General features: G+C 39.2%; 1 protein-coding gene across 2 annotated transcripts; it reads left to right on the forward strand.

Annotated features, from left to right (window-relative positions):
- Positions 1–4,950: 4,950 nt before the first annotated feature.
- On the forward strand, positions 4,951–84,554 carry fbln2 (fibulin 2). Of its 2 annotated transcripts, none has more exons than XM_067588409.1 (17): positions 4,951–5,091; positions 7,704–9,653; positions 33,256–33,379; positions 35,113–35,242; positions 36,274–36,463; positions 42,242–42,451; positions 44,529–44,657; positions 49,415–49,516; positions 64,707–64,841; positions 67,041–67,178; positions 69,395–69,538; positions 70,708–70,836; positions 72,590–72,715; positions 74,117–74,233; positions 77,229–77,357; positions 79,298–79,421; positions 82,558–84,554. In XM_067588409.1, the coding sequence occupies exons 2-17, from the start codon at positions 7,811–7,813 to the stop codon at positions 82,916–82,918; spliced, it is 4,131 nt and encodes a 1,376-aa protein (XP_067444510.1). In that variant the 5' UTR covers positions 4,951–5,091; positions 7,704–7,810; the 3' UTR covers positions 82,919–84,554. The 2 variants fall into 2 exon arrangements, with proteins under 2 accessions (XP_067444510.1, XP_067444511.1); XM_067588410.1 differs by having other exon boundaries at positions 36,277–36,463.
- The last annotated feature ends 59,625 nt before the right edge of the window (positions 84,555–144,179 follow it).

Here is a 144,179-nt window from a genome sequence, read left to right on the forward strand (position 1 = left end):
ACATTACTGTCTGACTATAGTCTGGAAGCAATTTGATACAATTATTCACCTAATCGTTTAGCCAGCAACACACTGACTCAATCAAGAACATTCCAGAAATGAAATATCTCCATTATGTTTCATATTTCCCCCTCAAATTAAATAGTGCCATTCAAGGACAAACCAAAATTCATAAGTTGAGACATCAGCTGAGATGTATGCATTATGATACATCTACCTAACATAGTGCATTATAAACAGTATCCTTTTAAAAAAAAAGGGGAGTTGTAATACATATGTAAAAGACAGGATGTGCAGGTCATTTGCATGATAAACAGGATATTGGTGACCTTTGTATGAACTACTCAGCAAATGGAGGTGGTATGTTATTTAGGTGGCTAATGTGCCCCATCCTGTCTTTTGTGTGCTGTCCTGGCAAAAGTTCCGCTTTTACCAAACAAAATAAGGATATTTTGCAGCATAAGAAGACAATAGCTAGTTAGTTCCCTAATCATAGGGAGCACACAAACACATTACATGACAGGACAAAGAGATGCTATGTGTATTGCAAGAAAGACCTCATTATGCTTCAAATGAAGTGCTTGTTGGATATTCCAATGGGGTATGAAACCCCACTCCCCTTGGGGGTTGCATCTGACAATTTTTATAACTTTTTCCCACAACAATCAGATAATTATGTGCACTTCATGCAACAATTGGACAGGTGTACAGAGATGAGAATGTAGGCAGGCTTTCACATTTCTCTCAAACTATTTCCAACAGCTACTTCCATCACATACAACTGACACCACCATGAATGCTTTTATGGAGAGACTGTCGGAAAGTGTGTGCCGTTATCCTCAGTTAGATGATCACAACTCGCCCCTATTAGTCCATTTACACTTAGCCACTTTATGCATTAAGGACAGTGTCAAAGGCCCCATTTACACTGTCATTGTACGTGTCCAGATGTTAGCTGTAAATACCTTGCTAGCTAAACTGTTATTGTTGTAACTACATTGCAGTTATTCTTCTTATGGTAACTTTTAGTAGTTGCTTAACAACTTCAGGTTCATTACCACTGCTCTGGACTGGAGTTGACCTTAACATGATTTGCAAATAGCTCAGAAAAAACCAAGACAGGCTGCAGTCAGATTTGTGATGTGGCTAACAGAGACTTGAGTGTAACTGAAAGAGTACTGAAAAGCATCTGGACTTGTTCTGGATATGAAACAGTAAATGGGGCCTACGATGGCAGCAACTAGTTCGTTTCAAGCATACCACCAACTTGTGGCAATAGCTTTTGGACCAATGGTTTGACATAAATTCTTAACTCAAGGTCAAGTTAAGATTTTTTTTGGTAAACTACTGATTCCAAGGCCAAGAATGTACTCTCACCCTGTATTAAAAATAATTTTTCATGTTTCGTAGCACATCCTCTCAACCAGCTACAACAGCAGTTTTACCTCATGAAACCTTATATGTGGTCAGTTTACTGCACGTATTACTTGCAATTGACAAAGTGCAGGACCATGCCACAATGAAGAAACATCCTAATGCCTACAGTACATCTCCTACACAGCTCTGAGGACCTAAACTATGATTTGGTCATTTTGAAAGATCTGTTTGTTGTCTCTATTCAAACATTAAGACATTACATAATAACCACCTCACACATATCCTCTGACAATTCTCCCAAATTCATGTCAACCCCTTCAAGAACAAAGGAAACAGGTTTTTGAAAGAGTCTCATAACATAATAAAACTGATACACCTTTTGAGGTCCCATCTTTTGCAGCATCTGGTTGATCTTAATAGGTTACTGTCTGTTGAACTTGATAATAGTCAAAAGAATACTTCTATAATACAGCTACTTCCAGGATTTTTATTTGGGCGATAACATTTATTCCAGCTGTTCAAATGACACTAGGTGATTATCTTCAAACACATCTTCCACAAACAGTATATAACATGATCTCACTTTCCTCAAGCTCCAGCTGTTTTGGAGAAGACAATGATAGGAATCACAATTTCGAGCCAAAACTGGAAACAAATGTTATCATAAGATTGTTCCATTTTCCTGTAGATTTAAATGTTCTTATAAATGCATTGAACCGACACCCATCCTGAGCAATCTATGAGCCAACTCAAATGTTGTACAGTATTGGTGCATTAGTGGCAGCCAATTTTCAAATGGAACTCAAAAATGGCCCTAGATACCATTCCAAAGCCAATTTTTCAGACCACTGCCAAGTCTCTCTTCAGTAAACTCCACAAGAGCGACACCAGTGAGTCTTGAGCCAGATGCTCCCTGGTGACCCCACACATGAAGCCCGACTCCCAGAGGCCCCCCCCACGGCTATTTCAAAGCCTTGTCTGTGTCTAAAGGCTTTCCCCAGGGATCACACTGAGATTCCACAAATCTCACCCATGCGTTGTCGAGTACCACTCAGTGTTTTATAGCTAGGCTGAGCCTGATCCTCTTACGCGCATGCAAAATCCAAGTTTGTTCACTACACCATGGCAAACCCTCTCTGATCTTGTTATCCTATACACTGTGTCATCTGTGTGACTTCAGACAAAACTGCAGTTAACTCCAGGGAGCCATGCTGTCACAGACAAGTCTATTTTTATATGTGAAAAATAAGGCTGGTCCACAGTACAGTAGATTAAATAAAAAATGTAAGCCCACAAGCAAGTTTCGACATGTCCTTCCACTGACCCAGGCCTGAACACTGAATGTGAGTTCTCTCTATTGTTTTACCTCATCTCTCATCTCTAGTTGAAAGCCAGCCCACTCCCCTGGCAGTGGTGTTATCTGCGATCAGAGCCGATCTGTTTATCACAGCACCGACCACCACTTCACCCCAGGCCCTGACAGCTTCTCATTAGAACCTTTATATGGGCTGCTGGGAGGGGTCCAGACTGTTGATCAGGTCACTGCACTCCAACATAATGAGTGACTCCATTCAAACATCTAGCATGCCACATTTTATTCCAAACAACACTCATACTCCCTACACTCTTTGAACTCAGATGTCCTCTGGAGGTGCCGTGTTGGGCCAAATTTATGATACTCTCCAAAGGGGCTGCTTTAAATAAAGGAAGGAGTGCTGTGAAAGTGAGACACAAGATTGGCCTCAAGTCGTAAAGTTACTGAGTCTTCTGCCATTTGGTGTTACAGGGTCATGCTCCCTCCAAAAAATGAAAATATATTAAAATGACTGAGGGTGAATTTTTTCTTTGCCACATGTGAATTAAGCGGCATGCTCACTTGAATGACATGCATGTTTATCCCTCCAAGGAGTAAGGCTCAGTGTGGGATCAAGCAGATGATTAAAAACAGGCCTTTATTTTAAGGAGATTTGGTTTTTTTGTGAGCAGTTGAGATAGCCTGTGGCCTTGTGTCATGCACGGGCTGCAACTGGCAGGAGACAGACAGTAGCATGAGTAATGATGTGAGTGCAAGGCTCTTATTTAGCCAAGGTTACAGCCTTCCATTTAAGAGGTACATGCGAGATCCTTAAAAACACAGCAGTGGACAGCAGCTTAGGTTTACCCAGCGGGCCAACAACATGGCTCTAAAGGAAATAAAAGAGAGTGCAGCAGCACGGTAATATGACTTTATACTACAACAGGCAAAATATGAGAAGAGAAAAATAGTTTAATAACCCCAACTCAGCTTACCTTCCTTTCTGGGCAGATATAAACCTTATGTGAATTCAAAGTAGTTGACCACAGTGAAATATGTGTGAAATTTTAAGGACAAAAAACATTCTCATGTCTGTGCATTTGGTATACAGCTGGAGCCAGGAGGCAATTAGCTTAGCTTAGCTTAGCATGAAGACAGGAAACGGGGAAACAGCTAGGCTGGTGTTGTCCAAAGTTAAATACACCAAACTGCACCTCTAAAGCTCAATGATAACAGATTGTATCTCGTTTGTTTAAGCCATACACAAATGTTTCATGCTGTAACAATTTCTCGGTAGCAGCAGCCAAGATGTTTCTAGCAACAAGTGGAGGCTCCAGGAAGTCAATTCAGTTGTAGCATGCAACTCCTTGTAAAACCATAACTAATTTTTACATGTCTGCTAATGTATGGATAAAACAAATGAGATATAACATGTTAATTAGTGAGCTTAGAGATCTGGTGGTGGTACTTTTGAAGTGTGGAGAGAAGCTGTTTCCCCTTGCTCTCCATGCTAAACCAAGTAAATCGCGCCGCTCTAGTTCAAAAGGTAACGCACAGACATGACATCGACCTCTCAGCAAGAAGGAGAATAAACATAATTTGTAAAACTATTCCTTTAAGCTATTTGCTTCCTCTAGATTTACAGTCAAACAGGTAGATAATGTTTTATAGAAATATTTTCTATACTATGCATATCCCCAAATGCTATCAATTGCCTTACTCAAATGTTGAAAATTACATTGTGAATGCAATCTCAGGACAGACGTTCTGACTTTTGAAAATCACAGGTGTTACTGATAACAGTAACGATGACTCTCTTCCATGTCCCAGTAAGAAAAGCCAGTGGGCTGCATGCACCATAAAAGGGCATTAAAACCTGCACATGTAAATGGAATGCAGCCATTATTCATGTTATTAAGTACACCTGTTTATGATATGATAAAATGTCTGCGGTGAAAAAGGTCTATTGTCTTGTCATCCGTGACTTCATTTTCACTGACACTGAAAGAACACACTGCTATGCTTTGAATGCTTTGAATTTTTTTTGTCTGTTCTCTACCCCAATCTGTTATAACTTTGTTGTTGTATATATAAAGTATATATATAATTTTACATTTCATTTCATTTTCGTCCAAGTATCAATGTTTCAAAGTTCAACAACCCAACTCAATATCCCCATCTTTACCTGTTATATTGTGTGGGCTGGCTGGCCCCGCCTGCAGACCCTTCTCTTTATATGTATTATGGTGGGATCTCCTCTGAAGTGTCCAGCAGAGGAAACTTTTCGTACCTCCCCCTCCGCCTGCCTGCTGCCTGCTGCCTGGTCCCAGCAGCGCTGCGATGGTCAAAAGGTCCACACTTGCAGCACTCAGAGGACCGGCAGCCGGCGGCTCTCCAGCCCATCAGTCCTACATGACAAGGTAACACATACCGGTGAATACAAACGGCTTCACTCGTTAAACCGTGTGAAGTGCCCGAAACTTTTTACCGACAGATTTCTCGCCTGTTTGTAACATATAGCCTAGTTAAAATATGAATGTTGTTGTAAAAACTTTATTAGTCGCTCAATGCGGATTGTAATTATTGTAAAACTCGTTTTTATCGTTTCTTCAACTTTTTACCTACTTTTGGCTGCAATCTTGCAGAAGTTGGATAACTTTTTTCACTTACCAGGTGGAAATGGAGGACATTTCAGTTTGAAAAAAAGGCTTTGATAGAAAAAGGTACACCGTTTCTATTCGTTTTTCTTTCATCTGTAGAATGTCGCTGCACTTTTTTTTTATTCAAATGATAGGCTATACGTTTTGCTACCTGCATACAGGTGTGACAAATAGCAAAAAACCTTCAATAGACTCCTAAAAGTTTTTGTAATGTTCGTGTTGTTACAGATCAGGAGCTTAAAGCGATTTTAACTCACTTTATCTTTAATATCTCACTGTATAAATGAATCTCATCTCAGTGTATTCCAGTGTGATTTATAGTCTTCTATACAATGCAAAGATGCATTAAAATATTAAATCTTTTTTCATAAGTGAAGCTTTTAAAGAATCATCCTAATTTTTGTGCATATTGGCAGAGCTGCATGACATCAGGGATTGTTTAGACATCAGCTGAGTGTTTGTGTGTGTGTGTGTGTGTGTGTGTGTGTGTGTGTGTGTGTGTGTGTGTGTGTGTGTGTGTGTGTGGGTATGTATGTGTATATGTATGTATGTATGTATGTGTGCGCGCGCGTGCGTGTGCGCAAGCAGAGAGAAAGAAAGCGAGGAATCCCCTATCCCTCACTGTTCTGGGAAACACCAGGCTGCTTAGACTACTCAGTTTGCATTCTTTTGCAGTCATGCCTTGCCAACTTTTATTATGTCTGGTACAGTAACAGTGCATGTCACTCTCACTGACAGAGCCGCAGTGATTCTCACTTCACAGGCTAGAAATAAGCTCAGTTTAGACAGAAGCCCTCCGGGGTGGTGCTTTGGCCAGTTGTCCCCCAGGGAAGCTGTTGCATGAGCTCCACCTCTGAGAGTTAAAGGTTTAGAGCAAGAAATGCCAATTATTCAGCTCCTCTTCCTTTTCTCTTTTTCAGAGTTTGCATTTTGCGGTTCAAACTTCTTGGCTTTGACACTGTAAAATATCAAAACCAGCCTTTTTATTCGAACAGTCTGGGAAGCATGAGAACCAAAAACTTGATTAAGGAGAATGTGAAGGTTTTTGTGACTAAACTCAATTGTTCTCCTTTAATTTTTGCCATACCAAGGAGCATGATCATTTTATTACAACACAGTGGGTCAATGAGTCTTAATCTCTATTCATTTGACCAGAAGCTGAAACCTGACAATCACAAAATGCTTTCTATTAATTCATTACTCCATAAATGAACTATTTAGCTACACTTCCACTATGTCACAACATTTTATAAGGCCAAGGTTTAAAGTTGTGTCTCAAGTGTGTTTCAATGCTTTTGCAAGTCATGGTAAAGGTAACAGCAGCAGTTTTTAATATAATATACTTATGAGTGTGAATGTGTGAACTATTCTCAATCTGTAGGTCTTTCCCTGGTTCCCTCTTTAAACGTGTATTTCATGACTCAGATCACAGATGATGATGTGAACAGATGATGAAGGTAACTCTGCATTGATTTACTGACTTCTGACAGCAACATTTGTGACAAAGTTGTGTTAAATTCAGCACCTCTGAGATACTTCATGAATATCAGCCCAAGAATAGTTTGATATAGGGGTGTGTATTTACTTGTGGAGATGACCTACAGGCTAGCCAGCATCCATTACCATGGCAAAATATGCTTAGTGTCTTTGATGATGAATCAGTTTGTTCAAAAAGATTTCAGCAATTAGAATAACCATGTGGTAGTTTTGGAATCTTCTCAACTTCAGAGAGAACGATGTGGAGCAGAGGGGAATACTTTGGTATATCAGGCTTGATTGTTAATTTAATTTATCAAATTATCAAATTATCAACAGATTATGTTTAAATGAAACAAATGAATGAACTCACTATAGAATAGAGCTGTGTAGTTCCAGTCACTTTGAGTCTGTACTGCAACTCTTATTAAACACATCATTTAGAACAAGAATCATTAGTCACAGGAGGCTGTGCACTACTCTCTACTCCACTAATTACTCAGAAAATGTACAGGGCTTTCCATAAAGTGTAATCAATTTCCAACTCAACTGCTAAAGCAATGTGAAGCAGCTACATTCAGCAGTTAGACTTTAGGGTTGATTGCAACACAAGATTGTTATGGGATTTTTTTTTATGGAGATAATCATGGTAAAAATTTAAGACTTGGGCAGGTTCCAAGTTTCATCATGGCAGCCTGCATAATGATTAAAAATACTGTACTGTAGCTGATGTTAACGAAGAGTGTGTCGTCTTAATGTTGGGACAACCATGAGGCTGTAAAAACTGCACTCTCAAGAGCTCTACTAGGAAGCCAGATGTTTGTCTTAGCCTGCTTTCATTTTGAGAAATAAGCCTCTGTCTGCCTGTCTGTCTCTCTTTCTCCTGTTTCTTGCAGAGCAGAGGTGGTTTGCATGGGCAGAATGTGCCAGAATCCTTGAAGATAAACCAAAGGCCTTGGACGATATCTGATCTCCTTTGACTGTTGTACATTCACCTGGTGCCATGGCTGGTCTTGTAACAGCTGAAGTAATGCTGCTGAAGTGCACGTTGCTCTTTCTATACCTGAGTGTCTGCTTGTGCCAGCGTGACTGCACCGGTGTGGACTGTCCCCTGCTGGACAATTGTATTGAAGAAGTGCTGGAGAGTGGCTCCTGTTGCGCTTCCTGCTTACAAAAAGGATGTACATGTGAAGGTTACCAATACTATGATTGCATCAATGCTGGATTCAAGAATGGGAAGGTGCCGGAGGGAGACTCTTACTTTGTCGACTATGGCAGCACAGAGTGCGCTTGCCCCAGGGGAGGGGGTCGGATCAGCTGCCACTTCATCAGCTGTCCTGATATTCCGCCAAACTGCATAGAGGTTTTGGAGCCTGCAGACGGCTGCATGCAGTGTGAACGCATAGGATGCGTCAATGGCGGGCAAAAGTATGAGGCTGGACACTCCTTCCACATTGACTCCTGCCGGGTCTGCCACTGCCCCAATGAAGGGGGGAAGCTGATGTGCTACCAGGTACCTGACTGTGACCCGGACAAAGTCCATAAACCCATGTTAGCTGCACCCACAGATGTCATGGCCAACAGTCGTGACAGTTACCCTTACAGGTTTGACAAACTAGGCCACATGGATCCATTCTCCACAACATATCACCTTCCACCTAATGGGAATCTTCCTCTCTTTAAATCTCCGCCATCGGATAAGGAGGAGCCAGATTATGATTATGGTCCTACAGACTTCCCAGAGACCTATCCTCAATCTCTAGTCTTCCCCACCCAGTCTTCTTCCCTCAGCAGGGGCATTGCTGTGTCCAGAGGCTCTGACAGACCTGACAGAACCTCTGCCTTTCAAAGCTTTGACAGACGAAGCAAGCTGGAGCTGAGAGAGCAATATGGAGTTCGTGACCATCCTGCAGAAAAAGAGGAAGTGACAGAGAGCCCTCTGAGAGTAGAGCGCAGCACTGTCAGGCCTCATATGCATGAGGATGCCACTACTTCTTGGCAGCACTCACAGGTTTTAACAAGTGTGCAAAGTGTCTCATTCGGTGATCTGAGTACACAGACAGATTTAGAAAATCCTTTGGATGCACACAAAAGTTTGGGTACCGTCATATTTCCACTAACCCATGATTTAGACAGTGAAAAACACCCTGAGTATCCACATATGAGTTCAGAGACTGCAATTGATCATCAGAGAAGCTCAGAGACTAAAACACATCAACAAAATGCATCAGATATTGTGACAGTCAGAGGTTCTGAGATTCAGATCAGTGTTAGTCCTCCAGCAAGAGGTACAGAGAGTCAAATCAATCAGCAGAGACCATCAGATAGAGTGAATTTTCCCTTGTACATGCTGAGAAGCCAAGAAACTCCAATCCATCCTGAGGCAAGTTCAAATGGTCAGATACAATTACAGGGGACAGTCACACCGCATGATGAGGAAGGACTGGATGAAGAAAAGATGGAAGAGGAAGAAATAGTAACTTTGCAGAATGTCACTGGGCCTGAAGAAGGGGATGTGCCCTACAATATCGAGTCAGCACAACAGGAGAGAGGCCATGAGGAGTCAGATAGCAGCATTCCGGCTGGCAGCTATGAAACGACCACACCCGAGCCCAGCACCAGCTCCCCCAGGTGGCCTGAGTATTCGTCAACTCCCATGGTCCATTTTATTACCACCACCCAGCCACCGGTAAGGGTCAGGCTACATGAGAGTAAGCCCAGCAGAAAGCCAGGTCAGAGTCTGGTTAACCTTCACAGTGAAAACCAGGAAGAGGTCAAGGAAGAGGTGACAGAGAAAGAGGAAGAGAGGAAAGATCGTCCTGTTGTACTCGACAAACCTGATGGAAGTAAGTGAAGAGACACATTCACAACACAGATGTTTGTACTCAGTTTAGAACTGCTGCTCATATCTTTTTTAAGGGTTACTGTTGTAAAAGATGCGATGACGACTGTAAGAAACACATTTTTTATTACATCCTAACATTGCAGCATCTGGCTACCTACTCTCCACTAGAAAGCCCCAAAAATGAAGAATAAAAAGAATAAAAAATACAAAATTTCCAGTTAAACTCCAGACAATTGCCCTTGTTACCTGTCAGCCCTCTCTCTATCACCATAGTGGTGCTACCATCTTACGTGGTAAACAACAAGTAAATGCCATGATGTATCAGAGTTACTGGTACTTAATTAATTATGTTTGTTTTTCACGTCCTCTTGAATATATTTGCACAAGATAGTAAATAGACATTTTTAAAAATTTTCAGAAAGAAATAGAGTGAGGATAACAAATAGGCCAAAGTAATTTAAAGCAGAATTAGTTGTTTTAAGCCGCTAGGGGGCAGCAGAACAGGCTGAAAACAGAATACTGAAATATTATCACCTCATTAAGTTGATCTGGTGAACCTGTTATCAAAGAATTGCCTATTTAAAAAGGGTGTGTATCTCTCACTCTCAGATGATTCAAAGAGTATCTAGATAAACATGCCAATATCCGGTACAAGGATGATATAGATACATGTAATAGTATAAGACATTGTGATTCAAAGCCTATTTGATATGGTTTGATTCAGCCGCAATTAGTGATATTTTATGTATTTAAAATACATCGTCTCCACAACTTACATTTAAAATAGCCTACTAAATCAGAAATGGAAAATAATCATGTCGTCTGCCACACTGTTGGCCTGTCCCTGAGGATGATGAATTTTTCTCAAAAATGCTGCTGGGTATGGTTTACCTCAGCTAGTGGGTCAGTGTCATCCTTCTGAATTTGGCATTTTCAATAATGCTGTATGGGCATATGTCCTTGTAAATAAAACAGCATGACTTCAGCAATCAGGAGGAGCTGGGGTAGCATTAGTAGCTTTAGCTAAAAAAAAGAATAAAAAATACATACTTTGTGTTGACTACTCTTTTCTGTAACTTTTGTCATCAGCTCTCACGTTGTCTTCTTTAATGAGCAGCAAGGTTTGAGGTGCCACATGCAATTTATTTTACAACTAGTGCAACGCCCATTCAAAACATGCCTGTTCAGAATGGACCGATTTTTCAATACCTAGAGAGAATAGTGCCCATCCCCTACATGTCTTTCATGCAGACTATCAGTAGACACTACAATTTACCGATGCTTCCTAGATGCCTCAAATGCATGCTATCAGTAGACGCTACAATTTATTGATGCTCCTTAAACGCCACACATGCAGAATATCTGGAGACCACAACTTTGAGCTGAGCTGAAGTTGATCAGATGAACTGTAGTGCCCGTTCAAAATGTGCCTAAGACATCCTGCACTATGTCTCGAACATACAAACAAAGTTCTTATGCGTGAGCAACGGGAATAGAGCTTAACTCTCTAAACTTTTTCAATTCATTCTCTATGGTAATTCTTATCTCTACGGATGTAATCCCATCTCTGACCACAATGGTGGTTCCAATGGCAGAATAGTGCTGTCCATATTTCCGCCTGTTGAATCCATGTGCAGAAGAAGAAGCAGAAGCAACGTTGTTAATTAGGTATTTTTACATATTTCTGAACGTGCCTGAGAAATCCAGCACTAAGTCTTGAACGTACAGCTAAGTTTCGTTCACAATACAGTTCAATAGTAGAGTTTAAGTCTGTTAAACATTTTCAAGTCATTAACACTATGGGTGTAATCCCACCTCCAACCACAATGTGGATTGCAATGGCAGAGTGGCCATGACCGTATTTCAACTTGTTGACTCCATGGGCAGAAGAAGACAGACAGACAGATAGACATAGAGTCCTTGCTTTGTATAGAGAGACAGCACATTTTTAGACTGCAAAGTCATTTGGCTTGACTGGTTTTTGACTGCCATATACATTTTTCAGAATTTCATGCAGAATTTAAGTCAGATCTGTGGTTTTCTGTCAATGTAGTCAAATCTCTGACTTAAGTGATTTTCCAATACATATTGGTTAATCTTTACACTCCTGCTGTTCTCAACCCCCTCAACCCAATTGGTCAAGGCAGATGGTCGCCCACCTAGAACCTGGTTCTGCTCGAAGTTTCTTCCTGTTAAAGTGGAGTTTTTCCTTGCTGCTGTCGTCAAGTGCTTGCTCATGGGGGAATGTTGGTTCTCTGTAAATTCAAGAGTACAGTCTAGACCTGCTCTATGTGAAAAGTGCGCTGAGATAACTTAATGACTTCACTTGACTACTGTTTACACATCGAGCAAAAAGGGAGTAACATTAGTGTTTACTTCGAGTTGTGTTTCTGTCCACCTGAAGAATCTAATTCCAATATTCAATCTCATTTTAGTTCTGTTTTGCTCTCCACCAACACCTGAGAAAATAATCTGGCTTTTTAGCTGCTAAATGCTCCACTGTGTTCATGAGCTAGTTGCAAACTTTGTCTGTCTGTTGTTTGATGCAAGACAAGAAGTGCACAGTGCGTTCTGGCACTTGTGTTAATATAAAAGATATTGATTAATGCAGCTTTAATGCTGTAATGTTAAATGTGTGAACTTCTGTGTTACTTCATGAATCCTAAATTGCTTTATCTCTAAAAAAATATCTGTAATGCAGTCCAGCATTTAGCGTCCCATTTTGAATCCAGAATAATTCATTTAAAACTCAGTCTACCTGACTTAGCTATACAACATTGTCCTCACAGAACAATGCTCCCTTTCTCTATCCTGCTCTAAACGTTAAACCAGGCTATATGTCATGTGTGTATGGAAGGAGTGTAGACACTCGCTGGTCCCCAGGTATCTTAACAGGAACATAAATAGTGAGCCCAGAGTCTGTCTGGAGCAGGGAGTCAAACACTCCTCCCGTGGTGAACATTGTCTCACAGCAGTTTCTTACCAGTCACCACCATCCCTCACCCAGCACACAAGGCCTTGCTGCTTTTTACTGCACGTTGCCTCAGCTCTCCCACAGGAGAAACATAGGCAGCACTGGGAGTCAGGATTCAGTAGTAAATACTCTCTGGCCTCCAGCCTTCAGGTGCTTTTATTTCAGAGGTGTTTCTTAGATTTAAAAGTTGTCATTTGAAAGATTTAGAAACCTTTCATTGTATATTTTAGTATGGTGTCCATTAGGGGTGCAACGGATCATAGTTGATCCATGAGCCGTACGGATTGCCTCCCACGGTTCCGCACGCATGTGAACTGCGGATTAATTGCAAAATTTAATATCTCATTTAAAAAAAAGTAAACAAACACTTTTCCGCAGTTAATGTTTGTTTGGTGGCTCGTTCAACAAACTAAGCTGCAGGACGAGACGCATGTTCATGTTTGTAAGTTATGAAGTTTTGATAATGTGGACACAGGCTGTTGTTTCATTCACTACCATGCTTAAAGGAAGAAGGTATCATGCTTCATATTGCAATGTAATTTAACAATTGAGCTTTGAATATTTTATATATTTTAAGATTTTATTTAAACATTTGATATCTTGAATGTTGTTTTCATTTAAGACCTTGGGCAAAAGTTCCATGCTGTAAGTGTTTCCCAGAAAATATGGAATACAAAGTTTTGTCTCCCCCCTTTTTTTTTTTTTTTTTTGCTGATCTGAAAAATTATCCAATCCGTGACTCACATCCGTGATACGATCTGAACTGTGAGTTTTGTGATCCGTTGCACCCCTAGTGTCCATCAAACATCACAAACATTGTGTGGGCACTGTGACGTCTTGGGTTTTTCAGCTGAAAAAAAACCCAGCTTTCTATAAGTGGCTCTTTATCTTTTCAGTCATAAAGGGTCAAACTGTACTCATGACGAATTCCCAGTTCTTCTATTTACCCCTAAGAAAGTATAGAAAAGTAAAACACACCTGGTTCTTGGGCATTTTACTGTAGTAATGCAATGATCTACGATAATTCTTTAAAACAGCAAATGTAAAAGCTCTCTGGCTATAGAGTGAATGACAAACTGTGTTATAGAAAGTGATTGTAGAGTGTGAAACAAAAAGGACATTTATTTAGCTAAACGTCATCGTAAGTTTGGTCAGAATTTACGCAGGGCATTGCATGTTATATAGTTGAGTTATTTGATCCATTGTTGGTGTATATGAAATGGCTTTTAAAAGGTAGGTGCAGTAAGAGAGCCAGATGTTAGTGCCCTGGAGGGCTTAGATCAAGCCCCCAGGAAGAGTGCCACTCATATGAGATGTATACACTCACTACGTTTAATAAAAGTACTCTTTAAATAGAGCATGTGGAAGATAAAGTGATCCAGTTCTTCATATATTAAGAGGTTGTTCTTAATCAATTAATCTTTTGATGAGATTATATAGTTGCAGAATCACTTTGTGGCATATTTGATTTATTCTCAGCCCATTTGCACATTGATTCATGGTAATAAGGAGGGACTTGTGTGCAGTGGACTGGTTGGTGGATCTCAACCTGATTCCAAAGTCTCTCCCAAAAAATGACACACTGCTGTGTCCTCTGTAGCATATGCAGGAGGATAAGCCTAGGAGGAGTTATCTGTCGGCTTATTCCAGATAAACTGCTTTCTCCAGATAGAAACACTCAGCTTTACAGATAGGTAGCTGCTCACAATCTTCATGTGGGGATAGAGGCCAGGGCCAGGCAGGCCCTCTTTCCAGCCTACTGATAATGAAGTTTATCAGTCCTGATGGCACATCGTCTCAGGACAGCACCAGAAAAGCATGCAGGATTTGGCAGCTCTTTAACATAAGTGGTTCATTCTTTATTCTTTGTCATTAACTGACTTTTATCTTTTTAAAGATGAAAGGGATGGTTTGGCTTGCATTTTATCTACCAGAATTACATCTACTTATGTTTTGGCATTTGTGACTTTTTCTTGAGTTTCCTAAAAAGTCAACTTAAAATAAAAAATAACTTTTTTTTTTTTCTTTTCGCATTTTTACCACAGTTTTAACCATGCTAGCAGGATGGTGGGTCAGTGGGTACATCCACCACTTTGATCCAGACTGAAATATCTTGACAGCTATCAGACATTGGTCCCCAGAGAATGAAGCCTACGGACTTTAGTGAACCGGTGGCTTTTCCTCTAGCACCACTATGAGGTTCATATTTGTGGTTCTGAGTGAAATATCTGATCAACTATTAGATGGATTGCCATGAAATTTGCAATAGATACTCAAAGTCTCGAGAGGATACATTCTAATGACTTTGGTGATCCTCTGACTTTCATACCAGCACCACCCTGATGTTGATTTTTTTTAGTTCTTTACTGAAATATTTTTACAACTATTGTCTAATAAACTCAATGAAAACTCTATTGTTCGACCCACTTGGCAGGTTCATTAAAGTTTAAGGCTTTCTAAATTCTTCCTTCATATATTGTTTTTCTTGATCATACTGAGTACAATCTATGCTTGCATGCATAATAGTCTCCTCAGCCATCTGGAAAAAAATATGTGCATATATCAGTATCGGCGCATATATTGGTATCGGCATTGGCAATCGGCCACAGTGAGTTGGAAATATCAGCATATCGGATATCGGCAAAAAATCCAATATCGTGCATCCGTAGCAGTTTCAAGAAATTGTATCAAATCTTAATTAGCATTTTTCCTTACTAATATGCTGACTTTTTTGTTTGACAATATCACATTACACAATTTTGCTGTTTTGAAGAAGGGTATTTTTTGCAGTGCAGTACTTCACCCATCTCCTGCCTACAGTGAGTTATATTCAGTAAATTATGCTCAGCCTGTCAGATATCCTAAACAGTCTGTCAGGGTGATAGAGTGGCTGGTCAATCAAATGAGGATGATTTATTTGTCAGGTACCATATTTATGCGCTCCGTCCCTGGGCTCAGGTGAGTCAGTCCTGAAGAAGCTTTTCAAAGGTTACTGTCATGATAATCTAACATGATGACAAACTGTCTGAGGCATCTCTGTGGCTTCCATTTACATCTGTCATTTCTACTTTAGATGTCTTGGTAGACATTTGGGACACTCCTGAACTATTTGATAGCTTTCATTTCTTTTTGCTAAGACCTGATGCTAGGCTTGGCAAGCTTTTCAATCTAACACTGCACATACAGTTCAATGACAGATTTACAGCAGCAGATTTACAACTCAAAAAGCCATCAAAATGAAACAATGTGTTCTTGATTTCGGATAGTAGAGAAAAAAAGTAGCCTGGTCATTATAGCCAGTGACCGTCAACTTTGCAGGCTAATAACAACTGTTGCTAGCAGATTTCATCAGCTCTAATTAGCTAGTGAATTAACATTAACTCCATGAGTTGTAATGTTGTCTGGCTGACTTGTTTTAAAATGAGAACCCTGCAAAAGATCTTAAATCTGCACTTGACAGCAACATATATGATATCATGCTAATCAGTACATGTACATGTCTGAGGCAAGAAGTCAGCATCCTCACCAGTCCTCACCAGCACAGTACTATGGACACACTTTCTCATTTAAGTGAATGGGAAAGTGTGTCCAAGCTTTTGACTGGTACTGTATGTAGAGCACATGGAAATGAAGGAGTGGCATTGTTTTTGTGTTCCAGAGTACAGCTAGTTATCCCTAGTATAGTATAATAATTAAAATGGTAAGATCAGAATGTTTGCCAATTTTGTTCTAACACACCCCTCTTTAAAGAAAACCATACTAGGACAAGCGGTGGTGAAAAGTAACTAAGCATATTTACTCAAGTACTGTACTTAAGTACAATTATGAGGTACTTGTACCTTACTTCAGTATTTCCATTTGATGCCACTATGTACTTCCACTCTAATGATGTCATATATAATAATATATCAGTCAGAGGGACATTAATACTTAGTACTTAGTACAGTTTGCTGCTAATACTTGTGTACTTAAGCAGGATTTTTCATGCTGGACTTTTACTTGTAATGGAGTATTTTTACATTGCTTTATCAGTACTTTTACTTGATTAAAGGATCTGAGTACTTCCTCTACCACTGAGGACAAGCCCCATAGAGGTTAGATTTGTGCTTTATTGGTCATACTCAAGCAGTATGGTTCCGTTTTCACTATACAAGAGAAACAGCTTTGAGGATGATGTCTAACCAATGAGCAAACTTTTCAGTTTAAAGTTTGCTGAAATTGTAAATCTCCCCAAATCCAGACAGAGCCACTGATGTTACTCTAAACTCTAATATAGTAGCATCCAGGACTGCCTCCCACACAGTGGATGTGTCCTGAATGGGTTTTTTCTACCATAACCTGGAACCTTCCCCCCCCCCCCCTACTGTAGTTAGCTATATGCTAACTCTTGGCCTTGGAAGTAACACTACCTTAGCATTACTACTGTAGGTGGTAAACTTGTTAGCCGGGAATGCTTTGCAGCTTTCAGTAGGGCAGATAAACACACAGTTGAATCCATTCCTTGAACATTTGCTCTTGTGTTTTTAGCCTTGGACAAGGCAAAGTACACCAAATCATTCAATTTATTCATATACCAAAACCCAAAGCTTGACAGGCCTGTAGTTACAGTTGCTAAGCTATGATTGGACAACCGCTGTTCAGGGAAGGGGTTTATCAATTCAATTACAGCAAAGATCTAACAGAAACAAACACATATGTCACCATAATAAATTGTAGAAGAATAACTGAAGTGTCATTTGCTTTTTTGGCTTGAGAGAGGGGACTCCCAGCCTTCCTCGCTGAAATGTGTTGCAGCCTTGGTAGCTGCTGGTAGCATCCAACACTCTAATAGCTGGGGACTAGTTGTTCCAATACACATTACGGTCTGGAAAGTGTGTTTTGAAAGCCAGAAATCTCAGCTTCCAGTGAAGTAATTGTTGAGTCACTGGTATCGATCAACAACCCAGTCAGCTGCCTGCAGATTTATTATGGTCATCTGCTATACCGCAGTAAAACATTGGTTATTATAACACCTTTAATAATAAGATACACAAGTAAAGAAATAACTGACTATAATTCGTCATAGCACAAAACATGTTTTTTCCTTGAGACAAACCCTCATTGGATCCTGTGTACCTCTTTAAACACCACTGCGTGATGCAGATTCAAGGTCACACACAGTCCTCTGAGAAAAAACTGCAATCAAAATGCCATTCACACTCCCAGGCCCTGACAGATAGGATGGTCATGGGATATGCCTCTCACAATCTGGCCCACTCACGGCTGTCTACACTGCTACACTGCAAATAGACAAAAAGACTGTTCACATCATAATTTCCACAGAATCTTCTTAAACTCCATGATCATTTGGCAGACTCTGTCAGACCTGTGTCGAGGTAGTCTGCATGTGTTCAGTAAATGTGAGACAAAAGTTTCCATCTGTTCACCTATAATCACAGTATTTCCTCTGGGATATACAATAGCAAACACTGAGCTGGGTGTGCTTTAGAAAAAACCTGACTTTGATCTAAAATCTGGACTGTGTCCAAGCAGCAGAGTATGTACACAAAGCCTGAGAGACACATGTCTTTATGTCTGGATTAGTGACAGAAATTATTTTCCTCTTCAAAGGGGTTACTATACAAACAGTTCAAACTGAGATATGTATAACATATGAAGTGACAGTGACTGGATTTCCTGGCTGAGTGGACATTTACCCTACTTACATCACATTTGCATTATGTTGAAACATATGTCTCATACATTAAGGGATTCAAACCACAAACCACATGAGTGAGGATTTATTATGTGTTGCGTTATCACTTGTTTTTCTGCCATTATACACTTAATGTGCTTAATGCAAGACATACATGGAATCTGCCTCAATACCCACATTTGCAGTATTTTTAAGTAGTCCATTGTCTGCTTGTGTGATGTATTTCTAGTAATTGTCAAAAATGCCCTTTAAGACATCAAGTGTGTGGAGGTTTTTCAGACCACACTGGGACACACTGGGTTAATGTGGCTCTCCCATTGCTGCAGGGATTTCACTTTTTTTCTCTTTCACATTTGGGATTTTACTTACATCAAACTACAATTTCCACAGTCAAGAATGAGCATTCTCCCTCAACATGTTTCATTCTTTCTGGGTTTCCAGAACAGAGAACAGGTTTTGACTGCTAAATGAAACCTCATCTGTCGTATTTTTTCTTCATTGTCTCTAAAATGCCATCAAGTGTCTTGTATTTCATGTGCTGTCGATATAATCATTTTACTTTCTGAAGATATAGTAGATGTGTAAACTTTTCGTAGATTTGAACATTTGACGCATTCTCACAGCAGACCAAGAAGAAGTCTTTGGCCAGATTAGCTACCACATTAAATCATGATAAAACCAAAAGTGAGTACATCCGTAATTCGCCTTCATTTCCTTTTCAAAATACATGTAGGTTTCAATAACCTGGAAGTCTGTTTACAACCTATCCAATTGTCTGACTGCTTGTGTTGACTTTTTTTGAATGATATCACTATGTTCCCACATCTCAGCATTTAACTCAGGAATTATGGTTAGAGCTGCAAAAATAAAAAATAAAACAAACTGCAGTTTGTAATAAACCATCCTTTAAGTGCTCATTGGGACAAATCTATGACTTCATTCACTGTATGTCATATGACCCAAAGGCAAAACTCCAACATTTCAACATTTTTTCAGAGTTCCATCCTCTCCCTCTTCATCAGATCAGCAGTGTCTCTTGTCAGTTTGCTAACAGATCAGTCATCGCAAAGGACTGCAGATTTCTTTGTGACACAAATCAAAGAGTTAATCACTGCGATCTGTCTTAGAGAGACAGTTACCTTTTTTTGGCTCAGCTCCATGTCATCAAGAAGAACTCATCCTGTCTATAACTCTCTCCTGTCCCAGCATGGCCCTGGCACCTGGCACTGTATGCTTCCACCTCCAGTTTCTAATTATAAGAAATCTAATTATAACGCTGAGGTCACCTTGTAAAGACATGAAAGTCTGCAATGTTTGGGACTATTGTTACATCACTAAAATAAGTAAATAGAGCAATTTGAGCCAACACAACACTGAATTTAGCTTCTTCCAACACCGGCGTTGATTAGGAGCATTTGCACTGTGTTTATTTATAAAGACTACCAAACAATGGCAAATTAATAATTAGTTTCAGAGGTTGAGAAAGAGAAGGATAATTTTGGGGCATCTTTTCACTTAAAGGCAATTAAACTAGTTGGTGACATTTTTTCAACTAAGTGACAGTTTTTCTCATTTCTATCATTAACTCATGTAAAACAATATCATAATGTATCACAATGTCATTCAACAAACACAATGTTCATGAAAGTTTTCTGGATTTCTGTTCTTAACACCTGCTGTTAGGTTGGTCTTATGGTAACAATCTTCTCATACACAGGAAGTGATGTGTTTTACATTTTTCCATCTTGTCTGGAATGACTGGGTACGTAGCATGAGTAATGATAGCCGCCCTGGCTAGACGGCTCCAGATACAGACAGTCTGAGTTTGATCAAATTCAGTCTTCCCCACCAAGTATTAATGACCTACAGTATTGCACACAACAATGCAGTCAAATAGCATTTTTTTCTGTCCTCAGCTCTATTGCTGTGCTTTCTGTCTATGGTTTTTCATCAGGCTTGGTCTCCATCTCCACTTGCCAATCATGCTTCTGCAATTTGATCATCACCCCATACAAAACTAAGAGGCTTGAGTCCTTCAACAGGCGTTTGCGGTGTTAAATTTATGAGTCTTGATGTTGATTCAGAAATGAAAGATATATATCACTTGGAGACACAAGTCTTCAAGTGATAGAGTTCATAGAGTGTAGACGCCACTATTAATTTTGGCAAAGTTTCTATGTGCTGTCACATGCTGTAATTTTGTGTGTTTTAAGGCATTTGGGACTTTCTGTGTGTGCACTAGAATTTTTAGGGCAAATTTCCAGACAAGACTGAAAAAACAAGGAAAACCTTGTAAAGGTGAGGGCGATTATGGTGCTCTTTTGTGAGAGTTATAAGGTCTTTATTTATAAGGACTTTATTCATGGCAAGATGACAGAATTGAGACCATTATTGGACAGGGATTAGGGATTAGAGGATTGATTTGACTATAGTAAAGTAATAGAAACTGTCTGAGAGTTTGTATGGGAGCCAATGTAGCAAAATAACTTGGCTTTGTGAAAACAGCAGTGTCTGCCTGTTGGAGTGATACATTCCAGGAAAAGTCACTTACTGCACTGATGTGAAATAAACTCAGCTGAAACACACTGTGGGAAGTACATCAAAAGCAAAAACACATCACACAGTTTCTTCCAGATGGTCACGTAATCATCTCTCATTATCTGAAATGATTTCAACACAGCATTTTGTGTTGCACTTTTAGCTGTTTCAGCCACTCTTTCATTCTCAAGAAAGGCAGTTTTCTTATTTTCAGCGTCATTGTACCTATATATTTTCACTGTCAGGTGATTTTGATGATTTACAGTTGAAATATTATGTTTAGATTTATGATGCTCCACAGCAGATCTATTAGATCCAGATCCATTAGATACATGTAATGCATTACCAAAGACAGTTTAAGTCCTGATGTCACACCCACACTATGTAAGTCAGTGCAGTCTCTCTTCAGAGTTACTTGCATCAATCTTTCTGAAAAAGTTAAAGGTGTCTCTGGGGTGTATATAAGGATTTTAACAGTTTTAACAGTTTCAACATTTGCCCCAAACCTTTCAGTACAGGATGTTTGGTTTTGTTCACAGCTTTATTTCCTGTAAACTAAATAATTACTGTCGAATTAACCAAATAGTCTGCCAGCGCAGCAGGTTTCCCAATACAGGGAGCTCCAAAAATAAAACAGCCAAAAAGTTAAATGTAGCCCAAGTTTTGCCACAATACAAAGTATTTCAGCAAGACGCTGCATTGGCCAATCACCTACATGCAAGTTTACATTCCTGGCAGATTACTTTGTAATTTGAATGCTGTATTTCTACTGTTGAGTGAAAGATAAAGTGTTGTGAAATCCTGCCTCACAGTATTTATTATAAAATGTTGTGCAGTGTTTTGGTCTCTGAAAAGCCTTAAAATGTTTGGATCTGTCACTCAAACTGGACTTTCTGGATCATATTTCATATCTGTCCCAGCAGCAAAGGCAGTGAGTCACAGAACATAGTGTTGAACACACTGTGGGTCTGGATTTTTAGAAATATTCATTATTGCAAATGTCATTGTGATTTTAATTCTAATTTAATTTTTCAACTGTTTCCTGGGTTTTTCTGGTTATTTTTTGCATTTTTCATAGCTGCTTAGTTGCAGCATACTATTGTCCTTCCTAAGACTCCATATAAGCTGACATAGGGTCTACTCTTGGTAGATTGACCTTTGCCAGATCAAGCTACTGAGGTCAAGAGGAAACCCTAAATGATGTCAACCAGGCTCAGCAGCAGGCACAAATCATCAGCCTCTCTAATAGTGTTGCTGACAGTATTGACTTGACTGAGGTAGGGTGTCAATAACTCAAAGGTGCACAGAGCAAAGGGACACAATCCCAGTTATTTATGGTGTCAGTGGAAGCTCTGTCTGATTATCATCTCCAAGATGGATGACCCTCAGGTGTCCTGCATCTGCACCGTCTCCAATTCCCTGATTTAGCACAAGATCTTCAAGCACCCTGAGGTTCTTTCTTTTTTCTTATTTGAAGTGCAGGTATGAAAGTAGCATTATATGTGATAGATGGGAAGATTCAGTTATTGCCTTGGACCCAGAAGGGAGTCAGTATGAACCCCTGGAGTCTCAACAGTTCTTGCTTCCTGCTGTCCCTGGATAATACTGTTGTTATGAAGGTCTGCTGGCCTGCACACTCCACCCCAGTGTCAACCCGACCTACTACATGACCCCAATCACCAAAACAATGCTGCATTCTCTGCAGCCAAGCACACAGACTGCACAGATGACTACCTAGAAATATGGGCTCCTGAAGACTTAACACTGCAGTATGCTGGTGTTGTAATACATGGTGCACGAGTCAAAAAGGTGTGCCAGTGTTTACATAGTGGCCCAGAAAAAAAAAAACACTGACCTTAACTTGGACTGATCCCATTTGTGTTATAGTATCACTCTGTCTGAGCTGAATGTAAGGCACACAAAAGAATGTGTACTTCCTTTATTTCCATTGCCTGTGGTGTTTTTGTCAGCTTTGAATAGAATAGAGCTCAGCTCTTTGCCGACTGTCTGGGTGGAAAATCAGAAAAGGATTTTTTTTGTATTGTCATTGTTATTCCCAACAATTGAGAGAGTGTCTCTTAAGATGTCTGCATTAAAAGCAACTGGCATAGATATCGTGAATAATGGATGATATTGATTCTCATCTCCTGTTATATTTCTTGCATATAACACTGCTTGATGGCTTTCTTTTACATATCTTAAATGAATCTGTTTCTCCTGCTATGTTCTCAGCTGATTTCAGAGCCATTTTGCTCGTGGGGCTTATCTGCAGGCAGCAAATCCTCTACATAAAAGCTTAAGATGATGTAGAATGGGACCCTCATCTGTCACTGGGGTCGTTCTCCTTATCTCTGAATGTTTGTGGAGAGATGGCTGGGTCATGGGCACAGACTGTCTACTTTTGTTATGACCCCAGTCATGCTGCTTTCAATGCCTCCTGGCCACGGTAAAGCAGAGCATCAAGCAGCTAATCATACGAAAACTGTATTTGTTTTGTGTTGGTAGAACTTAAGCATGAAAAAGAGTCAACAAACACTTGGATCTGCCATTGAGTACAAAACAAAATCTTTGTTTCTTCTTGAGGAAGAGTGGAGGTGATTAGGGGAACTGAAAATTGTTATTTTTTGCAGCTAATCAAGGCAACAAGCCCTCTTGTAATAACATACTTTTGCAGGGGGAGTGTGTGAACAGCTGGAAGCTGAGGCTTAAGAAGTGGAGCACTATGTTTTGCTGCCAAATCGTTCGGAACTGAAGTGAAGAAGAAAATGAGGCATCGTGTGCCTTTTCCAAGCAATTTCATATATTATATGTCAACTTTAATCGGTCATTTCACCCAAAATAGGGGAAAAAATATTTTATCACTTACCTCCAGTGATACCTAGCCAGGCAGATAGTTTTGGTTTCATTTGTCCAAGTTCTTAGATATCTGCCTAGATGTCAGCCTCCATCTCAGTACAATGGAGGTGAATGGAAACGTTTGTGGTCTTCACAACATTGAAAAATGACATTTAAAAACTCAACAGCAACATCTCTTTCCAGAAACAGTGTAGTCAGTATTCTGAATAATCCACAGAACACATTAGGAACAGTTTTCATTGGGACTACTTCTTCAGTAGTTGGTTGTTCCAATGGAAAATGGTTTCACCCAACCTCCAAAACCAAAACTATCTGCATGGCTAGATATCACTGGAGACAAGTGACAAAACATGTTTGTTTGGGGGTTTTTTTTAGGTAATTTGGGTGAAGTAACCTTCAAACCTTCATAATCAAGAGCAGATATTACAGTTGTACTAGCATGCCTAAAGTATATTGAAAAGTGCTATATAGATGGATGTAGTCTGAGTAATCTGATTTCGTCATCTACCAGCCTTTCAATAAATATGTGAAAATATTACACTTTGCTCAGCAGTGGACTTACTGCTACTGTTAGTTGATTAATTAATCAATCAATGGAAAATTATTTGCCAGTTATTTGGTAAGTGATTATTGCATAAGTCGTTTTTCAAACAAAACTGGTGGTTGCATCTTCTCAAATGTGACTAAGAAGATGTAATGTGAATTTTCCACTTTTTCTGGTCTTAAAAGTAATTGAACATATTTGCTTTAGACCGTTGTTCTGACAAAACAAGACATCTGAAAAGATCATCTTGGCCACTGGAAATTGTGATGGGCATTTTTATAGAGCATTAATCGTTATTGCAGCCATGCTCAACATACATAATTTAAAGAGGATGTAGCAGTCCAAGGGGCATTTCACAGACAGTGAATAAAAGGCAGTAAGGCATTTTGCATTGCATCAAGTGAGCACAACCCCCCCCCCCCCCCCCCCGTTTTGTTACAAGCAAACAAAAGTTGATTCAAATCGTAAATCAACCTCAAGCCCCCAATCTTTTGTGTTGGGCACATGGCCAGCCCTAAAGTAAATATTGAGTATGACAGTACATGCTGGTAGGGCTGTGTAGCCAGGGCTGGATTAACCATCCAGGAGGTCTTGGAGCATAAATGGGCAAATAAATAGCCATGCAGTGAATCTGGGGCCTTCAGGGACCCTGAGAGTCTGCTGTCCTGGTGCAGTTGCCTGCTTTGGTATGAAGCCATTTAACCCAAACAATCCTCTCTCACTTCATCTTCTTTCTTTCTCAGCTTCTATAAAGGTATTTTGGCAAACATCAGGCACAATTACCCTTTACAGAAAGTAATATCAGGAGCTCAAGGTCTCAAGGAGTTTTTTTTCTCAGATGCCAGGTGTCCATTGACCGCTGAAATGCCTTTTTTACTGTTGGAAAAGCATTCAAAATGGATTTATTTCACATGTTCGACATTGGGACCAAACCTCTCAACAGCGTGGCTGCCATGACTGGCAGATGTGAGAGGTTGGCTTGAAAGGGAGTCTTGCATTTTGTTGCCAGCGGGGCCGCTCTTTCAAACTTCACTTTCTAGGCCATGTCTGCTCCACAGCTTAGATCTGCTTAGACTGCTGGTGGTGGTAAATTTCTACCAAAATGATCTTGGCTGATGTCAGTAGCATTGAGCATAATGAAGTCTGACAGAGAGAGGATGTCCCAGAATATGAAGGAAATGACTCATTACTCACTTTTGGTGCAACTTTATGTTAAGTTCAGACTTTATGAACAATGTTAACATGTTTATGAATCACGTTAGCATGTTGGCATGGTAGCATTTTATGACTTTTGTACTTTTATAGCTAAATCAGACGCATACCTGATGCACCATTCGTACTTATCATAAAGTGAAATACAGTTTTGAGGCCAAATTTGGAACACTGACTTGGACTTTGTGTTTGAGCCGCCCTGCTGTCTCATATTTGGAGAAGAATGGCAGCAGACATTTCTCACAAGGCAGCCGGTGCTGCTGTGGACAGGCTGCTGCTGATGGGTGTCTGGGGCTGATAGACTGCCAGACGTGAAAAGGGCTGACTGGTGGTGGGAGGCCGGATGGGCACGCTGGGCATTGCAGGAGATTAGCATTTCTAGGCAAAGAGGAATAATAGTTGAGAGCAACAACAAAGCTGTTAGCTCTGTTGTTTCAGAAACAAGAGGCTGAAGGTGAGAGCAAAATGCTGTATTTCTGACTTTGCCCCTGAGGACAGCAGAGTGTGAGACAAAGACAGTGCATTGCTGTACTGTAAGGTCCTTTCTTTATCTATTTGAGTGAAAGCACATATTTCAGGGACAACCCTGACTCAGTGTAAGGACAGTCTTTTCAAGCCTGCAGTCCATTATATTCCCATCTGCTTTACAGATGAGACCCATGGGGGCTGAGTAAGAAGAAAGGCAGAGGAAAAGAAATGGAGATGATTCTCACATATCACTGTGGTCATGTTAAACCGCCTAGATTTGGGAAATTCAACAATCTTCTGGCTGACCTTAAAAAAGTGTGAGCAAAAAGTAGGGATGTTGTTCCTGGTTGTTCTCCAGGTGACACTGTAGAGATGCAGAGATTTCACAAGAGGCGACAGTACACTGATAGACTGGCTATCTGTGCAGGGAGCAGCTATTTTTAAAGCAACACTAAAAGCAAACTTTTATGTAAAAATACACAGGTCTTTTCAGCCAAATTAAAAAGTGACCTCTGCCAAAACGAAATGATTGTGACAGATGTGATCATTGGCAGGTTTTCCACACACAGGAAACAGCAAATTAAAACTTAGTGAATGAAACGCAGACTCACATGTGAACATTCAGAGACAGCTGAACTTAGCCTTTGAAATAAAAGAAAACATGCATAATTTGACTTTGGTACAGGCCTAAATCTGAGACCTGAACCTGAACCTGATCCAACCCGGCTAAACCAGAAACGTACAGACAAATTAAACCTGACCCAAGATCCAAAACTATATTTTTGCTTTATTTTATCCATCGCTAACTGTTAACTCACCAGGTTGTTGGCTACTCTGTGTCTGTCCCTCCTCCTAGAGAGGTTTTAAATATCCATCTGCAACACATGACACGCATGGATGAGAGAGACATTTCTTAAAATCAAAAAAGTATTTCTCTCTAATATGATTCATGACTAAAATGGCAACAACTCTTTATTAAGAATTTAACTCTCAAAAACACAGTTAATCTGCTTTATGAAGACTGTGGGTGTTTGGGGGTTTGATCAGATAAGATTTCATTGACAGTAGCCTACCAACAATACTCAAATGTCATCAGATTCTGATTCATATGTTCCTGATCCCGACTGGTACACAGACATATATGACATCACCTTTTTCTAGCTGAGTTCCACCCACTCCAAACCAGTAATGACCTATAAAAAATAGCTTGTGAAATAACCAAAACTGTTCTGAATTTGGCTGAAATTTTAATTTTATGTTCACGAAGGAGCCCATGAACTTCAGTCCATACTGGAGTTCTTTTTTTTTTTTTTTTTACATCTCACCAAAAAATTGAAGATATTCCTCACATTTGCACTCATTCCAGTGTGGTCATATTGGACTGAAGGTCAATGTCACAATGCTTTCAAATTGTTCTGCAACCTTTCCTAGAACTCTGTATTTCTGCAACTTGAGATCTAATGTGTCACTGAATGCTGAAGGATATTCTTGCCAACATGCTGCATTGTATGCAGTATATAATTTTGACAGGATCCTCATATTGTTCTGGAGAAGGATTAAGTCAGTTCTCTGCTCTGCCTGGTTTATTTGTTAAGGAAGCATATTGATGAATGACTGTCACTGTGTGTTTCAGGGTGAGAAAAGCTTGCGACTGAGTCAGGGTGGTGGGAGTTGAGGCAGTTAGCATCCTCGCATTGTTCTAAGCCGTTTCCCATACATGCCTGCTGGTATTATTACATTGTAAAAACGACACTCCCTGAATGCCTTGAGTGCCTCATCGGTCCATTCATACTGGCTGCAAAAATAAACACATTGAAACAGAAAGCACTCAGATGTGGGAAGGATAGAATTCATCATGTTTTACATCTGTGAAAGTTCAACAGAAATGAAGGGAGTTTTTGATTTGTTTAAAATAACAACAACAAACAAACAAACAAAAAACAGGGAGACAGTAATGTTTTGTCTCTGTCCAGCTGGCATGTTTGCCAGGGGTGTAAGAACATGCAATTCAACCTCACTTCATACCACCATTCTCAACTGACACTCCTCTCTATGCATTTTGGGGGTTTTAACAGCCAATAAAGATTTTTTAAAATTAAGCTGCCAGTTAAATTTTCATGACAGTATTGAAAGTTGTCCATTTCCCCAGAATTATGCACTTGATTTATGTACTCAGCTCTACAGAACATTTTAGCGTCTTTCAGCTCATTTTTATGGTTTCATGGCTGGCAACTTTACTGTCAGTCTCATCACTCTCATCCACCTTGTTTCCAGCCACTGCAGGCAGCTGTTTTTTGCTAAAAAGCTCTGATAAACCCACTGTACACTTCCTGCCAAGCACCAAATACAAGATAAAAGTTAGTGGTTAGCTGGTGAACACAGTAGAGCATTTAGCAGCTAAAGACCCTGATATTTCCCTCAGGGGTCGGTGGTTACCTAAAATAGAGCTAAAAGGAGAGTAAATATTGGGCTTCAAATTAATGCTAATGCTACTCCATGACTGTTGAATGATTGTTACATAGGTGTTTGCCATATCAACTTTAAATTGCCCCCTAGTGGCCAAAAATATCTGTCAATCGTGCTATAAAAGCTTCATTAAATTATTTCTTTGGACACTTGGGGGCAGTAAACTCAACAATTAGCTGAAAATACAACATCTGACATTTTCTTATGGCGTATATGTAAGCAAACAGTTGCATTTACACATTCAGCAGAGCAACATTAGCATTAGCTAGTTGCTAGCTTTGTTAGTTGTTACTGGGTGGGTAGTGTAGACTGGGTTTATCAGAGTTTTTTCTGGAAACATGTGCCCACTGCTGATGATGATGGCAAAATGCATTCATTTATTTATTTATAAATGACTTTTTTCACATTTGATCCATTGTTAATATAAAAAATATTGATTAGTGCAGCTTTAAATTTACCGAATTATCTATTTAATGTCAGTAAAACTCTGGAATCTTTCAATGAAGAATGAATTTAAACACTATCAGAAAATGAATTGAATACTATAAATACATTTTGCAAAGATTACAACATGTCACTTCTGCACTACATTACACTTCATTGCTTAACATGAATGAGCTGATATTTCTGTACAGATCAGCATCAGTGTAATAAATCAGCTAATCAATATATCGTCACCTCATTAGCACAGATAGTGTCCATACTACAAAGACAATGGTGTCACATGATGCGGTTGGTGCCTGGATGTTGTCATACATTCTCAGCCGTCTAAGATGCCTCTGACATGTGTCTCAGTGTGGTGTGAGACAGGTCTGTGTTTGGCCAGACAGAGTAATGATGGCGAGCAGTGTGAGGCCGGGCTAATCAGTCCAGACAAACCCCATGAGAGCTCCTTAAGTGGATGGATGTCTCTTATTCTTGGTCTATCTGCTACATAACAGCCTGGTTTGGTCCAGAAGTAGTGCTGCCATCCCTGAAACTGTTTTGACTCTTGCAACAATAGCTATTGGCAAAAGTGTGGTTTCTGAGTTATAAATATATGCACTTGCTCCCATTGTTTCTCAGGTAATTAGTAGGCTACTCCCGATTGTTAAGCTGCATCTGACCCTCCGGCTGAACCTCATGTTTGGCCTTTGGCAACGACTCCTGGAACATACTTCACATAACAGTGGGAAATTACAGTGCTTCCAAATTTCCCATTTAGTGTCAGTGTGAAAAAATGAACCTGTGCGGTTGTGACTTCAGATCGTGTCCAACAGTTTTTTTTCCTCTCTGCAAAATAGACTGGGATGATGTTTTTGGTTCCAGTCTTGAAACAGTCAGAAGTTCTATGAAACGAAAACTAGCAGAGATGTTTCTTTTCCTTCTTCTTCTGTAATAGAGAAAGGAAACATACCTAAAACCTCATCGTTTTTTTTCTTGTTGGGATTAGAAACAGATTGCATGGAGACTCATCAATAAAACATTGGACATGTCAGCTTCAAACATCACTGTGTGTGAGATTAAAGTCTTTCTAAAGCAGGATCTCAACAAGGACACGAATTCTACAATAATAATGTTTTACAGAGCATCGTTTCAGAGTGGAAACACAAATGTTTTGGGGGTAAAATAAGAAGTTGCTTTTACTTTCATGTGTCTTCTTCTCTTAACGTGACACTATTTTCCGAAGACAGCATTTATAAATTATGCACAGTAAGCTACAGACAGCCTTTGCTTTAAATGATTGTTTACTGAGCATTAAAGGAGCCGGGTTCGGGATGAAACTGAATGCAGTCAGTTGAAATAAAAGGAGTTTCAAAGTGAAGCTCAAAGCAGATCTATTTAAGGCATTCCTGGCTCTATGGGTCTTTTTCAACTGAATGTATACAGCGCAGTATGGGATTAGCATGGTTTAGATGTATTATACTTGGAGGTGAATACAATAGATGTTACATCAAGGAAATAATGCATGCAGGAAACTGCAAGATCTGATCAAAATGCTTTATTTGATGTGGAGCAAATTCTCTGTACTGTAGCTGTTTTTAATTAAAGGGACTCATACACTGTAGCGTAATGCCGTGTGTGTGTGTGTGTGTGTGTGTTTGTGTGTGTGTGTGTGTGTGTGTGTGTGTAAACAAATGTATTCATGTCTGGATGCTTTTATGCATCAGAACAGTATAAAAGTATGAAAATTCTTTTGTATTTGCTGTTTTTTGTTGACATAAATTAGGTTCATGTCCTCAAAGTTATAAAACAATGCTTCATTTCATGCAGTGTGAATAAGAAGAATATGCAAATGTTCTGTACTGCGTATAAGCCTACAAAGGTTTATTGAGTTGAAAAACAAAAGCTCATTGTCAGTGGCTTTTCTTCAAAGGGCACGGAGAGAAGTTTGGTGTGTGCGTGCGTGAGTATGTGTGTGTGCTCGAGTGTTCATGGTAATGTGTGGATAAAAGCAGTGGGGTGAGACGGCTTTGGGTGTGACGTGGAGGCGATGGGGAGGCTGACGAGCTCTCTGCGCTCTATAGGGCCAAACAGCAGCAGCAGCAGCAGCAGTAGTTGTGCCTCATGGTGTGTTCATCCACTGACTAAGCTTGACGCAGAGCAGCCAGACTCGCTACATACTCAGCAGTGGGGGGGCATTTCAGTCTCTGTGGGAACTGCAGTGTAGCAAAGCTGCCACGTCACCGGTCCCTTAACGTAGGCAGGGTTTGCTTCAAATGAACTCACTTCTAATTGGAAGCAACAAAGTAGCATTGATTTATTTGTTTATTTTTGGCTGGTGTATGCATTGACAGAAACGTGAGGTTTAGATATATGAAATGCTATCATTCAGTTGGGGATTTAATGGGTTCCTGGTTTAACACGTCTTATGCTCACTTGCTTCAGTTAATGACATTGAAATGATGCCATTGTTCCTTTTTATAAGTGGATTGCAAAATAGAGATGGTTTTTGAAGAGGAGCCATCACTGGAATTTTATTTTGGTATTCTTTTACTGAATGACTAAAATGGCCAGTTCATAATGACAACTGATTTAACTTAAAGAGCCATGCATAAACTATCTAAGGTCAAATCAACTTTGTCTCAATAAATGAACAAATATCTCTGCTCCACATAGCATTTTTCCTAAACCTCCTGTCATGGAATCATAGCTGCAAAGCATGCTGCTGGTTCTGGAAATATATTTTCCTACACTGTAAAATCTCATTTTCTTTTAGTTCAAAAAGCCGTGTCTTTGCAGTTGTGAACAAAACACTGCATCCCTGAGTTCATCTAAAATAGGCACAGAATCTGAGCGTGAACTGACTTAAACGGCTGAATGTTTTATCGGGTTTCAACAGAGCATGAAACTTTAGCTTCCGCCCACTGTCAGCAGAGCATGCAACAGAATTTTAAGCTCGGTGAATGGATGTTTTAACAGAAATGCTCTCCTTCCATTTGTGTGTACACAGACATACACCTTTGACTTTATAAGTATGGATGGCAATGTCAGTTGGTTCACCACTTTGGTCTAGACTGAAATATCTCAACAAATATTGGATGGATTAATATGAAATTTGGTACAGACAATCAATGTCTCCAGAGGATGAATTCTGTCAAATTGATAGGCATGAAATTAGGCACAGACATTCATATGATTAGTCATATCCTAATGACTAATGAAAGGATTGTGAAAACTGGTAATCCCCAGACTTTTATGTAGCATCATCATCAGGTTAACATTCCAATTTGTTGAATAGTTTGGTTTATGACCAAAAACCTGCAAAACTAATAACTTCCCTTCAGCTAATTCCCATCAGCCTCAGCTGTAGTACTAACTAGCAAATGTTAGCATGCTAACATGCTAAATTAAGATGGTGACCATGGTACACATTATACTGTACCTACTGAACACCATGTTAACATTATTATTGTAAGCATGTTAGCATGCAGTTATTAGCATTTAGCTCCAAGTACAGCAGTAACTGGTTAGAGCCTCACACTGCCACTAGCATCGCTGTGAACTTTCACTGTGTGTTCAGACAGATCCCAAAGCGCAAGTTGAAAATGTCTCAACTAACTTGAGCGAATCATTTGCGTGTATATCAGGGAAAAAGAAGAGAAAGAAATCTGTGAGAGAGTCTCTGGTGAGTTCTAAGTTCAGTCAGAGGCTGAGCACAGAGACACAGGCACACTCCCACAGACACGTCAGTGGTACAAATGGCTCACCAGGAAAATTTGTGTGAATGATGCAAAAATTTGCTTAGCTTTCTGTATGAAAACACTTTTTGTCTTTTTATCAAAGAACTAAGTATTTTCTAATACAGTTGCTCATCTTTTGTACTGATGATACAACAAGGAGATTTTCATGTCCATTTAGGAAAAGCGCTCCAATTGCCAGTCACCTGACATTGTCCAAGTAGAAAATGAACAGAACTTTTACACTTTCTGAATCCTGAATGCCCCAAATACGTCCTCCCACCTTGGTTCTCCATTGTAGCTTGTGTTAGCCTACATGTGCTGTACATAAACACTGCTTTTTGTTCACAACCCTACCTGAGAACTGCAATTCTACTTGTGAAAACTATGTAGAGATTAAATATAAGCTTTCCCCAGCTGTTTAAAAAAGTTTCCAATCATAAAATGGGCTACTGTATTCTGGTAACCTGACTGCACCTCTTTATTCAGCTGCAAAAATCTTAAAGGTGCCTTTGAGGCGTCTACCATATGTTTCTGTCTGACTGCTTACTGTATTCACTGCACAGTTCAGGCCCCTGTCTGGTCTATATAGAGTAACTGTGCAGACACAGATGATTTACTGCAGGGCTGTTTTTGTTCCATCAGTCTTGTGTGCTGATGTATGCATACCTGCGTGTCTCTGTGCTGCAGGTCCAGGTGTCTACGCGGAAGACCTGCTGCAAAGCTGCTGTGCTAATGGCCAGAGATGGGCCACAGAAAATCACCACTGCAACCACATGCCTCTGCTGAACAATGACAAGCACTCTATATGCAGGTAAGTGACATGGCCTCAGATTCAGATTGTAGTTTTATTCAGACAAATATTTTTGGATGCTGCTCTAGAGGCAGAAATAATCTCATTTTTTCAACATGATGTGATGAATTCTCTTAGCTGATTAAAATGTAAATGTATAACATAACATTCTAGCAGGACACCCCTGCCTGTCATTCCAATCAAACTTGCTTACCAAGTGCATATGCTAAAAACATTTTTCAGGTTTCCTCAGGTGTTTTTGGGCGTGAAGCACATGGGTGTTAAACCCCATTTACACTTAGTCACGTCATGCGTCTTGGGCAAATCGAATAGCTATCTGATCTCAAAAAAGTGGAGAGTAAATGCATCCAAAAAGCTTTCATGATGGACTGAAATCTCCCACCTCAGGTATGGTTCCCTGTGATAACAGCAACTGAAATGAGACTGAAATTAGCTGTAGATCTTCCTGTCTAATTAAAGCAGCAGGGCTCCAGTGATTTCAACACATACAATCATAAAGAAAGCTTAACGAGCTGCTGTAGCATTTATCTGATCACTGATCAGCTCAAGCATTGATTGATCTGTGTGGGTTAGAGAGGGGAAACTTTGAAACACACACACACACACACTAATCACAGCAAGCTACCATGCAAGGAGCTGCCTAACACTCAAGGAGGAGTTAGGGATCAAACCACCCTGCGATCAATGGACAACCCACTATACCCGCTGAGCCATCCCTGATCTGAAGATAAGACACTTGAAATAACATTGACATGAGTGTAAACATGAGTTTAAAACACAATGTCTACACAGCCTGCGTAGCATGAGCAGTACTATAGCAGAGCAGCAGCGGCAGTTTCAGTCCTCCGTCTGTGTGTCTACACGGAGGCGTTCAGGCAGAGCACTGAGTGTAGGTCACCCTCGTTTTGGCAGAACTCAGTGCTTAACATACAATCACCATAGTTATATATCTGCATGAAATGAAAGAATGTGTAAAAATACACATCAGGTCACAGTTACATGTGAACCGTTACGCCTGTGTAGACAGCTGTATTGATTAAAATAGAAGCATATCTGTTCTGTCAAACATGTGTGAAATGGACGACTGAAAAGCGCAGCTGAAACGCCTCCTGTGTAGACAAGCCTGTAGAGTTCTTCTCTGGCTGAGCTGGCTGACTTCCTGCTGGCTCCCCGCACACTTTCATGGCATCAAAATAATTTACAGATGCAGCTCTTCGAGACTTTCCAATTTTTATCAAAACCAATGACCATATTTGACAATCCAAAAAGTCATATTATTTGTGACTATTCCAAAAAAATGTATCATTTTACAACTTGTCATTTGGTAATTATTGTGTTTGGGAAAAGTGTTTTTGGGCCAGTGGGTGTCACATGAAGGATGAAATTTCATTAGAGATTTGAAAGGCCTGCTTTGAGTTTGAGTAAACTTGATGATTATTCAAACTTCACTTACCTTTATTCTTAGGTTTTCTTTACATCAGTCACCACTGACCAGTTTCTCCTTTGCCAGTTCATGCTCATTCTTTTTTACCAAGTTATCTGTCTTACACCATGTAAACACCAGCTCTGCCTTGGCTTTCACTCCAAATCATTCATATTATCAGCTCTGGCCTGACTAGAAGGTCCCCAACTGCGCACATATACTGTGTTCATCTCTTCAGCTCAACATATCATCAATCATTCAGTGTTGTAAATAAAAAATGTACGTATATGTATGTGCATGTGTGTGTCAGTGTTGCACAGAAGCAGTGCTGCCTCAGCTCAATTAAGGAGAACCAGTGTGAATCAGGCATAACTTCAGCCAGAGGAGGAGACACCTGTGAAGTGTCTCAGGAGGACCAGTGCACAGATGACTCCTACCAGGCAAGTTTAACATCATTGTCTCACTACCACTGGAACTCATCCAGCAATGTGTTACTTCTGAAGTAAAGATATCCAACATAGATTGTCTTTATTAAAGAATGACAGGGAAGATAGAACAAACAAAAGGAAGACGGTTGAGACGTGAATGGAAGAGATGACATCATAGGTGGATGGCACACACATTTTCTAATTTCCAAGCTCTTCATAAAACAAACATTGAACTGATTAAAGGTTATTACATTTTCCTCTAGAATAGAAAACGAACTGTTTTTTGTGAGTCAGGTAGAGTGTGACTCACTATTTCAAACGGTTCAGGATGTCAAAACTAGACAGTGTTTAAGCTATGAGTTCCCACACATAGACAGTGGTGAAATACTGTGAATCCTTTGGAACTGCCATAATGATATGGTGTATTTTAGACTTTAAACTGTTTAAACATCCCCTGAAACGCATCTTTGTTTTGCCCAGAGCGAGATTTCAATTTTAGATATCTGTGCCAGCAGAGAGGCTTTCATAAATATCAGACAGTTTATTTGTGTTTATTGGCGAACATGTTGAAATATATTTGTGAAGAAATGCCAAAATCTCCCACTTCTGTGTGCATCATTCAAACCTGTGAATACTTCCATATGGAAATGGGAATCATGCCTTTGATCGGAGTCAGCTCAAATAACTTTCTCAGTTTCTCCAAGAGGAAACCCGGTGGTTTGGCCCTCCAGCAAACTGTTCATGTGTTAACGCAGCTGAGCCAAACCATTGTGCCAGGTCATTGTTTTAGAAGAGAGTAAAAAGGTGAACGTCTGGTTTTCTTTGCATGACATGTGGTTCAGCTTGAGGCGGCAGCTGAAATCCTTTGCAGTGTGTTCACAGGGATGAACTAGCCTGCTTGACTCTTTAGCTGTCTCTCCCTCCTCTGTTGTTTGATAAACAGGGCTAAAAGTGGAGGGTCATAAAGAGAAGAGTCGATTAGAGATGTGAAGGGCACCCCAGTGACACACTCCTAATAGGCTTTGCTGTTGTGTCTGGATCAGCAGGTGTGCTGCAGCTGCTGTGCCCTCGGCATACGTGTACGCAGTGAAGGACGTGGTTGCAATGCCCACCAGTACCTGGGATACCCGTGTGGACATGTCTTCCTCACATGCTGTGAGGAAGAGGAAGGTCCAAGCCAGCTCCCGCTGAGGAGAAAGCAGAAGCCCAGACCAACTGCTATACCTAGAAAAGGTAACTGTTACCCACTGCATAGCATTTTCTTACTGACATGGAGCTTTCAACATGGAAAAACACTTACATGCACTTTTGTTAGGATTTACTGTATGTGTTAAACTAGTTGAGTTATGTTAGAACTTATCCTTGGACCCAGAGCTTCTCTAATGAAATAGGCACGAGGTAAACAAAGGGAACGCTAATGAGCCTTGCACATTTGCTAATGAAAAAAGTAAACCTTTATGCTACATGGACAAGATGTGCCTAAAGGGATAAAAAAACATCTATAATTTCATGACACTGGCAAACTTCTTCTGCTGTTGAAGATTATGTGATATGATCAAAAGCTCCAGAACAACCTTGCTCTGAGATTGCTTTGTCACTGTCTGTTTCCAGGGGTAAAAAGGAATAAACTTTGAACCTCCAAAAATTGTAATTTGTCAAATTAGCTACAACATGTGGGCCAGGGATTCATCCCTGTTCCATGATGACCCTGTAGACCTGCCTGCAATCTTACCCTCACACAACCTCTTACTGAAACCATTCTCTTTTCTTTGATAAGAGAAGTCAAGGGAAAAGATTCATGAAAAGTCTCTCACACCACATGGGTTGCTAACTAGTGACTATTGCTAAAACTGGTAGAACTAGATAAACAGTGAACAGTTGGACAACTGAGTGGGCCATGGCATTTAGATGAAGCTGCCTATCAAGCCAGTTGGGCCAGCCACTATATCTTAGTCTAAGCAGATACAATGTAGATATAAGGCTGAGTCAAGCTGTTGAGTGTCTGCTCTTTATGCCGTATTCAGACCAAATCAGGTTGTGCAGTGAAAACGCCAGTCCTCTCATTCATTTGAATGGAGGTAGTGCATTTAGGCTGTGGGGGTTTTGGTCACAGCGGCGCCGTACTGGTCTGCAGTTAGAAAATTGATCCAGAGTCAACTTTTGGAGAAACACAACCTGACATCACACTGCGGTGGCCAATCACAGCCGGCGATCAGACTGATCAGAGCTGTAAAACCCTGCCATGAGGGAGTACAGGGAGGACATTTCTCTTCGTTTGATAATGTTAAAAGTAAACTTAGACTTTACTGTCGGCTTCCCAACTCGTTTTAAAAAAGACGAGAGAAAAAGAGAGAGAGAGAGCTGAGGGCACCATTGAGAGAGAACGAGAACAGCTGTGATCGAGCAGTGAGAGTGAATAAAGAGAGGGAGCAGTGGTAGCGAGAGAGCCGGTGAATCAGATCAATAAAACATTATTTTCTGATTGTTTTACAGCGGTTACGTTCTAGAGCACAAATAAACACACCCACACCCCCACACACCTCCACTCAACCCTGCGGTGGTGTGCTGTAACGCCTGATTTGGTCTGAATACAGCCATAGTTGGGTGAGAGTACAATTGAAGGAGGATGTTTAAAAGTGCATTAGTTCAGAGAATGGTGTTGGAAGTTTTCTTATACAACTGCTGAAGGTAATAAGAGGCTTCAGCAGTCTGAGTTAGAAAAACCAAGGGGATAACTGCCAAAGTTTAGTCCAAAGTCTTTTTAGTACTAAATTCCTACTTTGTGTTACTATCCCTCTGCCATGGCTCAGCAAGCTAATACCGTCCATGGAATCACAGAAAATTTTAATTCTAAAAAGACTCTAAAGAAGATCCCAACTTGATTTGACCATCAAGTGTGATTTCAGACTGCTGAAGTTTCATATTACCTTCAGCTGCACGTTATAATTAATTTTGCACAGAACAAGGACCATGGATTTTGTACCTCATCACTTGAAATTGCTTTAAGCAGGGATTTATTTTCAGCCAGTACAGACAGGAGGAACATTTACAACCAATTTTTAAAGACATAGCAACCAATAATCCCCTCAGTATACATATGGGCATATCAGTATTGTTTTAAGATCAAAGAAGATTTTAAAAAATCAAGCATTTTGACTATGGATACTGACTTTTTTGAGTATACTCAAGTTTGTCTCTATTCCAATGGGAACAAATAACCTACTCAAAACCCACTTATAATTAGTATGTAGTCTGGAAATGAGACACAACTTGGGTACAACAAACTAGGCTTACTTTCCTACTGCTGTTAAAGTAAGCCACCAAATTTCCTCAAATAGTGGCCAAGGCCTTTATTTACCTCAACTACAGAGGGTTCCAGGCCTTTACTGAAAGTAGGCTTATTATTTCTAATGCCCTCTGTTTGATTAGTGTATTTACTCATATTTTAGTACAAAGCCTCCTTGTTTTCTGATATGCTTCTCTTTTCTCTGTTAAATTTTTGTTACTGCATTGCTGGTAATCTGGTGCTTGAGTTCCCCATGCTCATGTAGTGTTCCTGCCGTCATTATTATTAAAATATGCGCCGTTATCTTTGTATTTAAACAATATCGCGTCTCCTCTGTCCTCCTCCCCTCTCTGTGACAGTCAGCTAGAGGGCTAAGCTTAACTGGCATGCACATTATATTGGCACAAGGAGTTTATCCACCCTTGTTTTTTCTCTGGCCTGTTTTTGGGACCGACCTTCACTTGTTCGTTCGTTATTGGAGACTGTCTTTTATTTGAGGAAATATAGTAGTTAACTAGTTTGCCATGTCAGTTAACTTGGAAAAATTTGATTAATTCCATCTCCAAAACATCTCTTCCTTCAAAATACTGTATATTTGTAACTATTTTAACAGATTTTGCACAGTACAGGATTATGGAATAGTCCCGGGCTGAGTTATCACTATTTTTTTCCTCATTGAAGTTTATGTCAGAGGTGGAGTATGGGCCAAGTTTGATCTTCCAAAAGACAGATGCTCAAGGATGATTGGTCAGGAGTCACATTACCATTCAGAGTAATGGGAAAAGATGTATGCAAGCTGTGATGAATCAGGAACAGATGGCAGCTCAGGCTGTTGTCTGTCTACTTGTGCCAGCAAAGTTTTCCTCTGTCTCTGATCCGTCAAGTACCTAATGCCAGTGACATTTACATCTATGAATTTTCAAGCAGTGGAGGTTCAGAACAAACATGTTTCATGCAAAAGCATTCTAATACCCATTTGTATCTCCTTATAACCAAAAATGGTGAAAACACTGCTTCTGTTTAGAGCAGTAGTCTCTGAATATGAGCTATATATCTTGTTTGCAGCTGTAAGCTCCATGAGAAGTGATTTACAGTGTTTTTCATCAATGACATCAATTAAAGCATTAAATCCATCTTAAGATCTTCTGAAAAGATCTTAACTTAGGAAACTTAAGATGTTTGTTGACAGTTCATGGTAAATATACCATAATTGATTCTGGATTTGGTAGACCGTTGGCCAGCTTTTAGTTTGTATATTGGGACCAGATATACACAGCATGACATTGCAGTTCATTATCAGCCAGCCTTCTTGGTTGTCCTTTAATGGGAATAGTTGTATCCAAATATGATGGTGAGGTAAGGTCAGTACTGTTATTTCATTCACAACATCAGAGGAATTCCTCCTAATCCCACCCTTTAATAGGCTCTGCTCTAACCATCGACTGCAGCTCATTTCCTTCAGCTTTAAAGGGGAAATTTGAATGATGTCATTCTGAAGTGGGAATCAATTAACCTGCTGAAAGCTGTGAAAGGTTTAGGAGCTGCAAAGACTGTTCAAGCTCTCAGTCAGAGTGTGTCCCACTCTCTCTCTCTCTCACACACACACACACTCACACACACTCACACTCTCAGGATGCATGAAGGATGCCTTTACTTTGTGAGTGTTTTATGGATGAAAAAATGGATGAGATGCACTGTAATTATTTCCATGGGGGATATGTTTTCAGTCTTATGACTCACCGCCTTTTAATTAAAACAGGAAACATTTAATCACTTTGCTCCTTTGGATTTAAACCCCAGGTAATGAGTGTGAGAAATATTTACTTAAAACCCACAACTGAACGCGTTACTGTTACAGTACACTGCAAACAGCCTTGTGTATTTTGGCCTTTAGATTCTTTGTGATACTGGGAAGATGCTGTGCAGATTAAAGTGGCACTCCACCATTTACTAGTAATGGTTAGTACTACTGTGAAAACTGTTGTATAATGTTTTCTGTGGCTAAGCAGGCAGCTTTTGTTGAATTGGAAAAAAATATTTAAGTCACATCACTTAAGTCACATCACACCTGTCAAGCTTTCTGTTCTCACTTGGCACATATGCAGTTTTGCAAATTTATAGCTTGCAAGTTGCAGAAATGTTTGAAAGAGTTGATCTTTAATTTCACACAAAGTTAACAAGCAGGCCTCTTCTAGCCAAGGATCATGGACTTACTGACATGACAACTGTTGCTGGCAGGTTTGATCAGCTTTAGCTTGCTAATATAAGCTAATGCTAACACTAAAACTACCTTTGTAATGTTTCCAGCAGGTTTTGAAAGAAAAATCCTGTTACAGGTTCTTTAACATAAACATAATGGCTACATATATGATAAATGTTGAAAGACTGCGGCTAACGTGTTTCAGGCAAAAAATCAACATCCTCAACAGATAAAAGTATAAGTAAGAAAGTAAGTAAGAATAAAGTGTAAACTTCTCTAAACCAAACAAAGCACCTTAGTTGCTTTAATGTTCTTACATTAGAGCAGATAGACGCACTGTTTTATCCATTCCTTTTACTTTTGCCCTTGTGTTTTTGGTTTTGGAAAGGAAACCCTTGTTACAGCCCCATGCACAGAATTTAATCATGTGGAGAAATTCAAAGCCTGCTGTGCCTAGTTAAGGTTGCTAAGTAGAGGTTTTGAGTACATACAAACAAATCTTGAACAGTGAATGTTTAAACTGAACAGACTTTACTGAATCACCAGTGTCACTGAAAGAATCAGTAGCTTTTAGCAGTGGAGCTCCCCTCGCTGGTGAATGAAAGCACCATTGTTAGGTCAGCCCTGATACACAGTTTGTTACTTGCTGTCCTGCAACAACCACAAAAACAAACATGGTGTGATAACTCTGCTGCAAATAGATGGCTGCTGAGCCATGAACCTTATAAACAGTGCCTTGATAGACTTAGTTTAGTGCTGAAGACTTGTACTTTTACAAAGTAAACACTTCTTTTCTCTTTTTTGTCAATATTATTGGAATTGTCAATTGACAAAACTGATCAGGGTTTCGTGGTTACATTCAGTGTTAGCATCCTGTCATGACCAGTCGATTGAACCACATAGTGTGAGCATATACAGTAAGTCCTGTGTTTAGGCCATGCAGAAAGGGCGATTAAAACATGTAGTGTGAGGTAATGCAGTATTACAAGTTTAATAAACTATACAGTGCCTGCCCAGTTTACTTAAAGGTTGTACTCAGACTAAAGTCCAACTGTGTGACAGAGGCAGTGTGATATGTGCAGTAATAGAAGTTTTAAGCTTGAAACAGTAAGTATGTCATGTCATTCCCTCTTTGCTAAATGAGTTTCCCTCTCTACTCAATCTAATTGCTGTCTAAAAGAGCTCAGCATTTTATCTGTTTCTTTTCCCAGCATTTCACTCCTCTCACATTGGTTTCCTTTGGTCACAAGAGTTTAATAAAGGCACTAAGGCCCCGACCTTTGCACTTGTCACTGGTTGTTCCTTGTAATGATGATGGTAATTTAGGAATTGAAGCTCTGGATAAATATCACTTAAACACTGAATGTAAACGCAAAGGAGGAACAGATGTTGTTTTGTGTCCTCAAGTCAGTTTCATGAGGTAAGTGTGCAGGATAAATTATAGAGGCAATCTGGTGCTGTCTCTAATTTGAGAACCCCCTCCCCTTACACACACACACACACACACTTCTCTCATTCTCTCCAGTCTCAGACAGCAAGTTCCCCAAGGAGGCCTTCTCCATCAGTGCCACAGATGAAGCTGCCAACGCAGTGGTGGAGCAGGACGATGTGGATGAGTGTCAGCTCTACCCGGGCCAGCTGTGCCAGCACACATGCACCAACATCTGGGGCTCCTACCGCTGTGGCTGCCACCCAGGCTACATCCTGCAGCCGGACGGACACTTCTGTGCACCAGGTACTGTAACTCACCTGGGAAAGTTAATTCACACAGGTTATACTGGATACCAGGGCTCTAGCTAAAGTAACTGGTTTTAATTGTAAAGCGGGTCATTTGGTTGAATATGAGCCAGGTAAGCTCAAACTTAAAATTTGAAAAACAAATTTTTTTTTCAACATCTGTGCACTCTCATTGCTCTCGTAGTTCATGCATTTTGCTATTAACATGGCATGCAAGCAGCACTTACACTATCATTAGTTTTTCTACTGGGACTATATTCTCATTTTAACAGTCAAGAGGTAGCTGGTGGCTGCACCTATTTTAACATTTTCCTATTGGCCCATCGAAGGGATACTTCAAGTTGGGGGACTCAAGGCTGAGAAATCTAAAAGCGATAGATCCTACACTTCCCTTAATGCAACCCAGTAGCATCTTTTCATTAAACCCTCCCTGCTTGGTAAACAGCCATGTCTGTCAAACATTTGTAACTGTAACGACCCGGTGCTCTAGAGGAAAGGGAAGCAACATAAAACCAGCTGCAAATTGGAAAAGAAGTTATTTATTGCAGCAGTGGATCATGTGTCAAACTTAAATGGAGTACATATAATGATGAATAATACAATTAACAAAAGCTACAAAGGAAAAAAGGGCCTGCGGGTGTTGAAAAAACAAAGAAAACAATATAAAAAGAGGATTTCTAATACAGAACTTTTAATAGAATCTATGTTCCTGACTAAAACAAAAAATATAACCTCAGCTGACTGAGCTGCCCTGTGCTTATGTATCCATTAAAACAAAATAAAGGCAACTACCTCTTCTCTGTAGTGTCTCTATACACTACAGTGTGTAAATGTGAGAGCTTGTTTGTAAAATTATCACAATGAGCTCAACCTGGCCCAGTCTTAAGGTATCTCAGCAAGTGTCTCAGATTCACAATTTACATGATACTAGTACAAACAGTCTGATTAAATAGATAAACAAAGACGAGAGACACAGTGGCCTGCAGATCACACGTAACACAAGGGTGTGTAAGTAGCACACTGGCAGCTGGTGTTTTGGGCACTCTTCTGATTACAGATGTCATGGTGGCAGCCAGGAAAGACAATTGGCTGTGTCTCAGCAGTGGGGTCAATTGTGAACATGTAACCATACAGTATTATATACATATAGCTTTACACAAGCTATATGTCATTAAGCAAACCCAGATTACTCTGATGACATCATCAGGCTTTATTTCTCAGACTTGACAAAGCTTCCTTAGAGCCACTGGAGGTGGCAGAAAGTCACATAAAGTTCTGATTTTCTATAATTAAAATTCTTTAATTATGTATGTGAGTGTTTTGCATAGCACAGTTGTGGCATATCTCTCATGCTTTTCAGCATTAGTTCCTCTGGATACTCCATCCAGCAGTTAGTCTTATTTATTGCCATGAGTATGATGCTAAATTGATGACCTGGCAGATATAATGCTAACCACATAGTGTGAAAATAGTTCTTATCACATAGTTTGGTCTGTATAACTTGTGTTAAATATATATGGGTTGTCCTCATGTTGTCTGCTATTTGACCTCACATTGTACAGATGCCTGATTGGAATTCATTGACAGAGGGATGAAGGAATTGCTGCTCAAACTTAAATATTTGACTTCTATTAGAAGCTTAAATCTAGGAATGATGTTTTTTATGTGTTTGCACATGTATGGTCATCTCACTATGATTATGCTGTGTTAAACCAACAACACATTACATCATCATACTTATGGCACTTATGCAATAGCTAAAGTCTTAAACTTAGGCTCATCAACATTCTTTGCAACCTCAAATGAAAGATCACTTCTTCACAGACCTCTCTCTGTTCTATAAAAGAGCTTAATGACAAAAACATCCAGCATGGGTCAAATTATGTCTTGTCATTAAGAAACAGATATTATGTGGAATATTACTTTTTAAAATTGGTTTCATATATGGGGAACATGTGAGTCAACCTGCCTTCATTCTGCAGTATCTCAACTTGAAGTCTGAATGACTAACCCTTCATTTAGCTGCAGTACTTTATACACGTCCCTCATGGTGTCTGTTGTGTTTCCATGTGCAGTGAGTCCTGACGAGGACAACAGAGTGAGAGAAGAGGACAGCCTTGCTGTGATCCCAACACAAACCACTCCAACCAGCACTACAACCAGCACATTCACCATCAGCCCTGTCCACCTCAATCCCTGTGCAGGTAATGCTTACGTTACAGATGTCAAGTATTCATGTGACATCAACAAAGGAGTCGCCACACTGTGCATTCACATAAAAATGCATCAAAACCAATTTAAGATAGTAAAGAACTGTGGCTTAAGAACAATGGACACTAATGGTCTGCAGCCTGCCTGATGTAACACACACACACACACACACACACACACACACGCACAAACACACACACGCACAAACACACACAGACATATACTGTATGTACATAGACATATAATATACACATATAGATATTTATTCATATATTATAGGTAGGACACATGCAAACCGCACTTTACATACATACATACATACATACATACATGCACTCATATGTTTTACACTATACTATGCTGTTGCTTTTACTATTTTAAATATTTCTTTTTTTCCTTAGTGCATTGTCGAGGAGCTGAAACCTAAGATAGGACGTAATAATAAAGAAACTTGAACTTGAACTTAATTCATAAAGACCAAACTGAAACAAATGGATTACTATAATCAACAAGACAATAGAAACCCTGCTTCCAAAACATCATTATGTCGTTGCCATTTTGTGTAGCTTACATTACATTTTCATTTACATTCTTAAACTACTCCGTGACTCCATCTTGATTGCACTTCAACCGTCAGACTGAAGTCATCATGATTTTGATTTAGCTAATGAATGCTTTAAAATAAATGTCATATGTATGCCTCTAAACTTTGTGTAGCACGACACTATTTCTCCAAAATAAGGTACATTTATGTCAGGAACCTTTATCCATTATTGATTCTGGTGGCCTTGAGCTTTTCTGAATGTTTGTTTGTTATGCTCCTCAGTGGCAGCGAGGTGCACATACTATACCACATGAAGTGTATCAATTATGATATTTGGTCCAATTAGTAACTTCATGAGAAGCCATTGTACTACATTTGCACTTGTACACCTTACAAGTCCAAATGCTGTTTCTCATAGAATGGCTACTTTTTAGATATGAGAGCCATCATTGATAAAAATGATGACTACAAAATCTGACCTAAAACAATGGTCACTTCTTATGTAGAATCTCCATTACAGTGCTTTTAAATGCTAATGTCCATATATATTGATATTTATTGAAAGGAGTGTGACCAAATTTAACTTTGGCACATTTTCTTTAGTAAGTTTATGCCACATGAAACTAGTTGCCTCAGCAGTCAGTTTTCATCTACAAGTGAATAGGACCAAGATTATTATATTTACTGGCCAGAAAGTCAGAAACTACATATTCAGCCTTAAAGGATTTGGCTGGTGACTTTCTATGTTTTTCTTTATATCTACAAATCTCATGTGCAGAGCCAAACTAACAATGAACTGATCTACTTCCAAGTATTGTGTGTGTATCCAAAGCCTGATATGTCTGATTCCTCTGTGCCATAGCCCTCTGTTGTTGTCCAAAAACTATTAAAAACATGTCAATGAGCCACACAGCTCATTGACACTGCACCAAGTGACATGTTTCTTCACCCCAAAAAGTTTGGGCATATTAGTTTGTTTAGAAACCGCTCCAAAGACTAATAACAGTGATCACGTTTTCAGTCTCTGGAGAGTAGTTCTGTATGCAGGAACCTGGTTCTGTTTACAGAGCCTCGCCAGCTTTTCTGCTCCCCGGAGACAGAGGAATAAGATCAGGCTTTGAATACACACACACAATACTAGTAAGTAGATCAGGTTATTGTTTGTTTGGCTCTGCACTGTGTTGACAATAAGAAAAATATAGAAAATCGCCAGCCAAATCCTTTTAAGCTGCAGACATATAAAAAAAAACTTTCATCATTAGTTCAGATAGTCAGTACCCAATACGTTGGAGAGTTAGTTTACACTTCTCTGGCATCAGCTGACATGGAGAGAGCCAGATAGCCATATTAACAACTCAAAGACAAAATAGCTTATATTTTTGAAAACTAGCACACTTGCTACTAATTTTTCAAAAAGTATTGTAGCCATTATTTAAGTGCTAAGAGCTAGTTAGCCTAGCTGACCTCCCAGAAAAAAGTCACACTAAACTACATTTACAGTATCTGTGCAAGCTAGTATGTTTGCCTGTTGTTAGCTAGCACATCAGTTTTTATTTACTTAAATTTTGCTGCTCATGTGCCAAGTACCAAACTGACCTTATTTAGCTCCATAGCCTACACTAAAACTAAACCACTGAGATTTCTCCAGAGTTTCTCCACATAAATGTCATCTAATCATGAAATGTATAGTAAATGTACAGTACCAGTCAAAAGTTTGGACACACCTTCCCATTCCCTTGAATTAGAAAGTGTGACCAAACTTTTCACTGTTACTGTACATCTACTGTCAAATGTACTAGTGCAGTGCCCGTTCAAAACGTGCCTGTTCAGACCTGGCCGATCACTTGTCCTCCAGCCACTACTTCATCACATAGAGAAATTAATACAGTTGATGTGAGGTGTGAATAAGTATATACAGAAACATTCTCTTATACACAGATGTTATAAATATTAAGTACTGTAATAGTAAATAAATGTTCTTTTCTCATTTCAAGTAGCCTAAAATAAGGGCTGCATTTAAAAAATAAAATTATGCATCCCAAAATAAAGTGGCTCGATCATATTGGGCGCTTAGATCATTCCTATTTTCTGTGCCTTCATGTCGGATTTGAGTGAAAAAAATGATTTTGAACTGCCCCCATCGAAATTATTTCCATCATTTTATGTGCATATATATACAGTCATTGTGTACTGGGGTCTGAGCACTTCCACAACATGGGTGAAATATGCTCAACCGTGCTCCTGAATGCCTCCTATGTAGACACAATGGTTTACTTGCTGCTGCTGCTCTGCTAAACATGCTGCTCATGCTATGTTTGCTCCAAAGATTTGTGCTTTGTTTGTAGTGGCACTTCACAATCGCCACAGTCTTGAAACATATGAAGTATCGCATTAGAAAAGCTTAATGGAAATGCCAAAATTAAAAAAAAACCTTCCTCAATTTCTCCAATAAGTTTTTACAATTGCTTGAGGTAGATTTTGGAAATGTCGAAAACGGGTTTATGCACAAAATAGTAAATGGAAACGCATTTGTCGAATAAATAATGATGTAGCAGACATTTAACTCACGTGGCTGATCAGTTGTTTCTTCTCTCGCTGTGTTCTGACATTCTGAAATGTTGCAGTCAAAGGCTGGCTGTGAAATGTATGTCCACTGTGACCTCCCAGAACTTGTTCATGTGCTGTTTCTCCCTTGCTGCGGCCATTAGAATTATTAAATTTCTTTGCCTTCGTCTCCGGATAGCATGAAACATGGCCAATACTAGCTGACATGAAAGAACAATTACAACTTCCTTTCAAATTCCTGAAGACCTCTTCATTTCTTCATTTTTCTCTCGTCAAGGCATTATAACTATTTGTTTTGTTTCCGGTTGACAACCTATACTTCTTCTACTCTGTTTACTGGCGGATTATTTAAGCCTATACCGCCATCTTTTGACAAAACTATGTGTAGCCTAGTTTATTTCTCCAAACCAGTTGATGAAAACGCACCTAATTCGCATTTTCCTTTTTGCAACATTCCAAAAGTTCGCTTAAAATTCTCTTGTGAATCTAATGGAAACACAGCTATTGTTAACTTTCAACCCATGCTAATTGACCTCATTTAGAATAACAGGTGATCTATTCATAAGCAATGAATCCACATGGACGTCATTTTCAGGCTTTGACATTATTCACCAAAATTGCATTACCATCAGCATGAAGGTAGCTGTGAGATAATACATTAATGTAGTAATATGAACATGATTTGCAGATTTTTAGCTCTGGTCTTCACTTCCTGCTGTGATACACTTCTTCATGGATCCTTCCCTTTGATAAAGGTGTGTGTTACGCTCTATGTGTAGTGGGTGATGAGAGTGTTTTGGGCTTTGGAGCGTGTTTCATATGAGGCAGTGAAGCGTACATGCAGTTGCTGGTGTCTTGAGCTTCTAACTCCATGTCTGGAGCCCAGTAGGCCGGATACATCTGCTCAACACATCAACTCTGCTTTTATTGAAACAAAGCGAGCAGGCCCGGCTGAGACACATGATGTGTCTGAGTGCTGCCTGAATTTCCTGCAGCGAATAACTCCCTTATGAACAGAAGTAAAAACAGGGACAGTTGCCTCGCTGCATGCGCTTTCACTGATAAACCGTTCAGCCATAGCTGATCTTCTGTGTTCATGCTGCTGCAGGTTCATGAGCTGAATCTTGATCAAGTCAGGAGAACAGCAGCGCAAACCCTCGAGCTGCCAGAGTCTGTACTCCAGGCTCCAACAAAAGCGCTGCTCCTTCAGTGTGTCTCTGATTGTTAGTTATAAGAATATCCTGATCAATTTATTGAGTGGGCCTTCCGACACTTCACCACTGCAGAGCTTTAGTGCGGAATGTGTTGGTGAGTAATTGTGGGGGAAACAGTTTCTGGCCCATGCTTCTTTGTTGCAGGACTATCGAGCTGTTAAATAGGGAGAATCGATTAAGTTGTGTTCAATGCGATGGCTCATGAGAGGCTTCTTCCTGCGGGGAGTGATGATCAGTGTGAGGGTGTGAAGGCGGGCTCCATAGGAGCCTTGGGGAGCAAGACAACAGGGCAATGAATTACTGGGACAGCAGAGAAACAAGGATGAGAAATTTAAGACATTATATGTGAATGACTGTCCTGGAGGTGTAGCTGTATGGCATCAGGAGATGGTTGTAATCATGCTGCTCATATTTCTGTCTCTTGCAGAAAATGGTCCTTGCAGTCAGCAGTGTACAGTGGTGGCAGGCCGGGCTCACTGCTCCTGCTTCCCAGGGTTCTCGCTAATGACAGATGGACGCATGTGTGAAGGTAAGGACTGCTCCATCTCATAGTGTTGCCATTGGCCATAATTGGAACAATTCACAGAGCTCGTATGTATCCCTTAAGCTTAGTCCCTCAAGCTGGGTTTGCACAAAGTAACAAACAACCCAACACCACCAACAATACCACTCACTGCTACATAAATGAACAACAAACACATGCAGCCATGACAACAAAACAAGAGTGCAATGGAGCAGTTTGTCTAGAGATCAGGACACTTTTTAATTGGATGCAGTCACTCATGAAGGAGGAAAATGCAGGTCTTGTGATACTAAACAATGCATCGACTGATTGGGCTTCTACTTCCTGGTGGTGGAGACCGTTGCTTGTAGCATGAGTCAACCATAGCCAATTACTCTGTGGTAGCTGTAGCTGCAATAACAAACACTTGACATTGCATGTGATTACTTAGTTTCCTTCTTTTCATAAAACTGATACGGTGGCACAACAGTGGCACCTCGGACATAATTCACAACTGTAGTGTGTTGTAGTTTAAATGACAATAATCATGTGTGCTGTGTGGTGTCCGCAAATCAGGATGGTAACAATATTGATGTATCTGCTCACTATAAACCAAAATTACATAATTTCCTCAAGTAATAAAAAGAATAGGGCTGGCAATACTCTATATTTCTGTTATTTTCTATAAATCTCATGAAAGAACCAACAATACATTAATATGTCTTTTAGTATTTTTCGACTTCCCTATAATGTCCGTGGCACTCATCCATTGGTTATACTGGAGGCATAAACCTGTGTCAGAAATATATAGTTTTTTAATAATTTCCTAAAACAGCTGGGAACTGTAGTTTTTAGCAAACTTAACTCAAACAGGAGTAACGTGCATTTGTTGGAGCTGCAGGACGGTGTTTGTTGGATCAACAGATAAACCGCAGTGTGTGTGTTCATTGTAATGAAGGAACATGTCACCAGTACAACTATGGCATAGAGGAATAATTTATATTAGGATTTAGATACGCACACAATACTTGTTAATAGTTCACTTCAATGTTGGCTTTGGTCTTTTCATGGGATTTGGTGAAAAACTTCAGAATATCATCAGATTTATCCTTCCTTAGTATTTTCATGTTATGCTATTTTCTAATCATTTTTACTCCACTCCATGTATTAAGTATACACATAATTTATATAGTTAGTAGTTATTTTGCAGATTAAAATCACTCTACGTATTATTTCTTATTTTGGCAATACATCAAATGACAATGTATAAAGTAAAAGGGTCAATAGACTACTTTTCCAGTTTATAAGGTCCACCTATTGCAGCCCTGCAGTAAATCCTAACTTCATGAAGGTTATAATACTCAGTTTTGGTTGAACTGTTTTTGAGTGGTGCTGAATTTACGTACTGTAATGGTCATTTCAGAGGCTGTAGCTTGTGGAACTGTTGAACTGTACTTATTATACTGAGAGGTGTTTATAATATGTAATCTACCATCGTTGCCATAAATGGAGTGGACAAACTATTAGAAACACCTCTCAGTATGACAAGTACAATTTGACAGAACTGGCAAGTATAACCTTCATGAAGGTAGGATTTATTGCAGGGTGTTAAGTAAAGGAACTAAATACATCTTTCACTACTGCTATCCAGGACACATTATCAGAATAGGTAGCTCTGAAGGACCCTGTTAAGCTTCATTACATCCTAAAAGAGTCACCTACATCACTAATAACAATGGAAAGTTCACAATATAAAGATAGCTGCTCACCAAATAAAGGCTCGTTGGAGGTGCTGGAGCTGAGGATAAATGTGAAATGACAGTAAGAAAAACATCCACACAGTCCAAGTTAACATTATACTGTGGGAAAAAGTCATCACAGAGGTAGACCAACAACATTAAAGGACTAGTGTGTAAGATTTACTGGCATCAATGAGGCTCCAGATTGCAACCAACTAAATACCTCTCCCCTTCCAAGCATGTAGAACGCGAAAAACATGACAGGCCTTCTCTAGAGCCAGTGTTTGGTTTGTCTTTTCTGGGCTACTGTAGAAACATGGCAGTGCAACATACTTTGCATATTATGTTCCATTTAGTCCGTTTCGCCAGATGCCACTAAATTCTACACACTGCACCTTTAAACCTCACCCCAGAAGAGAATGTAATTGTTACCGTGCCAAAGACTGTTTTCCACGAATGGCCTTACAGTAATAAATTTTCTGTAATAGTTAGTAAATTGATCCATGAATTTGCAACAGGGCTAAACCTTGGCAGCAGTTTTTGAGAGAAAAAAAAGTGATGTATAGTCCACCTCTGGAATTCGATGCACACCCACTCGATAAGTATTGCTTGTGAAAATCCCTGCTTACACCACATGGTACTGTCAACTGGACAAGATGCCATTACAGAGGTGGATAGTTAGAGAGTGAGTGATATTTACATGAAAAATGTTTGCTTGTATAAATGCAACATCATGTAATGCTTAGTTACTGCTTTGAGTAATGGATTTCCCTGCAGTTGTAACGCTGAATGTATACATTGGAAGTGCAGTCCTGGCTGGGTTTATTTAATCTGTCTGTCTGTCAGCAGACAGCATAATACCTCTGGATGCATAAGCACTACATAAGAGTTAGTGTTTCCCCTCCTATCACTTCACTCAGTGAGCAGAGTAAGGACTTTCTCTCCTAAAGTGTTCCCACATGTGAACACGTGGGTGGGCAACACTTGGATCCGACTGAAATGAAACAAAGCAAAGCAAAAAAGCAAAACAAAGCACCACAAGATGTGAACATGAGGGGGGGTTTTGAGGCTTTGACAGACTGTGAAGTAAACTGTGTAGTGCTTGTTGTTGTAGATATATCATAAAAACTGTGAAAACACTGTGACGGCATTAACACCTAGGATGTTTGTAGTAAAGTCCTCTGAAATTTGTTCAGCAAATGTAAGCACCCCTATCAGAAATACTGATGTGATTAATCATGGCTGTGTTATATTTTAATTCACAAGTTTACAGGGTAAATAAAGCTGATTTTATCTGCTGCTCTCCCTATGGTGTTTTCAGCTGCATATGAATGTGAATGAATAGAAACACACATTTGTTCCCATGGAGATGTGTGTGAATGAGCAAGGATCCTTCCAGTGTTACAGGCAGGATGGGATGTGTTCAGAAGACTCTGCATAACCTGAATAAAAAATGTGTTTGTTTGATGGTTAATCAGCACTCTGACATTATTTCTGCTCATCACCAAACTGTGAAAGGATATTCTTAAGTTTCCCAGGCAAACACACACAGACAGACTGGTCATTCACACAACATAGCGGTTTGTAGCTCTAATGTATGTGGTTGCCACCTTCACCCACTTATGAAATTCACTCTGAGGACTAAACAAACCATTGCGGGCAAGGTTAGATTTGTCTTGCATTCCTCTAAACAGTGCAGGAGGATCAGCTTTCAGAGTTATTATGTGGACGATAACTGTGGATGAGACTCTGCACTAAATAGCAATCAAGGCACACTGCATTATCCTCTCTGTGGTCACATTGCTAACATAATCTTTAGGTTTGCATGGCTGGGATTGTTGGAGAGAGATATTATTTTACTCAGCCAAACCTTGCGGAAGATACTTACACTAATCGACCACATCATTTTCAGAGTCATGGACCCGCCCTGTCAAACAGAGAGAAGCCTTGAGGTCCAATCCAGGCCAAAGGTCATCATAGCTGTTTCACTCAAAATGGAAACCCATTCAAATCATTATCCCAATAGAGATGTTTCAATAGTCTGTCCTTTTAAAAGTCTAAGAGCAAGGCTAGTGCTTTCATGGCAGGGCAAAGACTAGTGTAAGCAGTACTACTGCATAAAGGCCTGCACACCAGGTTTTATTTCATGGCTAATTCAGTTCATTCCAATGGAATCGCTGCGATAAGTGGATTCACTCTTGGGGGTAAGTGAATGCAGATTTTTCTCATTAAGTTCAATTTTGGTGAACTTTGACTCGTAAATTTGCATCGTTGTCCAATTGCAACCTATCTCCTGACAGTGCCAGAGAGTCCAAATGGTGGAAGGTATCATAGCTCATTAGCTTAAACCTCCACTATCAGGGTAAAAGTTGTTCCACAAGTTATGAGACAGGAGCTCGCCAGCCACAGCAGTTCACCAACTAACTCTGTGAGTAGTCACTACGTCACCGAGCTTCCCAACCCACCTATTTCGTATGGATGATGAATGTCACTTTGTGGTGTAAGCACTGAATTGCAGATTAAAGATGTTTCCACAACCTTGAAAATCTTTTTGATATTTTGGAGAATACATGGAGGTGGAAAGAGGAACACAATAAGATGGAGTTCCATACAGATAAGGAGGCACATGGCTAGCTGTTGGTGTGTGGGTGAAAATAATTTCTTTGATGTTTTGCTGAGAATAGAAAAGATTATTATTAAGATTACATCGCATCTTGTGGCCTTCTAGAGGATGGAGTTGCTCAGTTGTCATGGAGATGGTTTAGCAATGATCACGTGACCTATAAATGGAATTTCAGTAAAGTAATAAAAGGTGGTCATATATGGGAGGGGGAGATTGTAATCCCTGTCTCAGTTGAAGGATGGTATCGGGCGTCAGATGTGGATGACCTTTGACCCCTACTTCTTGTTCCATACTATGAGTGGTTTTGGTCTAGTGTTCACAGACAACTGACTACTATTTTTGGTGTTCATTCAGTCTCCTGTCCAGGGTCCTCACCATTTCTTGCAAATAATTTAGTAATTCTATTAGTGAACACAAATTAGATACTTGCTGCAAATCCACAGCAGCTGTGGAATAATGTAAATAAGACATTGTTAAATACAGGCCCTGCACACAGGTGTTTTGAGTAATAAGACCTTGTTACAGGTTTGAAATGAAAGGCAGAGCTATGCTGAGAATTACATGAGGTCACCAATCTCCATGTACCAATGGCTGTACTCCATTGACCTGTGCCAGTGTGCCACTTGTTAAGCAGCAGCAAGGGTGGGGAAACCAGCTTAAATCGGAGTGCAGGTGGCATATAAAGCAATAGGTATGACCTTGAGTCTCTATCGGCTGATAGCAGGTACTGAAGATGCTAGTGTAAACTTGAATATAATCTTGATAGAGACAGTAGAGTAGCTTTTTTATGTGGATTCAGCCATGACAAGTCTTGACAATTATGAGTTTATCAGTCTGTGTTGTTTGCAGAAGCCATTGATTCAGCATAAGTTTCATGTGCCTTTTCGTGTGGGCGTTAATTAATGGGTATAACAACAGTCACTTCTAGGTAGATGACTGGTGGTTGATTTGAATCGTGGAGATATGTAAACTTGGCAAACTTGTTTCTTTCTGTTGTCATTTTTAGCCGTAACTGTAATGTTTGAAGATATATAGTTAAACACGGTGGTCCGACCTATCTGATATTTCTGCTGGCTTTACTTTATGTACTGTGTTGCTTTGCTAGCGCCTTTGGTTTGTTTTGTTTTGTGGGGGGATTTGCAGTGAAAACCCAGAACGGAGTTTTGAGTTATCTTTCTTTTATGTTTGTGAAACTGGATTGAACTGAACTGATTAGGAGTTGTGGGGAAAACAAAACGGACCCTTTACCAAGTGTATTGAACTCTGAGACTGTGAGATGAGTTTCACACGCACATCCTCACACACTGGAAAACCCGAACCCTTCTCCACTCTTTATCATCACCCGGCACACCCATGCACAGCAAAACTTAGCCATTTTCCCTTCAGTTGAGAGTATAGCTCCCACTCTGGCATCCTCCATCAGCTGTGCCGGTGTGTTAGTGACACGGCTCTACTAGTTTAAAAATGTCTGTGAAGTTTGCGGACATAGTAGCTGAATCTGTCCATGGAAAAAAAAAATTTCAGCGGATATCTTAGTTACAACGAGATTGAGCTAGCAAAGCAGTTTTGTGTTTATATGTGAGGTATGTATTCAGTTTGGGAAATGCCGCAATCTCCAGAAAGCATGAGCTCAAGTTGGCTGGCTGACTCATAATCAGGGACTAGAAATCATCTCTGTTGCTAGGTTGTTACTAAGGGATGACTGTTATATGCACTCAAGGGTGTGCTTTACCTTTACTGTTGGCACTTCAATGATGCTTACGGAATTCGGCACACGCACCTCGTTCCTGACTTGTCCTGTACCTGACCTGACACTGTCGTGCCAACAATGATGGTAAAGCACACCCTCTTGTGTAATATTGCTTAAGTGATGTCCAGTAATTAAACATCTGAAATCAACAATGTTTGCATTTTCATAGTTTCTGGATTTTTCAAAGTGGGAGAAGAATAAAATGTAATTTTAAGAATTTCTTTTTTTTTGTGAACAATTTTTTTTATTGGCATTTAAATTCTACTTTACACAAGTAGATCACAAATAAAGTAGATAAATATACAGTAATCCCAAATGACCATGCATTAATATCTCACCCACTGTTACTTCAGTAACAATTCAGCCAAATTTCTTTCTTGATTGTTTGAGTGAAATGTTGAGGTAGACTAGATCTTGTAACCTGAGGGTGCACCATGTTCTCTTCTATTGGTCTCCAAGACACACCATAAGCAGGATTTAATCATTTGGTGAAAGGGCGCAGTACAAATGAGCAGTGATACCACTGGAGGTTAGGTACGCCAAATCCCCCATCACCTTTTTGTCTTTGGAGAGCTGACAGTTTCAGTCTGGGTTTTTTACTCCCCCATACAAACCTCGATGTTAGAGAATGGGTTTTTCCAGTGGTCTTTAAGTGGTGGTAAAGGTATCACTTAGCTAAGAAATTTGATTCTTGGGAGGACATTCATTTTAATAATGGAGATGTGAGAGTTAAATGATAACAGGAGAATTTTCCATCTTTGTAAATCTGCTTCTACCTCTGTCATAAGTTTCCAATTGAAGGGTGGATTAACACTCCTAAGTATTTGATGTTCTGAACCACAGGGATATTGAATATGGAGGTCAGTTGTCTTGCTGATGCATTTAGTGGCAGTAAAGCAGATTTATCCCAGTTAACTTTATATTTCGAGATCTGACTAAAATTACTGGATATGTTTAGAAAGTGGGGAAGAGACTGTGGGACATCCTGGATAAAAAGCAATATATCATTGGCATATAGAGAAATAAAGTGCTTGGTGTCATGCATGATAATAGGTTCATGACAAACTGATTGTCTGACAGCCTGGGCCACAGGTTCAAGAGAAAGAGCAAAAGAGAAAGAGGGCAGCCCTGATGGGAGCTACGAGATACAGGGGTTTAGAACAGGTGTTCCTTGTCAAGACCATAGCAGTGGGGTATGAATAAAGAACTTGAATCATAGCAATGAAATGATTACCAAAACCCATAGCCACTCAAAGTGATCAGAAGCCTTCTCCACACTAAGAGAAAGGGCAGCTGTTGAGGAGTTAATGTTATTAGAGAACTCAATGATATGGAGAAGCCGACGTACATTGTCTGAGGCAAGGCAGTTTTCGATATTTGGTCCTTACGAATTAGAAAATTCATATATGGTTCCAATTGAGAGGCTAGCGCTTTGGCATATAGCTTGATATCAGTGTTGACCAGTCTTGTGGATCTTGGATAATGGCTATGTTACTCTTTTTACAGGATGAACCCTTTGAAATTACAGAGAGAATCATATCCATCAAGAGAGGTCCTACCTAGGGCCAGAAGGCTAAATAAAATTCTGGAGATAAACCATCTAAGTCTGGTGACTTGCCTTTATTCATCAACAGAAGAGCTTTATGGAGTTCAGATGAAGACAAAGGAGCTTCAAGATCAGTGTGATCCTCCTGGGAAAGCAGTGGAAGCTGCAGTGGGTTTTAAGAGCTAGAGCAGGATTGGGTGCCATAACTTATCTCTGATGTATATAAACAGGAGTAGGATGCACCAAAGTTATCATTAATTTCTGTGAGGGATTGAGGGATTTCTGTTGGGTCTGTACACAAATTACCAGTGATGGATTTAATAGAGGTTATATTTGGTTTTCAGTTTCATTGCTAGCAAGTGGCTTGGTTGTGCACTATTTAGATAATGATTTTGCTCTGTGTCTGAATAAATGATTGAGGTCTTTGCTGAGTAACTCCCTCTTAAGCAACAGCTCAACGTATAACGTTCAAGGCCATAATGTATTCTGCTATACTTCAGAGATGTCTTTTCCTAATTTCTGAATATCCTGCAGTCTGGATTGATGATTGATCTGATTGCAGTCAGATTGGAAGCAAACCCAATTGTTTTATCCCTGATGTATCCCTTCAGTGCCTTCACAGAATACCGGGATCATTATCTGATGGTTTATTAGTTGCAATAAATTTATCTAATTGTACATTCATTTCTTTTAGGAAGGTTTCATTCTGCAGTAGTGTGGAGTTGAAATGCCAATGTGCTGCATGCTTTGGAGTAGATAGAATGGTTATTATACCTTTCACAGTTCTGTGATCAGAGAGAGACATGGAGATGAAAATGTAGTCAATACAAGAAAAAGATTGATGTCGTAAAGGGAAACAAGTATATTTTCTCACTGGGTGTGCAGTCTGCCAAGCATCTACAACAGAACAATCTGTAGCCCATTTCCGTAATGCACTCGATGCCAGACATTGTTCTCTTGGCTCAGTGATCTCAGTTCTGTCCAAAGAGTGTAGCCAGACTGCATTAAAGTCACCCCCTATTATTAGAGCAAATTCAGATAATTCAAGTATTGTATTAGTTAACTAGTTATAGAATTCAGCATCAAATACATTAGGTGTATATACAGAGAGAAATGCCATTTTTGTCCCATTTACTACTGATTTTATATAAGCAACTCTCCTTTCAGTATCTCTCCCACATCCTAGATCCATATATTGAAAAGTATGTTTTGCAAGGATTACTACACCTCTATTTTCCATTTTTTCTTGAAAAAGGCCACCTCTACTTTTTTCTCCATAGGAAGTCCGTAATGTTTATTTGTTTCTGAGGGATATTTAGGCCTCACCCATTCCAAGATAGTAGTGTAATGTTAGTCATGAATGTATAAAAGAAACAGCAGTGCCACCAAGAGATGCTCAAAAAAGTTTGATTTGATTTATTGATTGGGACAGTGTACAGTTTTAAACATTAAAGATGCACTGCACCGGAGTTAGCTCGAAGCTAAGCTAAGCTAGTCCCCCACAATCAAAACAACAGCATTACAACAAACAGTACAAAGCAAAAAAACAAACAAAACACATAGAACACACCATACAAAATACAAAATACAAAGCTACACACAACAGCACATCACATACACCCACAATATCAATTAGAAATTCATAATGTAAACTTGTCAAATTAAAAGTAAGACCCCCTGAGAAGACCATAAATGGAGTTTAGACTACAATTGTTTAATAAAGAGAAATAAGATCATTCCATAAGGTCCTGTCCCACATTCACCACCACCATGCCCCCTGGTCTCCTCTTGTTCCCAGCCCTATACCCCTCTCCCAAGAAAAGGGGAGAATAGAGTTGCAAACAAAAATGAGCAAAAAAGAGTGCAAAAACAAAAAGAATCAAAACCACTCAGCTTCAAGACAGAAGAAGAACAGCAAATAAGAAAGAAACAAAAACATCTTGTAATTATTGTTAATACTCAAATAAGGTCTGAATTAAAGTTACTTTACTGAATTAAGTACTGGATATCAAACATAAATGGATATCTTAGAAAATAAGTAAGAAAATAGCTGAAATCACAGAGAATTTAAGCAGTTTCAGCAGATATGTGTAGTATGAGTTTGAAAGTCAGAGAGGCAACGCCAAAACTATGCCCACCAGAGGAGAAAATAACCAGCGGAATAATATGCAACTAAGGGCTGAAACGCTAACAAAATGCCTGTTGCTGGTAGAAAAAAATTAGATTTTAGCATGTCAAAGGATTATTTTAGCACCTTACGTCTACCAGAGAGGAAAAGGTTTGTTTATAGTATATGCTGAAACCCATACATTGAATATGTTAAGATGCAATACATGAATGCAATGCTGACATCATGTCTACAGTAAAGATAGCACAACTGTGTAGCAAACTCCACCACATAACAGGCTGGCATAACGCTTTAAACAGCTGATATGACCAGTACAGTTTGTAAACATATGCAGGGAAATTACATGCACAGACATGCAATCATTTCTTATTCAGGCTCTTTTTAAAGTTAGTATTTCAGCTGAATGCAGGTCAGCTATTCTGTGATTTAAACATCTGTTACAAACACTGCATAACTTTCAACTGAACAGCTGTTCTGTTTTTACTCAACTCAACTCAACCTGTTCGCTGTGACTAGCAGTGTGTCCAGGTATATGTGTCATTTTTATGGAGGTTCTTGAGCTGCAGGTTGTCCGTGCAGCTCAGGTCAGGTCTGTCTCTCCCACCACACAGCACACAACCCTTTAACGTTATCTACTTTTGTCTTCTTAAAGGCTCAGTTTTTCAGTGCAGCAGCTTATAAAGACTTAGTTCTGGGTTCTTTACCCTGTTGGTAGGTCATCCCACCACACAGCAGCATTTTTCTGTTTGCTAGCAGACAGAAATGACAAGGAGGCACCTTCACTCAATACAAAGTCAATGGAGAGCAATGAATTGTTTTCTCTTCCAAGGTGGGGGGACTTAATTGCACTCTGTCTCTATATAGCAGGGACGTCTCCGCCTGGCAATACAGTCACTGTAATCTGGTTCGAATTGAACAGTGTGGCCAGCAACTTTCACAGGCACTCTTCTTGACTCATTCAAGATGTGGCCTCTATGTGTGAAGCACAGACATTTCACTATCATGACTCTTGGAGTAGCAGATGTAAGTTGCATTGGCCTGATGCAATGAGCTCGCATCAGCTCCAGTGGATTTTCAGAGTGATGTGGGAACCACTTGGGGATGTTGGTTGTTAGGTAGTCCAACGCATTTCCCCTTGCCGCTCCCTCTTTTAGGAAGATTAGGCGCAGGTTGTCTCATCTTCTTATCTCCTCAAGGGACACCAATTTGTTTTCAAGTTGGTTCAGTATTTTGCTGTGTTGTTATGTGGTGTCTTCAGCATTCTTGATCCCTACCTGCAGTGTTAAGGTGATTGAGCGCTGGGTCTTGATCTTCAGCATGTTTAGATAGGGTCTCTTGTGTGGTTCCTAGTTGACTTTCTAAATTTCAAATCTTTCTTTGAAGTTCTTTTCAGCCTGACTGACTTTTTCAAGGTAGATGCAAGATAGGCCACTGTCAGCTGGCACGCGGTAGTCTCATCGTCATCCATTTGTGGTTTGTCAACCATCTCTTTGGTTTTGAAATTGCGTGATCACGGCGACATTGTAATATACAAGGCAGGCAGAAGTTATTGTTCTTTTTTCCAAGTGTGATAGACTTGAAAGTGGTCTCATCAAAAGGTTTTGCTGTAACAAAGACAAAGGAGCTGGAGCAGAGGGAGTTCTACTCCGCCATCTTGATCAGGTCAGGCCCAAAAGTTTTCATTATTACTTGGGTCTTAATTTTTTAATTTTAAGAATTTCTAACACGGTAGTTGAACTTTTTTCGTAGATAAAACATATTAGACACAAATTATTACTCAAAGAATATCTTAAAACTTTCTTGGAGGGGATTTTCAAACTTAATGCAATCATATAAACTGTATTGTTCACTGTTTAATGAACAAACTCTTGCTTCACTCACAGTTTTAGCCGCAGTGGCTTCATTGTCATATGTAAACATAACCAAATCCAATTAAAAGTAACCTTACTAATCACAAACAAACTCAAAGCAACCAGCAAAATTTTACTTTTTTAATTCTTTTGCTGCCAACATCAGGATCTGTGACTGTAACAGTTCTTGAGTGTATTATTGTGTTGCAAAATAAAGCCACACACCATTGATATAGCTGTTTAAAAGATATGAAGTGGTTAATATGACTGGACAAGAAAAAATCATTTATCACCACACCCTCTGGTTTATATTTCACCTCGCCCAGCATTTTTTCTCATAGCACTCAAACTTGCAGGTGCAGTTGGATCAGCACTCAGTGACCTTGTGCACATGCCCTGGTGCCCTGGTGCTTTCTACTGGTGTCTGTGATTAAAATAGAATCCCATATCTTTTTGGAAAAAATGTTGTTCATATGCATGCTTTAAGTGGCACATATTCCTGTATTCACGTTTGTCATTATTGAGTTCTCACAGCTTGAGATCTAACCCTAACCCCCTAATCCCCAGCTTTTCATGAGTCCCACCAGTCTGCATCTGTGTAACCCTAACCCTCCTGTCTCAAACCAAATCTGCAATAAAGCCAAGGCTTACTTCATCTACCTCAGCTTGAACTTTTCAAAAAGATCTTGTTTTCTTCTTGCTTTTGCATAATAGTGCTGCCTACCAGACATCCTCCGGTCTCTTGATGAAATCTTTCTAAAACTGCTTTCGCCCTTCTCCATTTAACTAAGCATTTGTATTTTTTATTTATTTTTCAAAAAATAGACTCTTTGTTTCTGCCTTGTATTGGATCACTTCACTCCTCACAACTGTGTAATGTGGTTGTCCCCAGAGACCAGTCAGGAAAGGTAGGGACCTTGAGGCAGTAGGCACTTTTTCCTTTTCTTTTTTTCTTTTCCCTCTTCAAATGACGCACTGGAAATAATGCTGCCCTGCGGTGGAAGTAGAAGGCGACTTTCTGCACCACTGGCAATACGCAAACATTGGAAACAGGCCCGTCCATCCCTAGGCTTGACAGAGAGCAGGGCCCAGAGGACAGGGTGGACTCAGTGTGATTTGCCCCTGGAAATATCCTCCCTACAACGAAGACAACAGATGTCTCTCAGTTGAGGAACAAACAGGGACATTTGCGAAGGCAGGCCCCAAAACAAGAGTATGTCACAACAGCATGAGTCCTGTAGAGTCTACAGAGTGTACAGGACAATGTCAAAAGAGAAAATTGTTAATTTTAGTGAGTAAGAATGTGTTTCCTGCAAATCTACAGAGACTTCATATAATACAATAAACTGTGTTCTGTGCTGTGAGAGGTGATGCTTGTGCAGTGTTGGTAGGTGAATTACCTCACAGCAAAAAAGCTGCAGGGTGTTACTCACACACCAGGTAAATGCTGAAAACCTCAGATCAGTGTTTTTCCTCCTTCTGCTCCCTGTGGGAAGGTGTTGTAAGGCACACAGTTCATTCAAATTCCCCGTAGCAAAAGCTTTGAAAGTCAAGACAGGCATTTCAACAAGGGACTGCCAACGGATACACAGGCAACACAGGAGAATATGTTCCTCCTTTTTGTTTTGAGCCTTGGCTCCTTCATGCAGATTTGTACAAGACCTTTTCGTCAGGTTCCCTGTGGAATGCGCCATATTTCGAGGTGATCTTCAAATCTGGATGACTGCCACACTCTTGCATGCACACAAACGCACAAATTCACACACAATAATCCCAGTCCAACCCTATCAGCGCATCCAGCTAATCGGCCATGCGCTGCGATGCATGATAAGGGAATGCAGCAGTTTGATAAAGATGAGCCACAACAGAGTCACGATCCACTGTCTCGGCATGAGCCCACTAATGTCATAAATCAACAACGCCTGTTTACCGGCTGTGGTGCTGTTTGACTGATAAAGATTTAAAGGTTTGCAACTGTGTATTTTATTTCACACAAACAAGCATGACAAGCAAAATATCACTTCACTTTTGCCAAGACCTGATATTTTAAATTTGACTTGGGATTTACAAAGCACTCACTGTCTAAAGTTGATATAGTGGCCCACAAAACAGCACTGCAGGACACAGCTTTGTGTGCGGGTAATGTGTGCAGTATCAGTGGTACTAAAAACATTCAGTCCAGCTAAAGTTGAATTCCCTTATTTTTACATTTTTTAGTTTAAGACACCACCACCATACCAGCAAGAATACCATTGATTCTTTGTCCATGGCCACTCAAATAATTTCATTTCAAACTTATTTGCATAAAGTGGTAATTATCTACAATCATGGAGACATTACTTGTGTTGCACATTTCTTGCTGAATATGCTACCAAGCATCAATTACCACAGTACATCACTTTGCAGGCTAGATAGCTAATTAGCCAGTTTGCTCTTGTGCTTTAAACAGCTTAAAAACCTACCCATAAATGAAAATCAAAATGAAAAATATTGTTGTCCTTAAATCAGTATTAATGAATTTTGTGGGCTACTTTGGTGCAGCAGAACAACCTATAAACTCAATATTGATATATTATCACCATATAAAGTTGTTACAGTGAATGTGTTAGCCAAATTACACAATGTCTAGCAGACAGAGAACCACATTAGCATTCATTTGGAGTCATGTTTCCGGCCACCTGATGAATCTAAGTCCAATGTTCAGTTATTCCTTTTAGCTCTGTTTTTGTCTTCACCAACTGCTGAAAAAATATCCGTCTCTCTGCAGTCTGGTGCTGGGCAGGTAGCGTAGAGTGGATTTATTAGTTATTTTGCAGAACACAGCAGCCTGCTGCTGGAAATGACATTGATGAGAGACTGAACTAAAACAATGAAGTTATAGGCTGTTAAACCAAAACAATGAGCTAAAAGACAATAAAGCACTTCATAGAGCTGATCAGAGCTGCAGATTCAATAATAATAATAATTCTATGTGGGTTCAATATTACAAGTGACTCTTTTCACATGGCATATAGTCATTAGATCCATTGCTAATATAAAAATATAGATTAGTGCAGCTTTAATCATCAATACCATTGCATACAAAACGCTGTCTGTCCCCCCAGTTAACATGGTGTCTTGGTCAACTGTCAATGAGACACGTACATCATCCTCACTCAGAGGTTTTATAACTTAAGGAGCATTTCTGATGAATTTCCACACCTTTTTTTTTTGTTTTTTCTCATCAATGAATTTGAGAATCACTTTAACATAATATGTTGACCACAACAAGGAATGACCTGTTGGATTTTCATGCAGGCAAAAAGCAAAACATGTAATTTCCTAGAATGCCTCAAACTCCCTAACGTAAGAAAGACTTTCTTTGTTAGTTTCTTCAGTTTTTTTTGCTGACGTACATCTGCTGCTGATTCACTGAGCCCCATCACAGTGAAGTGACAGTCAGGGAGCGGGGGGGGATTACATCCAGGTCCTGTCCATCACAAACTGCGAGAGTCCCATCTCACCTCCACCTCATAATCTCTGTCCGTCTCCCTCTGCCCCCTCTCATTTCACACACAGTCACCTTTGTTCTTCTTCTGCAGATGTGGACGAGTGCGTGACCAACACCCACAGTTGTCGACCCAGCGAGCGCTGTGTGAACACAGTGGGTTCATTTGTATGCGAGCTGCAGGTCACTTGCCCTGCAGGCCACCAGCTGAGGAACAGTGTTTGTGAGGGTGAGTTCATTGTTGCTGATGTATTTCATTAAGCCAATCTACCCAGCACTCATACAGAGCCACTGAAGTAGTGGAAATTCTGATGCTGTCTTCTTTAATATGCAGAACATGTTGGCTTTTTGTTTTTTTGTTTTTTTTTTAGTGTAAGACAGGAAGGACAGGCAGAGTGAACAGTAAACAGTGAGCCTGATATCGATGAGATAAAATTACATACAGTAACACTGGATTATATGCTGCGCTGTTTCATTTGAGCCCCTTATTTATAGATAGGTCATCATTACTTTTATAATGAGAGGTAATTTCCAAACATGAATACATTGGCTATTTCTAACCAAAGTATGACTATAAATAGTATCAAAAATGGGATTTCATTTCAGGAAAAAATTAAGCAATATAACTTTAATGTCAGGCAACTAAAACGGTTGGCTTAAGTTAGGGAAAGATTGTGGTTGCTGTTAATAAAAAGGCAAATGTTAATATCAGGTCTGACACAGGACACAAACTCGCATGAAAGTCAGACTCACTACAAGCCCAACCACCAGCCTGACCGCCACACTCCATACTTTTCGCCTTGCTACATAGAGGGCAAGGCGAAAAGTAAGAGTTCCTTCATTGGCACTGTAAATTGTGAGGTGTGGATTGTCCAATATTGTTGTAATTTCTTGGCTGTGATACATCTAGCTGAAAGCCGTAATATTCATTCATACTGTATGAAGTTGTAGCATTCGTTTTGTGAGACTCTTAAGATTACCTTCAGTGTATTTTCACCTCCTAACACAACTTGGCAGTTATGTTTGGCTGAGGCTCGTGTGTGTTGGAGTGTGATACTCAGAGTTGCCAGTTTTTCAGCAGTTTAAAGAGGATCCAGCAACCATCAGTACACACATCCAACACCCCTGGCTCAAACTGGCACTGTGTAATAGATGCTCGTACATGCACACACAGGCTATTCTGGTCCTAGTGTTTGTCATCTCTTGCCCTCTATTGCTCTCTCTAATTGTACTGCAAGAAGTCCAAAATAATTTGTCCTTAAATGGCCTCTTTAGGTCTCACAAATCCTTGAATACAAGACTATAGTGTAGTACATCACAAATAGGTGTTGTGGCTAATGGAGTATCCTGGCCTTATTGATGGCGCACAGTTGTTTTTAGAGGGGCTTTGTAACAAAGACAGGCTATATTTAGACTACTCATTTTTATCTTCGAGCCTTTTTCAGATGCAGAAGAGTACAATCAACATTACTGACACAAAAAATCTACACAAATCTCCAGAGCAATGTGTTGAAATCAGAAAAAATGGACAGATTATTTCCAATCATTTTCATCCAAAGATTCTAATCGCACTGTGACAATTGTGTGTCTGTACTCATGACACAAAGCCAGCTCAGTCAGCAAAGCTTCATTAAGATTTATGCTAATTCTTTTGGCCCCAGTAGTGATGTTTGTGCTTCAGCAGATGCCCAGATTCAATATGTCACAAGATAATCACCCAGAGAGGAAGCATTGCGCAGGCAGTAAAGCATATGAAAGCTCTGTGACTTGTGTCATCAGCACTTGGCAACAGAGAGGACTAATCAATGTAGCTGGATGTTGAAGGTGATATTTAGTCGACCATCCAACAAGGATAAAACTAATTAGCTGCATGAAAGAAAGATAAATCTTCCCTGTGACGTCAGAAATGCATCCCTCTGATGAAGATTGGTAGAGAAAAGCTCAAATTAAGACTTTCCACTTGTGTACCATGGGACGAATCTCAGAGCCCTATATAACATTAACTCCTGAGAAATTGGCTTGCGGCACAAAGAAAAAAAAAACGAAAGGAGCAAATCTTCCATTTAAACGCCATCCATTGCTCATGAGATTCAATAACTGTCATTTAAGAAGTTTTGTTCAACTTCTGTTAATTGCAGAGTTGGAACAAGTGATATTTTTATGGGAGGGGAATTTTTCCTCAAATTAAACACTGACAGAGTGGAAGTTTTGATTTCAGGGATGTTTCAACTGTTTATTCTGTGCTTGAGTCACAGTGCCACCTACTGTACTGTTAACAAGCTGAGCGCTCAGACTGAAGCTGAGAGAGTTGACAGCAGATTTACAGTCACTGAATACACTGAATGTAGTGTGGATTATTTTGGTTTGTCAGGATGACTCATTGCATTTATGCTTATCCCATAAATGTACTATCTGCTCTTTCTTACAGACATTGATGAATGTGTTCTGCGAACCCATAACTGTGGTACGGGCTTGGTGTGTGAGAATACAGTGGGCTCTTTCCTGTGTACTCCCAAAAACAAGTGCATGACCGGGTTCACACAGGACTCTCATGGCAACTGTATAGGTAAGAGGCTGTCAGTGCGGCTCTCTACTGGCTGTCAACTTCACGAACAGTCATAGAAGGCAAACAAAATATTAGAAACTCTTAACACATGACCATTAAATAGCTAATAGAGAGTATTGGCCCCAGACTTTGTCTTCAGAACAGATTCAGTGCTCCTTGTCCTACTGTCTGTCCTTGGCTGGATTAATGAACAGGTTCACAATTTTTCAAGTCTTTCTTCAGTCAGGTCTCAATATGAACAGTGAAAGAGGTTTTCCTCGCTGTAATTATTCCTCCTGTTCATACTGGCTATTAAAAGATCCCCTTCAAATGTGCTTTCAATGTAAGTGATGGAGGCCAAAAATCCACAGTGTGTCCACATTTTGTGCAAAAATGCATTTCCAAGTTGATGTGAAGCTTATATGAGGCTTCAGCAGTCTGAGTTAGTCATATCAAGTGGATATCTGCCAGTCTTTTTAGCATCAAATTCCCTCTTTGTGTTTCCCTATTGAGCTTGAAGTATAGTAACAAAAAGAGGAACTTTGGCACTAAAAAGACTGTAACAGGTTGGCAAAAAAAATCAGTTCACATGAGAATTGTGATTCTTATCTTTAGAATAGGTTCACGAAGGCCAGAAATGTATTGTGTAACGTTAATTAATGATGTTATGATAGAACTAAAAAGGAAGAAATCAACTGCAAGGGTTATGCTAGAGTGAGCTTGTAGTTGATCTTCATAAAAGACAAGCGTTTGGGTGCATTTTGGATTTCATAACTTAATAATTAGCAAGATGAAGCATTTAGTGAATACTTGGTACCCGATCACCCAGCTGACCCACGTTAGTGGAGCACCAAACTCCAGCACTAACAAATGAAAACAGCTGACCAACACACTGCAGAATCCAACTGAGAAAAGAACTCAGTCCATAGTCTGTTTAATTTCTAAAACCTTGCGCTTTGAAAAAAATGCCGCAGAACAGAGGCTGCTCTCCACTGCCAGAGACACAACTCTTTTCTCCCCCTCTTACTCCATTACATACCAACTTCTGTTTTTACGACATTTAACCAGTGATGTTGGTCAGTAAATGGCACTTTGATGATTCCAAATTAACGGAAATGAAAAAAAGCTTTTTTCTGAGTGGATGGTTTGGCACACAGTACACTGGAGTTACAGCCCAAATATAATGACCCCAGTTTCTATTTATTGAATCACAAATTGTTTTCCCGCCCCTTGACAGGTGCCATCTTAACAAGATAATTCCCACTTCTTTACTGTTAACACACATTAATCCTGGAGCTCTTTTTTCACCCAATTGGTGATCCAGCCTTGTGTCTAACTGCATCATGAAACCCTGCAGCTGTTGGAGAGATGAAGGAGGAGGGAACTCCTACTTCCCATGAAGGTGCAGTGGTGTTTAGCTCTGGCGGTTTGGGAGGCCATAGAACATCCGCTTTTCTTTAAATTACTTTTCAAGTTGTTAAACAGTGTGTAGGGAAACATAATCATCTTGGTATGTGGGAATATCATCAGGTAGCCTTTTTAGCACCTCTGGGTGCTCCTGATACCATAAAAGTGTCTCATATTCCTCGGCTGATATACAGCCATGCAGAGCAAAGTAATCATCAAGCCTAATGACAACTAACAGATGACTGCACTTACATTACAGATCTATCACAGAGGACTGAAGGCTTCCTTTGGCTTTGTTTCTTTTTTGGAAATCTTCTGTTTTTTTCTGTGTTTTGGAAATGTTTCCAGACTGACCTGCCTTGCAACAAGTAGTGCACCTGCCATTCAAGCACTGTTTCAGTGACCTTGTTAGTTCCCTCATGGAGCTTTGTCAGCTCACTTAGTGATTGTTAAAGCGGTTTCAAAGCTAGACAGACACCACCAATTGCAGTTCAACTCGACCGTCTCATTCATTTTCTTCAAAGTCAAAATCCTTTTGCATGTCTCTATTTTTTGTCCACCAGCCATATCCACATAGCCACATGCACATGTGTACTACACCGTGCACCAAGTACTGGAACCATTACATGCTCAGAAGGCATGATTACTGCCAACAAGTCAACAAGTAAATACACAACTCCATAATTGTTGTGTTCATATTACTGTGAGGAAATAAGCATGCAGTAGGCAGATCTGTCAATCAAGATTAAACCTGAAACAATCACTCTCCCGTAGAAGTATCATTTTGTTCAGCTGTCTTGAGGCTTGATTCTCTCTCTGTGTTTCTGCAGACATAAATGAGTGCAGCAGCCTGAGTGAGCCATGTAGCTCAGGTTTTAACTGTATCAACACAGTGGGTTCCTACACCTGCCAGCAGAAGACCATCATGTGCAGCCACGGCTACCACGCCAGCCCCGATGGATCCAAATGTGTCGGTGAGGTTTACCTCTTAAACAAACATACAACATATATATATATATATATATACACTGTATATGTGTGTATACTATATATAAGTATAATACTTGAATAAATGTACTTAGTTAGATTGAGTTTTTACACAACTGGTAGACCAAAATCATACAAAGTTAATAATATGAAATAAATAATCCTTATAATTAATACAGACAAAATATATAACTTAACCATGAAATTGTTAAAGAATCCAATAATTTTCAATTTTATTAATTATTATTATATTTATTTATTTTTTTATTTTATCGTAAAATACTATTTCAGGTTACCAGTCATTTTTTTCAAAATGTGATTTTTTCCTTAAATTTCACACCATTTTTCCCAATGATCTCTTTATTTCATATCTACACAAAATCTATGTATGTCACTCAAAACAAACAGGGCAGAGGCAGTGATGTGATTGGCTGTTTTCTTGGTCTGGATGAGCAAGCAAGATCTCATCATCATGTCATCTCCTATCTTTGAAATTTCATTTGTCATATACAATATTTTTGCATTCTCGTCAATACTGCAATATGCCTGGATTAGGTGAAACAGCCAATGTGAATATAGCATATATAAAGACTATATAGTATATTAATCAATATTAATCAATTAATTTCCCAGAGCCCAAGGTGACATCTTCAAATGTCTTTTTTTATCCGACAGTCCAAAACTCAAAGGTATTCAAGAGATACAGATATAATCAAGAAAAAGCATCAAAGAGCTGGAGAATATTTTGGCTTTTTTGCTTGATAAATGATGCTAACAATGAATCAATTTAAAATCATATGAAAATTGGCTCAAATCAAACTAATCAATTCACATCTATCTATCTATCTATCTATCTATCTATCTATACATACATACATACATACATACATACACATATATATGTATACAGTATATATACAGTTAAGTAAGCATCATTAGACAGTAGTGTTACAATTCTGAGTAATATTTGAGGTCAAATGTGATTTTGTGGCTCTGCATAAAGAGGGAGAGAGTGAGCATAATAAAGAGAAGAGTATGTGTTTGTAACTGTGTGATTTATACTGTATTTAGTGTTGCGAGCAGGGGTTTAAGGTAGAGCCAGTCAGGTGCAGAGTGGGTCATTGCTAAGGTGCTTTATCTGTCTCTGACTGTCCAGACATTGATGAGTGTCAGATGGGGACACACCGCTGTGGAGCGGGCAAGATCTGTCACAACCTCGTTGGCAGCTACCGCTGTGACTGTCAGACGGGCTACCAGTATGACGCCCTGCGCAAAGTCTGCACCGGTATGTATCGCTGTGTCAGGTGATGATGAGCGGATTGGAGGTTTAGTCGTCCAAACAGTTTTTGAAACCAGAGCTGCTCTGGAGGCAGACATTATCCCACTGGTTCAGTTAAAGCTCAGAGCCACAGAAACAAAGGTTGTCTGGTAAATGTGTCAGATTTAACTCAACAGAACAGATTCTATTTGCACATTTGAAATACTTTTGGATATGAGTGTTACATTTTAATAATGTCAGTCTAAAGTCCAGTAAAAAAAAAGGCAAGAGTGGTATTCTTGTGAAGCCTACATCTCATGCTAACTGAAGAGACTGTCATAATTCAAGTTACTGGGCTGGATCTAGTGGAACAGGTGAGCAGGTGGTTGTGGAGATCAGGGCTGTGGCTGAAATCACTCCTTTATTTACTATTTCCTTATTTTGTTCCTACAATGGAACAAAAGAAATGCAATGCATTGTCACATTTTATAGAGAAAACTGCAGTCTGACTCCTCAGTGATACAAAACGATGATGATTCTGACATCAGAAATCTCAGTTTACCACTCACTGTTGAGTCAAAGACTGAGAGTACATTCACACTAAGCTGGGAAGATTTGTAAATACATCTTTTTCTCTCCATTTCAGCCCTCCATCCATACTAAAACAGAATTTCTCTTGCCCAAACACTGAAACTGTCAAAACAGACTCCAGAATGTGTAAATCTTAAAACACTGGCTTTGTCTTAAAACAGTTTCCTGTGGAACCAGCTGGCTACAGGGACACTACTATTGACTGTGCATTTAGTTACCTTTGTGATATAAGATGAATTGTGCTGCAGGAAGCTGTACAAACAAAATCTACCATGGCACAATTGATGATGCATCTCCATCTCTAAAAGAAGTTCCCCTTCACCTCCTCATTAAACCTAATGACAGTACTTAGAATTTAGTATTGGCTGTTCTCTGCTGCTCTCTGCTGGATAACACAATATTCAATCCTCCTCACTTTGTTTTCTGTATTGTGATTAGATTTGTAGTGGCATGGAAAATCCATGTCACAGTGAAAAGCAACTCATTCAATTATGAAAGACAAAAGGTGAAATAATTGCAATTATGTATATTGTATTTCACATTGTTTCATGGTTTGATTTTATTTTATTTAGGCATTTAAAATCTTCCATAGTATTTAGCTAAACATGTGGCTATTTAAATGTATGGCACCATGTTTTAAAGTTCTGACACTCCTCATTCAGCAGAGATTATAACCACGACTTAATCAACAGCTGTTTCACTTAAAATAACACAGACCTGTTCATTAAAGACAACATGAAAATAACGTTCGGAGAGTGTCTTGCCTTCATAAAGTGTATTTCATAGAGCAGTCAGTTTGGCAGGACAAATTAAGGGAGGGATCGATAACAGGTGGGTCAAAAAGCAAATGTAAACACACATTCCCCCTATTACTGTTGGAGGAGGAGGCAACAGACCAAACAGTGTGTGGAGGAGGAAGAGGAGTAGTTTTGAAGTTTTTGTTCCAAAATCCAATAGGATAATATAGGTTTGAATGTTCCTGTTTCAGTAACGTTTTAATATGAAAACCACTGTGAAATGTTCAGCATACTGTTAAATGTACGTTGGGATTTGAAAAATTAGCTAAGAAGGTGAAAAAGTCACCCTACATATAATTTTTTTATATGTCTGAATGAGTAGTGGCGTAGAGTCTTTAGTGGCCCGGAGGTATCTGTCTTCCGTCTAATAGCTCCTACTCCTGCACTGACAGATGTAAATGAGTGCTGGCGCTATCCTGGCAGACTGTGCGCCCAGACCTGTGAAAACACCCCAGGCTCCTACCACTGCTCATGCACAGCCGGCTTCTCCCTAGCATTTGATGGCAAGAACTGTGAAGGTAAGCTATACTACACAACACACTGAACATTTAAATGCCACCTTATTTAGATGGACTATCTTATTTTCCTTGAAGAACATAAGGCGTAGAGATAAGCCTCTGGGGAGAGTGCTGACATCAAGAGCCCAGTGCAGGCTTTCACACGGACAGAGAATATATATATATATTGATGGAACTGTTTATGAGTCCTTTGTAAGTCTTTGTTATCAGCAAAAATTGTTTTCTGTTGAAATTTAATTTAGTTTCCATCTCCGGGATGCGGCGGCTTCTAGCAGTGCCTATATAATGGTTTCCAGGTTCAGGTGCTGTCAGTCATCAGTGCGTTGAAGACGTGGTAATGCTTCAAAGAGCAAAGCTGACCAAGAGCGTGATTAACTTAACGTTCAGCTTGTCACAGCCATTATTCAGGGAACTTTATCAAGTTGTGAAGGTTTCCATTCACATTCATCCAAAGGTGAAGCTTTGCATTTATCAGGGTTTATTATAAAACCATGTCTGTGCGATATCATTAGATTTTGATTAGTGCTTTTCAGATTAATTTGTTCCAGACACTTGAAGCTTGTCTTTCTTGGGGAATCAGTTTAATAACAAATAGCTTCAGAAGCCATCATTGCACCGTTAAAATGACTGAAGTGGTAATGTGCGGAAAATCTGTGTCATTTCAAATTTTTTCTCCATCTTTGGTTCTAAGCACTCATTGCTGTGGTGCACTTGTAGTCATTCAAACACTCTGAAGCAAGCCCCCAGGAACAGTGCTGAATTTTGAAGACAATTTAGCACAGCAGACTAACTGTGTCATTACTTCCGGGTCCGTCACATGGTGTACACTGGCCCAAAAAGCATTTTTCCCGCATATTCCCGGTGAATACACTTTTTTAGCGTCACAACCCCTGCAAAATGACTCATTTCACTATCACAATTTGATAAATTTGATACAGCCACACGATTTCATTATTTTCACTAGTACGCTTGCTCTATTGGCCACAAAGATGCAGAAGATCCATGTTTTTTTAGACTTGGAAGTTGATTTTTTGGAGGGCTTTTTTGGCCCCCCCTCCAACACTGTATCCATTTCTTAATACATCCGTGATCTGAAGCCTTTTTCCTTGATTTTTTTCTTTTGATGTTTCTCTTTGATATCTTTTGACGAGCAATTTAACACCCCCTGAAATATCTTGTTTTTGCTGACATCCAGTGGTTTTCTCACCCACTGCAGTGATGTAGAAGTGTACTCAGTACAATGTGACATCACTGTTGGGTGTGGTAAGAAGTTAACTTACCCTTTAAGCCTCTGTGGGTGGAGCTCATTTTTGCCTAAATGGTTAAATGGTGCAGTTAATTCAATTAAATACATGAAAAACAGAAATAATTCTAATCATGTGTGTGCTTCTCTTTTCTTAGATGTGAATGAATGTGACAAAAACCCTTGTAGCCAGGAGTGCGCCAACATTTATGGCTCATATCAGTGCTACTGTCGGCAAGGCTACTACTTGAAAGAGGATGGACACACTTGTGAAGGTAAATGAAAATTTGCTTCCAATAAGGATTTTCTACCAAGGCTGGAGAACAGGAGACTGGTAGAGTTGACGGATCAAACCTGCGCTAAAAATAGAACGAATACTGGAGTTACATCAGCCAGTTAGGACAAAAACACAAATGAATATTTAAGTTGTCCCATGTCTGTTAGATGTATAAATACACAATGGAGGGCTAGCATGTAAGTCACAACAACATTATACTGTGATAATATGTTGTATATATGTGCTTTTCACTTATGAAGTCGCTTTGCTGTGGTGAAAGAAAAAAAAACGATTAATGCACCTTTAAAGCTCGTATGTGTAGTAGTAGCAAACAACACATGCCCATACACCTCAGATTTAATCATGTAAAAATTCTGCACAAAGTAGCTTTAAATTAGTCTTCAACACTAGTTGTTTTGGTGGTCTTTCCTCAGTATTTTTTACCTTTGTTGAGACAGCAGAAAAAAACTGTTAGTGATGAATGAAAGTTGGCAGTAGAATCAATATAAAAAAACAAACAAATCAACACTAGATTTTGCATACTGTGGTGCCAGAAGAGAGTGGAATGTCAGTACCAGTGTAACAGTCAAAGGTAATGCAGGTAAGGTATTGACAGTCCTGCATCCACAGTTTATTATTTATTTAAAGATACAAGGTTTACTGCAGAAAACTAGTTCATATAGGCTTGTAGTCTGGTTGCATCAGCAACTGTATGCATTCATATATTCAGAAAAGAGGAACTTCTTCAAAAAGCACATACACACATGCACAGTGCAGTTAAAGGGGAACTCCACTAATTTTACACATTGAAGTGTGTTACCCAGTGATAGGGAGTACTATTACATATGTGAAAAAAGTAGTATAAAGTCTTTTGTGTCTCCAGAGGGAGCTGTGTTAAATCTGATAAATTGCTCAAGTGATGTCACTTGAGTCAGCGTTGGTTGTGTCTGTGGTGTGAACATCTGGGGGTGTGGAGTGAGAAAAAAGTGAGGTTACCAGACCTCTGTAGCTCCTCAGCACTGCTGGAGGTTAGCAGTTCCAGGCTACATTAGGTGCTACTAGCATATTGTAACACATCTGATTTTAAGACCTAACTGTCAGCAGTCATGTTGCTTTGTGGGTAATGTAGACACCAGCTACTTGTAAGGAAAGAAGAATGTGAGGATTGTCAGGTTCTGTTGTATCCATTTTTATCTTTTTAACTGTCCTTCCTGAGTCTGACAAAGAATTCAATGCTACATCTTTGGAGTACTCTTTGTATGTCTCTGCAGCAGTACAAATTGAATGGTATTCAACATCAAAGCTCTATAGGAGCAGAAAGGGAAACTGAATTTGGGTAACACAGTAGACAGATTCTTCTTAGGACTGATTGGTTGAAGGAGTTATAACACTTTTAATTAAAATTCAAAACAATGTCTTAAGCTGCGTTTCAACTGCAGGAACCTTCCCCAGGGACTAAAAAACCTTTTGAGAAACTCAGTTCCTCCACCTGCGTTTCCACCAAAGGATCCAGGGTCTAAATGAAGTTCCAGGGAGATTATTTTACCCCCCAAAAGCACAGGAACCTTGGGGTTGGGGTTTGCAGGGATGACTATCACTGATTGGTCAAACACACACAGCACAGTTGCTTCAACTTGTGTACCACTTCATTCATAAAACAAGAAAGTGCTCTAGTATCGATGTAGGACAAGGGGAGGGCATTTCTCTTTGTTTGTTAATGTTAAAAGTAAAGTTAGGCTTTGTTGTCGGCTTCCCTACTCATTCTAAAAAAGAACAAGAGAAAAAGAGAGCGAGAGCGAGGTGGTGGTTTAGCAAGCAAGGGAGGGAATGAAGAGAGAGAGCAGTGGTACGGATAGCAAAGCAATGAATGAGAGAAATAAAACGTTATTTTTTGAGAGATGCTCTCTGCATTTCTTTATCATTCATTCATTGCATCTAAATCATGCAGTAGTAAATACAAACAACAGGACAAATCTGTGTTGTTGTTTTTTTCCTCATGGGTTTAATTTGCATGATTTACTTGGTTCTGCAGATAGGGTGGAAATGCAAACAGGACTGCACAACAAGGACTTAAAGTTTCAAGTTCAGTGCCTGACATTAGTTCCTCTGGTTCCAGAGTACCTGGAACTTTTGGTTGAAACGGGACTTTAGAAACACTTGCTTTAAAGCTGGAGTGCGGGACTTTTGTCTCCCCCTTCTGGCAGTGAAAGTAATTACAAAAACACTATTAACACGTTCTTACGTAATGCTGAAGTCTACTCTGTCACTACTGTTGCAACTGCACAACGGTGGATAAATTGTTTTGAGCGTCACACAACCCCTGCAGAATGGTTCCTTTCACTATCAGAATTTGATCCATTCGGTCAGATAACATTTAGAAAGTCTAGAAGAGCCACATGATTTAATTATTTTATCCCCATTCAAGGTAGCGGAGGGCTAACTGGAAGTTAGCCGGTTAAGCCAGCGGACGTCTATGGGTGTGCATTTAAAGGGCCAGTGCGGGAATGTCCCTCCTGACATGAGATTTAAAAACTCTGTATACTGTGAAATACAGAGATTTATCTGGCGTTGATAGGCTTAATCAGCATTGTGTAAACTCATTTGGCAAGGGCTTGAATGTAACAGACATTCATTTATATGTAAAAGTTCTGCACTGCAGGTTTAAGGAATAACCCCTAAATCAAATCAAAAGCTTAATATTAAGACTCCACTGATCTGCATAATGATACAATGTTTGGTTGAATGCTGAGACCAAACTGATAGCAGCATGACAGTTGTCTTCAGTAACAGATTTTATTTTGTTTTGGGTGACGGCCTTAAGATAGCTCCTGTTGTTAATTGCTCAGACGGGAAAACGGTCACATGGGTGTAGAGAACACACGCAGACACACACAAAGATAAAGAGGAAAAGTCCTACTGCTTCATATGAACCTGCCTGTGGCTTCCTCACAGCGCTCTAATCTGACTGATGTGTGTGTGTGTCTTTTTAACAGATATTGACGAGTGCTCCCAGAGCATCGGGAATCTTTGTACCTTCCAGTGTGTGAATGTTGCTGGCAGCTACCAGTGTGCCTGTCCCTCTCATGGATATGTCATGTCCGCCAACGGACGCACCTGCAGAGGTGAGGCCTCAATGAACATACATGAACATGTCCCATAGACACGTCCATTAAATGTACTGAAAATAGATCTGATTTTTTTTTCCATCTCTGGAACACACTGTTTTCTATAGTTTTATTTCTTTTTGTGTTACATTTGAGAACTTTCAAAGGTCACTGAAATTATGTTAAGAGAAAAAAGCTGTTTAAGAGGTTTTGGTTTCCTTCATTTAATGTATTTTTCCACAAATTGGAAACTACAGGCAGACATATGTGACACACTGTTTACATCCAGCATTAAAATGTACTGTAATTGGTCCTAGTCAAATTATAAATGAAGTATAAACTGTGTTGATGTGTTTTATTCGCAGATGAATTCATTTGTGCATTCATTTATGATATCAATTACTCTGCAATATGCCATTACTTATTCATCTAATATTTTGTCTTTAGTAGAAACTTTCAAACTTATTGTAAAGAGAATTAAAAAAATACCGAAAAGGAACTTTGTTAAAAATGCAGGAAGTGGCTGCACTTATTGTGCATGCCAGAGTGACTCTGACAGTCTTTAGCCTCTTTTATGTTTCCTGTGTGTAAAAATAATTAAAAAACAAGATTAAAGCCTGTTTAAAAGAATAAAGAAAACTAATGAGCACACAAGCACCACACTTCCCCAAAATCTGCATTTGGCATGTTGTCACATAACATTTACAGCTTTTACAACACAGACTGAGGCTGTGAGGATTATAAAGTACCACTAGAAATATGAAGGACTAAAGTTTTAATGAGTGTGCTCTTTCCAATTTGTACATAACTCATTCATCTTCAGAAACACGTTTGATACAGTTTCACTGCAATCTCAGCTCAAGGTCCACTCTTCATTAGTGGACAGAGTTTGCTCAGTTGTCATGGAAATAGATCTGTTGATATGCAAGCTCTGTAGTTATAATTTCATACATACCAATTTACTTTTAAGCATTAAAGGAAAAGTTTGACCTTTTGGTAAATATGCTCATTTAGATGAGAAGATCGATACCACCGTCATGTCAGTCTGTTAAATTGTCTATGAGGCTACAGTCAGGAGGTGATTAGCTTAGCTTAACATGGAAGCAGGGGGTAACAGTGCGCTAATGAACATTCTGTAACTTGTTTGTTTAATTTGTACAAACAGTAACAATTTGTGGTTTCACATGGAGTTATGTACTATAACTAGAGTCTTGTCATGTAACTTTGTTAACAGGAGTGCTATACATATAAAGAATTATTATATTGGTCTCTGTTTGTTGCTAGGTAAGACTCCAGGAAGTCACTGCACCCAGCCACTGGTCTCCAAGAAATGTCAAACATTTCAGTTTGTGTACAAATTAAACAAACAAGATACAAAATGTTCTATAGTAAGAATAGTAAGAACTTTGGACAGAGCCAGGCTAGCTGTTTCCCCCTGCTTCCAATCTTTATGCTAAGCTATGCTAATCACCTGCTAGCTGTAGCTTCATATTTAATGGACAGATATTAGACTGGAGAGACTGGTATCAATCTTCTCATCTAAGTCTCAGCAAGAAAGCAAGTAAGTGTATTAACCAAAATGCTGAACTATACCTTTAACCTAACTCTAACTTAACATTGACAAGAAGTCTTAAAAGTGCCATTGATGAAATCATAACACTGTCTCCATGACAAATGAGCAAACTCCATCTGCTGATGAACACCATGTTATATGCTTGAAAACTCTGACAAAAGCATAGTAATATTATAGTAAATAGTAAAAGTTGAACTTAAGGTGGAAATGTTTTGTCAAGTTGAATGAGTTATGTAATTATATGATGGAATTTCAACCCAAAAAAGGAAACCATTTCCAGTGTCAAGACAAAAATATGATGCCAAAACATGTTTTTTGCTCTGTTCAAAATCAAACTTTCAGATACTGTCAGTGTGGTTATTGCTTTATTCATGCTTTTTTTCAGATATTGATGAGTGCACAACCGGCACACACAACTGCTCATATGGACAGAACTGCTATAACCTGCAAGGAGGCTTTAAATGTCTCTCCTTTGACTGCCCTCACAACTACAAGAAGGTGTCAGACACGTGAGTCAAGGTTTTTTTTCTCAAAACAGCAACTTTCCCCTTGGTTACATCTGGGTATTCCTTATTTTGGGATATTTATTGGTGAACAGTCTCTGCTCACTGTATATGTTAAGGTCATTTTGCTCCACCCTGGGCAGTTATATCCTGATGTACTGACCCTTTCAGCACTGACCTGTGTCCATGGGTTTTTTCGATAGATTTTCCTCCACTGTAGATCCTGTCTGCCCGTCCTCCTCTAATGAGAAATACCATACATCCATGTCCTTGCAGTGCAGTGTGCTGCGCAGAAGGTCCTTATTAGCTGTGAACCTATGGCAGATACTGAGGCTGGCTAGTAACTGAACATGACTCCCATTGAGCGGCACGATGAAGTCAGATGACTTTGATCAGCCAGTGCTTCCCAGGGCCGTCTCTGCAGCTCTCCCTGCTCTGCGCTCCAGTGGACAGAAACAGCACACAGACCAGTTAGCCCACAAGGCATATCTTATCAGTGTTATCAAAAGACACCTTATTAACCCGAGTGTGACGTGGCCTGGCTTGGCATGGGGAGACATCTTTCATTCATGAGTAGACCTGGCAGTGGCTAAGATTAAAATGTCTCCTGGTCTGCCTTCAGTGCCACCCTGTGATTCATTGGAGCACGGTACAAGACAGTTTTGTTTTGGCATGAGCTGTGCAGATTTTATGGTGCACTATACCAAGCTTTACTCCAGGCTGTAAATTCTTCTGTGTGATAAGCAGATAAGCAGTCACAGAACATCAGAATAGAGACTGGAAAAACACTGCAAGTGTCCATCTGAGGACGCCAGCTTTCTTTATTGGCATAGTATGATTTTTTGGCCACTTGGGGGCAGTGGAACAAGCTGAAAACATAACATCTGACATATTATCACTTTAAAACTTTGTTGTAGCAAAGGGTTAGCAAACAGTTGCCTATTTATGTATCCACATTAGCATACATATTAGCACCCATTTGGATTCATGTCTTTGTCCATTTGACACATGTAAGTCCAATATTTACTCACTTTTTAGCACTGTTTTGGTCTCCACCAGTGCTTGAAATAATTATCTTACTATCTTATTGCCAGCTAAATGCTGCACTATGTTCACAAGCTAGTTGTTAATTCTGTCCATCTGTCGTGCTGTACAGCTACCATACAATCATTTAGATTTGTGATTTGTGCTGACAGATTAAGCCTCAATGATACAAGGTATGAAAAGCAAAAATAGCTATTTATTTACTTAATTTTGAACTAACAAATGAGATCATAAAAAAAGGAAAACTACAGAAAATAATTTGGAAAAAAATAAGGCCCTTTAACTTACTGTAAATTGAGGTCTGCCAAAGCCCCATGTTTAAAATTTTCATAATAATATAGCCATGTTAATATGAAGAAATATAGATTTGTAATGCTTCATCCTGTGCTGTGCTAATGGACAAGGGAAATGTTAAAACTGAGTGAGTGACCAGGCAAGGTTCTTTCAGAGAGGGCCGCTGCTGCTGCCTCTATTTTTCCAGATGTCAGCCATGCCAGGAGAGAACATGGAGGACTGTAACTGCCCGATTTGCATCTCTGCCCGATCTTTGACAGCTACGTATGGCAACTCCATTTGGACAAACAACATTAGAGTTGACTTTAACAGTCCTCTGTCACTGCTCAATAACTACTGTACTACTACATCAACAAAAATGAAAAGTTTCGAGTATTATCAGCTTCTGAGAGATTACATCTCCCCAGCCTATCCACCCCCGCCTATCCATCCATAAGGCTATAGTGCTTCAGATCACACCTATTGAACTACATTGTACTGTATTGTACTGTACTGTATTGAACTACAACTCTTTGTCTCTATTTCTAAGATAACAACGAACAAAAAAGACCTCTCAAATAATCAGGAAATTACTTTGTGATAAAAATAAATAATATGCAAAATATGTGTTTAAGTTTACATCTCTCTTGTACAGATTACGCTGTTTATACTCGTGCATGCGCAACACAGATCAGGCAGTGACAAAACTCAACTCTAATGTTGTTTGTCCAAGTGGTGTTGCCGTACTTAGCTGTCCAAGATGGTGGACCCACTTGCACATGTTTGGTGCAGATCGGGCAGCGATGCAAAGCGGGCAGTGACAAGGACTATCTGCAGCTGCCATCTTTTAAAAAATCTTAAAAACTTTCAATCACAGAAACCACACCGAGAAAAATCATGCAGGAAGTAATTTTACTGCTATCAGTTCTACACCTCTTCATCAGCGATGAACAAACATATCAATTAAAAATGAACAATGTCAGAGAAACATCAGCGTCACATCTGATTATTCGGCGTGGACCAGTAAATAATGTTAACGATATTAGTTAGCTTAACCTTGCTATATCAATGGTGTGAGTTCTAACCATTTCCATTTCATTGGGATGACCTTTATTGGATAGCTGATAAAGTAGTACAGATGTAAGAAACAAGGGAAGAGAGAGATGTGATATGCAACACAGGCCCCCGGCTGAAACTGAACTGGGACATGGTTAGATTAAATGTGGTTAGCAGCGACCTACAGAGTACAGCACAGGTCATTAGTAGGATTGTATGCAGCCGGTAGCTGTGACAGTAGGGTTGTAGCACTCTCATTGGATGGGCTAAAGACAATAACACAAGCAGGATACTCAAAAATGCATCATTTGGTACAGTGAAACTATGTTACCAATGACACAGAGTTGAATGATTAAGTTTGGGGATTACCGAGTATTTTGTATAGATACATGCTTTTTTAAAATTTTTTATTGAACTCCCTTATTTATATTGTTTGGATAATTCTGTACATCTGCATGCTGCAGAATCAATAAAAAAGACACTGTTACTTTTCAAAGCTCAGAAGGCACTTCGCTGCTGAAATGCCAGTAGAGAAAAGTAATCGCTGCATAACCATCATCCTAAAGTGCTCATGCTACCTTTACAAATTACTATTATACTTGTTGTCTCAGTTTAGTGTGTGTAGGCAGCAAAATACGTTTTTCACAGTAAAATGCATTCACAAAAAGTTTTTCTGCTCCAGGAGAGTTTAGAACATTTGCATCCAATTACTTTCTCACTCACCCACCCTCTTCCTCTCATTGTCTGTCTATGTCAATCTGGGTTTCAGACGCTGTGAGCGGATCAGCTGTCCCAGCAACTCCTTAGATTGTCAGAACTCCCCCATTCGCATCACATACTACCAGCTCAGCTTCCAGACCAACATCATCATTCCTGCACAGATCTTCCGAATAGGACCTTCCCCCGCCTACTCGGGTGACCACATAGTCATCAGCATCATTAAGGGCAACGAGGAGGGCTACTTCAGCACCCGCAAGCTGAACAGCTTCACAGGCGCTGTCTACCTGAAGAGACAAGTCCGAGAGCCCAAAGACTTCCTGATAGATGTTGAGATGAAGCTGCTCAGGCAGGGGACATTCACCTCGTTCCTCGCCAGGATCTATGTCTTCATCACATCCAGCACTATGTAACAGCAGAGAGAAACAGAGAAGGACTGGACATTTCATATGGTGCTAAACTTTCATATGTGCAGACTTCTTTTGTAATGCCCTCCAACAATCAAGCATTAATCAAGAAAATTGTAAAATGTTGCCAAAGAACTTGCTGTTTGCTTTTCTGTCTCAGTCTTTGGCAGGTTGGTGATTCAATCAAGCTGTCAGATATTTTGCAGACTTTAATGACAATCATATTTTGTGACAAACTTTGTATTTGTATTTACCAAAGTATTTTTCAGCTTGACTCTTGCTAACATAATTAAGCTTTTATGCACCACCGTTGTTAGGGTTGACTCAGGCAGTTTGTTTGTATGGATAGTGGCAAGGTGCTGCAGGGGTCACTGCACAAGTCTGAGCTGGTGGTTTGTGCTCTGCTTTACTCTCTTTTAGACTCTTGTTCTTTGACCTCCCCCTATGTAAATGTTAATTTTTATGAGAATTATTCATGAAAATGTCTGAAGAAACCTTTGCAGCACTAGAAGTTAAGGGCACTTGTCTCATAAGGAGCCCCGAAGCTGACAAAATGTACTAAAAGCCTATCAGACGAGTCAAAACTCAACTGAACTGAATACATCAAACAATAAAATTGTTAGTTAAATAATTAAAATGGAGTGTAAAAGGAAATAGAAAGCCTTTTCCTTTAACCTCCAAACAGTTGGTAAAAAAGAAAATGCTTTTTTCCCTTAACCACCAATCAGTGGATAAAATAAATTAAAACTTCATTTATTTTGCTCTATTAAATATATTTTTCTCTAGCTCATTTTATTTTGTAACTACTTAGTTTTCCCTTTTTCTTTCACCATTTATTAATTTATGTTTTTTTTGTTTTGGTTTTTGTTCCTTTTGTTCCTTCCTATGTTCCATGCAACACTGACTATTTTCCTCGTCCTTATGTGACAATGAGATGGGCATGTCCATGTACATACAGATCATGGATTGGAGTCCAGTGTGTGTGTGTGTGTGTGTGTGTGTGTGTGTGTGTGTGTTTGTGTTTGCTAAATACAAAAAAACCCCATGAATCTTATATTTCCTTTAAACTATATTTTAATTAGTTAAGCAACATGTTATTTGTTGATGTATTCACTTTTTTTTTTTTAATTCACTTTTGTCTGTTTTGGGACTCCACATAAATACCCAATTTCTTTAACATGGTTAAAAAAAAGTAGCAGATACTTCAAATAGTACATTTTATCTGCATTTGGTGTATATTATTTTTTTTAAAAGATGTGATCTGATGAAATGTAATTGTTGAAATTCAGTGCAAAACACACTAGGAAACATTAACAAGTCATGTATGGTCATTTACAGCACTGAGGATATTAATGTAGTGTTACTGTTGATCATGTTATTATTAAGTGTCATATTAAGTGTCATATTCTTTCCTTATTATTGGACATATCTTTCTATGTTACTGTGTTGTAATTATCTCAGGGTAAAAATCACGCAATCTTGTACTCATTAGACAAATTCCTGTGTAGTCTACAGGAATGAATCAGTCTGCTGGCATCACACAGCATGTACAGTTTCAGCCGCCACACAACATTTATATCTGTAAACCAATAAATCAATAAATGATTATCAATTTCTCAATAAAAGTACAGATTAAATTCTAGCACAGTGTCAGAGTCAGTTTTTCCACATCAATGCATGCTGCACACGTCTCTGTGTTGTTACTATTTCCATCCTGAGTGAACAGTGAGCCAACATCCCCACCTACTGGTGAGAAGTGTCACCAGCTGATAGACTTCTGTGTTAAAGTAAATGAAAACTTATTTATTTTCTTCTTAGTACAGCAACATTTTAATATAGATTTATAGAGTTATTTTGAATATAAACTGGTTCACACCAAGTCTGAGAAGTCCTTATCTTTACTGTTTTTCCTGCTTTATCTTAACTCCTATAACACACATTTAGTATGAGTTACACCCTGGAAAGGGTGTGCTTTGCTACCACAGCCTATTAATATACGCTGCACATTTCAACAGATCTCGACTGGAAAGTAGGGTGGGTGAATCTATCACAGGTCACCATGTAAATAAACACCACTGTCTGACCGATACAAGGTTGTGGAGGATAATATCAACACACATATTTTTGGGATGACACTATAGATGGCTGAAAACCAACATAAAGTGTCCTTGTCATAGATTATCCATATGTCTGAACTCAGGTATGAACAGATATTCCCACATTTGGTGTTTTGATGATGGTGATGGAGAGCAATGTCTAACATGTCCCAAAAATCGTCATATCTGCAGTGAACAACGTGTTTACGTGTTTAGCTAATATCTGTTTTGTTGTTGTTTTTTTCCTAAGGCCTGTAGTGGTATTTTCACAAAGCAGCATTAACAGATATTTTTTGGTCACTTGGGTGCAACAGAATAATACAAAACTGACATATTAACACCTTATAAAGTTGCCTGTTTACACATTTAGTAGACATGGGGAGTCATATTTCTGGCCACATGATGTATTATTCACTCTATTCATTCTATTTTCTACCTCTGCTTTGGTCTCCACCAACTCTTGACAAAAATATGTCTATTTAGCTGCTAAATGCTCCACTATGATCACCAGCTAGTTGCCTACCTGGTCTGTCAGCTGTTTGGTGCTGGGCAAATGTTAAATGTTGAACAGCTGCTGCTGGAAACAAGTTTAAGGGTAATAAACCCAAAACAGCGAGCTAAAGGGTGATACAATTCTCAGTAATTCTCTTTGGGTTTGTCATTACAAGTGAACTCTTTCACATCACACAGTCTTTTGGTCCACTGATGATACAGAAATATTGATTATGGAAACAATTCATGAAAACATACAAATAAAACACCTATCTGCAGTGAAGCTTCTGCTTGCTAGTGAAGCTTTTATGTACTGTACCTGTTGCTTTTTATTCATGGTAGCTTAAATGCAGTGAAGGAACAGAAAGACAATTTTAAATACCTGAGATGGTTAGAGTTCCAAGAGGCCATAGCTTTTATCCAGCAACCCACACACACATTCACTTTCTTTTTCACCCCCGATACGCTTAGTGGATCGACTTATGATTTGGTTAAAAATTGAAAAACACACCAACTGCAAGCCATATGTCTTATCTTCTGTCAAATATCTAAAGGGGTAATATTGCACTGTTTTGATTTTGCCTCCATCTTTGGTGCTCAGTACTCATTGCTGTAAATAAACAAAATACAATACATCTGTCGGTCAATGTGACCTGTAGCACATCTCTTCCTGTGAGGAACAATCTACCAGACTGTAATCAAATATTGTTGAGTAGTGATGGAATATGATGAAGTTATAACAATTGAAATTTAGGAAAATGTAAAAGCATTAGGAAACAGGATATCTGTCACAAGAATTAGTGGTCCATTTGGCTCACAGTCTTCTGTATGACGTGATGATACAGGGTTTGTTCAGGAAACTGCCCAGCCAGTGAAGCAGTGACACTGGTCTGCACTGGGTGGCCTCTTTCCTCTCTGCTGAAGCCCAAACACATCCGGCTATTGAGGTGGCGTCCCACACATGCAGGGGTGTGATCTCTGATTATCTGTCTTGACTTCAAAGGGTTACCAAGACAACAAGATATATGTGACAAGACCTCCAGTAACATTGTTCTGCTAACGCCTTAAATGCCAACAGTTCATCACGTCTTACTGCACTGCTTGCACCCTGCTGTCATCACTGGTTTAACTGTTATCAGGCGTTAGCAGAATAATGTTACTGGAAGTCTGCTTATAAAGTTATTGTATAATTACATAACTTACAAAATAGGATGTTTTTCTTAAACTTCATTCAGATATTAGTTTTATCACCAGCCTTAAAAGAAGGCTTGTACTATCCATGTTTTTCCTATTGTCAATAAACCCAATGAAAAAAACAAAGTTTTTTGTAATTTATTAATAATACATTTCTAAAACTTCAGCAGCAGCAGCTTCTTCACACTGTCTGGACTCTAAAACCTATATGTTTCTATTGAAGACATCAATCCTTAAAGCAACTATAATAAATATTTTGTATAATAGCAATATTTGAATTGACAATGTGTAATGTGTCAGCTCATTGTTTAGCTGTTCAGCTGTAACCTTACTGTTTTGGTTCACAGTGAACACAGTGGAGCATTTAGCAGCTAAAGAGACAGATATTTCCCTCAGGAGTTGGTAATGAGCAAAATCAGAGCTAAAGGAGAGTGAATATTGGACTTGTCACTGTCACCTGTCACTGCATGTCACTCAGGGAGTTATGAAGCTATAGATGCTCAGGAGTCAGGGATTTCAATTCCTGTCTTGCATTATATTGTTCTGGGTTGATTACAGAATAAAAATCATATTTATTTGCATGAATTATAACAAACGGCAAAGTTTTATTGGGTTTTCTTGGACTTGGTCTCATGGAGGTAGCAAAAACAGCAGAACTGTATCTCATTTATTTGCTGCTGATGTCATGTTTGGAAGTAATCCTGGAACAGAAAAATAAGGGTTACAGTAAATCAGGGTTACAGCTAACAAATACAGTGATGTATTTGTTTGCTGATAATGTCTTAAACTATATTAGCCACTTAGTGTTTTCTCTGTTTTTGGTTCTGTGCTGATAATACAAATAAAAAGTCTGTAATACCTGCAGCAAAACTTTTATTTTTATATGAATCCCATAAAACTGAAGAGTATGGCTGATGATCCCACTGTACAGAGCTGTCAGCTACTGAAAGATTGGTTTAATTAGTCAGATGTTATTGGAAGGTTTTACAGTAGTATCTCATACTGGTTATAAATGTATACAGTATGTGGAATATAAATGTTGATAGACAGGATATGACAGCCCATAAGGATAAAATTCTGGGTGGAAGACAGACTCCTTGTAGAAATGTGGCAGCAAGGTTGAACAGCACACCCTTGAAAAAGCCACATCAGTAAAACTCTGATAAAAGCGAAGAGCTTAGGCAATGAAATGAAAGCAATGTGTTACAGAAAGTGATCAGTGACCCTGACGCTGAGCATTCAGGCCGGCTGGCTTTGATCTGACTGTAAATGGAGATGTGAAGAAAGTGGAGCTCAGCTTTTACTGGTGGATGGTGAAGTAGTTGGGAGCAGAAGCTCTGTGCTGGGCTGATTTTACTTCAAACAGCTGCAGGCTGTGAGGGCAGTTTAGTAAATGAACTCCAGCACCACGCTTCACTGCATCAGACTGTATGCTAACCAATACCTGCTAGAGTATACCCAAACCAAAAATGGATAGAGAGATGGATAGCTAGGTAGAAGTTAGATATTCACACACTACTCAACAAGATTGTATAAAAAGTGATTAAACATGTCTCATATCATGATAGGCATTGTTTCACTATCAGGCACTGTTTCTTATATAGCAACATACAGCCCATACCTCTTATTTAGTAACACCTAGTTATGTAACAAACTCAACCTCAATATTTTTCTTATTATCTTGACAAATCAGTGTACATAAAACATGCACACGCACAAACACCCATCTTCTGTCCTCAACCAAATGAAACTTAAACATGTAAACGTTCAGCTGAAGCTAGCATGACTCTTTAGCAGTTTGTGATATATATACATCAAGTGGTTATTTTCCAATATTGTGATTGCAATAACGTCTTTTTGGTATGAAATTTCTCCTTTTGCCTTCATGGACACTGTCTTCTTGAGCTACAACAGAGGGAGAGAAGTGGTAATTTGGTGCTAATATGACACTTGATTTAACCACTGCTGAAGCCTCTTACTAGGTTTAACTGAAATTAAGAATTTATTTTTGCAGAAAACAAAGTATACTTACATTGAAATAGCTCTTTATCGCTGCTGTCAAAGTTCATGATGGTTAAACTTTTTCATCTTGTCGCCACACTTCACCATGTGACCATGGCAACCACAGAAACGATACAGGAGCTGATTTTACTGGTGTGTCAGTTTCCTTATGTGTTCACCTCTTCACCAGCAAAGAACACACAGATCAATGACGAGAAACATATTAGAGCCACATAAGCTTAAAGTCTGATTATCTGATCTGGGACGATAAACAATGTTTTTGATACTAGTTAGCAAAACTCATCATCCATTACTCACCATTTCCTCCTTTTTTAGTCACACCCCACTCTTAGCAGCGTGATGAGTTTGAGCCTGTGGTGAAGCCTACAGGCTGTTAGGATCAGAGGTAGTCGCCGAATCAAAACACAGAAAATCGTTGTTGCCAGGTGACGGCCACTGTGGACAGGAGAAACAATTACAGCAACCAATAACTTTTTTAATGTGCATGTCAGTATTTTTTTAAGATACAGTTGGAAAAAATGTGAACTTATCCTTTAAAGCATCCCAGTGGGACTCCCTTACATGGCTGGCCAAAACCAGTCACATCATGGACTGGGAAAAGGTCAAAGGTCATCGACCAGGAGTCCAACTCCATGACTACTGAGTTAACTTCATCTGCTGAAGAAGAAGAAGAAGAAGAAGAAGAAGAAGAAGAAGAAGAAGAGATTTGGTTGTAAGCTCAAAAAAAAAAAAACTTGTCAAGAACTTGAACAGTTTGATCAGGTTACATGCTGTACATGCTGGAGAGAAGCAAATATTTCATTAATCCACATAAACACTGCAAAAATAAACAGTCCACAAACCTGCTGCTGCCAGTATGTCTCTGGCAACTAAAAATTTAGATACTAAACTAAATACTAAAAAGTATTCAAGAAGTCCTTCATCCCAAGTACCAGCTGCATTCTTACCTCTGAAAAGTGACAGATGAGAATTAAGCCACAGACATGACATGAACTGTTTTTAATGTGTAATGTGACCTTGTCTCTGTGTTTGTTATACTGACTGCTTTGCTGTCTCTTTCTTGTATGAATCATGTGTAGTGCGTCTTCATGCTTCGGTGAGCTGAAGACAATTTGCACCCTGGTGGACAATAAAGTTACATTCTACTTTCTTAAGTAGAACTTGTTAACTTTCATGTTCACTGCAACCAGAGGACAACAAAACACAGATAATAAATGTGATACATCACTTGCAACCTAAACAGTTACTAAACAGTAACACTTCAGGAAAGGTGTGCAGTGTTATGAAGTTTCCAATCTACACAAAAATAAACATATTTTAGAATATAAAACAAATATAGTTACCATTCATTAAATTATAGAAATGATCCCAATAAAAATGCTAAAATAAGGTAATCTACAAAATAAATCTTTACAAAAATATGTCTAATTTTACACACTTGTAATCCATATTTCCCAAACTTACCTCCCTCACATTACTTTTCATCTTAAAAAGTGATACTGCTGTTTGCAGTTTACATGTTTGGCAAATTCTATAAAAGTCTGTTTTACTGTCATCCATCATTTCATTTTTAAAATGTATATTTGTACATTGATGATTTCTTTTTTGACAACTGAATTCTGTTGCTTTTGTTGTTATAATAAAATGCAAGACTCAAATAGTTTTTGTCAGTGTCAAATATTCAGCCAAAATCTGGTTAATGAGGCTAATAAGTAAATATCAGCATATTGTAACCTGAGCAGAATCTACAACATCAGACATTTAACCGATCATATTAGATTTTCTGTAGCTGAAATCTCAACCTTGGAATGACAAAAATTATATTTTCATGTCTGATGTCATGGAAATATTGCATAATGAAACCAATAGAAAGAGCTCAGTCTCGTTCTTAAACTTTGTGGTGACCCCAGTCAGTGAGCAGCAGTTTGACAGTAGAGGGCAGCAGACTGCACCAATCCTACTGCACTAGTACGTTGTTGAAAGAATGTACATTTGCACAATACACTTGCGTAACCTGTCTGAGCTTCAGCACATCAAATACATGCCTACATTTTCCATTCCAGCACATGTGAGCACAAACACATTCCCATTCTTCTCACAGGGGGCTTCCTCAATACAGAACCACACCACTGATTCCAACTGACTGGTGTGTTCAATCACCTTCCCAGGGTAATAATGTGTCAATCCAAGCTATTAGTGGATGTTATCATGCAGACTTCCATGAAATCATGAGTCAGCTTTTCCATGGATAAATGTGATGTGTTTCTTCCAAAGCAGAGGCAGAGACTCCCTTTGTGACGGCAACGCCAGGTCCTGTTGGGGTACCAGTCTGTGAGGCCTGTGTATACCTAACAGAACCCACTGAGGAATCGAAAAGCTTCAGTTTGCGTAAGATCTTCATTTTATTTACCACATGGCGTACCTTGTAATTGTCGGCACACTCACGATTAGTCATCGAGATTTCCCAGTTTTAATGGGTTTTGGAATGCTCCTTGATGTGACAAGCAGAGTCTCATTTTGATTAATTCTTCTTTGTCATAACTGCAATCATGATGAAATGCTATTTCATGTGATGGAGTATTTTTCTTGGAGAGGCCCGTTATGGAAAATTACCCCTCATTTTTATCATAATTGCTCCCACCGCTCCTCTTAATTATACAGTATATGTGGAAAGGTACACAGATTAAAAAATGCAGTTATTTAAAAATAGATAACATGAAAGATAAGATTTGCATTTCTGGTTTAAAACACTAAAGTGTAGCATGTGTGGCATTCACTGATGGAAAATCTGATGTGTTAGAGGAATCAGGTTAAATATTATATATATTTTTGTCATATCCAGTCAGGTCAAACACATTTGCCTGAAGCAATAATACAAATGCAGCACAGTCTGACTGGATTTTACATGAGTTTGAATTGACACTTCCTCCACCTCCACCTCCACCTCCACACAGTGATGGAGGGAGGATGTCCAGGAGTAGTGGACAATAACCATGTATAGATAAAAACTTTTTTACAGCATCAGTGTGTCCTTCTGTACATACTGTCAACTTACCGCTATCCATGTTTTCAGCTGAAAATCCTACCTATCCATGATAGTCTGTATATGGTGTTTATGAGGCTTTTTTTAAGAGCAATATTGAAAAAACTAGACTGGATACATAGATTTGATGTTTTGATGAGCAATAACATTTAACTTGAATATCAGCAAGCAGTGTCAGCTAATGGCAGCTTCAGTAATCAAAAACATATCAGACTGTTTGAAGCAAAAAGCATTTCAAGTGACTAGCAAGTAAAAGCTAAAAAAGTAAAGTTAGCTTGTCTCACCTTCAGAGTTTCATCTCTGTATTCTATTCCTGTATAAACTAAAAAACAAGGCATGATGAGAGTACCACTGGATGTTTGTTAAATGTTGGCAAATTTGATACTGTGGTGAGCTAATATTAGCTATTAGCTGAAAATACAACACTGACTGTTGAGTTGTAATGGTGAACGTGCTAGCAAACAACAGTCAGTCATCATTCATTTCAAGTCATGTTTCTGTCCACCTGATAAATGTATGTTTAATATTCATTCTCCTTTTAGTTCTGTTTTGTTCTCCACCAGCGGCTGACGAAACATTTGGCATTGTAGCTACTAAATGCTCCACTGTGTTCACCAGCTAATCACTCACTCTGTCTGCTGGGCAGTGGGTTTATCAGAGCTTTTCTGCAAAAAAATAAAATAACAAACAACAACAACAAAACAAAACAAAACAATGATGCTACTGGATATGAGGTTGATGAGAGCAATGTGACTGAACCCAAACATTACAGGCTGTACAATGAAAACAATAAGCTGAAAGACACTAAAACGCTCCATAGAGCTGAGGGGAACTGCAGAGTTCTCAATGGATTTGTCACTACAAGCCCTTTCACATTATGCATGTCATTTGATCTGTTGTTAATTTATAATAAACAATAAATAATAAAATATTGCTTAGTGCAACTTTAACTACATAAAATGTTGCCTTCCTGTCTCACTCATGGATCTATTCAGAAAACTGTATACTCAACACCAATGTAGTGCCTCCCATTGTCACCCAGTGCAAATAACAAAAACCTTTTTCTCCTTCTGGTTTTGAGATATTAAATCTCAATGGTTTATAAGGTCATAGTAAGTATGAGTAAGAGTAATTGACATTCCTGACCATTTGAGACCTCCACGTTAACAATTTTAATGATGGTTTATCAGAAAAATGCTTTTTGGACTGCAGCTCAACTCATTGCACTGTATCCTGCTCTCTTAATACATCCATAGTCCAACTTCACATTAGTACTGATATTTTTCAGAATCTTTCAAATGTTGCAATAATGTTCACTGTGGGGCCAGAGGATATTAAAGCATTTGCCGAGAAGATACAGAGCCAGTCCAGCTTTGGCTGTTTAGAAAACTTGAAATCTCAGCTGCAATTGAAGAAACAAGTGACTGGCATTGATCAGAAATATATGAATACAAATTATGGTCAAGATCCAATGAAAACATAACTAATTTCACCTTTAAATTGACACATCCTAAAGGCTTTGCATTTCTGTGCTTCATAAACATGCCACACTGAAAGGAGTGGAACATGTAAAGCCCTGTCTGTTAACTGATTAGGTATCGTGTGAACCAAGAGGAATGAGCGCCAATACATTATGTACATGGATATATGACCAGAGGAAGGGAGAGACTTTCCCTGACATACCAAGCACTGACTTTCCCTACGGCACTGACAGTTAAAAAGAGGGGAAAAGACTTGAAAGCTCACTCCATCATACCTTAACATACTTGTTTCCGGCCTTCAGGGAACCTGGTTGACATGTAGCTTATCATTGTTTGGTTCAGCTTCATGTTTTTCACATGAACAGAATTCTGTCTATTGTTAAACTTTCCATGAATAAATACATAACCAAAATAATAAAAAAATATAATTTTATATATAATAGACAAATGGGTAAACTATGTATCTTTATTACAATAGTGATTACAGTTTTTTAATTTTTGATTTATGTTGACACTTAGTGTTCATTTACTGTTCTCCGATTTAAAGCTGCACTCATCAATGGATCACAATATGTGTGATGGGAAAGGCATTACACAATATATCAGCTAATTGTTTTGGTTTAACACAAATTAACTGTTTTGCTTCAGCCTCTCTGCTCTCATCAACTTCATTTGAGGCATTTAGCAGCTAAAGAGTCAGATATGTTTCTCAGACGTTGGTAGAGACCAAAACAGAGCTAAAAGGAGAATGAATATGGCCAGAAATAATGGATATGTAAATTGGCTGACACATTCACAATAACCACTTTATACGTGATAGTATTGTGTTTATACGTTGTTCTGCTGCCCCCATAAATACAGCTCCAAATAAATGCTAATGTTGCTCTGTGTCTGCTAAAAGTGTAAATAGGCAACTATTGCTAACATGTTGGTAAGTTATAAGGTGTTAATATGTCAGTTTTGCGATATTCTGCTGTTCCCAGTGGCCAAAACGCTGTTAATGCAGCGAAAACTGAGTTACAAAGAGAGTGAATACTGGACAAATTTATAATGTGGTAATAGTCAGTAATGGTAGTAGTCATAGTCAGTTCCACTGCACCCCAACTAGCCAAATAAATTAATTTCTAAAAACATAATTGCTGCTTTAAAGGATGTTCACAATTTTTCAAGTCTGTCCTAAAATAACAGTCAGGTGATAAAATGAACATTGAAACATGTTTTTCTTGCTGTAATCATTCCTCCTGTTCATACTGACCATTAGAAGATCCCTTCATAATGCACTTACAATGTAAGTGATGGGGTACAAACAAAAAAGCTAATATGAAGCTTCAGTTGTGCAAATGATTCAAATCAAGTAGATATCCTTCAAAGTTACAGTCTTTTTAGTGCCAAAGTCTCTGTTTTTGTTACTATACTTCCACCGCAGCTCAACAGGGAAACACTGCCTGAGGAAACACAAAGAGGGAATTTGATGCTAAAAAGACTGTAAATGAGGCATATATCCACTTGACTAACTCAGACTGCTGAAGCCTCATGTAAGCTTCACATCAACTTTTAAATGCATTTTTCCACAAACTGACTATGTGGACACACTGTGGATTTTGGCCTCCATCACTTACATTGAAAGCATATTTGAAGGGGATCTTTTAATAGCCAGTATGAATGAGGAATGATTAATTGAGGAAAACCTGTTTCAGTGTTCATATGGAAACCTGACTGTTGTTTTAAGACAGACTTTTAGAAATTATGAACCTGTCCTTTAAGACTTCTCACCAGTAAAACCAGCGAAATGCCAAAGTTACCTACCAAGCACCCCTATTTTTGTGCATCAGCCTGAAAATAATGTAGCCAAAATAAAAAGGTTACTGTTCATAACTGTGGTCTCATTTGAAAGGCAGCTCTTTAAATTTTACAACCAAAAAGTCAGAATGAGTAAGTGATCCTGAACCAAAGTTACAGAGGCTAAAGTGTCCCCTGGGTGGGACAGTGTCGTTTAACAGCTTAAAGTTCTTTCCGGCAGCAAAAAAGTCAAGTTGGCAAATCAAATTCTAAATCCACTTCACTTGCCTTTGTAACCAGTAAAACAGAAAAAGTATCTACAGAATCAGTTGATTTATTGTTGTGTCTGTATACTGTAGCGACCATATGTTGTTAGACATGGAAAAGTGCATTCCACTGACTTAAAAAAATAGTGCTATTTTGGATTTTAGTGGCTTGACAGGTCATCTTCAAACCCCCATTGTGCTTCATGCAGCCCCACGCTTCTCCCCCTGGCTAAGTGAGAAAAATTACCTTCCTCCAACTCTGAAATGTTTTGCTTCCCAGGTTCACTGAAGAGTAACTGCCTCATAAGAGCCGTTGTAACAGAAACATTCGGAAGTGAGCTCCCCCATATATATCCATAGTGAAGTGTGGTTAGTTTTGTCAAACTACTTTATAAGAGCTACATCATTGTAGGAGCCAAAGAGATTAGAATTGTGTCATGCTGTAAGTGTGTTGTAGTGATGTAATGTGACAGACCTCCAACCTGCACTGTGCCCATATAGGTCAGTGCATTGCATCAAACGAAATGTCTGGCTCAAAGGAAAGATGAATCTTTGTCTTTCATGTGAGGTAATGAAGTTCAGAGCTGAGTGCTGTGTTTGAAGTTGTCCAGCAGTGTGTTTGTTGAGGCTGGGTGGGTTCACGTTTGAGTCAGCCTGGGTGCTGCAGGTCAGCTACACGGAGGGTCGGGTCTGACAGCACGAGCCTTTGTACTCAACAAGTGATGCTCGCACAGGTACGCAATGCTGCTTTGATCCTCAGGTCAGCTAAATCAGACAAAGGTCACTCCTGAGCGATGAAGCTCAAAGCTGAGAAAGATATGTTTCAGCCTCTGAGAACAAAGCATCTACAAAGAGGTTGTCATTTTGGATTTCCTTGTATTACTATTACAAGATTTCTTCATTTTTACTTCTAGTGAATTAGGGTCACTAAAACTTCACAAATTTTTGGTGACAACATACTGGCAATACATCTCCTCTGAAGATATCATATTTAATTCCCTACCTGTGTTATGTCCCATCTCAACATTAAAATATAGTTTCTTTGCTACTTTAAAGCCTTTATGTCTACCATTTTTATGTTATTTTAGGATGTTGCTAATTATTTTGATAACATAGGTTTCCAATTATAAAAAAGGGATTTTTTTTATTTATATCAATTTTTAGATCACACACATAGGGGCTTTAAAACTGCATTGTTTTTTCGGCCACTTGGGGGCAGAAGAACAAAGAAATAAACACATACAGTACTTCAAATACATATGCCATATAAAGACGTTGTGGCTAACATGTTGGCAATCGATTGCCTATCAAACAGACACCAGAGCTGCCAAGTCTCACACTTTGTGAGATTCACACAATTGACACAGATCTCACAATCTCACACCACACATGCCTTTTCTCACGCTAACTTTTCGTCTTTGTGATTTTTAAGCAAAGGAACAGCAGTTTTGTTTTTTTTTGCAAGTTCAGGCACAGAGTGTGACAAGGTTAAGGCAGCACTTTTCATGGATTGTCCATGAACACACTGATCATCATCTGTTTGAACCAAACGCATGCAACAAGAAATCAACAAGCTGATAATTTATACAGATACAGATTCTAAATGGATAGACCTGAGAGACTAAAGTGGGGGCTTATATCTTTCTTATCCTATGTTTTGAAGAAAAATATGTGTAATATCTGGAGTGTAGTGTAGTGCTACCTAGGTAGCAAGACCATTTTTTATTTTTGAAACAACTCCTTGCTGCTGCTGAAGCAGGGTTGATGAGTGGTGAGACTGAACCACACAGTAGATGTGTCAGAAAACCAAAACAATTCAGTAGAAGAAGCTAAAAGCACTGCAGATCTGAGGGGAACTGCTGTTTGATGATAAGTATATAGTATTTGGGTCACATGTGACCCCTTTTCGCATGGTCATTTGACCCATTGTTAATGCAAAAAACATTATTAGGGCAGCTTTAAATCAGGTTAATTTCCTAATCTGTTATTAACACAAACACAGTGATTTAATCTCATTTATCAAACTATATGCAGAACGTATCAAAAGTACATGATTTTATGACAGAAAGTGGAAAATGATTCTCCACCTTGACCTTCAGAGGTGGTCACATTTTTTTGTAAGGCAGCAAGAAACTACAGGTAGCTTGTTAATTACTCACTGCATGCCATGATGAGTGCAGTACAGCTATTATCAGCTCTGTCTCAGCCCCTGGGGCACTGTGGTAATTCCCTCTGCTCTCCTTCCAAAAGCTCGTACATATAATGAGTTTGCTGTGATGATTACAGCCGGGAATTTCTTTTCTGAACACCCTCGTCAATCTGCAGAGGTTTGAAAGCCATGTGATCATTACATCTAAATAGTTTATTCGGTAAAATCTTTCACAGGTGGCTGAAGATGTGCATAAGACATGAAATTCTGAAAAACTATAAACTGTTTTTGATCTCAAATCTCTGTGCAGATGTGTAACTTGGTAAGGATACAAAATACAGCATACATGTGATTAACAGTCCCGTGTTATGACCTAGTTTTTCCAACTGTTATGATGAATGATCTTGTATCTTTTCCTAGTGAGAAACTCATTTGGTCCATGCCCTTATCATGTGTAAATATCAATCAGTGTCCATCAATGACAGAGCAGCAGTATGTAAATATATGGTTCATGCCTTAGGCTTCATGAGTGACCCATTTGAGAATGATTGACCATAAACACACTGCTCAGTACAGTAACAGTTTTCTGTTGGTCATGTTATGACATCAAGACAGCACTCCTCAGGGTGGGGTAGGCATGGTAAGTTTATAGCAGTTCAATAATTAAGTTTCAGTGGATTCAGTTGGATTGGAATTTGATTATAAAAAGAAAGGAAAATCACTCTTGCTATCCTATCCTAAGATGCTGTGTGAGTGCAAGATTGAAACCTTATATATATGCAAATTTCCCGGCACTGAGACACCTCTAAGAGGCTGGCATTTCTGATAAATGAGATAACAAAGTGTTTCAGGAAGGTGTAGGTTGTCCCTTATGGGAGGTGGTTTGTTATTTTTCAGAGAAATGTGTTGTTCCCAGGCCCTCAGTCAGCGCTGTTCCAAAGCAGAGTCTGGAAAATCCATCACCTGCTACTAGCACCAGTTCTATCCCTAATATGGTATAAATAGAAGGAGAAACACCATATCTTGTCTATTTGTAGTCCGAATTATGTGTGGGCTTCTGACCTTACAGTATTATGACCCAGGCTCTGTGGATTGAGGCCTAATCCAGACCAGTATAGTGGTGTATATACAGTATAGTAGTATATAGGCTATACATACAGTACCAGTCAAAAGTTTGGACACATCTTCCCATTCCCTTGAATGAGAAAATGTGTTTGACTGGACGGTTTATATACTACTAATTACTAATAACTACTCGTTTTTTGAAAGAAACATAATACTGTCCATATTATGATTTTTATCAACAGACCCGCAAAGTTGCACAATATTCATACTTAAAGTTCAACGTATTTTATTTCTTTTCCCTACAGTATCCACTTATGGCAACAAAAGCATGATTAATATTTTTATTGTTATGTTTTGACAACTCAAAGCACTTAGTTAAAGCAGTATTCATTGATTTTTCAGCCACTTAAGGGCAACAGAACACACTGTACAGACATTTAATCACATTAGAAAGTTGATCTGTGTAATGAGAAGCATTAGCATTCATTTGGAGTTGTGTTTGTGTCCACTTGATGAATGTGAGTCCAATATTCACTGTCCTTTTAGCTCTGTTGTGGTCTAGATCAGCTACTGAAGGAGATATTCCACTGTTTAGCTGCTCAGTGCTAAAATACTTTCACCAGCTAGCTGCTAATTTTGTCTGTTGGTGCTGGGTAAGTGTATAGTGGGTTTATCACAGCTTTTTTCACTGAAAACAGACTATGCCTTGCTGCTGCTAGAAACAGTGATGACTGAGTGCGACCAAACAAACACAGTAAAATTGCAGGCAGAAAGTTGCAGAAAACCAAAACAAAGAACTAAAAGAGGCTAAAACGCTAAATAGAGCGGAGAGGAACTGCAGAGTCAGGTTATAATTCATTTGTCATTTGATCCATTGTTAATATAAAAACACTGATAAGAAAAGATTTAAGGTTGTTAAGGCTGTTGCCTTGATTAACTGTTTAAAAAGTAGTGACTTGAAAACACAAGGTAATATGTATTACACCTCCTACACTAGAAAATTTGTTGCTACAGAATAAATGCAGGATATTCTGGTCTCTGTTGCCGACTCACCACACACCAACAAATACATGGAATGCACACATTATATCCAGATACTGTACCTCTAGCTTTTGTTGTGCACTCATTCATATCCCAGCGGGTTGAGCCTATCTCATCTCTGTTTTACTTGTCTGCAGTAGAGCTGTGTGTACATATTGTGTGCACATGTGGGTGCTAGCTGTTACTTTTTCTTTAAAAGACATTTTTATCAACAATATCCCATACTTGCAAAAAACAACTTATTTCTCAGCCATTAATGGTTCAATATAAAGAATTTTTTCTTTAGCATTCCTTGTGTCTGAAAGAAATAGGAAAGGGATGAACAGTGTTGTTTTTTGACTAAACATTAAAATGATATTACAGTTTAAGCAATTACAAATGTCATTTATCATGCCAGTGCATCTGTGAAACTAACTGATTTGTCAGCATTCTGCATTCTTTAAGTGGTTGTGAAACACGACACAAGTGAAGTGCTCGAGTTGCAACCTGACAAAAAGGTAGGGGTCCCATCATGAAAGGAACTCTGCTATGTGATGGGGGATAAACAGGTACTGAGCTGCAGACCATATAGAAACTTAGCTTTATATTGATTCTTATTGTAAGCCTGGTGCTGTGTTGAACTGTCTGGGCATTCCCGGTGCTCATTATTGCGTTGATGCGAAGCACACAGTAGATGCTGTAGATCACTATCTGGAGGTACAGAAAAGATGAAAGGCTGATTTATGTAAGACTTTGCTCCTGCTGGTGCTTGTTGGTGTTAGGATGCAAATATGGCCTCTTAGGGAGAATTTGGAGCTATTTATCATGGTGAAGTACTTTGGCACTATTATGTGTGTGAGATAAAATTGATTTCATTTTGATACTTTGACGTATTTATTTCCCAGTAAACCTGTGGGTGATCTCATAATCTTGCACACTCCCCAGATAAGATTGTTGTCACTTGAGGGGCAAGTTTGTCCTGAGGGTGGCACCAGAAGAAGAAAGTTGCTACTTAATTTAACTCTGTGCAGTGGTTATTTTAGATAATCTATAAGCTACATGCTTACAGTTAGCATACTACACTAACGCTAGCAAAATGTCAGTATATTACCATGCTAGCTGTATTCATTCTAACATTAACATAGACATGTATTTTAAATACATAATAAATCTTGGAGAGGCTAACATGATATCATGCTTACAGTTAGCGTATTACACCAACATGCTGTCGACTGTTGTCAACATATTACTATGCTGCATTCATGATAACATTCTGGTATTCACATGCAATATGTAACAACTATTGGAGATGTTGACATGCTAGTATTTCTCACAGTTAGCATGTTGTGCTGCATTCACACAATGCCAGCAAGGAAAAGACAGAAAAATCTCTTATTCTGAAATGGCAACCCAACTGCTTGCCTTGTCACACCAATGAAAGAGCCTAAATATGTAACATGAAACAATGTATAAATCCCCTTAAAATAGCTAAATCAGTTGTAAAATCACATCTACTCCTCCCTAATTTAAAAATTCAAAATCTATGCATGTGCAAATATTTTTAATTTCAAAGGTTTTCAGTGATCACAGAGAAACTTTCCTCCTTCAGTAGATGAATTTGAAAACAAACTCTGCACATACATCATTCTGCACAATGAAGCTCAAACATCCAACTAAAGGTACAAGAAGAAAAACATATTTTTGAGTAGAGGGGGACTTTAAATTACATACAGTAAGCACAATAACATATGCTAATATTGCTGTGCTAATACTAATAAAGCTGCAGTTATCACTGCCAGAGAAGCTGTTTTCTCTCTGTAGCCTGTTACCTGTTTGACAAACACCTGCACATGAATAAAACCCTGCATTCAGTATTTATACTGTGTCCTGGTCAGAGGCACATGAGCCATTTCTACTGACAGAATGCGTTTATATTACTTATTTGCCTCTGTATGTATTGATATTCTGATTGTGAATACATTATTTAATAAACCAGAATATGATCAGAGTGTCTTTTGAGCACTGGAAATGATTTATTAGGCAAAATGCTTCAGGGAAAAAGGAAATTATGTAACTCATAACAAACCCGATGCTCAGGAATTTTCACATAATTGAATGGCAATGATGATAAATGATGTAAAATATAAATGTGTTTCTTGCTGACAAACTCTCCTACTCTCCCTTACTTTGTATTTTATCCATAATAAGTAATAATAATTATAATAATTAATGGGGGAAATAACACTCCATCTTCACTCCATTATGAAACTGCTGTGATGTTTTGATGTATCAGATCAGTACGATCAGCTGCAGTGTCCAATCAATAACTGATATCCAATAAGGGGGTGTGTCTGCCAGTAAAAGACTTCCGTGAAGGCTGTTCTCGTGTGTCCTCGCTCATGGCTCCTCAGAGATCCTCCTTGTTCCTCGCTCCTCAAAGCAGAAATAAGAGCTTTGAGACAGCCTTCAAGATGGCAGACCAGAACAACTTCCGGTTCAAGCAAGGAGCGAGAAAATATCAAATAAGAGACTTGAGATGTACCCTATGAAATATGATCCAGGAAGTCGAAAGTTGTCCACCAGGAATGTGCGCTTGCATGTTTGTGACTGGCTAACACAGTGTCTTGCCGCATGACGCTGTGTTGCATTGCAGCAAATGGTGAACCAGGTTCAACTTTATGGCCAGACGACCCTGCCTTGTTTTGCTGGAGCTCCTGTGTTGGCAATTTCACTTTCAAAATATGACTGAAGCTAGCGAGTGGAACAAGTGGACTGGCAGCACTGGATGAAAAGTCAGTGCATTACCAAAACCAAAAAATGATCAAAAAGTTGTTCCAAAAAGTAATTTTTACCTTTCAGCAACATCACCGAGAACATATAAATGACTGCAGAGATTTGTGAGAGAGAATGTGTGATATGTATGACCTTGTAAGTAATCGTCGTTTTATTTCATGATACTGTCATTTGTCTCAAGACAGTGCTTGAAAGTGAAAAGTCATGGATGCTCTCCTCTTATAATCCACATTATGGTGGAAATTGCTCATTGTCTTGGTATATGGGTAATAATCATTATTCAGAGGCCTTTGCTTTTATGAGTCAATTAGCCAACAACAAAACACAATGCCTCAGCATCAGCAGCACTGCAGGGAATTCCCACGTTTCCCATTGACAAAACCTCAGTCTGCTGGTCCTGCAGTGTCTCATCCTGTACATTCTCAGGAGGTGAGACTATTAACAACAGTATTAAGCTTGAGGCTTCCAGCAAAGTAGCGATAATCACAGTAGGGGAATACAACCCTGAAGATAGTCATGCATGAAGAATGCCACAGGAGACAACACTGTCAGATGTACACATACAGTACAGTATGTATACACACGCTAAAAATTGTTAGAGTAAGAGATCCAGTGTTTCATACTATTTGGCATTACACAAATTCCTAATATCATATTATATACACTGTATATGCTATTTTACCATATACAGCACCAGTCATACTCATTTGTCAATACAAGTCTAGTCTGTACAACCTCACTGCACTTAAACATACTGTATTTCATCACTTGTAATATCACTAAAATAATACTGTAATCCTCCTGCCGGGATTTAAACTTCAGGTTTGATTCTTATTAGAACTGATCCAAGACAGGGTTTTTACATCCCATACTGATATTTTTGGTTTGATGTGGCTAACAGCTGATATCTGGAACTAATGTTCAGCAGGGCTGTAGCTACCATTGGTCAGGTCCTCTGTATTTTTTCTGGGAATTTGGAGTTGTTAGTCACCTGGGAGGTGTTACATAATGTAATTTAAAAACTTTATGGGTATGATGGGTATTTTATAGGCTGATTCCAGAACAAAATAATTTACAGACTCAATATACGTGTATTTAAATGCAATTACTTTTAAGCTAGCCAACAATTCAATCAATGATTTAGTGTTTCAGAAATTAAAGGATTTATATTCAGTATGCTTAAAAGCCCCAAATTATATGCAATTAGAATTTTCCACAGATTTGTACCCTGAAAACATCATGTAGATCATGATAGGACATGAAAAACATGAAAACCTCTTGACTGAAACCACTGAAATTTAAGAGTTAAAGGTACACTGTGGATTTTTCTTGTAAACAAAGAAAAGTTATGTTTGCACATCGTGTAGCCCATATCGTATAACAAACATGCTGAATTCATTTCTTTCCAAATAAAACATCTGCAAAGCCAAAAATTGTGCATTGTTTATATCCATGTCTTGTTCTTCACTGCCTTTGTGGGCACATTAATACGTTTGTTGGCGCTTTACTGCCAGCAACTGTGAATCAGTGGAAAAGTGATAGCTGGATGTGAATTGTGCTCATGTGCATGTGCATCCTCATGCACAATAGAAACAAGACGGTGACTCTCTCATTAAAACACTGCCCCATAGCACTACTAAAGGTCCAAAACTCCTTTAAGCAACTTTTTAAAGGGTCAGTTTATGAGTTAACCCAAAAAACTAAATTACAAAAACCTTAATACAGTTGGGATTTAGTTTTTGGTGGCCACTCGGCACTGTAAAATTGCATTCAAAACTTTCAACAGCAACATGTCTTTCCAGATATTGTGTGATACATCACTGTTAACAGTTTAAAGTAGTTCAAATAAACTATTCACAGAATGATGAAAGTTTAGAATACAACACAACACACAAAATGTGCATAGAAAGCTATCTCATTTCAGGTTTTCAAGCATAATGTTGGTGGTAGAAGCAGAGCTTCCATCATAAGATAATGACAGAAACATTTGTATTGAATTATTTAAAAAAAAAGATCAGAATGACTATAGCTGTTTCTCATGGAAGGTGTGTGAGCTGTCTTAAAGCTCCAGCTTTCACTGGGGTCAGAGGAGAGATGACACCTGACCGGCCAACAAAGCACAACTCTGCTTCCGTTCCATCAGTTGTCTTTCGACACAAGACTTTGTGTTTCCTGTTAATTCCCCTTCAAGAATGGCTAGACGGTTTTTCCCCTCTGAAGTGACAGATATTTTACCAAGCTCTCTGTTTGATAAACAAAAAGGGTTCAAGGATCTGTTTCATCCATTCAACATGTACACATCTGAGGTGATAATGAATTTAGGGGTTTAGCATGTGCACAGACAGTTCAAACACCTAAATTCAAGATTCAAGAAGAAAATGGGTTTAAGAGAATTATGTATGGCTATTTTGAAAGCTGACATATTTCTATGTTAGATGTAAAACAGTCATACTTTGGCCATGGTTTGACCTTTCGCGTGTTAGACGACCCCAAATTTTTATTTTACCTGAAAGCGTCTGCAATATAACAACCATCAATGCGCTCCAGAGCTACTTGAATCCTTGAAAAAAAATCTGACATGTTCACAATTCACAGGTCTGCATCCAGGCTAGAGCGTGTGGGGGTTGACTGATAGGTATTTTTGACTGATTTAAAAAAACAAAAATCAGAAATCCCCATCAATTTATATGACTTGTAAAGAATGCGCATGCCAACAAACCAGAACACCTTCAGACCGATATAACACATCAAAGTAATCCAATCCCTGCAATATGTAAGTAGCATTTGAATACATTTTTAAAAAAGCATTTTTTAATAAAATACATCATCTTACAAATGAAGGTTCATAATATTTGGGGATTTTCTTCTTCAATTCATTCCATGCACGTCATATTTATATAATTCACAAATAATGCTTACTGGAGTATATATGAATAAAAAGGCAACATGCTTTTTAAAACTTTATCAATATATGTTGTTACACTGACAAAAATCACAAAGAATTTGATGAATATAACTTTTATTTTATTTATTTGCATAACCCATAATGTCTTAATGGACTTTACACCAAAGAACCAACCCAAGCTCTCTAAAAGACAATGAAAAACTCCCCAGATCTTTGGCATGTAAGGATATGGGGAAGAAATCTTGGAAGAAAGAGCGATATCCTCTCCTCACTGGATATTGGTGGCTGGAACTGCTTTGATTTGTCTCCAGTCTTCAGCTGGAGCCTTGGGGAGATAGGGAAGGGGTGGGACTGGCTTGATTTGTCTTTAGACGGCAGCTTGACCCTTTTTGTCTTCTTGGCTGCTCTCAGACTGTTTCTCTGTTTTTCACAGCTGCTAATTCTTTCCCCAATTTTTCAGTCTCACTTTTGTAAATGTTCTTCTCTGCTGTCACTGCCTTCTGTGTTTTCCTCAGCTCTTCAGTCTGGGTGTGCAGCTCTTTCTGTAGGACTCAGTTTTCTTGCAGGGAACCTCTTGGCTTGGGTTTCTTAACTTCTAAGGTATTTGTTTAACTGTTTTTTACACAAATGAAAATGACATGTAATATCGTGATCAACATTTGCTCTTAAAGTCAGTGGTTCAGTTAAGCAAGATATTCCTGTACTTCACATGGAACCCTATTTCTCTACACTGTCTGACTCACTTGCTGACTTCTAATGTGAAACTTTGTTTTGATTCAGTCTTGCAGATGAAGTGAGGGATATGAGAACCTATTGAAATATTAAAGTAGGACTAGTAAAGCATTTACACACACAGCTACATTTTCTCTTAATGTTCTCAAAAGCTGCTGTCACTACAAGCAACAACTGACGCATTCAGGTGACTGTCACCAGTTAATGTGAAACAACTGAAATAAAAAAAAAATTCTACTACATCATACATATCTGCTCTATAAATCACATGTCCCGTGTTCTCCACAAGGGAGAAATGTATATTTTATACTTTTTTGTTCCATGATTGTGCCCCCTACCTTTCATTTATTTCCATACAACTAATCAAATTTCTTCATTTTAAACCATATTTGCATGAAGCCGTATCATCAGCATTCTATCATGGGCAGACAGTCACACTGAGCCCGATAGCATCCTGCTACACAAAACAACAACAACCCAGATTAGCTTTCCCACTAAACTCTCCTTCTTATCTAACTTACAAACATGAACACACGTCTTGTCCTGCACGTTAGCTTGTTGAACAAGCCACCAAACTAGTGCTGGGAAGTTAGAGTGTTTACATTTTGAAATGCATAAGTTGCATAACCCCTAAAATGGAGACTTTGAAAATGCTGTTGATCCCATTTCAGTTTCAAAAATTCTGGGATTGCATTTTAGTCTGTACAGGCGGAAAACGATGACACAGGCACCCACGTTCACTTCCTGATTGAGTCTTATCATTCATGACTTATATTCATGTGTTACTTTCAGTAAGAGTTCCACCTTGTTGTTGGTCCAAGCAAAGAAATCTCTGGTCTTACTTTTCGCTATTGCTGTTTTTCCTCCATAGTATTGTCTGCAACTAAGCAACCAACCACAGGGTAGACAATCTGCTTCCTGTCTACACCAGTACGCGCATGCCCAGTTACATGATTTCAGGCGTGTTAGTATGGATGGAAATTATTTCTGAAATGGTGCTAAAACGCTTGTGTGGACGGAGATTGTTTTTGTTTTAAAATGTGGTTTTAAAATGAAAACATATTAACTAATGTAGATGTGGTCTAAGAATGTACCTACTGAACAAACAATGCATCAGTGTAAAGAGCAGGGTCATACACAGGAGTTGTTTCAAGTCAAGTCAAGTCAAGTAAATTTTTTATTTATATAGCACCAAATCACAACAGAAGTTATCTCAGGGCACTTTCAACTGATCCCTGGACCAGATTTCCGGAAAGCTTCAAGAAGTGGATTTTTAGCCCTGGCTGTGATGAGCCCACAGCTGAGGATATGTAATGCTAGTTGGGCTGTGGCATACTTAAAAGAGGACCAACTGCCTTGCACTCCTTTGCAGTATTTACAGTGTAAAATACGAGGCTGGCAGAGGAGTGTGTTCTTATTTATCTTGGCTCTCAGCTTATCAGTGGAGATTGGAGCTGTTATGAGAAACATTTTTGTGGGTGGTCTCTCCTGTGTTTGTGGTTTGGCTATGATGCTTGGAAGGAATTAACTGTAGCCTTGTGTGAATCTGTATCCTGCTGTTGTATCTTCTGCACACTTGACCAATAATCCCTCACTTCATCTCAGGCTCCTCCTCAGGCACTTCTCTGCTTTGGGAATGTGAAGTTACAAGCGGAATACAGAGCTAACTATAAGTTAGCAAACTCTGAGCTTATTTAACCCTTAACTCTTTATTGAATGAAATGCCCAATCCTAAGAACAAATTGACAAGAGAGCGTAAACAGCAAGGTACAGAGAAACAAAGAAAGGAGCTCAGAGAGCTATTGTAACTGCCCAGTGCTAACTGTGCTAGCCTGCTACAGTAGTTCACCAACTAGCCTTGTGAGTAGTCCCTTCACCATGACTCTAGCACTGCGTCTTTCATGAGGAAGAGCGGATGAACTCAAGGCTTTCAATCACATATCTCAGTCTTCATCAATGGAAGGAGTGTAAACTCTGAATCTACAGATTTTTTGTGCGTAGTTATCTCCTCATTCATAAAGATTCATTTAATGTATTTATTTATTCATTAATTTATTTTGGTCAAGCTCCTTTTTCCAAAGCCATGAATGAACTTTAATGCTTTCAAAAGTTAGGTTGAACCATAACCACAAAGCTCACTTATTTGCTTTCATAAAAATACTGCTACCTCTTGAAATAAATACTAAATAGTATACTTAAAATGAAGCTATAAAACTAATGAATAGGAACTGTTTTAAACTTTCCCCACTTTCATTTTAAAGTAAAGAGAAAAATAATTTTAATAATTTTAGAAAGGGAAAGAATGATCTACATAACTTAAAATCATGAATCTGAATATCTGAGACCATGGAGTGAATTACACAGAGAAATGGGAATTACATAATAGTGGTACAGACAGTGGTAGTAGGTGCAGTGTTTTAGCTGATGATAGTTAGTGCCTTTTGCTTAAAACTATTTTCTACATAAGAATGCAAAACTATGCTATGTAAGTCATTGGAAATGAACTTGTGCTCTCTTGTAATCAAGCATTTAAAACAGCTCTTCTTCAAGGTCCCGGCACAGTGAGACATGCAGTCTTGTATTGGATGCAAACATTTCCGTCCCATCAAGCCAAATTAATTTGGGGATTTGAGCAAGCAGAGAGCAGAGAGCTTTTCTCAGCCGAGTGCACTTTAACCTGAACTTTCATCGCCTGACGTAGGTGGGTCTGGCTACAACAAAGGATAATGGTTCTGATGACGGATCCCAGTGCTGTCTCACTGTGTGGCATGCAGTCTGCTTCTGTGCTGCTGCTGTGACATACACACACACACACACACTGCGACATTACTTTAGACCTCAATCAAAACTACTTGTTTGGCTTTGCCAAGACCAGCTCAGTTTCAAGGTGATTTATTTACGCTGTGAAAAGACTTCCACCAGACTGCACTGGATACAAGTGAATCACGCTCACAGGGTTTTATCCAAGTGCATACATGCACAAGTAAAACCAGCAAGCAATGGCAAGCAGGGTTACTCATAGTCCCAGAATGCTTTTTTGGTCCTTTGAATCATTATAAAAAAATCTCCGTGTGATTTGTCATGTTTCTCACGTCAGGAACTGAGGGCCGTACATTCAGAAAAAATGTTTTTCAGTCAGAGACACTTACATCAAGGAATGACCATTTATAGCAAATGGTTATGCAGTTAGATTTCTTGACATGATCAGGTTGAAATGTCTGCAGTGTACGCCTAGATGGATGTGATTGGATGTTACCAGTCATTGAGAAGCATATAAACAGCTGAGACCGATCAACTGAAACAAACGCGAATTCAGTGCTCTGCCTGAACTAAAGCTAAGCTCCATAGTTATGTTTCCATACTAAGCATATTAAAATGTCCAAAAATATATTTCTTTTTATACACAGTTTTGGTCCCTTTCAATATATATTGAACCATTTACAAACATATTGTGAGTTATAAATAAAATTAATGTTGTTTTCAGTATTATTATTATTTTTGGAAATACAATATAGCCTTCATCACCATTACTGCTATTCAAGCATATGCTGTAGCCATCATGTAGATCCTATTGCCATAAAGGCAAATTCCATTTTATTGCAACTTGGGTCTTATTTTTGTATTTTTGGCAATTGTATTGGTTATGATAATACTGTAAAAAACAAGATCATTGCTGACATCATTACAACAGATGAGAGCCATTAGACAGGTTGTCAACAAGCCGACAGTTCTGTTCTGTAAAACGTGAGTTAAAATAGTACAACTATAGTATTGCACCAAGTTGGTGCAAACTAATGGATGTTTATAGCAGACATTTTGGGTAAAGGCCCAGTTGAAGCAGTATTTAAAACTTTGTAAAAACTACAAAATTTTGTGGAAATATTGTAGTTTTTACAATATATCAGTCGATTTCAACGGAATCTCTGCGATCTGCGTATTCACTCACACAACAAGTGAATCAACACCGATCTACTGCTTCAAATTCAGTTTTGAACTTTTGACCTGTGTATACACACCCTTGACCAATGGCAAGGGTAGCATCTTTATAGCTGACCTGTGAGGGAACTCAAAAATAATATTCATGCGTATTTCTCAATTAGTGTGTAATCACCTGAAAATAAGAATTGTTGTGTTTTCATCACCTTAGAATGAGCCCTCTACATATACATAGGGAGCAGGTCCTCTTCCACTTTAGCCATTTTGCACCACCATGTTTCTACAGTAGCCCTGAATGAACAAACACTGGCTCTAGAGAAGGCCTTTTGCTAACTGAGTTAGTACAGAGAGCTATTGTGACTGATGATCAGTAGCTAGCAGGCTCCCTGCTGGCTAGCTCATTAGCAGTTATCTTGCCAGCTGTAGTAGTCCGCCAACCAGCAAATAGTCACTGCTTCACCAAGCTTTTAGCACCACCTATTTCACATGGCTAAACTTCTCTGTACCATGGTGTGGCCTGGCTTAACATTTTTTAACGTTAATGTTTGTTCTTTTTCTTTCAAATATCTGTATGATTGTCTGACTGCTTGTGTTGCTTGTCCAGTCAGTCTTCTTTTTAGCATTCCCAGAATAACTTTGATGAGTACCATGTTATTATTAATAATAGAAATTATGGTCACAAGAATCATCCTAATTATCAATAGCAACCTTAAGATTTTAGCAGTTGCAAAAGGTGTATTGTGAATACCACGTCCTCCCTCTCTATCTGTATGTATCTCTATTTTCCTCTCAGCTGGCCATTCCTCTATGCTTTCTAGTGAGTTGTTGTTGCCCTGAGTAACAAATCAGCTCAGGAATGTGTGTTGTCTCTTGCAAATGGATTTAGGGCCAATAAATTTTCGAAAGCCAAGTAATGGACAGACCTTCATATTGATGAAGAGTTGGGCCTTGCCTTGAGAGAAACAATGTTTCTGGAGTATTGAGTTCTCTTGGAGTATTTGTTATGACAAAAGGCATTTTCCCTCTTTAGTGTGGAATCTTATCGGGGTTTCAGGCTGTACTGATAGCTCTGACTCACTGTGAATTAGAGCAGGAAGCCCCTGTTTGATTTACACCTCACCCGCTCCCAGCGACAGCACAGCAGACAATCCCTCTAAATGAACACACACTGTAGGCTAAATGTAGCCTGACCCGACACTGAACGGTGTTTCTGGCTGCAGTCTGCAACGCCACAAAGGCCAGATGCTCTCTGCTTCTGCTTTTCAGATTGGAAATAGCTCCCATCCACAGCTAATGAACATCCTTTCACTGGATGACAAATTGAGGAGACAAAATGTGTGTCAGGTCATCATAAAGTATTCTCCCACAGAAGCAGTGTCGAGTGCTGCCTGTGGATGTGGGGAATGTGAATCTGCTCTGTTGTGCAGCAGTCAGGCAGACAAAGAGCTGGGCCAGGGCCGTCAGCAACTGTGGGACACACTAAGCATCTGGTGACAGATCCGTCGGGATGCATGACCACTTTACACTGGGCTGCCTGTGTGTGGGAGTCCTGGATAGATACGTGGAGTGTTTTTACTGCCGACTTAGTGCACACCTCAGGAATTCCAGCACAGTCCTGTCCTCACTAGTAAAACCTGCTTGTGTGCTCTACTCCAAACAGCCATGTGTTTAATTGTCTGTGGTAGGAGCCTGCAAAGCACAAGTGCCTCCTTTTTTTCCACCTGTCACATGAACACATCACTAGGTGTTCTTCACTTGGGCTGAATAAATCAGGACAAAAAGCAACGCCCTGCTGCATTCATGCAACTGCTGGAGTTGTTTACGAGGATGTGGAGGCTTTGCAGGAGCAGTTTGATGATACAATGCTGATGATTCAGCACAATTATGATGAAATGTTGCTCTTAAAGGTCAGAGTTTGTAGAAAGAAACTGCTTTTCTTAAAGATTCCAAGTTAGAAGACTTTTTAATCTGAGAGTATTATGTATTCATTCTGTTGCACCATCGTGACCTGTTTGATCATTTGTGAGGATTATTACAAAAGACAATTATTCCTGGTCTCCTTTCATACTCATGCCACCCTGTCTGAGAAAATACGTTGAACCCTGTCATTGTGTGTGGCACGTTGGGTAAATGTGTCAGAACTGTAACCCTACGCTTTGTGGTCACAGCCCATTCTGAGCAATTTCAACCTGTACACTGTACAGTTATGTGTAACAATGGATCCATGTGAAAGACTCCTTATGCAAGCGCCAAGAGTGTTAGGTAGTACTGTGTACTTTTCAGAGGTGTACACTATTTCCATTTGGCATTTGGTGTTCTTTGTAAACTGATGATTATGGGATATAACAATATGTACCTCATTATACATTATATACTGTATGTGTCAATCAGTCTAGTAGTTTTATCCTGTAAGGGATGGTGGTCTTTAAAAAACATGATCAACCTCTTCAGGTTGATATTTTGCCAAAATCGTGTTCTTTGAATGTGTACCTTAAATAAATATGGTGTGTTTCTGAGATATATGCCCAAACATGAAAAATATTCATTGATACAAAGGTATAGAGACGGTAGCAAATAATTTGTTAGTATATCTGTGAATCAATGTCTTATTTTCACATGGTTTGATGTACCTATCAGTTATGATAACACTTTTCTCACCTATGTAATAAAAAGGAATTACCCTTTAATGCACAGTTTAGGCAATTGATTCATTTCTTCACATTGTATACTTAATTCAAAGGGAATAATTCTGCAGTCACTGTCCATCTTACTTTATGTTTTACCATGCAATTACTTCATTGATAGACATTGACAATAACTGTTCCTGGAGAATGATTACATCTGTCCGTGATTGTACATTGTGAATCAGAGTTTGTTGAACACTCTACTGTGCTGTGTATGCTAAAACATTGGTACAGAGCATTTATTGGATCACGTGGATAGTGTTGTTGTCTCTGTTCTTATCACTGTATGACTCAAGGGATATGCTAGGAATTTAGTATTGTATTTCTACAAACATTGAGGACGTGTGCGATGCCCATGTCTGCGAAACTCTATGCCCCCAATTTGTGACCCAGACTTGATGAAAAACATTGTTGTCTCCAAGCCAAATGTGAGATAACCACTGACACCACTGATGACATCACTGTGACATCATCAGGGGGCTATTTTTTTTTAAACTTGACAAAGCCCCTCCAGAACCACAGAAAACATTATACAATCGTTATCACAGACTGAGTAGCACTCCCCATGATAAGTCAAATGATCTTGATGTGTAAAATTGTTGGAATGGCTCTTTAAATTAACTGAACAAATCAATCAATTCAATGAAAATGCTGCATTGAATTCTCATAAACCGTGGTCATTTTGTGGGTTTCAGGTATGTTTAAGTTATATTTTTATATGAACGCGAACGCTACAGAAGTGATAAACTGGCACAAATAGCTGTACCACACTGTAAAAAGCTAGAGAAAAGTTCAGAAGAAGAAGATGTTCATTTTATAGACTTTGGCTCAGCTGCCAAAGTCTTACCAATCCTCAGACACCTCCTCCTCAACTCCTAACTGCTGCACAGCTGCACCACCGGATCCACTCTCTACACTCCTGAAACATCACTGCCTGGCTGATCCAACAGCTAGCTCTCAGCACATAGTTTGCTTTGCATATCTGCCTGACATATTGTATGTGGTAAAGACATATTCTAGATTCAAATTATCCCCAGAACAGACCTGTTTAGATGTTTGTTTGAAGATCATGGGGCATTCCATTCTTGAATCCCAATCAAAGAAAGATCAGGTAAACTGGGGTTCACAGGCCTTAAAGTTGGCAGAAGCTGACATAATCCTATCTTGTTTTTATGCCGCTGCCTGTGACTTGGTGTTTTGTTCCTGTGGCTATAAATATCTGAATGTGTGCCAAGCAGAAAACCTTTCTATGCAAAGTATGAGAGAGCTCTTACTATACTTCCATTTATGAAACACTGTGGCACTTTGAATAATAATTTGTATCTTGTATGTTATTCCCCCAATAAAATCCATTACCGGAAACCTTAAAAAATACCTTACCTTAAAATGACCTCTGCTCCCTCACTGAAAAATCCACATTGAATATGCAAATATTGTTCATTTCAGAAGTTTAACTACACAACATGTCTCCTATTTCACCATTCTCAGTGTGTATTCACTGGAGGTTTCAAGTTTCCACATCACATATATAAGTTACACACTGGACCATGACTGGCTCCAAACTGTGAAAGATGCCTAAATAAACACGACATACATTATTATGTGTATTTTGTTCTTATGTATGTATTTACCATGTCATAATAATGTTAAAAGGACAATTATTTTCCTTTTTTGTCTTTAGCAATTGAATTAACTAAATGCACAGTCAATAGAAGTGCCCCTCTGGTGGAGGAGTCATCGTCAGTCTGTGTCGGCGATGATAATCTCTGCCCACAGTTGGACAGTTGATTGTTTTTCATTTTGGCATGGAGAGTGAATTTCCATTTCCAAAAACAAAAAGCTGCCTTGCACCTCCTAATGACCGCAAAGCACACCTCTTTAATCTGGGCCAGCTGTGACGGTACCTGACACATGGCAGTCTGTACAAGCCCAACCCATCATAGGACCACACCTGGCATGACTCAGTAAGTGATCATTGACTGCTTTCTCTTGTAAGATCAGTAGCTGTGTGTGCATAATCAGCACAAACACAAATACAACAATGCAAGTAATTTAACTAAAATATTTAGTTTTAATTGAATTCTAGTCAAACACAAAGAAATGAATCTGTGTACTCAGTTTTACTCTTCAGTTGTATGTTTCCAGGCTGTGGATGAGCATAATATTCCTGGAATGGACCGCGTGGATGAGTTGGCAGAGTTCCTGGTTGAGCTACGCACAAAGACAAGCCCAATACTGACCAACCAGCAGGCCAGCATCATTGTTAGTCTGTGGCAGAACCTGCAGGAGCAATCTGATAAGGACTAGGGGGTGTACACTGCTCGGCATCAGGACAGGCTGCTGACAGGTCGCTTTAGGTCACCAAAAAAGAAGGCTGTTTTCACTCATGGTGTGGAGAGCACAAAGAGATGTGATCTGGGTTCGAGTTGCTCAGTGATCAGACTCCTGCTGTCTGATGGAGACCATCTTTGTCAGGCTGTGTAACATTCACAGAGGTCCAGAAAAGTCGGGAAAACATAGCATGTCAGGGTTATCTTGCATTCTACAAGACTACATAAAAATGTGCGGCTAATTTTGGGCAATGGCATTGTGATGCAGCAAACAACCCTTCAGCTGATTGAAGTAAACCAGACCAACCTCACCCAGTGGCATAACCAGCAGTTAAAGGGGCCAGAGGACACTGTACTTTTGCCGCCACACAGCAATCAGCTCTCCACCTTCAGACTCACGGATCCAGCCACAGCCTATTCTTTCCAGCCTCCAACTACTTCCTTTCACAAATGTGCAAAAGAGGGGTTCAGAGTGATTTACCCCAAGCCAACAGCAGCAATGCTCCCCTGTCCCATGCATGAACCCAGTGCCCCCAGCCCTCCTGGTGTCGTTTTACCCTTTCCCACATCTGTCCTCATTGGGGCAGCCATTGACAGCATTAAGTGACAAAACTGCACCCACAAAACAACAGCACCATCGACTGTCATGTACAACACTAGTAGGAAATGTGGCCAGTTTCATGCACAAGAGATTGACCATAGTCAGTACAAATTAAAGATTTATTGTTTTCTAAACTCTGAGCATATCAGCAAAGAACAGTGGTTGGACACGCTTAGAAAATAATTTGACCCTTGGTTACTTTAGCTAACTTAGATATTTAATTTACAAGCATTTTTGCCACTAAATTTTAGTATTTGGATCCTCAATTGGAAAAAGTGATTTTACATTCTTTGCATCAATCAGGATTTGAATCCTTTGAATCGGAATCTGATGACAGTGATGGATTCTTTTGTCCCTGTCAATCAGATCCAACCTTTCCTAAACAGTCTTGAAGAAGCAGTTCAACATATCCTCTATGTTGAGAGAGGAGCTACTCTGACAGTGAAGACAGATGGCTCACCTGGACTTTTATTTATTTATTACATTATCTATCACATCTGTTATATTTCAGATTCATCTGTATATAATTTTTCAAGTACTGTCTGTATATAGATACATATGTATATACTTTTGTAATTATTCATGTTTCAATGTACAATTAATTATAACATCCATGGACAATCATGCACCTTACTACCATAGCAATATCCACCTGACTTGCACTAAAGTACAGTGTATTATAGCATATTAACATCATTGAACAGTGTATAATCAGCAAATAGTATATTGTAGTTATAATTATGGTTATATCTCTTGTTTTTTTTACTTTGTCACTTATTTAGTCATGAATATTACATACTTAAGATTTCAGTTTTCAAGGACATTAAACAGAGATTCAAATCTTTGTGATTGTTTCATAACATTTTATTTGAGCAACTGAGACAGTTGATTTGCAGTTGTGTTAAAACTGCAGAAGAATGCAATAATTAGCAAATAATTCATCAAGCTGAATTTATCCTTCAAAGTAAAATGATGAATGTAAATGTCATTTGAAGCAGGAAAATGTTCTGACAACCAGGAACACGATCCTTTCCTAGATTTGAGCTGCAGCACAGGAGCAAATCCTCCTTTTTGCAAATAGAAGCTTCATGTAAAAACATATTAGGCCTATGTGTGGTGGAAGTATCACAGCCTCAGGGCACGGACCTGGAATTCACCGTTTGTTTAGTGGATAAGAGAGCACTGCCGGTGCTGCCGGCTACAGCAGGAGGTGGTGCAGAGTTCAGCTGCAGGTAAAACTTACCTGACAGACTGACCTGGAGCTGTCTGACTGCTGGGAAACCCAAATGGGAGGGAGGGGGAAGAAGGAGCTGACAGACGATCACAGGAGGGGACACATAAAGGGAACATTGTTCAAAATAGGCCACCTCCGAATCAGCCACTCATATTGTATATCTGCATTTATACATGAAACAATGACAGTAGAAATTCAGCTAATGTGAACTTCCCTTAAATTCAGAGGTATTATTTTTTTCAGCATCGGGACAGCTTGCTTTGTGCTGCATGTTCACTTTTACATACAGTACCAATCAAAAGTTTGGACACTTTCTCAGTGTGTCCAAACTTTTGACTGGTACTGTAAATACAGTGAAAAGCTGGTGCTTCAATATGTCCTGTATGTATCCCTATAAACACAGTTTTCATTATTAGTTCATATAATCAAGTGGAAATTTTGAAATAGTCATAAACTAACTTCAAGGTTCAAAGGAAAATGTCCTAAAGGTCTTGCTGTTTGAAACATGCAAAAAACAAAACTCCTAAGTTTGAATTATCCATCACAGGTATTGTTCAAAAAGGGCGTGTACATTTAGAGCTCTGCACATGCCAAGGGCTTCAAATTCCTCAACTAATGACCCCTCAAAACACATAAAAGTGGTGCATGCAGTATATTTGTTTTACTTCCACTGCAGCACAACTGTATACTTGCTGCAATGAAGCCCAACAGTGTGTTTTACAAATTAATAAACCTTTCTCCTTATGACTCCTAAGACTGTTGACATGAGGGTATCAGTTTGATCTGCAGGACTGGTGCTTATCCATCTTCCAGAAGATTGGGATCTCACTTCAAAGAGAAGCTCAGTGCTTCCTATCATTAGTGGTGAGTTATAAACCCGCAATTAAGTCCAAATTATGTCTATTAATAACCTGCATGGGAGAGGTTGAGAACTTGATGACTTAATATGTAGGTAAGATCAGTGAGAGGACGTCTATGAAGACATGATAATTTAAAGAGACAATCTGCATGCGGTCACTGTGACAATCAACTGTATGGACCAGGTGTTAAACTTCCTGAATACAGATATTCAGCATGCTTGTGAAAGGGCTGTCACCCTCCCTCTCATTACCCACAAATACCTGCTCCAGGTTCGCCGTTTCCAGCCGAGGGTAGAGCTATGACAACTTTTAAGCTGAAATACACAATCTTATGTAAACATCCTTAAGTCCTTCAAATTACCAAAAAAAAGGTTGTTCATCATTGCAAGTGTCCTGTATCCAGATACAATCCAGATGTGACTTACAGTAATATACTTCCATGTAGACATATGGATCTACTCCAGTCCAGAGGGTGTTGGTGATGCTCTTGAAACTGTTTGTCTAACAGATGTTCAATCAAACAATTGAAAAACTAAATAAATTAAACCAAAAAGGGTTAGTCTTAGAAAGTCAGAAAAGTGCTCCAAATGGATACACACACCTTTACCATCTTTCCATTTGCAGGACATGAATGCTAAGAGGGGTGACATATCCAGAGAAACTTTTTTAATGTAAATGACTTTCAAGTTTATTTATTTTAAACAGTTCACAGAGTCTCTCTTGAATCAATGGAGCTGCATTCTCTCCATTTACAGAAAACCAACTTTTTGGCAACAGCAGAAGCCATAATCAGCCACTTATTACTGGCACTGACACTCAACTAGATATAGTCTTTAATGTCAAACTATTCTTCCTCACTGCCACTGTGCTTTAATTTCAACATACAGTATTGTCAGTCTCAATGATTTCCAAAGCCACTCTTAACTGTTTTGGTGCTAATTTGTGGTGAACCACTGCTTGACGTGATGCCAGGCATGGTATTCCACTCCTATTAATTATTACCCTTCCACGTCTTCTTGATACTAATTCTGTTTTCATGTCTGCTTGCTGTTGAAAGCACCTCTACCTGCCTGTAACTGTCTGATGATTGTGCTCAGCTGTTGGCCTTCATCTCCTCTGCTGTCTTGTGAACTTTAGAGTAGATGGAAAGTATAACTGAGTACCATCCAGCTCTATCTTACTGTCTATGATATCACTTATCTTTCAGTCACTGTGCTACCAGAGGCTTCAGGAAAGTGACAGTTCTTCCATCGACCCCCTGGCAGGAAATAGGAGGAGGGCCTGTGCTTCACATCTATCTCAGTTTGCCATGATGTACTGTTCCTCCCCAGTCAGGCACTTTGACTGATGTGGACAGCTTAGTAATTTCCCTGCTGTCTGAGTCATCAGAGTATGTGAAGACATAATTAGTTTCATTGCTTTGAGACGAAGGGCAAGCTCCGTTTGGTTTAGACTGTAAAACTAACCACAAACATTTCACTTTATAACTTCATGAGACTTAAGGATTCTCTTTGAAAAGCAGGTGTGGAGGCACATCTCATTGTTGTAGATTAGACGTTTGGAAGCACTTTATTCGGTGCATCACTCCTTTGTCAGTGTGTTCACCTGCAAGGTTACTTCTCTCAGCACATTCAATATAAAGACATCAATTTAGCTCCAAAGTGCAGCTATATGCAGGTGATGATAGAATAGATAAAACACTTGCCCTATAATTCATATAATTTATGTCATTAAGGCCACCAGGTGCAACTGTGACCTTGATCTCTTGTAACAGTCCTCTACCAACTTCACTATCATCTCACCCCCAAACAACTGTAAGATTTTTAGTCAGACGTGTATTTGTAGTAGAGTAATATTTGCTTTTAGATGGCCTCAGACAGTGAAACAACACAAAATTTGCTCTTTTATTTGTTAACTCTGTACAGAGCAACAGCGCCCAAATAGCTAGTTTTCAACAGCTTGTAATCAGGACTGCTGATTGAATGCAAATTCCAAAATATTTGATGTAATACATAGTCGTTGTTGTCAGGTGAAAATTCATTAAACTCCAAATATAATTCACCCCAAAAGCATCAATGAAAAAACTATGACATTCCCTGGTATGGACTATGAAGAAACATCATGTTCTTCTCTCACACTGATCCTCCCGGATGTCCAAGGAGACCCTGAGAGGGGAGAAAAGCGTGGATCCCAGGGCTGCTGGGTATGTGTCTATCCCAGTTTGTATGGTTTATGGCTGCTGAGTGAACAAAAATCCCTCTGTCCACTGAACATCTAAAACTGACCATTTCGAATTTCTACGTCTTCGCATTTGGCCAGTTTAGCCTCCTGTGGTAGAGTTTGTCTCTCTCCAAGGTGCTGAAACAGTTTTCGTGTTCTATATTTTTTCATGTTCCCTTTTCAGAGTAACTCAAAGTTGACCACACACTGCCACTCGGTACTTCTCAGCCTTCGTGGCTTCAATATACAGCCACCACCTTTGTGTCATCACCAACATGATCTTCGATGAAGTATGGCAGGCCAAGACAAACAGCTACTCAAGCAGTGACTACGTTATTTGTGGAAGTATGAGGCTCGAGTGATATGTTTTTACACTGCATTTTATTTTAAATGTTTGACGGAGTGGGTTGTCTGTCTGTTTTCCATGTATGGCAGGCTAGGGAAAGATTGTGGTCTTTCGAAACAGTGATTTGAAGCATGGGACATGTCATGTATACTTTATTAACATTTAACTGAAGCCACAATCTTTTACTAGCCTTAACCAAACTGCTTTTCTTGCCTAAACCTAAGCACTTGTGAGACTCAGGATACAAACTGGCTCTCTGGTGTCCCAGTCCTGCACTTTGTATGCCCACAATCCACCCAAACAACCTCCGACCAAATTCTGTGTGGTCACAAGCGTTGCACTTCCGTCACTTGAAAAAGGTTGTCATGGGACATAATCCAAGCAGCAATGACCTATTTCCTCAAAATGTATTTGGCATTACAAATTGGTAGTGTATAAACCTAATTTGGAGAAGACAAGATTGGATAAAGATAATAATGTTTGAAGTGGTGTTAACACTGGTGATGATTAGTTGAACATGACTTCTATTAATCATGTTTTCTGTGAGAGGGTTTCCAGAGAGGTCCTGACAGGTTGGACTCAGACATGTGGAATAAATTAGTTATATCTCCAGGTGATGTTTTCCTGACAACATGAACATGTTATTAATGGATAAGTGTGGGAATACAGGGCACCCAGCCATGTTGCTGGTGTGGAAAATTCACTTACACTGCCTTGCTTGTGTTTGTGTGAAAAAGTTGTAGTTGTCTTATGTGGATGTGAGTTGTCCCCCCAGTTCACTTACAAAATACAGTTGTATTCAAAAATGTATCAAATTTTTATGGCTGACAATACTCCATGACCAAACTAGATTTTAAAAAATATAACAACTGTCTCCAGAAATGCTTTTCAGTAACTTCCACACTAAAAATTTACTCACAAGTGAAGAAACTTAAATTTAAGCTGTGCCTTCCGCTATTATTCACAATGCATTATAAGAACACTACTTACTTACATTCAGAATTACCCAGGAGAGAGATGAGGATATGAAAAGATAAGGATTCAGACAGGTCTTTGGTAGGAAGCAGCTGTCTTTGTAGATCTAGAGAGTGATTTTGAATGGCAGATTTAGAGGTTAAACTAGGGAGGTATCTGCTGCTGTGCCTGCTAGCTCCTGTACTTCCACAGTGCCTCTCACAGATGGATGTGGAGCCTTGAGGGTCTGGAAGCTATTTTGGTGTGAAGGCAGAAAACCTGTCCAACAAGCTCTGTGCATTCACAAAGAATGTTCATCTCTCTTTTGCTCCTCAAGTCTATGAGGATTTTCAGCCTGTTGCCTTATTACACTATGAGTTTTAGGGCCAAAGAGAATTTTTTATTTTTTTTAATTAATCTTTTTTTTTATTATGACAATAAAGTTGTAGAATTATGAGAATAAAGTTGTTATTGTATGAGAAAAAAGCTTAATAGAGTTAATAGAGTTGTCAAGGGTTATTATTAGGCTACCAGCTCAACCAAATGTAGCAGCCCAGCAGCCATTGTTTGTCTCAGGTGACGTGCCTGAGTCAACAGGTAACATATTAAACAATTTGTCGTTAAACATTTGATAAATACAGTTTTGCTTGCTGAGCGAACAGGCTTACTGTTTCCTTATGTTATTTAATGCTGCATGAGATGATTTCTAACTTTCTTAATGGGTTAACGCTAGCAAAGTCAACAACATCCTGTCATGTAGGCCTAATAGAACTGTATTGCATGTATATGATGTGAGGCATTAACTGGGGCTATGGTCTACATTTGTCGTTATTGCTTGTCCTAATGATCTGGTCCATGATCCACAGTAGGCTTAGGTATGTGAATTTTGTCTTGCCATTCTTGTACATTACATCACAATACTTTGTTCAGATTAAGGGTACAGTCTTTTAGCATGACTCACTCAATTTTAGGCTGTTAGCAGTAGTCTCTGACTATTGCTCTCTCCCAGGCAAGGGAACACATAACAGATTTGTTTGTCTTTAGTACCCGGAGCCTAAGCATCCAGAAGACACTAGGACAACAGCAGACCAGATGGACAGAGACTGTTTTGTTTCCAGATTGAGGTTTTTGAGACTTAGTTTTTAGCTTAGCTTTGTTTTGTGAATGTTTGTTGGCCAATGGTAGCTAAGTAAGATGCTTGTTCACAGGACAATAGAATTAAACAAATTAATATTTTACAATATGTCATACATTGAGATAAACTGAATTAATACCTCTTGTCCTGTTTCCAGTGGTGGCTGTATGCACCTTGAGCTACATGGCAACGGCTAATAAGTGCCAAAGGAAGACCTGCATTGCAACAGGTATGCATTAGGTGAAATATGCTGGTTTGATATACAGTGGCAATATTTTCCAAATCATTCAGTATATCATCAAGGTATGTCTGGTATTGACCTACTGAAAGTATCACTTTGTTAACATAGTGCATATAAACATAGCACAAAAAGTAAGGAAATTTGTGTTTGGTAGATTATTTCTTTGTTGTAACAATGCTTCTTGGCAGTAAATCTTAGACCATTGGAAAGCTTGTTTAGTTCCCTTTTAAATGGTGCCACATTTGTAAGCTGAGTATGTGGCTTGCGTCCATGAAAAATTTGCCAAATCTTCTCTGCCAATGCCAAACAGCTTATTCTGCCATTGACTCTTGTTTGGTGTTTGGTGGATTGGTTGATTGAAGTTTGAAGAAACAAGACATATTGGCAATTTAACAATTTATTCATTTAACAAACAGGAGCCTCAGTAGCGTGTGGAAGAACCATACACAGCCACAACAGCCTGGCACCTCGACCTCATGCTGGTCACCAGCCTGGTCACACACTGCTGTGGGATGGTATCCCATTCTTCAACCAGCATTTGTCGCAAGTCAGCCAATGTGGTTGTGTTGGTCACTCTGGCATGAACAGCACGCCCAAGCTGATCCCACAAGTGTTCAATGGGGTTGAGGTGAGGACTGCTGGGAGGCCATTCCATCCTCTCCACTCCCAAATTCTGGAGGTTATCTCTGATAAACCCTGCTCTGTGAGGGTGAGCATTGTCATCTTGGAGGATAGAGTTCGGTCTCAGATTGTGGAGATATGGGATTGGCACTGGTTGCAGAATCTCATCTCGATATCTTTCTGCATTGAGATTGCCTCCAACGATGACAAGTCTCGTTTTTCCAGTGAGGGAGATGCCGCCCCACACCATCACACTGCCTCCACCAAAAGATGTTACTCTATCAGTGCAGTAATCAGCATTGCGTTCTCCGCGTCTTTGACCCTACGATCCAACTGCTGTAGGCAGAATCTGGACTCATCGCTGAACATAACGTTCCTCCACATGTTCAGGTTCCAGTGCACGTGTTGCCGAAACCAGCGTAAACAGGCCTGACGATGAAGGGCAGTCATGGCAGGCCTCCTGGCAGCACCTGGGGGTACCAGAAGCTCAAAACAAGAGTCAATAGCTTTACTCAACAATGTTACCAATGCAGGCTGTGGATATTTACATACATACATAAGCCCACTAGAAATGCAAACACAATTTTCCATAGGAACCAAGTTTCACCTTTTAATAAGTCAAAATATATTCTTAAGTGCTAGCAACAATGAAAAGATATGTCCAAGTACTTTTAGATTTTTTCATATTGAAATTAAATTTTTGTAATTTATGTACTGTGAGTCTTCATAATTCTTATACAGGGCATCTCTACATATCCATTTTTCATAGTACTTTCCTGCTTATTCTTCTCATTCTTCTCATCTGTGACTCCTGAGTTCATTGAAATTAAGCTGCCTCACTGTCTAGTTTACTCCACAGGTCCATGATGGCAGAGAAACTGTCAGAAACTGTGACTTTCCTGACAGGTTGTGGTGTCTCAGAGGAAACAATCACTGGATTGAAGAGCTAAAGGTACTATTATGAATATAAGGTGAACCAGTCAATTAATTAGTTTCCTATGTAACTCTGAAAGGGATCTTTAGAATTAAATTTTCTCTTGGCCATAATTAGTAACCAAGATATTTGATAGAGTGGAGGTTAAATCTTCTTTACAACAATTTATGCATGTCAGCTCATCCTTTTCTTAATTTTCAGTTTAGTTCCTCTTTGATGCAGGCGTTGTCATGTATTTGTATTGTTTTTATTTTTAAGTCAATCTCATGAAACAGACAGTTTCCAGTACAATAGTGCAGTACTTTTTTTTAAACTAACAGCTTAGCTGCTGATGTGTTTGAGTATGACACTTTGCTACTGATATGTTTTATTATTGACTGAACATCTCTGTTTGTTTATCTTCTTGTGTAACATTTGTTACTTAAGGTAAAACCATCTGCCTGATATATAGAATAAAGCACAAGTGACAAGTGGTTTATTTTTGGACTTTTTCTTTAGTCATCTTGTTTTTACTTTCACTTTGATAAGGCACTTATTGTTCTCTTACATCTTAAGTTAACAGAGATGTGTCTTTCCTATTTCAGATTGACAGAGTGGTCATCCTGCTAATGGAAGATGCTCAACTGGCAATTATCTTCCATCATATTAGAGACAGGATTGCTTTGTTCAGTTTTCGCAAGCGCCAAACACACTCAAAGTGAGAGCAGGGTCTTTTTGAAAAGCTAAGGGAGAAGCTCAAACTTAGACAGGAAAATTACAAGGGGGCGGAGGAGCCAGAAACATCCAACAAAACAAAAAGTAAAGCAAAACCGTCCACAAGAAGTATTGAAATAGAATGGGCTCACACTGATGACAAAGTAACAAAACACGTCAGAGCAAAGCCAGGCAGGGGGACGAGAAAGCTCACATTTAACATTCAGGAAGGTTTTGATGAGATACCAAAACAGGGAAAGACACTATTCTTTCCAGATAGACAATCTAGCAAAGGTTACAAATCTGATTTTGAATTTGATGTTTGGGAACTCGGTCAAAACCAGTGCTGGGTGAAGAGTCTGATGATGACCCTGGCTGTGATGGTTATGTCTCTGAGCCTGATTTAGCACCAGATGATGAACAATCGACAAATGACAATGGACAGAAATTATCAACAAGATTCAACAGATGAGCCCCATGACTCCTTTCCAGAGGTGTTAATTGTTTCTGACGAAATCCTCACAATCTTCAGTAACCAGAGAAAACCCTGCAAGCTCAAGTCGAGAAACAAGAACACTTCTCAATGTCATCAGTGATCCATGGCTTTCTCTCAGGATACCAACTATGCTATTTTAGAGGATGCAATATGTGCAGACACCTCTGACCCTGAGATCATTTTTGGTGCACGGCAAACAGTGAATGTTGACTCCCTCAGTGACACACTGATCTATCGATCTGATGAGTTCCCTCAAAGCCCTCTTAATATTTTGCCTGAAATAACTTTGGTCTTGCACCACTCACACAGCTTTGGTGAGATGATAGAGGCATTTTCTGACCCTAGAATTTTGAACAAAACATTGAATGTGAGATGTCTACTTCCTGAAACTCAATAGAAAAGGTCAGCAGGTCTGGTGTAGTCAGAGATGTCTACGGTAGCGTCTGGGCAGAGTTTTCTGAACTTTGTACCCTTGGAGCAACTTTGAAAATGCCCTCTCTTAGGCATGATTTCTATGCTGCTACATGAAAAGCAATTGGGAGAAAGGATTTCAAGATTGCCAGTACTTGCCAATCAAGCTTGCCCCACCTTTTCTTGAGGAAATGTTTTTTGGGGCAGGGCACATTGACCTGAAGACAAGTTTTCTTCAGTTTGTGAGCTCCCAAGAGCAAGATGTCCTCAGGCATGCTTTAGATGATTTTATTTCTGTTGATGTTGATGACCTTCTAGAAGTGCTTGAGAGCTATGAATGTAGGAATTTCCATTTCATGCCACTTTATACTTCAACTCCACATCAATCCAAAGGGAAATATTGCATAACAACTCACAGGGGGCCTTTTTATGCACCATGAGCACACATGATAATTAAAGTACATTTTTCTGATAATGCCTATTTTTACTTAAAGGTTCTATATGTAGAATTGTGAAGCAATTTACATGTATTAATGCTTTTTAATTGCCAATGAGTGAATGGGTAGTAATGTTACATAAAAAATGAGACCTTCCTCAACTTTCTTGGTTGTCTGTAATAGTCTGTGGACTGATTTCTATGTGAAGGACCCGAGCTGGATTTTCCAAGAAAATCCTATGGAAGTGACATTCTTGCGCGCTCCCGAGTGCCTTGCCTCTCTCCAGCCAACGTCAACAAACAACCGGCATAACAACACAACAACATGACAAAACTGTGCTATCCAACTAGAAACACCCTGCAGATATTAACTCTCCAGCTAATGAAGTAGCTAGCTGCCTCCATTGACCACTACACCTTTCACAACAAAACACCCCCACAATGACAAGTCACCCACTTCCGAGCACACACAGCTAAAACAACATTATTTCCTCAACAAAGTAGCAGAAAACAAGCTCCAGAGTGATAGCAGAATATAGCTTACCCCTTTTGTTTTTCCTGTTGGTAGTCCAAAGGTTGTAATAAGCACACATTTCACAACAAAACCACAGCGCATTGTTCCCCAGCCACAGCCAGTTACTCCCCGACCACAGCGCATTGCTGCCCAGCCACTGACTGGCTGGGAATGAGAGATGCTTTGTTGAAACACAGTGCAAAACACAATGTTTGAGATCTTTCATGTAATCAAGAGAAGTGTAGGAGGAAAGGAGCGAGGAAAAAGACATCACCTGCAACAGTCTCATGGCGCGAGCACATGTGCAAGCATGAGCACCAGGATGTTGACTGCACCTCATTTAATGGCCATAGATATAACTAATGAGAAATAATTCCTACATACAAAACTTTTAACCGATATTTTCAAAGCATTATTTTTACTGTACTAGTACTTACTACTAGTGTTTACTCTGAGTATTGTTGAGTTTGTTATTACTACTTTTGCAAAAGTAAAGGATGTGAATACTTCTTCCACCTCTTACTCTGGCAGATCCACTGAGGCATAAAAATAAGGTCATTGCTAATGTCACAGCAACTCAATAAAGATTTTAAACAGAATAAATACAATGGTTAGGCAACAGTTACAGCAACAGTTTTAATAATCAAGATTCCATTGTTCTTATGTTGAGCTTTAGGGAGCTCACAGAAAAAGATTAATACAATTGGACCGTTCAACCTATGCAATGAATACCCTGCACTTTATATCAAACTCCAATTAAACGCATGTGGCATTGTTTTCATTTCTCTATCCTTTTACCATGTGAAAAATACTTAATACACAGTCCCATGAAACCAAGATGTATTTGGAATAATATAGATTTTGGCTAGAATGTAAAATAAATGACATGTGTTCAAATATTGTGCAATGTGTGCACCATATTTATAAGGACAGACCTGCCAAAGGTTCTGTAGGGGTTGTCATATTATGGCAGCCTCTCAATGACCTCATATTCGTCTGTCTTTTCCTGGTAAAACAAAAACAATGTGCACATTGTGAAGGCTAATTTAAACATTTTCAAGTATCTCATTTCTTAATAGTGAATACAGTTCCGCTGCAGTTTATGCATCCAGAGGAGCATTCAAACTATTTTCATCCAAAACCAGAATGTAGAGCTCAAAAGCAGTTTCATGACAGGGGTACCGCCCTTTTGGGGTGCACTCCTCCTTGCAAACAGCAACCTCCTCTGGCAGAAAAGGCTGAAGTTTGTCCTCAGCTGCTCCATGGAGTTGTGGAATGCAGAACATGAGAATGGGGCGTCCTCCACACATCCCTTGGGCAGGCCTTGGTCTTATTTAGATAGATAGATAGATATTTACTACAAGAACTTTATTGATCCCCGAAGGGAAATTCAAAGGTATGTGTTTGGTGTGTATTCCATGTTAACAACCTCATCCAGTTCATCCATGACAATTGATATCCAATTAAAATGGTTGCAGTTGGTCCACACTGCACTGTCCACATTAAAAATGAATAATGTATCTTAACAATCCCTTTACCTTACATCAGCACAATTTTTGAAGACACTGCTACTAGGAAGTGATATGGGATTATTTCCACCTGTTGAAAATAAACTCTGAGTGCACACCTAGACTGTGATGTGTCTGTAACTGATATGATCTGAAGATGATATGACATGCACTGCTTTGTAATATGTATGTTCAGCAAGCTTAGCAAACAGATTCTCTGTAACTGCATGAATGTTTCTTATTAACACCATTGTTTCATATACAGTATACCCTGAAGTATGCCTTTTATTAAGCAATTACCTGGATATGGTTGAGGAAGCAGAACTGTATCAGATTTTTGTCCAAGAAGTCTCCTGTGAAATGTCCATCATCTCTGAGGATTTGGAAAATGAGCGGAAGTGAGTGGCCGTCCGGAGCGGTGGTGGAGGTGGAGGCAGAGAGGAGCAGGAAGAACCTGGCTTTGTTGTCGGTTCAGCGAAACGGGATTTGTATCTGGAGTTAAGCCTGGCCTTCAGCCGGGGCTGAAGAAGTCTGGGCTCTGTTGTAGTAGGCGGCGTTGTGACGTCATCAGTGTGCGCTGTGTGTCGGCCCGGCGGCGGGAAATGAACCCGGAAGAGCGGGAGGATTTGAGCTGCAGACGAGAGAGTGGATGGAAGTAGAGTCTGCATAGAGTTGGAAAGTTTGTCTTAATCATCGTTTCGTAGGAGTGGGACGACCATCTCCTTGAGAGCTCGCTGGAGGTGAGCAAACATCCGGTTGAAGATGTTAATCGCTTGGAAAAGAGCCGCGTCCAAGTGGACCATTGCGTGGATGCATGTGGAGCATCTGGATCCCAGCTGATCAGAAGCGCGGCGCCTGGAGGAGAAGGGTTCCATGTGGATGTGGTGGTGAAGGAGATATCACGTTGGTACTGCTGGATCTAGTTGTGGGCGGTATGCTGCCGAGGAACGTGGATCACGGAACCGGGAGGGAGGTAAGCGTTTGCAATACAAGCATGTCATAGGTCGTGTGAGAACTGAGACGAACGGGAGAGAAAGGGGTTAGACACGCTTATATAGGTATGCACGGATGATTGAATTAGTGAGGCACAGGTGACTGAATTTAGTGAGAGAGAGGGTCGTGGTCTTGTTCCTGAAAGAAACTGTAAGAAGCTAATGTGCTTGCCCCACTAAGCAGTGTGGATTTCTATGCACCTTCCTAACAGTGTTCACCTGCTTGGAAGTAAGGGGGCTTTCACACCAACGTTAGCACTGCAGAAAAAAAAGGGGCCATGTTTATCTGAAGTTGCAAGCTACAAAGTTATTTGCCAGTTATGCTAATGCTGTGCACTGCCTCTACAGAGAAAAAATGAAAACTGTGATGAAATATATTTGCTAGCAACCTTTTTCCATGGCGTGTTGATGAGACTAACCAGACTTAATTAAGCAAAATCTGTGACTAAAAAGAGAGTTGACTAAAATAGAATCCCTTTGTTAAATGGAAAATCTATATAGCTATAGTCTCAACAACTTAGCCAAGTGAGCAGGTGGCAGAAAAATAAATAAGCCTGTTTCAGACATGGAACGTGTAACATTGCTGGCTTCATCTGTTTGCTTTTTATCATTCAGACAGTGGTGTCCGTAACACCAGTGTTCATTAAAGCATTGATAACAGCTCTCAGTTGAAAGTTAATGATGTCAACAGAGTTCTCAGTTCTCTCACAGGCTACTTATGGGAGCATTTTTTAAATTTATTTAGCTGGCTTAACCTTAATTAATTACCATTGTGAGTGCTTCTCACAGTAAACGTCCTTATCATTTATAACAGAATTCTGCTGCCTACAACGTCCGACAATGCACAAGCATAACATGGCAACTATTAAAAACTACCAAAGTTTTTGAGAAATTTACATAGTAGTTAAGTCAAGAGGTTGTGATATGTACCACAACAAGCTAGCGAAGCTCTGTAAGCAGAACCACGTTCCACATGCGGTGCAGTGTTATCTGCCATACACAGAACTACTCTCCAGAGACTGAAAACGTGATAGCAGTTCTTAGTCTTTGGAGCTGTTTCTAAACAAACTACTGTGACTGTAATTTTCATGGCAAAGGAACATGTCGCTCAATGCAGTGGTGTGGTTCAGTGACATGTTTTTAATAGTTTTTGGACAACAATGGAGGTCTACAGCACAGGGGAATAAGATATATCAGGCTTTGGATACACACACAATACTTAGTAGGATGAGTTTATTATTGGTTTGGTTCTGCACATGAGAATTTTTTTGACAATAAGACAAATATAGAAAATCACCAGCCTTATCCTTTAAATATGTATACAGACATCTTCATTTCATTGCAGCACTAATAAAATAATAATACACTTAATTTAATCTTTTGTGTGTTTTAAGTGATCTATGTGCAAAAGACTGAATTACTTTTGGTGTGTGTGTGTGTGTGTGTGTGTGTGTGTCTAAGGTGTAGACAGGTAATGTGTGAGTGATGACAGAGATACACACAGCTGCCTAGTTGGCAGTTTGACACTGCAGCTTTGAGGGGATATCCATTCTCAGATATTTTGTCTGAAGCACCTCAAAGAGCTTTAGCTTATGAAACAGTTTTACAAGTTTTCTCACTGAGCCTAAAATATCATCTTCTCCAACAATAAACAAAACTTGAATTTCTAAACTTCAAGAGTTAGCAGAGAATAGATATTTTGATGTATTTATACTAATTACCAAGCATCAGTCCCTGTTGAGTTTGTACTTCAGGTTTAATATCACCTGCATTTGCAGCACTGAACATGGACTCTTTGTCATATCTAATTAGCTTTTTGAAGCTTTATCAAAGAGACACATCACATTACACATCATGATATATTTCCTAATTTTGCTGAACATGAATACTGTTATCACTTGTAATCCTTTGGTTTGATATTGTAACCCATTATTAATTGTGTTAACAACTGAACACAACTACATCGATGACATATTTTAAAACAATTTACATGATAAAACTAATAGTATGAATTGGCATGAAATATAAAGAAATGTCTAACTGCAATTGACATTTTAAATTAGAATTCCCTTCAAATCCTTACATTATGAAGTTATTTTTAAAATTACAGCTTTAAGAGCCACTTCCTAATCACTGTCATATCTATTTAATATGACGATCTTTGTTATGTAGGATTCAGCAAAACAAAATTTTATCAGCATAAAACATTCAGTTCATTCTGGTTATTCACTTACACAACTTGTCACATTTTTTGTAGTTCCTTTTGGTTTTGTACATCAGTGTGTGTGTGAGAATGCACACACCCTGGATATGAGCCCTGTGAATAATGGGAGTTCAGCACTCTGTCAGTGTGAACCTGCAGATGGCGCCCCAGTTCCTGAACCCTCTGATAATCAATCCAAGTGTTGAGCAGCTTGTATGCACAAAGATATGCTCGGAATAAAGAGCCATGATTAATCCATATTCAATCAATCATCAGAGGCAGTTTGAGATTATTCTTAGGTCCTATTAAAATCATCATAGCGTCTTTTCACTCAGAAATTGTTACTGGCCTCAAATGTTTCATCATATTTTACATATTTTACAAAAACAACCATGAACATGTGGCAATGTGAACTTCTGACTTGTAGCATGTAAATGGAACGGTGTTTGCTTGTTTACTAATAGAAGCATCCTGTGTCTTGCAGTGGATTAAGCCTGTGTCAACAGAGAGCTGAGCTTTAAACAAACTGTGCTTTAGGGACAGTCAACTGCTTGTAATCTGGGGCCAACAACCAGAGTAGGGGTCTGTTTGAAAATAAATACTTCAATGCAACATGACATACATCTTGGAGTGAAACTTGTCTTTCTAATAAGCAAACAAGCATTGACTAAAAATAGAAAAAAAAATAGTTCTCTAAAAATAGAAACATTCTCAGAGGAGGTTGTTCAAGACTCCATATTTATTATTTGAATAACATTTTTTAGACATTTTTTAAAATCTGTATTATGATAAACAATTATTTCAAATCAATCAAATTTATGATCTGTGAGTTATGGCCATTTGAATTCATCATATTGACTGGATATGTGCATGTATTATCTAAATGTGTTTGAAATTGCACAGTGCATTCATGAATTATGTCACAAAGGTTTACAACATTTTAGCACCTCACCAACACCTTGAAATGAAAACCTTTTTTCAGGGTAGTCAAAATACGCACCAAACACTAGAGGGATGGTGAGAAAAAATGAGAATAGCAGAAAATCTGTGTATTTGTAGATAGATTTGTCTTGAACCAACTGATCTGAATAAAATAGTTTAGATTTGACACCTCACAGTTCAGGAGTTATGGACCAAAACCTAAACCGGTGTGAAAAGACTAAACCCATGCTTTTACAGTTCATAAAACTTTCACAATGTGCTGATGTCTGTTCTACTGCAGGTTTGCCTTCTATTCACCAGGTCATAGGCTCTGTTTTTATTTAAACATATTATACATAGGCCACTGCTCTGACAAATATAATGCATGGCTTTAAATAAGACAGTTATGTAGTGTCACAGTTTCATAATGGCACACTAACTGCATGTGAACCAAAAGTTCTTCTCCAGCCAGATGTTGTCTTCTAACTTCACCTTTATTTGCTTTCCATTTGACATAATTAGTTTTATGTTAGGAGAATACAACAGCAGCTATCTTAATGGATTTTTTAAAAAAACAAAAAGTCTATATATCTGAGACCACTTTCCCATTCACTTGAATGACTCTGACCCCATTCATATATATGTATATATATATATATATATATATATATATATATATATATATATATATATATATATATACCCAGATTACCCATATCAGATAATATATTCTGGATGTGGCAAAACATACACATGAATGGGAAACCTATATACTGTTGACATTTTTTATAATACTGCAGTGAGGGTTTGCAGCCTGGCATTAGGAGGAGATTGTGCTAAATGACTAACCTTGTCTGTGAGCTGGTCACCATGGCTGGCTAGCTGCCATTGGGAACACTGGAAGTGTGAAAGGGATAGCAAAGCCCCTCAATTGGCTTCCAAAGCTAAGCTTAGTGAGGCCTCTTTTCTTCCTCAGTGTGACGAGCCGCTGAGGCAGGATCTCCAAGAAGCCTGTCACTTTGACCTAATCCGTTTTCTGCCCAGCTGTGGGGGAAAGTCACCTCTTAGTTTTATCACATTTGAATGCAAACAAGGCCGGAAGGGTGCTTGTGTGTCACATCGGAGGGCCTGAGAGCTCCTCTGAAAGGGAGCCCCTGTAGTCAGGGAGAAAAATGTGACAGGCAGCTCTATCATTGCTCACCAGCCAGACAATTTGAAAAATATTGCCTTTTTCAAGGCACATTCTGCTTTTTGGGGGCCTAACCCAACACACCAGGCTGTTTAGCATCTCCACAGCCATGAGATTGCTCCTGATAGCCACATCATGGGGCCTCATTGTCCGTGTAACACTGCGTTGGAGCTAAGAGGATTAACTTTAACAATCCAGCAGTCGACAGGCGCATAGATTCATTCATATAGAACCCTTTAACCGTAAATCACCAGACAGTCTTCCCCACAGGAAGAAATCCCCACTGTTTAATAAGCTCTCTGATGTAAACTTTTTCATTTTCTGTGAGGAATCCTGGTGAGATTATATAAAAATAGCTCGACTCTCCACACATTATGACACAGCATGTCTTTTTTGACGTCTTTGCGTCATAGGTTGGGTGCAGCTTTAAACTTACTGCATGTGGTTGTTCCACTGACATCAATGTATGAGCCTCACAACAGCCTTGTCTGACTTAATTATAAAGGAAAGCATGAGTTTGTTATTGGGACTATGTCCATGTACTCATCGATCTGCCAAAGACATAATTGTACTGACAGAATGATGAGGTCACTAGTTAACCTGGAGTTACTTATGGTCCAGATGTGGGGGCTCAGTAGTAAATTGCAACGCAATGGACAAATATAACTATGTATACATAAACCACGTGTGTTCCCCGTCATTGCTGAGGTGAAATGTTCCCTCGACCAAAAGCTTGATCCAAAATGTTTAACTGTATTTTATATACTATACATCCAAGTTAAGCACCAGACATTGGAAACAGTGTGGTTTCAGACGTCTATACAGCAGGATAAGGTCATATATGAGAGCAGTTTCTGGAGAAAAGTCAGTATAATGAGTGTAAAGTTCACCCAAACCAAATGAAAGAAAATATCAACAAATGCTTATTGTTCCAAACCACATACTTTGTTCAAGCTGTCCTCCAGCTACCACACTGCTGTGACATTCTGCGCTGGCTGAAATGATGAATGGGTTTAATAAGTCTGTAGCTCACGGTTACACCACAGGCAGATGAGACAAAACAAACCTGTGTGTTTCTATGTGTTTTAAGAAGCATGCAGAAAACACACATGTACAGACTAGCTTTATGGTTCTCTGGCACCCTGTCTTATAGACCTCTGATGGAGCTCAAGTCTGTGCACTCACAAATACTGTCACACAATCTGATGAACTTAAAAGATTGTTTTCAGAATTTCGCTGACATTTTATATTATATATATTAATACCAAATCAGACCAGCGTAGAGTAGAGTAGAAATCTTTGAAACACACGTTAGCAACATGTTCATTAACAGAAACAGCCTCCAGGGCTGAATAGATAAAAGCGGCACCTACAAAAACTCAAACTTTATCCACGGAAAACATTTGGAAAACCAAATGTCACAACTCAGCCCAAACTATAAAAATAACTGATTTCTGGGAAGTGTAACAGAAAACACCATAGCAATAAACACTCAGCATCAAAGATAAAGAAAAAAAGATATTTTATACTAAATTTATACAAATCCCATTTATGATTTCATAAATGGGATTTATTTTATTATTATTATTTATTTTCACTGGACTTGATGAATTCTTTTGAGCTAGTGGTAAGAGAAAAAAACAGACATACCCCAGGGGTCATGTGGTATATATATGGTTTCTCTCTGTCGTCCCTTATAATGTGTTTTAATGCAGCTAATTCACCATATAGCTGAGCAGCTGTGAGTGATCGGCTCTATTGACATGTAAAATAGTGATAGCAGAGAAAGTTAGAAGCTACAAAATGTGGTCATATACAAGTACAGCCGCAAAGCATCAGTTGCCGGAACTTTTATCACTTATCGTATTTTAAATGTCAATATAGCATATCTCACAGCACAGCCATTGTCATTAACTTTATCTGCACTTTGCAGCTTGGTAATGACTGCTGGTCAACATGGTTTAGTATTTTTGAGCCGCAATCTAATTTCAGATTGGTTCTGTTATCTGACAACAGAAACAGAAAAATATGTAAATGAGAACAACTATATTGCGAAGCCTTAAAATGCAATATAGATGAATACAGCAAACAGGAGGGACTGAACATAAGTTTAATTGACTGTCTCAGAAGTCAAACGTGCATGGTTTGTGAATTCGTGCTCTCAATTTTGCAATCCTGCTCACCAATTCTAAATGGATTTATTAATCCCTTCGCATGGATTTCCACATCAGTATTTTTTTCCACCATATAACCCATGTGGAGCTCCATAAAAACCAGTCTACAGTGGCAATCTGTAATATTTTTCCTGTATAATTTTTCCTCTTAGACACCTGGCGGATTTTGACTGTGGACAAGCCTGCTGTAGTCAGCTGAAACCAGAGATCATTGGACCTCAGTAACTGCAATTTATGGCAGTTGTGATCGCACCAGTATCGTCTAACAGTGCCTTTGCCACATTTTATTTCAAAGAAGTACTGTAGCTGTGTCAATGGCTACTGGTAATAATAGTATAGCTTTCCCCTCTGGGAGGAAAAGTGAATGCAATCTTGCCACACCATCACTCTGCTTTTAAGCCTCATGCACACTGCTGACATATCACACAAATGCTTCTTTTATTACCTGGCAGTGATTGTTTGCTGAATGGGGAATGGCCTCCAGGAACCTGCTAAGCATTCCAGAGGAGCGCTACATTATTCCAGGGAGAGGAATGGCCATTGTGTCTCTGCTGGGTCAGCCTATCATGTAGCCCAGAAATTAAGGACGAGTTGCAAATAGGTGGATTTGATCTGATTTTCTCTTTCAAGTCAGGTGCACAATGGGAGTACAGTCTTACATGTGTACGATTCTGTTTTATGAATCTATTCGCTGTGGCTTCAATCTCCCAAAGAAGTACAGATGTGTGTATATAAGGCAATTTAAAGAACAACCTTTGATTGGCTGGCATTGCTGCAGAAGTATAATAATCTACTGTACACAGTAGTATACATTATTAAAGGGATGGCTCACCCAAAATACAAAAAATGTATTTTCTCACTTCACTCCTGTGGTATGTAATCACACTGATAGCAGTAATTCACTTACCTACTGATACCACATTTAACTGGAACTACTTTCTACTGAAGAAATAGTACCAAAATAAAAATTACATTCACCTACAAATGGGGTGGAGGCGGAAATCTTAAGAGATGAATATCTCAAAATCTGAACAATCCAAAACTATGTGCATGTTTAGATAGCACCAGAAGTAAATGAGAAAATATTTTTGTGTAAATTTGAAATGAAATATAGTAAAGATTAAAGCTGCTCTAATCACATTTTTATACAAGCAATGGATAAGATTACTATGTGTAATGTAAGGAGTCACTCTTATTAACAAGCCCACAGAGAATTATTACCCCTCTTTGCAGTTCCCTTCAGCTCTACAAAGCTGAGTCATTGTTTTGGTTTTATGTTCAGTCTCACTGCTCTCATCATCCCCATTACCAGCTGTAGCAGGCAGCCGTTTTCAGCGAAAACCCCACTGTACACTACCTATGCAGGACCAGTTAGCTCTACTTTTGGTAGGAACAAAAACAGACACTTATATTTGTCAGGTGGCCAGACACAGATGATGTTTACTGTATTTTTATTTATTAATTGTATGTACATTAATGCTGAAGTTAATGCTGTGTCTGCCGGATGTGCAAATATGCAACCATTTGCAGACACGTTCACCATATTAGGTTTATACTCTATATGTCATTGTTGTGTTTACAGCTCGTTGTGCCACGGCAATTGACAAAAATAATTTATTGCAGGTTTAAAGGGGACATATTATGCATATTTATAGACCTATATTTTCAATCTGGGGCTCTGCTGGAAGAACTTTGTATGATTTACAGTTAAAAAACTCCTTATTTAACTCATACTGACCCTTTACACAGCCCCTCAGTTTGGCATCTGTCTGAAACAGGCTGTGTCTTTAAAGCCCCCCTCTGTTCTGATTGGCCAGCTTCCGGGAGCTATGTCTCAGCCGACTTCCGGTGGCTCATAAAGGCTACGTGAACAAACAGTAGTGGCACGACTTCACTTCTTTTTCTCGTTCTTGTCAGCCTCTCAAATACATCTGTACATGTTTGAGCTGAAATATGATCCAAAATATGAGTCAACAACGCAAACACATGGAAAAACCTTAGCAACAATCTTAGCAACCAAGGCTATGGAACAGACAGCCATTTATGGGGATGTGCAATGAGCTGATGTCAGCTCATCTGCAAGGTATTCAGAGCAGGTTGAAGCCCTGGCTTTTGACTTGCAGGTTGCATTTCTACACATGTTCACCTCAAGTTTTGGAACTTTGACCATAATACAACATAGATATCTGACATCATAATAGTATGTAAATAACAGAAAACCAGAAAAAGCATAATATTAAGTTTCTAAATAGTTATATTAAAGGATTCCATTTAATTACAACTTACAACTTTCTGTAATTTTGGCCATCATTCCTAATAATAACATTGTACTCCATAAGTTAATTGCTAAAATCTCAGGACACGGCAACATTGCTAAAAAGAAGTTAGAACAAGAGACACAGACAGTCATACAATCAAGGCAGGTTTTTAACAAAGGTTAGCCAGACTCATCTGATAGAGAAAACAAAGGCAAACTGTAAAATGAAAATAGAAAACACGGCCAAAACTAATAAAATGACACTCAAGTTGTAATCAACTCATTATAAAAGACATGAAGGCATCTGAGAGATACCACACATACTTAATTATTGAGAAATTAGATTCATTTGTGATTGCCACCGATTCACCGTATTACTGTCATCGTACATTTCTTCATGCTCATCCTCTGTGTCCTTACAGCATATTAGCTCCATGTCAATCAGCCTGGCCGGCATCAGTTATTTAATTATCATCCTTGGTCTGACATCACTAGTCTGGCCAGCTGTGTTTTTCTGAGTGGAGGATGACACCGACAGACACCTCTGACCTTGTGCTGAACTACACTCTCAGCCAATCAGGCAGCGGCAGAGATCCGCTCCTGCAGTTAGCTATCACTTGAGCACACTCAAGGGCTAAATGGAGGTGGAACATCTTTCCAGATCAATTGGAAAAAAAGAGGAGCATCCAGAGGAGCTCTGTGGAAAATGTGTGTTAGTGCAGAGGTTGGTGATGCAGCCTGCCAGCACTTGTGTGATACAAAAGACACAGAGAACACCTCACCTGTTAAATCTGAGGGCCACTGTCTGAACCTGTCCAGTTATTCCCAAAAAGCCATGAATATAAGCTTGTATCAATGGCAGGCTGCCTGAGCCTGGGCAAAAGCTCCTACTGCTTATATGGTCAGTCCAAAAGCCTCAACATAAATATCAACTTTCCCTTCTTGAGGAAGCCTCAAGCTGTCTAAACAATGATAGAGGGGGGACAGCAACAAGCAACATGAGGCAGCCATGGGAAAGCAGAATGCACATCTCAGGAAGCAGAAGGAAGAAATAGCCTTTATTTTTCTAATTCTGAGAAATATGAACTTAGATCCCACATGTTTGTTTAACTTTTTAGAACTGCCAGGTGCAGAGCTACACCAATATGTTAGGCAGTAATGCATTTCATTACTTTTTTCAGTAACAAGTAGTGTAATTCAGAGATTACAATACAGTTACTTATCCAAGTAACACTCCATTACTTTGACAGTGTGGGGGTCCGGTTGTTTACTGTCTTACCAGTAGTTTGATGGAGGATTAATATCAATTTGGTCTCTGTGCGTTCAGTGGACAGACTCGACGGTGCGTGCTTGCTTGGTACAAGGGCTGGAGGTGCAGGGACGCTGTTGGCCACCACCAAAAGAGGACATTTTCAGCTGGCTAATGTTAGCCACTGGTAAGGCTACATTCATGAATCAGATGGGCGGGATTTCATGCAGTCACTGTTGCTAACATTAAGCTAGCTGTTGATGGTCAGTAAATACCTCCAAACTGTCGGCTGACTGCTTGTTAAACTACGTCTCCTTTTTCCTCTTCTACACGTGTTAAACACAGAAGATGGAACATGTGGGTGTGGAAGCTTTGAAGTTTTTTAAAGGCACTTATGACAGCTGAGTAACAAAAGTGAAGTAAGGAGTAATGTCAGTCCCGCGTTATGGGCAGGCCCCAGTGGCCAGGCCCACCCATCCAGGAATTTCGCCCTCCCAGGGGAAATCACAGGCTTACCGGGCCCCAGGCCCAATGAAGTGAAAGGGCCAATGGCTCAGGGGAAAAATTAATTTTTTTAAATTTTTTTTTTCTTAAATGCCTGTCCAGTTACTTTCCTCTGGCACTGGGACAGAGTAATGTAAATAATTACTTTTGCTGTTGAGTAAGTGTAAGTAATTACATTTTTCAAGTAACTTCACTAATTAACACTTCTTACTTTGCACTACATTATTTTATTTACATGTACACATTCCTACAACCCACAGTAAAATTTAGATACTGTACAATATTGACAGCTGCCAAGTTTCTGTCAACAGTGCAAGTGAGTCAACACCTGACTTTGATTAAAATCTTATTGGAATTAACCTCCTACAAGCAGGATTCTGTATTTAAATCTTTTATCAAATACATACAGTGCCAACTATTGTTTGTGCCTCTATTTTTTGGCTGTCCTGTTCTAAAAATCTTAACTCCATTGCCAGACAAGAACATCGATAATGGACAATTCTGCAAAAGGATCAAATCAATAACCTTTTTTTAACATCCATTGCCAACTTTTTAAAGGTGTACTATGCAAGATATTCCTTAAAAAAAAAAACAATGTATAGACTCATACAAAAATAATCCCTCTCAATCATCACTTATGACCCACTAGAAGTGTGTGGCGAGGTATTTATCTACAGAGACTCTGCCCTCTGTCTGTATTTTCTTATTACAGTGAAAACCGCTTACAGTGATCAACTGTTTATATAAATCGAAAAACTCGGGACAGAATCATTCCTATACAAATGCTGTTTAAATAATTTGCTTATAGTAATCAAGTAGTCCGCTTACAGTGTTCATTTTGGGTCTTTTCATACATGACAACATATAGAAAAACATTTTAAAACTACAGTAATTCTATTTTTTTTTTTATCTTACTCCCATGATACACGTATGATGTACTTAGCAGCTGCAGCACCATTATCAGGCATTGCAGCGCACCTCCACAGGTTTGTGTGGAGGTGCGGGGTGTGGTTGTGGACATGATTATTTGTAACTGCTGTGAAGCAATCACAAAATAACGTTGTATTCCTCTCATTCACCAGCTTTCTCACTACCACTGCTCGTTCTTCTCATCCACTCTCTAGCCCTCTCGACCACTGCTTCTCTCTCTCTGTTGCTCATCTATTTTAAAACGAGTCAGGAAGCCTAACTTTACTTTTAACATAATCAAACGGAGACAATAGTCCTCCCCTCTTTCTAGTAATGTTTTTGTCCTCCCTGATGGCAGGGTTACAGCTCTAATCAGTCTGATTGCCAGCAGTAATATACAAATGTCAATCAGATATTAATCTGCATGAGAAATAAAGAAAAAGAAAACAATTGGTTATAATAATCATCTGCTTCTAGTGACCAATTTGACCCGGACAGACATGATCACTATAAGCAGTTTCCACTGTATTGTGCTGTGTTCAGGATGCTTCTGGGCTGCAACCTTTGGGCTGTGGGTGTGTAGCTCCCAGCCAATAACAACACGCAGGGTGTGAGTGTATAAAAAGGCAGTGACCAGGTACCAGATCGTAAGCGCGCATACAAGAGTAAGCTACGAAAATGGCAGACACAGCGCTGATGTTCTGCTTGTTCAACAGTTGTTTAATAAAGTGCTTGTACTGTCTCCCTTACTGTCGTAGTTGACTTGAGTAAAGTCTGTTTCATTCTATCCGCTGTGGACTCTGTGCTCTGCAGCAGACTGTTGTCCGCTGTGTGTATGTATGTGTATGTGTGTGTGTGTGTGTGTGTGTGTGTGTGTGTGCTCAGCCTCGCCCTCGTGCATAAAGGCACAGAGAGCAGAGGACAGACATTGAGCTAGGGAGGAGGGGCCAACTTTGAATGTTGTGTTTACAAACAGTGATCAACAAATCCTGCATAGTATGCCTTTAATTAATTCTATGCATAGAAACTACGTTATGGTTGAGATTAGGGAAAGATCATGGTTGTGACAAACTATGGTTAGGTTTTGGCTACAAAAACACTTATCAATTGCAGGTCTGTGACAGGATACAAACTCCACTCAACTGTATGAAAGTCAGGCACACTATACACCCATCCACTACCCCCTCCACACTTATTTTCCCACTCACTACATAAAGGACACACGATTGCCTGCGCTGCTAAACATTGACTGTATATAAATATGGATGTCATGACAGCCCCCCAAAAGTGAAGCCAAAACATCCCCCCAGTGGCTGGCTGCAGTATAGGTCATAAGTCCCGCCCTCACCATGTTGATGGGACATGAGCCAAACTAAAATATCAAAGTACACATCAAATACATTTTTACTAAAGACGGTTTCTGTCATTTTAAGTTGTTCTTATCACGCTGACGTTTGCTCAAGTGCTCATTTTTGTGATATGTTTGTTTTTAATTAGTTATTTGACAATATCATGATTGACAGCTGTGACAGCTGCTCTCAAACCTCCATCAGGTGGCGGGACGGCTGAGGGGGCGTGTCCCACAGGCTGTCACAGGCTGCCCGACTCTGCTCCAAATAACATCACACAAGCAAAATGGTAGCTCCCGGAAGGAGATATTTTGGCTTCACTTTTGCATAGCATTAGGAGGTGGAGACATGTCTTCCATATTTATACACAGTCTGTAGTTGTAAACTGTGAGGTACAGAATTGTCGGACAAGGACATCATTCCCAGGGATACTGGGCTGAAAAATCCAGTTGGTAGGTTAAATAGTAAAAGCTTCCTGCTCCCCTTAAAAGATTTATGTAATTGCTCTTTAAACAATTACAAACAGTACACCCACCATACCTGTCAACATTGGGCTTTGAAAAGAAGGCAGATTTTCCAGGTCCCCATCTGACCATAGTTTTTACATTATAAAGGGTTTCCTCTCTCAGCTCCAGAGATCTAATCACCAGGTGCCTTTATTGCCTGCCCTGCTGTAATCGGATGGACGGTTGATGTGTTCTTTGTGGCTTCTTGGGCACACTTATGTTTAACAGTCCTAGCATGCCGGCTAACATTGTTTTTTCCACCATGACAAACACTAAAGTCCACCTACACACCTTGCAAAACGCGTGGTTGATTCCTAACATGCATTTGTCAGGAATGAGAAAATAGTCTCCCAGGTATGTAAATATTTACACAGAAATTTTATTATTGTTATTTTTTGTTGGCTAGAGTTGTTGTGTAGTGTTAGTACTTGTATTAAAAGCTCTGCAAATCCTTTTATAGCAGGTTTCAATCTTGTGCTTTGGCTTTTGTTAGTGGGGATGCCCTTTAGTTTACATTTGGATAAGAGATTGTGCCTTCAAAAATATTTACCAGAACAGTAATTTATCTAGATACAGGTGTAAGTTCCTTACAGTTTTCCTGCTTTGAATGTGTTCATGTCTCTCCATCACCTGATACCTGGGCTGCTTCTATACATTTCTTTTTCCTCCTTAAACTTTTTCTTTCAATCAATCTTTTCAATCAAAAAAAAAGAGTGCTCCTAGAAAAGAGGGAAGCCGGTCTGAGTCACTAATAGCTGTAGAGTGTTGCAAGTTTGCATAAGTGCTGTTTCAGAATTTGAGAGGTGGTTAAGTGGTGTTTACATGCGTTTAGTCTCCACTATGGCCCTGTGTATAACTGTAAAAATAAAAAAGGGAAATACAGGATATTTACAGGAAAATTACGAAACAGGAGCACAGTGGGAGAGGGGGAAAATACGGGAGAAACCCGGGAAAAACAGAAGAGTTGACAGGTCTGCATCCCACCAGCACTAGTTGCAGGTTTCAAGGACAGAGGCCCACAAGGGAATCTCTTTCAGCCTGAAAAAAGTTGCAGAGTATAATTGCATTACAGATCTTCAGAGGGTTTTGATGTCTGTCTCCCTTTTTACCGCTGCCAGACTTTGTCTGAACATCAGAGGCTGCAGAAAGATGAAAGGTCACCAAACCCACAGGTACAGTAGTGTTGTCGCTATTGTCTTCCCTACAGTATCATTACCCTGACAGCTGACATGCAATCTGGCTTTTAATATGTCACACGGACCAACACAAGAACTGCACAATGTTCACAGACAACTAGTAGTCAGGGCTGCCTCAACTTTCAAAGCATGACATTTGGCACAGAAGTGAGCTGATGTCTTTTTTTCCTTTTAGAATCCATGTCTTGTCGCTTGTTGAAACTTGTCGTTTTAAAGCAACACAACAGAGAGCTCCAAGTTCACTGATCAAATCCTGGGCTAATGTTGCCAGCGTGAATGACTAAGCCTTGCAGTCATCATTATTGTGCTAATCTCCTAGTTTCTAAAGTTTATAAGGCTGTGCCATTGTAGTGACCTTATGGTGAACCTCAAAACTGACAAATCAAAAGACTTTTTATGCAGAGCAGGTTCTGAATGTGAAAAAAAGATTGCTTCAGCATTCAATATCAGGGCAGAAAAAAACTTCCTTCCACAGTGATTAAGAGCTCTATCACAGAGGCTGTTGAAGCATGCAGTTTTGGTGCAAACTCCAGAGTCATGCACATTTACAATATGAGCGTGCCTTATCTCAGTAATTCCTCATGAAGCTCATAAAGATATGTGCTTGATGAATGTGAGCAGAATAGT

This window comes from Thunnus thynnus, chromosome 4 (assembly GCF_963924715.1).
Source record: "Thunnus thynnus chromosome 4, fThuThy2.1, whole genome shotgun sequence".
In the NCBI taxonomy this organism is placed as follows: domain Eukaryota; kingdom Metazoa; phylum Chordata; class Actinopteri; order Scombriformes; family Scombridae; genus Thunnus; species Thunnus thynnus.

Excerpts from the sequence above, each read along its gene's own strand:
- fbln2 (XM_067588409.1), top strand. The coding sequence starts at position 7,811 with ATGGCTGGTCTTGTAACAGCTGAAGTAATGCTGCTGAAGTGCACGTTG. Across the intron at positions 42,452-44,528 it reads CGGACACTTCTGTGCACCAG|TGAGTCCTGACGAGGACAAC; the intron begins GTACTGTAACTC and ends TTCCATGTGCAG. Across the intron at positions 64,842-67,040 it reads GAGGAACAGTGTTTGTGAGG|ACATTGATGAATGTGTTCTG; the intron begins GTGAGTTCATTG and ends TCTTTCTTACAG.